Source organism: Ictidomys tridecemlineatus, chromosome 3 (genome assembly GCF_052094955.1).
Source record: "Ictidomys tridecemlineatus isolate mIctTri1 chromosome 3, mIctTri1.hap1, whole genome shotgun sequence".
Taxonomy (NCBI): Eukaryota; Metazoa; Chordata; class Mammalia; order Rodentia; family Sciuridae; genus Ictidomys; species Ictidomys tridecemlineatus.
The window spans coordinates 13,179,876-13,322,420 of record NC_135479.1 but is presented as its reverse complement, the minus strand read 5'-3'; the positions used below and the strand labels follow the sequence as shown (position 1 = coordinate 13,322,420).

Sequence of the window (142,545 nt, the reverse complement as noted above, 5' to 3'; positions counted from 1 at the left end):
AATATTTGAATGAATAAGTGGCAGATGACCTATTATTTATAAAAAGAAAGTTGGCTCAAAGCAGTCTAATAGCTACTAATTATAGACTCACAGTTTTTAAATTTTAATTGTTGCCATTTACATTTAATTTGTATATGATTAGGAAAAGGGTTCTTGTTCTCTAATATTAAACATGTTCAAATTATAATATATTGTTTTTTTTTCTTTAAAGGGAAAAAGCCTCCATCATACTCAGAATGATCATTTCCAAAATGATGGAATTGGTAAGTAGAAAAATTATCCTATCCTATCCTTTTATGATATGAAATTCAGTCCAGATTTCACTGTGAATGAAAGTGAATCCCCTTACCATCTCTCGCTCTTTTTCTTTCTCGGGAATTCACGACACAGACAATCACTTAATTCTTTTATTTTATTTTATCAGTTAATTCTTTTATTTTATTTTTTTTATGTCAGTGGGTTGATGTGTCATTTTTTAAAAAGAGGTCATTTTGTAGGCACCAGCATATGTATCCAGGAGTTTTGAGAAAAACCGTTTAAGCCTTTTATGCTTATAATTTTTTTGTCCCCCCCCTCCCCCCCCTTAGTACCAGGGATGGAACCCTTGGGCACTCAAACCACTGAGCCACATCCTCAACCCTTTTTTTGTGTTTTACTTAGAGACAGGGTTTCACTGAGTTGCTTAGGACCTCACTAAGTTGCTGAGGCTGGCTTTGAACTCTCAGTCCTCCTGTCTCAGCCTCCTGAGCTGCTGGGATTACAGGCATGCACCACTGTGCCTGGCTGCAACGTCATAAATTTTCAGAACTTATTTCTCTCCAACAAATGTGAGATCATATAGATTTGAAGATAAAGTTTATTTAAATGATTTTAAAAGTTGTAGAATTATGCTTTTAAAGTAATGATTACTTAATCTTCATTTTGTATGTAGCTATATTATATTGCAAGTCAAAATTTTATTCTGAAGAATCGTATACTTTCCTGGTCCCAGAGGACTATTTACTAGGAGTATGTGCACATGTGGGTGTCTTTCTTGAAGAATACCTGTCTGGTTCCTACAAGCTAATTTGAACAGCTCATGCTGATTTTAGAGAACATTGTAAAATGGTTGTTTTTTTTAACATGCTTTACTCTTTCACACTAATAATTCTTTGATTATAATCTATTTTATGCCACATCTGGGAAATACATTTTGCTGTTGGGTGACTTAAACTATTTTTGTCTAGGTAAATATGTATAGCTATTGAGTGCATTCTTTTTCTGTTTATTTTTCAGTTCCTCCCAATCCTTCTGTACTGATTGGCAATCCTATTAGAGCATATACTCCTCCACCTCCTCTTGGACCTCACCCAAATTTGGGGAAATCTCCAAGCCCTGTTCAAAGAATAGATCCTCACACTGGGACAAGTATTCTTTATGTACCTGCTGTCTATGGAGGGAACGTAGTTATGTCGGTGCCTTTGCCTGTAAGTAAATACTTATGTGAAATATTTATGATTGAATAAAGTAAATAGGTTTCAGTAAATTTAGTGACAGTCCCAAACCGTCCCAACCTTATTTTTTTTGGTGGTTCTAGGGATGGAAACCAGGTCCTCAAAACATTCTAGGCAGGTGCTCTACCATTGAGCTATGTCTCCAGCTCTAACCTCTTTATTATGTTTTAACTTTTTAATGTCTGTAAGCTTCTTTTAAAGTAAGTTATCTTTAACTGTTGAATTTTGAAATGACCAAAGAAATGTGTATTGTGGCTCATAATTTGTTACTCTATTACCAGAGATATTCATTCTTTATAAAGAGATCTGTAAATTGAATGTTTTGATTTAGAAGGTTTTATGTTCTTTTTTTTGGTGGTGGGGATACTGGGGGTTAAACTCAGGGGCACTCAACTACTGAGCCACATCCTCAGTCCTATTTTGTATTTTCTTTAGATACAGGGTTTTTCACTGAGTTGCTTAGCGCCTTGATTTTGCTGTTGCTGGCTTTGAACTTCTGATCCTCCTGTCTTCAGCCTCCAGAGCTACTGAGAGGTTTTATGTTCTTTTAAAATATTTTTTTTCTGAAGAAATTGGACTGAAAGTTAACAGAACTAGTAACTTGGTCTCTTGTTTTAAAAAACAATGCTTTTATTTTATCTTTTGTTTTTTATTCCTACATAATTCTCGAAATCTTCTTGATACATAGAATTCACTGGAGGAGGCAGAGGGGGTTGGGTTAGTGTAGTCCTTTTAGATCTGAATTTGTCTTATGAAACCTTTCTGCCATTTAGAAATGTTTCTGAATCCTTTCTAAGGGTATGGGCTTTCAGATACTTTCATATTGTATCATAAACCCATTTTTTAAGTTTCTTTAGGGTTTTAAAATACTTTTGTCAGTTTTATTTGTGTGTGTGTGTGTGAGAGAGAGAGAGAGAGAGAGAGAGAGAGAGAGAGAGAGAGAGAGAGAGAGAGAATATTTCCAAATTCAGCAGTTTTGGCCTAGGAAGTAATTTCTTTCATGTAAGTGAAGTACTGTAATTTCAGGCAGTGGTGATTATTACAAAAGATCTTTTGCACCCCCACCCACACCCCAGAAAGGGGAAAGTGCTAAAATGTGAATGTGCTGTAGCCTTGTTGGCTATGGTAGTTCATAGCCATGGCAGCCATGGAGAGTGACTGTGAGTAAGAAATAGGTAATTTATGCCCACTCCCTGTGAACTTCAGAGTTTAGTGGAGTTATTTCTTCCCAGCCTGGCAACATTATACATCATCAGCTATAAATAGAAAGTCTCTTAGGTTTTAAAATTCACTTTACCAGGTCAGAGAGGCTTTTATTATGTAAGATTCCTAAGAATCTGCATGTAATAGTTATACCCTAATAAAATAATAGGGACAGTAGTTCAGATGTTATATTTATTCCTTTTTTGTTAATGTGCAGACATCATGTGTCTAGATATACCTAAACAAGTTTTCTGTTTCTGTATTTTAAGGTAGAGTTGATTTCATCAAAAGCAGTAATAGAAGTAGTGACCTATTTGAATTAATGAATAAGTGAACTTTAAATGCGATAAAGGAGATAATTAAATATGTTTACATTAAATTATTTACTTTTTGAGTGAGACACCTTAGACTAAATTCTTCCTTCACTTTACCTCCTGTTCTCTAATTAAGTCTATTAAACTACATAACTATGCAGTTTATTTAAGAAGATAATTTTTGTGGTAATCTGTGACATGCAAATGTTCACATTGAGGGGAAATGATTTAAGAATGTAAAATGATTTAATGCCTCAATTTATTCTGAATCTGAAAAGTGACCCATTTTTCCTTACACACTAAAAATTCAGGGAGTCCTTTTTGTACACTTAAGACATAGCAATTTGATTCTACCAAGTGATACTGTTAAGTAGCACTGACTTTGTAGTTGCTCATTTTGATAGTTGTCCTCTGTGTTGGTGTATGCTTTTTCTAATCAAAATACTATAGAAGTTTGCATTCCAAAATATACTTAATGCAATTACTTTATTTCTTGTAATAACCTAGGTACCATGGACAGGATACCAGGGTAGGTTTGCAGTTGATCCTCGAATTATTACACATCAAGCAGCAATGGCCTACAATATGAACCTATTACATACACATGGACGGGGATCTCCTATACCTTATGGCCTTGGACATCATCCACCTGTCAGCATAGGGCAGCCACAGAATCAGCATCTGGAGAAGGATCAACATGAACAAAATCGAAATGGTAGGTTGCTATGCTGTACTCTGTTCATAAACTGATGGCATGCAGAGTTCTGTCCACAGTATGATTGTTAATCATGGACTATTGAAATCAACCTGTTACAACAACCATGGATCCTCATTCCAGATGACATAAATATGTACACAGGTACAAATTTTGCATGTAATTTCAGAGTGTCCTTTAGTTAAACCCTAGCACTTATGATTTATTTTACTGATTTCCTGAAATATATTAAATTTTAATATTTTGAATTCTGTATATAATAGTCATTTAAAATTGCAAAGAAAAGTCCTTTCCTTCCAATTTTGTTAACCCAAAATATTCTTGTAGTGTACTAAGCATTAATGTTATTGTGGGATAGTTGATATAAAATATGTATTTCTTATGCAAATCTACCAGAATTATAGGTAAGAAAAAAATTACCTATTACTTTTCTTAGTTAAGTTTATAGAAGTATGATTTATATGCAGTAAAAATCACTCTTTAAAAATGTATGGTTTGATGAGTTTTAATAAATACACAGAGTTGTTAACTACCATCAAAATCAAGGTACAAGATATCACATCACCTCAAAAAGTTTCCTGATGCCCCTTTACAGACATTCCCATTCCCTGAGCCCAACCCTGGACAACCACTAGCTTGTACTTATATTTTTTCTTTAGGATGTCATATAAATGGAATTGCAGGGTATATAGGTGTTCATGTTTGGCTGTGTTGACAGCTTTTGATCTTTCATCAGGTAGTATGAGTGAGTTGCTTGCTCCTTTTAATTCTTGATTAGTATTTCACTATATGAGTACAACACAATGTGTTTATCCACCCATAATTGGTGGATACAGTAGTTTTCCAGTTTTTGATTCTCATGAATAAAGCTGCTGTGAACATTCATGTTTTCATTTCTCCTGGGTAAATACCTAGAAGGGAGATTGCTGTGTATATTGTAAATACATTTTTAACTTTATAAGAAACTGCCATATTATTTTCCAAAGTAGCTGTACTATTTTTCATTTCTACCAATAATGTGTGAGATTTCCCTTTGTTCCACATTCTCAGCAACATTTGGTATTGTCAGACTTTGTTATTTTACCCTTGCTGGTGAATATTTGATGGCAGGTTGCTGTGGCATTTGCATATCCCTAATAACTGCTAACACTGAGTATCTTTTCTTTGTGCTTATTTGCCACGTGTGTATCCTCTCTGATGAAATGTCTATTCATATCATTTGCTCACTTTATTATTGTTTTTTTTGTCTTATTAAGTTTTAAGTTTTTAATATATTTTAGATAGAAAACTTTAATTAGATATATGCTTTGAAAATATTTTCTCCCAGAATATGACTTTGGCTTTCCTTTCATTTTCTTAAGAGTATCTTTCAAAAGAAGTTTTTATTTTTAATGAGGTCTAGTTTATCCATTTATTTTTCTATGAATTGTGTTTTGGTGTTGTGTCTAAAATATCTTTGTCTAACCCAAGGTCACAAAGGTCTTTTCTTGTTTTCTTCTAGAAGTCTTAGACTATTAACTCTGACTTTTAGGTCCATTTTGAGTTAAATTTTGTATTTTTGTTTTGGTTTTGCATATATATATTCAGTTGTTCCAGCATCATTTGTTGAAAAATCTGTCCTCCTCTTGAACTGCTTTGGGACCCCTCTTGAAAATCATTTGGTCATATACTTGGACTCTGTTCTCTTCTGTTAGTGCATATGTTTGTGTTCATGCCAAATATGCTATCTTGATTGCTGTGGCTTTATAAAAGTCAGGAAAGCAGGTAGTATAAGTCCTCTGACTTGATTCTTCTTTTCCAAAATTGTCTTTTCCAGGTATTATCTTATATACATTTTAGAATCAGCTTTTCAGTTTCTACCAGAAAAGATTTTGATTGAGATGTGTTAAGTTTTTAGGTCGATTTTGGGAGAATAGACATCTTAACAATATTTAGTCTTTTGATCCAAGAACAGGCATATATATATATATATATATATATATATATATATATATTTGTTTTTTTTTAAGTTTTTAATTCCTTAACATTTATAAAATGTTTTTATATATGACTTTTCACTGTTTTATTGAGGTGCAAGCTTGATTAACATAAATATTTAATTTATAATATTTTTCTTTAAAGTTAGATTCATGAATTACATAGAATGATGATGAGTTTGAGTTTTTCATTATTGGAAATTTTCTAAGAATTTTTCCATTATTGATTTCTACTTTAATTTCATTGCAATAAGAGAACATTTTGTACCATACAAATCCTTTTTTGATTTATTGATATTTGTTTCATGGCACAGAATATAGTTATTATGGTTTGGATCTGTAATGTTTCCGAAAGCTGAAGTGTTGAAGAGTTGATCCCCATACAGCAGTGTCTAGGGGTGGGGCTTTGGGGGAAATGATTGAATCATGAGCACCGTAACCTTACCAGTGGATGAATCCATTTGAATGAATTACTGAGAAGAGATGAATACTGTGACAGGGGGGCATTGTTGGAGGAAGTAGGTTACAGAGGACTTGGCTTTGGGGACGATATATCTTATCTCTAGCCCCTTCCCCTCTCTCTGCTTCCTGGGTGCCATGTGGTGAGTAATTTTCCTCCACCATGCCTTTTTAAAGCCATGATGTTTCTGCCTCACCTCAGATCCAAAGCAATGGAGCTGTGTGACCATGGACTAAAACCATGACCCTAAGTAAACTTTTACTCCTCTAAGTTGCTCTAAGTTGTTTTGTTTGGGATATTGTGGATTAACCAAGGGATGTTTTGTTTTGAGTACTAGAGATTAATCAAGGGCGCTTAACCACTGAGCCACATCCCTAGCCCTTTTTATATTTTATTTATTGACAGGGTCTTGCTAAGTTGCTTAGAGCCTCATTAAATTGCTGAGGCTAGCCTTGAACTCCCAATCCTCAACCTCCCTTGCCACTGTGATTATAGGTGTATACCATCATACCTGGCTCTTGATGAGCATTTTGATCACAGTGATGAAAAAGTAATACAGTGGTTTGTCTTTGTTAGTGTTCCATGTGCACTTGAAAAGCATAGAATGCTTTTCAGATGTTAATCAGATTAATTTGTTCTGGATTATTTACTATGTTCTTGCTGTTTTTCTGTCTCTTTTTCTATCAATTACTGAAGAAGGAAATTGAAATCTCTAAATATAATTGTTATCTATTTTTCTTTATGTTTTATCAGTTCTTGGTGAAATTTGAAGTTCTGGTATTAGGTGATAGTTTAAGATGATGTCCTCTTGATTAATTAACTCATTTAGTGTTATGGAATGGCCTTCTTATACCTGGTTAATATTCTTTGCTCAGTGCTCTTTGCTTTTATATCAGTGTAGTCAATGTCAGCTTTTGGCGGGGACTAGTGATAGCATAGCATGTCTTTTACTTTTAATCTCTTTGTGTCTTTGTATTTAAAGTACATTTCCATTGAGGTAAAGTATATGCTCTATATGCACAAAGCCCTTGGTTCCATCCCAGAACCAAATTAAAAAGGGAAAAAGTAGTGAACAACCAATAAAAAAAATTAAAAAATAAAAATAAAAATAAAAATAGAGTAATAATCACTGAAATCCGCAAAAAAAAAAAAAGGGAAAAAGTATACTTCTGCTAAATAGCATGTAGTTGGTGTCTGATTTTCAGTTTTAATTCAGTATGACAGTCTCTACCTGTTAAGTTTGATTCTGTTGTCTTTCTATTGTGGCTTGATAATTCATTTTACAAAATTGTAGTGGTAATCCAAAAAGAATGCTTTTGAAGTACCCAAATTAAGCATTCCTTCAAGGAACTTCAAAATATTTTGCAATTAATTCTTGTAGACTAAAAGCTAGTCACATGTGTGAAATTATTAAAGTCTATTGTAATTGTGCTGGTTTTGTTTTGTTGTTTGGTGCTGGGTATCAAACTCAGGGCCTTGCACATGCTAGCAAAGTGCCCTACCACTTACCTATATTCCTAACTTATAATTATGCTTTTTTAAACATTATTTTTGCTTCCTCTACTGTTTATCCCCCTTTACTATTCACTTATCCTGCATTTATTTTTAGTTTTCTATTTGCATTTCTTTCAGAATATCTTTACTCAGGGTGTTAGTCAGCTTTTCATCACTGTGACAAAATACCTGAGATAAACAATTGAGAAGGAGGAAAGATTTATTTTGGTTCATGGTTTCAAATGTTTCAGTCCATGGTCACTTGGCTCCATCGTTTGGGCTTTTGTTGGCACAGTACATCAGGGCAGGAGCAAATGGCAGAGGAGATATGTTCTTTTCCTGACAGCCAGGAAGCAAAAAGAGAGAGGGAGCAAATAGCCAGGATTTCAGTTCCGTCTTCAAAGGCATGCCTCCAAGGCTCAGTACCTACCTATGGCCTCACAGACTGGGTACCAAACTGTTAGCATATGGATTTGGGGGAACATTTAAGCTCCAAACCATTCAGTTTAGATTCCTTTACTAAACTAGATTGACACATTATTTAGATTTTTGCTTAATTGTAAATGAACGAAGTATTTAACCTTTATAAGTAGGCAAGAATGCCAAGGCCCTTTAAATGTCTAGTTAAGAAAATGAGGCTATAAATTCCTGGAGATTGGACAGTTTCTTCTGGAATTATTTTATGTTTTAGGTTATTCCCTTATTAAGCTTTTGCCCGGTCTTTGAGGTTTGTGTCATTTATAAATTTTCTTTCTTGCAGAGAAACTGCAACTCTTAAAATTTAAGAACAAAACCAAAGTTGTAATATAAATTGATAATAATGAGTCAAAAATGTTTAAAATATTCTGCTCATTTTGTCTAATGTTGAATAGTCAGTGGGAATGTCACATTTGCTGGAGAAAATTTATGAGGATTTTAAAATATTTTCTTAGGTAAAAATGATACAAATAATGCTGGACCTGAAATTAATAAGATTCGAACACCAGAGAAAAAGCCTGCTGAACCAAAACAGGTATGATGCTTGCATTTAGTGACTTCGTTGTTCTAAGGGATTTAGTCTGTGGTCATTTTGGAATCTTTATAATTTAAAGAAAAGTGCTGCCTTTATATGTATATCTTACACTTACTGTTTCACAGAGATCTAATGGGTCATGTTGCACCTTCACCTGACACTTTGTCTTAGGCTGTTAGTTCCTTTACCTGTATATTTTTCTCAAATTCTGTTATTCAGCGATGGATTGAATTTAAAGACTTTGCATGATAAGGTAGTACATGAAGACAGAGATGATGTGTCACTGACATGACCTCAACATGGGAAGAGCTGTAGGAGTGAAGAAGGAAGACGGCTTTCTCTGTCCAGGGCTCTCTCCCATCATACCCACTGCCTGATACCTTAACTCTGTCTGGCCATCCATTTACTTTTCCTGCTTCTGTGCCTGGGAACCAGTTAGAGAAAAACTGCTATTGGTTGAATCAGTGCCACTGGAGATGCATGTTTTCTAATCTTATTGGACCTCTGGGCTTTCTTACTTTTCTTTTGCATGTACGCAGCTCTTCTCAAGCCTGATCACCTTCCACTTCTCTATCCTTATTGTCAGGAATTGACTTTGCTTTAGACATAACCTCATCAGGATTTTACCCTGTTGATGTATAATATTAGATACATCGCTTTTTCTTTGTCCTTAAAGTTCTTTACTTCCTTTTTACTAGTGTTGGAGGAGGAATTCTTTTGGGGCAAGACTCTCCTCTTCTAGTCACCTCACAGAATTTGTCACTACTCCTCTGTTATCTTCACGTTCTTTCCAGCTACTGATTCTTCCTCTTCTGTGCAGTGTAGGTACTTATCTTCTAGCCTAAAGTAAGTACATTGGTGGACTTTTTAAAAGGCAGTTTCTTTGACCTTCATCTCCTTTGTAGCCAGCCCCTAATTTCTCCATTTCACCTCATCTCTTATTTGCTTCTTAACCCACAGAGTCTAGTAAAGGTGTCAGCATTTCACAGAGACCACCGATTTCCAAATAACCACTTCTTATGAATACACTTCAGTTCTAGTTTTACTTGGGTTTTGTTTGGCAGTTGGCACTATTTTCCATTGCTGTCTTGGATCATCTTACTTCTTTTGGTTTCTGCGGCCCAGTATTGCTGTTTTTCACAACTCTCTGATGTGACCTCCTGTCCCTTTTATAAGTTTCTATTTGCCACTCCCCATATGTTCCTAGTCCTTAAGTTGGGCTTTCCCACAGTTCTGTCATTATTTCATTACTCTTGCTTTCTCTGATTGCTTACTATAAACAAGTCCAATTCATGATGTTAAGTACCTGCTCCATGATGACTTCCAAAGCTGTACCTCTAGACTCAACTAAGCATCTATTCTTTTATATTCAGATACTTATATCCCAGAGCATCTGGCTAACAGGTCAGAGTCAGAGGGATTTCATATTGTAGGAGGAGCTGCAGGGTGTTTAGGTAGCCAGGGGCAAACTGCCAGTAGAGGGGGGCTGCAGTGCAAGTAACCGTGGCCCATGTGGGGGGGGGTACAGAGAGATATCAAGTGCATCCTACAGCAGAAGCAGATGTAGTCAAAACCAGCCACAAAATCTTGTCAGGTGCTGTCAGAGCCTTTGTTGAAGCAAGTGCTCTGTAATCCTCAATGATTATTCAGCATGAAAACTCATAAAAACATTGATTTGCCTAAGCAGTCTGTTGAGTGGTTTAACAGAGCTGGAAAGGAAAAATTTCATCTTTTCACTTTAAATTTTGTTTTTCATGTTGTCACCACTTATGATTATACCTGCATTTTAAAGGGAACCTATCATTCTCTCCCTTAGTATACCATAGCTTAACGGGATTGAAAGCAGTATTTATACTCAGGTATTGAGTCATTCGGGCTCTTGTGTAATTGGACTCTTGTGGTTGCTTCTGATGCCAAGAGGGGAAACTAACATATAAACAAGTGAAGTTTTAGCTCTGTGTACATCGACTTCTCATGCCCCCGAATCTGCTGTGCTTTTTACACTTCCTCAGCCTTTGCAGAAGCTGTTGCCTTTAGCTAGAATGCCCTTCCTTTCCTGGAATATTCCGGCTCTTTGTACATTCAACTCAAATCTTATTGCCTCTTTATTTTCTTTCTTGGACCCTAGGGTCTCATATCATGTCCTCCTTTAATATCTCTAATTATGTATCTACCTGTTGCTAATCCTCTACTGGACTCTAAACCAGGGGTTAGGTCAGATAGTAAGTCAGAAAGACTTTGTGGGCCATATAGTTTATTTTGCAACTGCTCAGCTCTATCACAGTAGTGTAAAAGCAGCTAAAGACAATATGTAAATGAACAAGATGCTGTGATTTACAAAAAACCATCAGAGAGGAAATGGTATGGTTGGGGCCATAGTTTGCAAGGCCCCTGCTCTAAGCTCTTGAGGAGATAGGCTAAGTTTTATAGTTGCTCTTTTAATCTCCAGCACTAGGCAAAATGCATTTGGTAGGCCCTAAACAAATGTTTGTTAATGGAAAGAATGTCAATACTATTCAGTGGCAAAACTTGTCAACCAAACCAGTTATGTGACAGTGATATAGTACCTGATTGTTCTTTTCAAAGTTGTTTAAGTTGGGATAAGGTTTTTAATTAATATTGATGTGTTTGAGGAAGTAGATTATATATATGTAAACAATAAAATCAGAAGGAAAGAACACATTTTATTGATTTATATCAGGAGAAAATAAATGATTATCTTTCTAAGAAAGAAAGTGTGAAATTAAAGATTATGTTCTTCAAGAAATTAAAGTGGATATGCTAATAAAATGGCAGTATCTTTTTTTACGACTGAAATTTAATATGCTTTTTTCCCTCTGTTGCTTTTTTAATTTAAAGAGTATTTCTTATTAGATTGTCAGAAAGTGATTGATTCAGCACCCAGCACTTCTGCTTTCACTGCTGAGAATAAATCATATCCATTAGATGTGTTAGGGTTGGGAAAAGGAGAGCCACTGAATTTGGATTTTCTGCAGTTAAAAGACTTCTTATTTTTTCCTAGGTTGATTTGGAATCAAATCCACAGAACAGAAGTCCTGAATCACGTCCTGGTGTTGTTTATCCCAATACCAAATTTCCTCGCAAAGATAATCTCAACCCAAGACACATAAATCTTCCTCTTCCTGCTCCACATGCACAGTATGCAATCCCTAATCGACATTTTCATCCCCTTCCCCAGCTACCAAGACCACCATTTCCAATTCCGCAGCAGCACACCTTGTTAAATCAACAGCAGAATAATTTGCCTGAACAACCAAATCAAATTCCACCCCAACCAAATCAGGTGGTCCAGCAGCAAAGTCAGTTGACTCCGCAGTCCCAGCAGCCACCTCCTCAGCTTTCTCCTGCATATCAGCCAGCACCCAACAGTGCTTTTTTTAATAACACAGTTTCTCATCGACCTCAGTCTCCCCCTGCAGAGGCTGTGATTTCTGAGCAGCAGCCCCCTCCCATGCTGCAGGAAGGCCACAGTCCTCTGAGAGCCATTGCACAGCCCAGCCCTGTCCTTCCTTCACATCTAAATAACTTCATTGATGAGAACCCCCCGGGATTACATATAGGAGAGGCTTTAGGTAAGTTTCCATATTGCTACTAAAAGTGAGTTAAGAGGGTATTTAAAATGACATGTACTATACAATGTTAATCTAGGTCAGAATTGATTTATTTATATAATGTGGGTTAATCAGAATCCAGTTCCAAGTGCTGTATGTAATACTAAATATCAGTTGATGTCAATTTACATCATTATGCAAGTGGGGGAAAAAATCATCATAACTAGTTTCTGGCAAACTTAGAAAGCATTTATTTTCTACCAAAATCAAATTGTATTTATTTCTTTGCCTTTGTGGAAAAAAACTCATTGTACAAATTCTTGATTAAAATTAGCTTGAAACCTCAAATGCACAACAACCCAGTGTTTTCACAAATGTTTCTGCAGATCGCATACATGGGAGTGTAGCTCTGGAAACATTAAGGCAGCAGCAGGCACGGCTACAACAGTGGAATGAACACCACGCTTACCTGAGTCAGGGTGGCATTGCATACCCACACCACCACCATCCTCACCTCCAGCACCTTCCACAGCCACCCATCGGACTCCATCAGCCGCCAGTGAGGGCAGACTGGAAGCTCGCCAGCAGTGCCGAAGATGAAGCAGAAACTACATTCTCCAGGTACTTGGCAGGTCCCTCTGTTCTCTTTTGTGATAGTAGTCTTTTCAGCTTTATGTTAGAATATTGTCTCAAGACATCGAATGCTGGCCTTCTTGGCACATGCTATAAAATTCCCTTGATTGATTTTAAAATATGGAGAATTCATTTAGAAGTAACTCTTGTACAGATGTGGGTGTGGATGGCCTATTTTAGGTTGTAGATTAATTTGGTCCTTTGGGTCTCTTCTGCAAGAGAAAAGTACCATTGTTGTGGATGTCTCTTTGTGGGTTTTTATTGTTGTTGTTGTTTTTGTATTTGGCAATAACACATAGGAAGAATGAATAAGGACAGAAGTGAACTTGTGGTTAAAAGTTACAAATTATAAATTCATCATAATTTTTCTTTCTGTTAGCACAGACTTCAGCCTTCTTTTAACCACAGGTACTAAGAGTAGTCCAAGCACTAAATTTGCTTTATGGCCAGCACATGTGAATGCTATATAGAGTGTTTGCTAATCCCTTCTGAGTGACATCTACCATCTTTTATAACTTCCAGTTATCAAGTGGAGGCAAGAAACAGATGCTTTTAATACAAAGGGAAAGGGAAAGTGTCTTCAATGCACTGTCTACTGAGCATTAATGCTCACATTCAAGATTATTATGATTTGATTTGTAGAAATGATTCATGTAGTTGATTAAACTCTTCTTAATGGAACCTGTCCTTTGTTTTCTACTTATGTTTCATCATCTTTATGTAGGTTTCAAGACTTAATCAGAGAGCTGTCTCATCGTGATCAAAGTGAAACTCGAGAACTAGCTGAAATGCCACCACCTCAATCAAGACTTTTGCAATATAGACAAGTTCAGGCTAGAAGTCCACCAGCAGTCCCGTCTCCCCCATCCAGTACAGACCACAGTAGCCACTTTTCTAACTTTAATGACAACAGCAGAGACATTGAAGTAGCCAACAACCCAGCATTTCCACAGCGCCTTCCTCCCCAGATATTCAGCTCACCCTTTTCATTGCCATCTGAACACCTTGCCCCTCCTCCTTTGAAATACCTGGCACCTGATGGAGCATGGACTTTTGCTAACTTGCAACAGAATCACTTAATAGGGCCAGGCTTTCCCTATGGCCTACCTCCATTGCCTCATAGGCCACCGCAGAACCCTTTTGTACAAATACAGAATCATCAACATGCTGTCGGTCAAGAGCCATTTCATCCATTGTCATCTCGAACAGTATCTTCTTCTTCGCTCCCGAGCTTAGAAGAGGTAAATGTCTTTCTTCTTCTTTTACTTTTTTCATTTTGGGATTACTTGATTGCGAACAATATCAGCATACATTGACATGATAATAGGAATGGCTAGATCTTGTTGAATTTAATAGTCTTTTAACGGGTTGGGGTTGTGGCTCAGTTGTAGAGTGCTTGCCTCGAATGCATGAGGCACTGGGTTCCATTCTGAGCACCACATAAAAATAAATAAATAAAATAAAGATATTGTGTCCATCTACAACTAAATTTTTTTTTTAAAAAAAGTAGTCTTTTTAAGATAATTCTTGCTTGAAAATTATTTTAATTTCTACTCTCTTGTGATATTTCAGATTCTGTAGAGTGATTGCTATTATTGAAACATGAAGCCCCTTGAGAATCTTTTATTGCTCTTTTGGAACATTTGACATCTGAGCACTCTAGTATTCAAGTTGTTTTGTCCTTTTTAACTTGGGGAAATTTTTTATAGTGATTCTCCTGTTCCAAGTACCAGTTCTCTTTTTCCTGTCACATGTCCTAGTGTTTGGATTAGACTGAGGCTGTGGATGCCCAATGAGACCGATCTCCAAATGTAGGAATTTGCAGATGTTTAACATAAACTAAGCAGCTGGGGTAAATTGAATTATTATCTTAAAATACCTAGACATTCCAAAGTAGTATTTTTATGGACCTTTATCAATATGAAAAATTAGTAATTTTAGGTTATAAAACTTGCAAAATGGTACTACATGGTGTAGACTATAAAAATTTTGTCTAGCTCTTCCCAGTAAGCTTGTAATTGCAATGATTAAAGAATGTGTAAAGCTGGTTGTAGTTATTATCAGTCACAGATATCTACTGAAAACAGGACAAACATTTCCTATTTTGATAGATGAAAAAAATAAGCTTCATTTTGGCAGTTCTTAACTGATTTCTAAAGCCATTTCAAATGTTTGATAAATATGTTTTATAATTTCATTGCCCCTGAAAGAAACCCTACACCCATTAAGCAGCACATTCCAATCTTTCCTCCCCATTCCCTACAACCACTAATCTACTTTGTCTCTCTGGAGACATTTCATATCAATGGGATCATATAATATGTAGCATTTTGTGTCTGGTTTTCAGAATGTACTCACACTATAATATGTATCACTATTTCATTCCTTTTAGTGGATGAATAATTTTCCATTCTATGGCTTTGCCACAATTTGTTCATCAATAGACATTTGGGTTCTTTCCATTTTTTGGCTATTATGACTAATGCCACTATGACCACTATTTTCATATATTCTGGATATTAAATCCTAAATCCTGTTTTTGTGTGAAATCATATTTTCAGTTGTCTTGAGTGTGTATCTAGAAGTGTCTCTATGAGGAATATATCTAGGAGTAGAATTCCTGGGTTATATGATAACTTTATGTTTGATTTTTGTGAGGAACTGCTAAACTTCTTCACTTTTTCACAGTTTCCTATACCATTTTATATTCCCACCAGCATATATGAGGATTCTCATTTCTCCATATACTTAACCTTTTTGACACTGGCAATTGTAACCAGGGGCACTTAACCACTGAGCTATATCTCTATCCCTTTTTATTTTTTATTTTGAGACAGGGTCTCACTAAGTTTCTTAGAGTTCACTAAGTTGCTGAGGCTTGCTTTGAACTTGCGATCCTCCTGCTTCAGCCTCCCAAGCCACTGGGATTACAGGCATGTGCTCCTGTGCCCGATGCATGTACTTTTTAAAAATTATTATTACAGCCATCCTGGTGGGTGTAAAGTGGTTTCTTATTACAGTTTTGATTCATAGTTCCATAATGACTGAGGATGTAGAACCTCTTTTTGTGTACTTATTGGTCATTTGTATATTTTCTTGGGGGAAATGTGTGTTTACATCCTTCAACCATTTTAGTATTGGTTTTCTTTTTGTTATTGAGTTGTAATAGTTTTTTCATATATTCTGGATATTAGATCCTAAATCCTTACATAAGATTTGTAGTTATTTATCCTGCTCTGTAGTTTTGTCTTTTCACTTTTCAAGTGTCCTCTGATGCACACCAAATTTTTAATTTGGACTTAGGTAAATTGATATTTTCTGTAGTTATTTGTGCTTTTGGTATCATTTCTAAGAAATTGTTGTCTAGTCCAATATCATAAAGATTATTTCTATATTTCCTTCGAAGAGTTTTATAGTTTTAGGTCTTATATGCTTAATTCCTTGCTTCATTTGAGTTCATTTTTGAGTGTTGTGTAATGCAGGTGTTAAATTTATTCTTTTGCATGTGGTCATCCAGTTTCTTCAGCATCATTTGTTAAAAAGACTCCCCTTTTTTCCATTGAGTTATCTTGGCAACATTGTCAAAAATCAATGAATCATAGAAATTGAGCATATTCTGGGCATTTAGTTCTATATGAAAGTGATCTATTGTCAGTGCCAGCCTTTCATTTATTTATTTATTTTAGTTGTAGATGGACACAATGCCTTTATTTTATTTATTTTTTTGTGATGTTGAGGATTGAACCCAGTGTCACACACATGCCAGGCAAGTGCTCTACCACTGAGCCACAACCCCAGCCCTGAGCCAGTATTTTATACCTTAGTGCCGCAGTCTGGCTGGGCACGATTCAGGAGCCACTTGTCAAAAGAAACAAACTTTATTTTTAGAACCACACATGCCAAACAAAACAGCTCCTTAGGAAAAACCCTCAGAGCCCAACTGCCACCACTGGCTGCCCCCAAGCCTCTCCCTCCAAACCACAAGCCTCTCCACCTCCCACACCTCCTGCTCTTGAGGCCGATTGGCTGGGTCGCATGGGCGGAGCCAAAAAGTCCCCCAATGAGCAGCTCTGTGGTCTGAAAGGGCAGGGAAACATCCTAATGAACATCACCACAGAGGAGCCAGTCAGCTAGATGTTGCTAGGGCCACTGTGAGCCAATCATCAGCTGGCAGTCTGAAAGGGTGGGGAAACAGCTCAAGGAGCATCTCCAATGAGCTTCACCACAGAAGAGCCAATCAGCTAGATGTTTCTGGGGCCGCTATGTGCCAATCATCAGCCAGCAGCTGGAAGTTTGCTGGCAGCTGAAAGTTTGCTGGGGCCCCTTCGGCTGTGGCTCTCAACATCTCCCCCTCTCTGTTTAAACAACAAGCATGTGGCTTAGGGACCGTGCCTGCCTTAGGTTGTCCAATAATACATATGGTCCTTACCCGTTATCGGATGAGCTGACCTCAAGGCGTCAGCCTCCTGTCTTAGGTTGGTACCATTGCAATTGGATCTTACCCATCACTGACTACCAGTCCAGTATACAGCCACACCTGTGGAGAGGTCTTTGTACCAGCGGGGGGTGGGGGGTAGGGAGTGGATGTGAGGTTCTTTGCCTCACCTCTGTTGGCCCCCAAATTTTAGCTGAACGATCATGACAGGCAGAAGGGAGGAGATACACCAAGCCAGTTGACGGCTCCTTTTGGAAAAATTGTACCACCGATGACATCATCAGCAAAAATACCCCAATACTACCACAAGTTGCTGCACCAATAGATAGTTCACAATGCATACAGGTGAATTCACAATGCATACAAGTGATACATAGTCCAGGCAAGTTCTGCAAGCAGTTCAGCGATGGCTATTGCAGAAGCTGTAGATTGGTTTTATCTTTGTCTTCACCGGCACTGGGATGAAGATAGGAATCTGGCAATAATGACTAAAGAAAAAATTATGTAACATTCCAGAAGGTACTAAAAGAAAACAATTTACATTATCTTGAAGAGAATTATTAAATATAATGAAAAGGAAAGGCGAAAGTAAACAAACAGATCTGTTAACCTCCTTTTTTGTTCACATATTAAAACAATCCTCAACAGTTGTTTACCCAATTTAAATTAAACCATTTAAATTACGTGAATAAAAAAAAATATTTGGATCCATTTTTTTCTTGAGCGCTCATCATATATATGGACATACATACATTCAAACATATAACACAAAACACAAGTGTGCACACATAATACATACAACACATAACATAATAGTAAAGGCCTTATAACTTTTTACAGGTGAAATCTCCATTGCAATGTTTAAAAACTCTATAGTCAAAAAATAGAACTGATCAGCAAAACATTAACCTAGGTCTGTATGAGCTCAAAAAACAAAATAGAACTTCATGATGTGGGTAAGGGCAATAATAAAATAGATATTGAACAAAGCATCTTGGTTCTGTCACAGATGTAAGGCTAGCCAAACTGGAGTTTTGGATATCAGCTGTTATGGATCTGAGCCAAATCATCTTCTTTTTGGTCTGTAGAAATCGCTTTAGTTAATCTCTCTGGAATCCAAATCGGCTGCTGTTCTCCCTGTAGAAACACACAAACAGACCTCCGACTCCAGACAATTACTGGGTCAGGACCTTTCCATTGTCCTGTTAGAATATCTTTCCAAAGTACCTTGGGCTTATGTACATTTTTTGGACACATATGCCTTTCCTCAGCACTAAGTCCTGATGAATCTAAATTTAAAAAGTTTAGAGTAAAAAGGGTTATTTTAAGTTTATCTTTGGGGAATATATACCCCTTCCCAATTCCGTCTTTTTGCTTTAATAAGTACATTTTAATAGTTTGATGAGCTCTTTCAACTATGCCTTGTCCCTGTGGATTGTATGGGATTCCTGTTATATGAGTAATGCCAAATGATGAGCAAAATTGTTTAAAAGAGGTAGAAGTATAACCAGGGGCATTATCTGTTTTTAACTGTTTTGGAATGCCCACAGTGGCAAAATTTTGTAAGCAATGAGCTATAACATCTTTAGTTTTTTCTCTGGCAAGAAGGGAGCCCATCAAAAATCCAGAAGAAGTATCAACTGTAACATGCAAACATTTTAATTTTCCAAATTCTGGCAAGTGTGTGAAGTCCATCTGCCAAATATGGTTAGGCATCAATCCTCTAGGATTGACTCCAAGATTAACTTGTGGTAAAAAGGTCACACAATTTTGACATTGTTTTATTATTTGTCTAGCTTGTTCCTTAGTTATTTTAAAATGCTTTTGTAAAGTATTATCATTGACATGGAACCTTTTATGAAAATTTATAGCTTCTTCTAGCGTAGAGAAAATATGTATGTCATGTGTAGTTTTATCTGCTAAATCATTGCCCAAACTAAGGGCTCCAGGCAATCCTGTATGTGCCCTGATATGTCCTATAAAGAATGGATCTTTTCTGTCCCAGATTAGACTTTGTATAGTGAAAAGCAAAGAGAAAACAGTAGAGAAAGGGGAAATCCTACCAGCATCTTCAAGGGATACTATAGCATTAACTATATACTGACTATCGGAAAATAAATTAAATACAGAATCTTTAAACATCACAAAAGCTTGTAATACTGCATTAAGCTCTACCTTTTGAGCTGATTGTTTGGGTACTAAAAATGTAAAAGTTTGATCAGGTGTAACTATTGCTGCTGTACCATTATTTGACCCATCAGTGAATATATTTGGAGCATTCATAATAGGTTTTTTTCTTGTCATTTTTGGAAAAATTACAGGATGCAATGACCAAAAAGACAATAAAGGATTAGATGGTAAGTGGTTATCAAATGAAACATTAGATTTGCACATGTTTATTGCCCAAGTATTTAACTCATTAGCTAACTCATCAATTTGATTCATAGTATATGGAGTAATAGTTTTATTGGGAGAAATTCCAAACACTCCCTTTGCTGCTTTTATTCCTTTGAGTATTAATTGTCCTACAGCCTCAGGATATCTAGTAAGAATAGTGTTAGGAGAATAAGATAAATGTATCCGTAATAATGGACCTTCTTGTCAAAATACTCCTATAGGAATATTTTTTGTTGGTTGTACAATAAATAATAAAGGCAAACTTATATCAATTCTATCCAAATGCATATTTTCCATATATGTTTCAATGATTTTTAATGCCTTTCTTGCTTCAGGCGTTAACCTGCGGGGTGAATTTGGATCTGATGGACCTTTTAGGATATCAAATAAAGGTCCCAGCTCTCCTGTTGGTATACCTAGATAAGGCCTTATCCAATTTATGTCTCCTAATAACTTTTGAAAGTCGTTAAGTGATTTGAGTTGATCTACTCGTATTTGAATTTTTGGTGGACGGACCATGGTTGAGGATAATAGAACTCCTAAATAATTAATTGGAAAACTTAATTGTACTTTATCTATTGCTATCTCTAGATTATAATTTTTTAATAAGTTTGTAAGTGTGGCATAACATTCTAGCAATGTGTTTTTAGTTTTGTGTGCTAATAATACATCATCCATATAGTGAAATATTTGTAGTTGAGGATTTTTTTTTTTTTTTTTTTTATTTCTTAGTTATTGGCAGACACAACATCTTTGTTGGTATGTGGTGCTGGAGGATCGAACCCGGGCCGCACACATGCCACGCGAGCGTGCTACCACTTGAGCCACATCCCCAGCCCGTAGTTCAGGATTTTGATTTCTAAGTGGCTGAATTACTTTGTTAACATAAATTTGACATATAATTGGGCTGTTAACCATCCCTTGAGGGAGTACTTTCCATTCATATCTCTGATCAGGACCTTCATGATTCAGTGCAGGGATAGTAAATGCAAAACGTGGACTCTCCTCAGGATGAATTGAATTGAAAAAAAACAATCTTTAATATCTATAACTAAAACATACCAAGTTTTTGGCAAAGAAAACAATTGAGGAATCCCCGATTGAGCAGGTCCCATAATAACCATTTCATTATTAATGGCTCTTAAATCTTGCAGTAATCTCCATTTACCAGATTTCTTTTTGATGACAAAAATGGGAGTATTATGGGGAGATACAGAAGGTTGTATATGTCCTTCAGCTAATTGTTGTTTGACCAGGTCATGGGCTGCTTGTATCTTTTCTTTAGTCAGGGGCCACTGAGGAACCCATACTGGTCTTTCTGATTTCCAAGTAATTTTTATTGTCTCAGTGGCCCTTTCTGAAAATCCAACCCATGTCTTTCTGTTCCTTAATCTATTTGTATTGGTGCTGCTATACCTTACTCTTGTTTTTCTAATCTTTTCCCTTTTCTAAACCCTTGTCTAGTCGTAATAGTGGGTGCATTTTGATGGATGTTATTTGTTAATGTCAAACCTAATTGATCTAGGACCTCTCGTCCCCATAAATTTACAGGAAGATGCTCCAATACATATGGCTGTATAGTTCTTTCACATCCTTCAGGATCCTTCCAATCTAATACCATTGCACTTCTATGGGGATTAGTCACCACTCCTAGGCCTCGAAGCGTTTGAGTGGCTTGTTGTAATGGCCAATGTTTTGGCCATTGTTGACGAGAGATGATGCTAAGGTCTGCACCTGTATTCAGTAGCCCATTAAATTTATGTCCTTGAATATTTAGTTTTGGCATGGGGCGAGAATCTAAATTTAAAGAAAGCATAGCCCAATCTACCTCTGTGGAGCCTAATCCCTTGGAACCTCTTTCTACAGCACGACTGGAAAATTTATCATGTAGGCTTGGTATTATTAGTAACTATGCTATTCTATCTCCTGGTGAAATTACTGATATACCCTTTGGAGAACTGGCTATAATTTTTACTTCACCTTCATAATCGGGATCAATTACCCCAGGACTTATCATAAGTCCTTTTAGAGTAGAAGAGCTGAGTCCCAACAATAAGTCTACTGTTCCTTTGGGAAGAGGTCCTTTCACCCCTGTGGGAATGATTTGAACTCCCATCTCTGGAGTTAGTACTGTTCTGGCGGAGGCACAGATGTCCAACCCTGCACTCCCTCTGGTTTGTCTGATGAGGGATCTGATGGACAATGTATCCTGGCCGCTGGCCTGATGGGGTTGCTGGGTTCTTCCAGTGCTCCGTATGTTTGTGGTTTTTGAGTCCCGGAGCATTGGGCCCCCCTGTCCATTTTTTGGCAATGGAGCCCGATGCCTTTCTCCACCATATCGTGGATAAACACCTGGTCCTTGTTCGTTTTTTGATAATGGAGTACCCTCTAAGGTGGTTTGAGAATGGCATTCATTAACCCAATGTCTCCCTCTACGGCATCATGGGCAAATACTCGGTATTCTACTCCTTTGATCCCTAGTTTTGTTTAACCCTCCTCCTATGGGGCAATTCCTTTTAAAATGTCCTGTTTGTTCACAATTATAGCATGTTCTTGGCTTGGCATCTAAAGCCTGTTTTGCTGCAGCTGCCACAATTTGCCCTTTTTCATTAATGTCTCTGGCATCTAAAGCCTATTTTACTGCAGCTGCCATGACTTGCTCTTGTTCATTAATGTCTCTACATAATTTAATATATGTGTTTAAATCTTCATGTTTCCATGGTCTAATGATATCTCTGCACCAACGATTCGCTTGGTCATAAGCCAGTTGTTTTATTAACATTGCTTGTTCTGTATTCCCAAAAACTCTGGTAGCTGTTTGAATAAGCCTATCTGCAAATTCAGCATAAGATTCATTAGCTCTTTGTATTATCTTAGATAATTGACCTTGTAAACCTCCATGTCCTTGTAAAGTCTTCTATGCCCTAACCGCCTCTACAGCAATTTATGCGTATACGCCAGGATCATATGCAATTTGTTGCTGCTGATCCTCATAAGGTCCCTTTCCTAACAACATGTCTAGATTTCTCTGAGGATAACCAGCTGCTGCATTTCGCCTAGCCGTCTCCTTGCAAAATTCCTCATTGGCAACCTTGCATAACAGGTATTGACCTCCATTTAGCACAGCTTTACACATATTAGCCCAATCTGCTGGTGTCATGTTCAAGTTGTTAATGGATTCGACCAAGCTTACAGTGAAGGGTGCTTGAGGACCATAGGTTGTTACAGCCTCTTTTAGCTGCTTCACTATTTTGAAATTTAAAGCATGGTGAATTTGCTGCCCTCCTACCTCAAATACAGGGCATGTTAATACTTGAGATCCTGTCTCAGGATCCGAACTATCAACTGTGGGGGTTGGGAGCCTCCCAGCATATGGAGGTGACCTTGTTAGTTGGACATTCACGTCCTCTGGTGATAGAAAGGTGTTAGTAACAGTCTCCTGTAGTGGTGGCGCTGTTGGTTGGATACTTACGCCCTCTGGTGATAGAAAGTTGTTAGTAGCAGTCTTCTTTTGTAACTTTCCCCTGATGGCTTTTTCTGCTCTAAGCTTTGTTCCTCTATCTTTGTCTGAACTCTAGGCTTTGGACTAAGCAAACCAGATACGAACGTCCACAATGGCAATGTGCCAACTGGCAAAGTCCCTGGGCTGTTCTTTTCTATTCTTTTTAAATCTTCACCATGATGGTTCCATTGTGATATATTCAACAACCCCACCTCCAAAAGCCATGGGCTACATTTTTGTATTGTATCAACGTATGCTCTGACTGCTTTTGATTTTACTGGGATGCCTCCTTCCTCTAACAATTTACTTAACACTCTTTCAGTTTGTTTTTTACTAATTTCTGATCCCATATTTCTACTTTAATACAACCCAACAATATAACACCAAACAAAACCAAGACAGAATGAAATAAAAATGGAACAACACAAAATCATTATATAGCCTTTCTATCCTCCTGACATGTGCATCCGTCCTTTCTCCCTTTCTGTTCCTCAGACATAAATAGTTTTTCCTCAGATGTGAGCGGTTTTTCTTCTGTCTCACTCATCTCCAGGGATAGGCAACTTAAAACAAAAGTGAAGCAAAACAAAAGAGGAATCTTAAAATGGTTACCCATCCTCTCGCCCTGCCCTCAGGGGCAAGCAGTTTACCTTATCACTTACCCTCAGTCGCTCCCTGTGCGAGGCATTTGGTGGCCACCAAATGCCCCAGTCTGGGTGGGCATGATTCAGGAGCCACTTGTCAAAAGAATCGAACTTTATTTTTAGAACCACACACGCCAAACAAAACAGCTCCTCAGGAAAAACCCTCAGAGCCCAACTGCCACCACCGACTTCCCCCAAGCCTCTCCCTCCAAACCACAAGCCTTAGCTTTTGCACTGTCTTTTATACCATAACATTGTTGTGTAAGTTTTATAATTATAAGTTTGTTTTACTTACTCTGCGTTCCTTGTTTATATGAGTTTTAGGTATTGCCCTTTTAACAATGTTAAGTTTTCTAGGACCTGCACATGGCATATTCTCCCATTTGTTTAGATCTTTTAAAAATTTCCTTTGGCATTTTTTAAATATAAATCTTTGACTTCTTTTATTAAATTTATTCCTAAGTGTTTTATTCTTTTTTATATTATAAATGTAATTTTCTTAATCTCATTTTTTGATTGTTTATTTAAAGTGTTTATATTGATTACGTATCTGCAATGTTCCTGAACTCTTTTAAGAGTCACTTCTGATAACCTACTTTATTGTTCTCATCTATAATTGCCCTGTCTACAACCTCTGCAGGATGTTTAAGGGTATATATTTGGCAAAATTATAGAAAAGCAAGTATATCTTAAGTAAGATTCCAAATTTCCTCCAGCTGTTGATTTCTAGTTTCATTTTATTGTGGTTTGAGAAGTCTTTTTTTTTCATACTTATTTAATATAATAAAAAAAACTTTTTTAAGTTATTTTAAAAAAATTTAATTTGTTATATGTGACTGAGAAGTCTCTTAATATAATTTCAGTCTTATAAAATTTATTGAGACTTTTTTTTTGCCTACCACATGGTCCTCTAACTTGGAGAATGTTTTGGGGATATTTTAGAATGCACATTTTGCTCTTGTTAGATGGCATGTTCATACATGAGGTCCATTTGGTCTATAGTGTGTTCATAATTTTTATTTCCTTTTGATCTAGGAGTACAGTATTAAAACTTCCAAGTATTGTTGTTGATCTGTAATTTTCCCCTTAATTCTACTTATTCTTCATATATTTAGGGGCCTATGTAGTTATAGTTGTTATTATCTTCTTGATGAACTGACTTTATGATTTTACGATATTCTTTTTCTTTCAGCAGTTTTTGTCTTCAAGCATATTCTTTTCTGATACTAGTATAGCCACCCCAGCTCTCTTTTGGTTATTATTTGGGTAGCATATTTTTTCCCATCCTTTCAACCTATTTATGTGCTTGAATCTAAAGGGAATGTCTTATAAATAGCATTTGGCTGAATTGTGTATTTTTTCACCATTCTGCCAATTTTCTGTCTTTAAATTTTAGAATACAATCATTTACATTTAATGTAATTGCTGATAAAAAGGATGCCTGACTTCTGTTTTCTATGTCTTAACATCTTTTTGTTCTGCGTTTCCTTCAAAACTCTCTTTAGTGTTAAGTATATTCTGTTGAACCATTGAAACACTCTTCTTTTTTCCTGTAGTATGTATTTTATAATATTAGTAGTTGTCTTGAGGTAAATATTTTTATTTGTAACAAACTAGTTCCAGTTAATACCAACTTGTGTGTGTGTGTGCGTGCCCGCCCGCATGCATGCTGATAATTGAACCCCAGGTCTTGTACACACTAAGCATGCACTCTACCCTAGACTAAGCCCTCTGCCCCCAACTTAATTTTAATAGTAAACAAAAGCTTTACTCATGCATACCTCATTCCCTTCCTCTATATGTTATTATTGTCGTAAATTACTTATTTATACGTGGTCCCCATCAATGTAGATTTGTAATTATTGTTTATGCATTAGTATTTTAAATTATACAGTATTTTAAATTATACAAACTAAAATATATTATCTTTTATATTTTCCTATGTAGTTACTTTTTCCATTGTCTTTTAAATATTTTTGAGTGGATTTGAGTACTGTCAGTTCATCCTTCTGAGGCATTATAACTGTCTAGCATTTCTTCATAAAGTCTGTTAGTAACAAACTCTTGGAATTTTTGTTTATCTGAGAATATTCTAGCTTCACTTCCATATTTGAAAGATAGTTTTGCTAGATATAGAATTCTTGACTGACAGTTTATTTACACTTTGAGTAGCTCATCCCACTGCCTTCTGGTCTTACTGTTTTTTTATGAGTAATCAGCTGTTCATCTTCCTGATTACTTGGTGATTCCTTGTACGTAAATAGCTTCTTCTTGTTGCCTTCAAGATGATCTCTTTATCTCCAGCTTTCAACAGTTTATGATGTGTCACTGTGAATCCTTATATTTGTTCTAGTTCGCTTTCACTGAGCTTCTTAGATGTAATTAGATGTATTAATGTCTTATTAATTTGGGTATGTTTCAACTATTATTTCATCAAATATTCTTTCTAATAATTTCTCTTCTCTGCTTCTGGGTCTCTCATTATTGAATGTTGGTTTGCTTGATGGTGTCACACCAGTCTCAGCTCTATTAATTTTTTTCTCTGCTTTTTCTATTTCTCAGACGAGTCAGTGTCAATTCCTATCTTTAACTTTACTGATTCTTTTTTCTTCCTGTTTAAATCTGCTATTAAAGCCCTCTGGTAAATTTTTCATTTAATTGTAATTTTTCAATTCCACAATTTTTTGTTTGATTGCTTATTGTAATTCCTATCTCTTTAATGGTATTCTCTCTTGAGTGAGACATCATTCTCATTTTCTTTAATTGTTTTTGTTTTTGTTTTTTGATGATGCCAGGAGTCCAACCCAGGTCCATGTTTCTGTTAGGCAAGTGCTCTGCCACTGAGCTACATCCTCAACCCTCTAGTTTCATACATCTGGTTTCTTTTAGTTCTTTGAACATATTTAAAATAGCTAATGGAGAGTGTTCATGTAGTAAGTCTAATGTCAAGGTTTCTTCAAGGTCAATATATGGTTTCATTCATGCTTTTGTGCATTTTTTCCCTTGTAGCCTTACTTTCTTTTTTCTTTGCATGCCTCATAGCTTTCTGTTGTTAACCAGATGTTTTGAATAGTACAGAAGGTTAAGTTAAATTCTCCTTCCCCAGGGTATGTTACAGTTTTGTTTTGCTTGTTTGTTTTTACATGCCTGGAACCAAAAACATCTTTCAGGTTTTGCATAGGGGTGTGTGTGTGTGTGTGTGTGTGTGTGTGTGTGTGTGTTTGAGCACACCTTCAACACTCAGCTAGTCAGCTTACCCCTCTGCCATAACCTTCACCTCTTGTTTCCAGGAACATCAGCCTGAGGTGAGAATAATAACTCTTTCAAGGCCTTTCATGAGCATATGCCCAGCATTTGTGTAGTCTCTTCTAGGTTCCCAGGAGCATGTCAGAGCTCTTCAAAGTTCTTATTCCCTAAACATCTCATTCCCCATTCTTTATTCTAACCTTTTTTCTTTTCTTTTTTTTTTTTTTAAAATCCAATTTCATTGTCTCATTCAGCAGCAACTAAAACAGTTCCCCACTATCATGGTGTTCCTTATGGCCCCTTCAGCACTGATTGAGTTCAGAGTTGGATGAGATGAGGCAGATCTTTTGATGTAGCCTTCCAGAGAGCCATGTTACAAGTCTATAGAATGAGGCCCATACTACTGCCTCTGGAACTGGCGCAGGTTCTTATTTTCAAGCCTACCATTGAGATGGAAAATGGGACAGTACTAGAGTAAATTAAATTACCACAAAACTTGCTATTCTTATGAAATTCCCTGTTTTATCTTGATTAACTGTTCCATTAGTCACTGCAAACTTTTAGTTTCCCAGAAAGTTGTTTGATGGCTTTGCCAGTGTTTTCGTTGCATTTATGGAGGCATAGACTATGGATTTCCTTACTCTGCCATCTTTGCTGACACCTTCGATGTCTTGACTTAACCTGCTAAGTGAGCTATAACATATGGGGGGAACTACGTGCCAAAGTTTTTATAAAATTTTGTGCTTTTTACTTTATAATGAATAATTTATTTTAATTATTGATCTTTAAAAATTCCTTATTTTTAGCATTTAAGTTCTTTGTACCTTGGTGCTCTCAATATTTGATATTTTCATGTAGCTGTGAATGTATAAATAAGTACCTTCAATTGTCAGCCAGTTCTTTTACTCTGGAAAAACATTTGGTTACCTTTATTTTGATGCATGAGATTCACAAATGATGACTAACATGATCACTGAAAAAAATTATTTGATGAGGAAAATATTTTCCACCACATTGCAGATTTTGACATTTTCAGTATATTAGGATTACTTGTATGTATTTAAATGATTTTGCATGAATCATCTCACAGAATGAACGGCTTATGTTCTCACTGTTTTTCCAACCCTTTAAAATAATTTCTTTAACATTAGCAATACAGAGAACTGTCTTACTTCCCTCCCAACTGTGGATTCTTATTGCCAGAAACTTTAGTAGATTAATCACATATCAGATGAAGGTACCTAGAGGTTAGCTTAATGGTTAACTTGAATGAGATGGTTTTCTTCATATTTTGTTTCACTATTTTTTCTTTTGATAGTAATTTTGATTTTCTTTTGACAAATGAAATATGTAGTCAGCAAGCAAAATGTAGAAGTTAGAGAAGTTATTAAATTCACTATGAAAAGATAGCTACCATAACATTTAGCCTTTCCTAGCATTCATAGATGCAAACATGTGATTGATGGACAGGATGTACTTGGGGAAATTTTAAACAATTTTTTTTAAACCACCCCTCAGGGCTGGGGTTGCGGCTCAGAGATAGAACACTCGCTTAACATGCATAAGGCACAGGGTTCGATCCTCAGCACCACATAAATATAAAGATATTGTGTCCACCTATAACTGAAAAATAGAAATTAAAAAAAAAAAAAAAGAAACCACCCCATCACATCTTTTTATTAAGTCAGGGCACCCTGAAGGGCATCCTTGTTCTATTCTATAACTTTTTTTTTTTGCCATGTTCCTTTCAGTTTTTAGAGTGTTCTCATTTAAATGATTAAGGGTTAACTTCAGGGGTTTCCTTCCTTGCCCTAAAAGCAGGGAAGGGCACATCCTTAGCGAGTCTGGGGCACACTCCAGAGCTCTAGATTGGCAGTGTATTAACAAAATGTTCCATTTTGATTTCAAGTGCTAGTATTGTAAGGGTCCGGCGAAGCGTCGGAGGAAGAGACCACACAAGAGACTGGCTTCATGCAATTGGCAAAGGGGATTTATGAATTCAGCATGCTGAGGTTCCAGGCTCACTCAGGAAGATAGAGCAGCCCAGAGCAGAGGTCAAGCCGAGCTTAAGTACACTTTTTGGGGAGGGCGGGGGGCTTTGCATACATCAGAACAAATCATCATGAGGCGCGGGAAAATTGAACAACAACTCTGAGACATGATTAGTACATTCATTGGCGGGAACAGTCTGGGCAGGGGTGATTGGTCACTCCTAAGTGGGGTACACATTCAAACTGATTGGTTTTGGGGCCTGGATGCCTACGTGCCGAGCTACTCAGAGCCCTTAGCTATTAAACAACCAGGGAATCAGTGGAAATATTTACTGGGCAGTTCCAGTATTGTCCTAACAGCTACAGGGATTTCAGGTTCTGGGGGTAGCAGAGGAATTTTAACAATACCTAGTCTTTTACTTTATAACCCAGGCCTTGCAGTTTAGAAACTTTACAATGCCTGGTCTTTTACACTTTAACTCAGGCTTTGCAGCTTAGAATCAGCTTAGAAATTTTCCTTTACAGTATAAGTTTGGGGTTACAGTTTTATTTATTTTCCAATATTTAGCCAGTTGTCCTCATACCTTTGTTAAATTACAGCATTATCACTAAATAGAAATATCTTTCTTATCAAGCACTAAATTCTTTATAATAGCACTGTCATACTTGCAATTCAACTAATTGCTGTTTATGGGGCAGTGAAAGAAAAGGCAGAATGCAGAGGGAAGCAGTAGAAGTCAGTGTTTAGCTTCGGAGTCTAAGGGCTCAATTTCTAGTAATTTTGCCATGATTAAGGAATTTTCAAAGGTAATTTTTATGTACAAGCTCTTTGACTTTGCATGATAACCTTGGAGTAAGCTGAATGTGCTATTCAACACATTTGGTACTGAGCTCAGTTTCTGCTTTGTTATTCTTCATCTATCCGTGTGTTTCAGTATCAGAATTACACTCTGATTTTGAGACTTCTTAGTGTTCTAACCGACACTACAAACCAAGGGGATAATATGAAATCTGCCTTGCTGGTGGTTTTTCCTTCCAGTTTTTATATGGGAGAGTAGCTGGGGAGAAAAGTCTTTCTATGGTTTTTCACTAGAAAAAAAGCTCAGAATATCTTTGTGAAGTCTTCCCTTTCTTTTCCACCTATAAGCCCTTCTTAGGTTTTACTGGAATTACATTAAATGTATAGTTTAAATTCATGGAGATTTTGTCCTTACAAATATTTTAAATTTCATATTTTGGAAATGGTACAATCATCAATGTTTTTTTCTTTCTCCCTCTCCTTCCCCTCCTACTTCTTCACTTTTTAAAAAAAATATTTATTTTTTAGTTGTAATTTGATACAATATCTTTATTTTATTTATTTATTTTTATGTGCTGCTGAGGATCAAACCCAGGGGCCCCCGTATAGGGGTCTGAGCCATAACCTCAGCCCCTTCTTCACTTTTTGGAAGTTTCTCTTTATAAATTCCTTAACATCTTTATTGAAGTCTTGAGTCTTTCTGATACTCTTAGGGTGAGTTTTTTGTGTTTTGTTTTTTGTTGGTTGTTTTGAATAGGACCTTTTTTCCATTATGCTTTTCAGTCATTTTATCTTGAGAGACAAATCTTCATTTTTTTTAAAGTGGACATAGTTTTGCCAAATTAAAAAATTATTTAACAAGAATCAACAGGTATTTATGCCATTTAAGGTGTGCATCCCAGCTACTTGGGCTGAGGCAGGAGGGATTGCAAGTTTGAGGCCAGATTGGGCAATTTAGCAAGATCCTGTCTCAAAATAAAAACAAAAGTGCTGGAAGTTCCTAGCATGCACAAAGTGCTGGGTTCAATTCCTAGCATCACAAAAAAACAATAGATAAATAAAAATAAAAAGAGATACGCTTTGCTATGGAATAGTTTGATTAAAAGGAACACATGGAGGGTTGGGTGTAGCTTAGTCCTAGAGCTTGCCTGGAATTTGCAAAGCCCTTGGTTCAGTTTGCAGCACTGTCCCCCATGCTCTCCCATAGGAAAATTCTTTTTAAAAAATGTCACTGTATCAGTCAAATTAGTTTACGAGGCTGTACATTTTTGTATTGCAGTGTTGGTATTGTTATAATGGCCTTAGAAGAAAAATGGACTATGGCTCTGTGGTAGAGTGCTTGCCTAGCATGAGTGAAGTTCTGGGTTCAGCGCCCAGCACTGCAAAAAATACGTTACTCATTTTGATCATCCTTCAGTAAATCAGCATTTACTTACAACTGTATGTGCCTCTGTGATGTATTTCTTATTTCAGGTATTGGCTTTTGAATAAAAATACTTTTGAACCATTTATTTGTTTTCATTTTTCCCTTTCAACATCTTTTTTTTAAGTTAGTTGATATGTTTTGATTTCACTACTATTGTCTGATCATCCCACTCCCCTAAGTTCCCTATTATGGAATAAAGTATTACACAAATGTAGTTTGAAGATCATAATCTTGGCTGGTTATCAGTGGACATTGATAGCTTGTGACTTGTGTTGTATAGCCAGGTACCGCTGCTTTCTCAGGGAGATCATTAATGTGTGGTATCTAATGAATCATTGGATACATAAAACAGACAGTGATTGACCAATAAATAAATTAAGCCTCAGTGCTTGCTTAAGCTATCAAAGCTAATCATTTAAATGAGTTGTTTTGTTTTAATTAAAGTTTCTGGCACCATAGTTAATGTGACTTGGAATTTCTACTAGGGTGTTTATCTCTTCCTTGGTGATTATCTTTGATGGCATAATTATAAATAGAGCCCTAATTAATATGCTGACCTTTCCCTCGGTTATTTATTTATCTACATACATGTGAAATGGCTTGCTAACCTTGTGCATCACATATATGTCTTAGAATGGTAAGCAAATAAGGAATTTTTACTTTAACTGGCAATTATCTTTAACGATAGAAATTTATACATAAATTTGGTAATTATGTTCTTTCCTTATTTAGATTTCATATGTTAAATGGATTTTGAAATGTTAGCATTACAGCTTGATTTTTAGAAAGAAATATTAGAAGTATTGGTCATATGTTTAATAACGTAATTATTTCACAGCTCAACATGAGGATTTGTATAAATATGCAAACATATATGGAGTTGCTATGGAACCCAGAACTGAGAACTTCTAATGAAGTAGGACAAGCCTGTAAACAATCATATCATATGAGACCTGAGGACTCTTAAATGAAACCTAGGCCTCAGTCACCAGTAGGATTGCCATCTCCTATTAAAGGAGCTGTCTGATGGGCAGATGATGTATGTAGAAGAAATAGACACTTCGTGAAAAAACTTAGAACTGGGCAAAAGCAACAAGAAAAAAGAAAAAGCTCAAGACATAAGAAAAGGGAAGAAAAGTGTAGCTCATATATTTGAACAGCTTGGGGGCTCACAGGATTGAGGCATTGCTGGAGATCAAAAAAAGTGTCTTATCTCTTGGGAATGTTCTTCTTTCTATCCTAGAGATCTTTTTCTACAATTTCATTTGGGAGCCCTTGTCTTTCAACATGCTAGAAATTTCCCTCTTTTGGGGAAGGATCCAAACCTTTAAGCATATTGTTCAAAATGCATTTTAATTTAGTTGGTTAGCATGCTATAGGAATTTAATCTGAATTTAAATCACTTGAATGGGCTTGGATTAGTTGCTGCACTTGGGTTATTTCAGTAAATACAACACATCATTTTACTTAGTTATTTTTATTAGAAAGAATTTTTTTTCAGTGCTGGGTGTTAAACCCAGGCCTGTGCATGCCAGGCAAATGCTCTACCACTAAGCTAAATCCCCAGCCCAAATTGATAGTTATTTGTTGATGATAGATTATGTTTAGACATTTTAATAACAAACAGTTAAAATATATTTTCGTTGGAGAAGATTTTGATTTCTTAAGGATTTTAAATTGTGGAACTTTGGAACTAGTTGGGGCCTTGAAGATCATTTTATTTTAGCTCCTTGTTTTTAAATGAAGATGAAGACACAAAGATAACCAAGGTTTCACATATTAGGCAATTATTATTACCCTGGAGTGGAGACTCCTGACTTCAGTGCCATTCTCTTTCTGGTACATTATCCTGCTTTTCACATCTTTACATGAAAAGCAGGGTTTATTCCTGGAAACTGAGGAAGGATTACAGTTACACAGAAGGAGATGTTGAGGAAAAGCCAATGTTGTTGGGAACAAAGAATGACATCTTCAACTGTATAAACTTTCCCTCTTGAGGGGAGAGGGAGAACAAGGTTCATTCAAAAATTCTTTTTTTAAATATTTATGTTTCAGTTGTAGATGGACACAGAATATATTTATTGCATTTTTTGAACCCAGTGCCTTAGGGGTGATAGGCAAGCGCTCTACCACCGAGCCACAAATTTAGCCCTCATTCTTAATCTTTGAAATATGTCCAGTTCTAGCTGTTAAATGTTGACTGCTCAGATGATGAATTTTGAGATCTCAAATATAGAAAATTAACTGTAAACAATTAATTATGCAGTGTTCTTTAAGAATAAAACAAAAAAATTTTTCAGGTATTATATTTTTTTCCAAAGTTGGAAATGTTATTTAATTATGGTAATTATGATCCTTCAGGAAAAAAAGCACATAGTTAGGAGTTGAGGGTAAACTTTCACTGTGAACTATTTTATTTCCTACCCACACTGGCAGTTTCTCATTGTAAGAGGTATCTTGCTTTATAATTGATACTTGGATTGTTTTATATTTAAGAAGAGTGAACAAGAACCAGATAGATTGAAGGTAGTTCAAAATGTCATAGCAGTGATTCTGACAAATTGAGATGTAACATTGCCTTCATTTTAGTATCTCTTCTATTACCTTGTATTTAGTTGTAGAAAAATAATATTGCCTGGTAGGAAAATACTATTTGAAAATTGTAAGTACCTTCTCTGAGAGATGCTTCACATGATATTTTTCCTTATTTAAAACTACATTGATTTTTATGTTCTTTGCTGCAAAGTTGCATTCATTTCAGTATATGTTTCCTTTAAGAGAAAAGAAGTGCTGTTGCTTTAGAAATTTTAAGGTAAAAATTTGCTTCTTTTATATTATGAATCTGATGTGATATTAAATTTGATTTTAAAATTCTCTTAAGATAATGCAATTTATTGTAAAAATAATATTTTTAAAATAATGTAAGAGAAATTATGATAAAATGTCATGGGTACCTAGGCATCAGATAATGATGGCATGGGTCTGGATCATGGTGAATAGTGGAAATGATGAGAAGCAAATAAATGTAGGATTTACTTTGTAGGTAGAACCCAGAAGGAATTCCTGGTAGATTAGATATGATTGGAAATGAAATAAGATTTAAAATTGAATTCCTCAAACCCACTAGGCTCATTTCTGTTGCCCCATGCCACTGGCCAAGTGCTGCCTTGTTGAACAGTACCAGAGGAGGAGTATCTCCATTGTTGCAGAAAGGTCTTTGGACAGCATTGCTCTAGGGAACGACTGCTACCCTTCAGCTACGTGGAATTTTCTTGTTTCTTTGATAATTTTTTTTTTGACCATTTCTTTTGTTTCTCATTTTCTGAAACTTCTGTTGATAAAATTTTGAACCTTCTGGATTTTCCAAGTCTTTCCTCTTTTTTGCCTATCATATTTTGATATCCTTATAGTTTTTCCTACTTTTGAGGGGGAAAATTTCTTTGATTTTATCTGTAAACTCTTTTATTTCATTTTTATATTTACACCCTCGAAGAATTTTCAAGTGTTCTTTTATTGTCAGAGTTTTCCTTTTTCTTCTTGTTTTTGTTTTATGAATGCAATGCCTTTTCTGTGAATACCAATTAGAGAATTTGTTTTATATTTTTAGTAAAACAAAAATAATATTTTGGACATAACAGTTTTTTGGAGCATCATTTTTACTTCTTCCTGGCTTCCCCTTTTTTTTCTGTATATCTGGGACCATCTTTTGTGCTAGACACACCCTTCAGTATCTGGTAGCTCTCAATTTCCGTGTCACCAAAAAGCCTTACTGGAAAACAACTTGGGAGTTTTGTGTCTGTCACAGGACTGTTCCTGACAGTCTTTCCCTGGGGATTTTTTGGTGTCTCTGAACCTTTCACTGTTAGATTTTGGTTTATCTGTCTCCTTACTTATTGACTGTATTATTTGTACCTGACTGGTTGTGTTCCATTGTAGTTCTGGGGAGGAGTGTAATGTGAGACCAACTGAACAGACTTCCAGTGAACCCCTGGATTTCATCTTCCAGTGTGGCTGGTGTTTCTGAGGCCCGAACCTTTATGGAATTGTGCAGAGCAGATTGATTCTTTTCTTGGGTTATAGTGGTAGTGCCATTCTTCTTTCGTAGGTGCTGTTCTTTGATTCAGCCTCCCTGGGTTCCAGAAGTGTGTCCTGGCCGTTCTTAGGGTCTTGATTATTATATGTCTTTTATTTTCATTTGTTATTATTTTAGTAGAACTTTGGACCAGGGTCCACTTTAACTCAGAATTATGCTTTTAAAAAAATTTTTTTATAAGTTATCCAGTGCTTTTCAATAGAGTGTATTACATAAGCCCATAGATAGTGCTGTTGCAGACTACAGCTTATCTATTGCACATAATCTGGCTTGTATTTTGGATTGTTTTAAAATTTATGATATTCCTGTCCTCCTTCCATCCAAGTTTTTTTCCTTGAGGTTTCTCTGTATCTCTGCACTAAACTGTAGCATGTTAAACATAAAATTATACTGTTATAATTTTAACTGAAATAAGTTATTAGGCCCAGAGAGTGTTATATGGTCAGGAATTTCCCCTTCAAATCTTGGGGAATTTAAATAGATACATTTAAGTAAATGAAGAAAATGGAAGCCATTAAATTCAGTGCTATAAAAGAGTTTTCATGACATGAAAAGATATCATTTTTCAAAGAGAAATTACCAAGCAGTGCCAGGCATAGTGGTGCACACCTGTAACCACAGCTATTTGGGGGACTGAGGCAGGAAGATCACAAGTTCAAGGCCAGCCTTGGCAACTTAGGGAGACCCTGCCTCAGAATAAAATAAAAAGGGCTGGGGAAGTAGCTCAGTGATACAGCACCCCCTGGATCTAATCCCTAGTACCTAAGGGGAAAAAAGTTACAAACAAAAAAAGAAGGCAAAGCATCTACTCTTGACATTTCTACAACATTCTGCTGGAAATCTTTGCCAGTGCAGTCAGGCAAGGAAGTAAAGGAATTGAGATTGGGAAGGAAGAGATAAAATTGTCCCTAATCCCAGATGACATGCTTGTCAAAATAGAAAAAAAACCCCAAAGGATCTTCCAAAAAACAAACAAAAATCCCACAACTAATTTAAGTTTCACAAGATAACACAAAAATCAATCATATTTCTGTGTATTGGCAACATGCAATTGGAAAACAAAATACAGAAATATAGGACCTAGATGCTGAAACAACTACAAAACTGCTAAAAAGGAATTTATTTGATATATAAACCATTTTATTCATTTGCCATCAAAATTTTCTAACCTGTACTCACCTTAACTTTGAGGATAGACTCCATTATAGCAAGTCACTTTTTCATGCATTTACTTTATATTGTATAAAATAGAAAACACCAGTAGACCTTCATACACACACACAATGTGTATATTCACTATATTCATCTAATTTAAAAGACACTAAAAGTTCAAGTTTCAGCTCTCTTTTTCTGACATAAAGGATCAATCATATTCATAATGTGATTTGAAATTGAATTTCGTATTTCATCTAGGCATTCATCTCTGTCATAGCTGCTTTGGAACTATTACAGATAATGTTATACAGTTCGTTCCCAGATCCCGCTGTGCATTTCAGCTGAGTGATTTGGGGTTCTCAATTTGGAAGATATAAATGATATGCATTTTCTGCAAAATTTAATTGAATATTATCTAATATCAGCCTCTGTTTCTTTCTGAGTTTTGGTTTTCCTCATTTAAGAAATGAGGAAATGGTTCATATATCCATCCATTGTTTATACTGCTGGTTTATGTATGTTATTTAAAGAAAAGGGACTTATAGAATTAATAGGTGAAATCATATGAGAATATTTAGTATTTGATATTAGTCTACTATATCACCAGTAGACTAGTATAACCTACTCTTTCTGAGATCAGAATCGGTATTAGTTTTTTACTTCAATATTTGCACATAAAGACTTGAGAATGATTCCCTGCAGATTGTGATGGGCTAAACTCCCCACAGAGTAATAAAAATAAACCCTTCTTTGTGATTCTAAGAGATAATTGTCTTCATTACAAAGCTTGATATAAAAGAGACTGGGAGCTATTGCAGGGCGGCTCTTCTACCTCAATCATGAAATATCAAATGTGCTGATTACATTCATAGTTGACTCTAAATTAATCAGGATGGTTAATAGTCTCAAAACCAGGATCAATCAAACAAACAAAAAACAAAACCAGGATCAAAATTATAGTGGTTTTTTTTTTTTCTTTTTTGACCATTGAAAACATTTCCTTTAAGGAAGAGTAAAATTAAAGTTGGATTTTTTTAAAAAAGGAAAAAGAAACAAAGATGGATTTAGATGTTTTACTGAGACATAGAAGAACAAAAAAAATGTACGAGAAAAGGAAGGTGATAGTAGTACTTTTCCTTCCTCATCCAGTGGCTGAGACTGCGAATGCAGTGCTCTGGCCAGTAGTGAAAGAATTGCTGTCTCTGCCCTTTACTCCGACCACACACACTCTCTTCCCTGCCTTGTATCCTAGTGGTTTCTTGGGTCTTCCCCTTAGACTGTTATTGCTTACACCCACACTTCCCCGTTTAATTGGCCTGAGGGTGTCTACCTGTCCAAAAAACATCCTACTATCACTATGCCTTATCATCTCTCTCTCTTCTCTTTAATCCAACCTCCACGTACAATATTGGTGAAAGAAAGATTCCTCAGAATCAAAATTGACCACAAGCTGAAGAGCAAATTTATTATTATTGGGAGAAACTATAAAAAGCCAGTCCCATCATGTCAGTTAAGATGGATCATGTCATCTTTACATTATAGTAAAACAGGAACCCTGCTTATGCACCAGAAATGAATCTAAATGCTATGCACACTTAGCTCATTTAATTCTCTCAACAGTCCCAGGGTACTGGGGGTAATTAATTTTACAGACGAAGTCCCCATGAGGTTAGGTCAGTTGCCCAGGGTCACACTGCTGGTGCAAGGAGAGCGTGAAGTCCCGCACACCTGGCCTGCCTCCAGGTAGAAGCTGCTGCCTCATCTTGTTGCACACAGCCGTGCTGTTAGGACTGACACCGAGTAGGGTCACCAGAGGCAGGCAATGACAAATGAGAGTGCTTAGGTAACTAAGAAGCCTCAGAATGGCTGGGAAATAGCTTTCTGCAGAGTAAGGGATTTGGGGTTGTGCAAATTCAGGACATTTAGAGAAGAAAATATATGTAAGTTAATCTGATTTCAGCATGTAAAGAATATTTTGAGTAATGAATATTCTCTGTCACTCGAACAAGCAAAAGAAAATGCAGTGAAGTCCAGTCAGAAATGCTTATGCTGGACAGGAAGAATCTTATGTTGCCACCAGGTCTAAGGAGAAATAGCTGGGGAGTTGTGAAGGCCCCGAGAGTCTAGAGCAGATGACTCTGCTCAAGAAGCTGCGATTCAGCTGATATGTGGCAACTTCGCCCATTTCCTTTTGAACAGCTGTGCTGCTTCTTTGTGTTCTTACTCCACTGATACCTAGAACAGAGTTTTAGAACTGGAGACAACTTGTTCAACTCCTGTGTTTTACAGATAAAGGAACAAAATCAGAAATCAGGCATGTATTGTCACAAGACTGTCTCACAGGACAGAGCTGAGTTTTGAACCCCAGTCTGCTGACACCATGTCCAGTGTTCAGACTGCTTTTTTTTCAGTCACAGAAGAGAACATTCTTGAGATTTTCTGCTTAATAATAAAATGAGGTTGCTGTGGGCCTGAAATGGGAAGGAGTGTGGAATAAGGTGTTGCAACTTATGAAATGTCCTTTTTTTTGAGTAGTATGAGCCCAGAGGACCTGGTCGGCCCTTGTACCAAAGAAGAATCTCATCTAGCTCAGTCCAGCCTTGTTCTGAAGAAGTAAGTGCTCCCCCAGACAGCCTGGCGCCATGTAAAGAGCTGCAGGACCACGGTGACCCACCTTCTTTCAGCTTCTCAGCCTCAGAGTCCTGGGCGAACACCACCTCATCGGCCCCCTACCAGAACATTCCGTGCAATGGATCCAGCAGGACAACTCAGCCCAGAGAGTTGATAGGTAAGGCAGGGTAGGTGGGGCCCCAAAGTACAGTGGTTTTAACTCCTCAGGGCCTGAGTGTTTACACGGCTTGCTTTCTTAGAAGAAAGTACAAGTAAATTAATCTGATTCCAGGCATATAAAGAATATTTTGAAGAAAGCAATATGTATTATCTGTCAATGGATTGACTAGAAAAAATGCGATGGTGTCCAGTTTGGAGGGTTTATGCTGGACAGGAGGAATCCTATCTTGCTATCAGGTCTAAGGAGAAATAAGCTGGGGAGTTATGAAGGCCCAGGAGATGAGTCCAGAAGGGACTGAGGCCCCATTTCCATTATTATCTTTGAACAGTATTCAGTGCTCAGAGGTTGTGCCCTGGGCATAGATATTAATTTAGGAATATGTTGATTCCATTTTTCCATTGTCTGGAAGGTTAGTAGATATATCCTTGTTTAAAAACTGATTATTTTGATCTATTATTGAATAAAAGAAGTAATGGAACTTAAAATATAATTTTAAATATTTAGAACCACTTTCTCTTGAGAAAGTTCTGTTTTCTATTTAGGGAGATTTGTTTTGTTCCATCAGGCGTAAGGGTGGCAGTCGGTTGGGTGGCAAGCACTTTTTAAGGGTTGGTTGTGAGAGTGCGCTGTATGATGCAGTGGCCATGGGAGGCCAGCAGCGTTCCATCGGGTTTAGGAATCCTGTGTGTATCCACACATTGACACAGGTGTCCACAGCTGATGAACAAGAGTGCGGGAGGCTGGGAGCGGAGAAGGCTCTGGAACTGGAACTCTACCTGGAAGGTCCAGAGCTTTTCTCTTTGACTTCAGAACAGCACTCCTTTCCATCTTTACTTTCTTCCCTTTTCTTAAAAATTATATTGAACATAAAGAAACTATTACCTCAGTTTTCCAGTGTTCTCTTTGTGGGCCATAGACCTTGATCTCTGTGAACAAGTCTGAGATCTTTCTGTTCTGGTAGCATCAAAATTAATTTTGTTCATCTTTAGAATGTGAATCTATTGTTTCTGTAACTGACCCATTTTTGAGAAAGTGCTGCATAAGCATATTTTTAGAACAGAGGTCGTGTTAGGGCAAAAACATGTGAAAGGTTTTGTTTTTGTTTCATAGTAAGGGACATTGTCATTTTCATCTTTCAGCATTCATCAATGCTTACTATGTGTAAACAGCTATATTTTGCCTAGGGTTGCTTAGTCATTTTTAAGATGTTATGTAAATACATTCAGGTTAGCATATTTAAAACATGTAAATTACAAATCAGTGGTGTTAATTTGTTACTTTTGCATTATTTTGTTTATTATAAAAAATTTTAAAATAACATCATTTCTTTTTCTTTTTTTTTCACCTAAGTTTTAGGTTAGCTTTTAGCCAAAATAATTTAAAATTTGACCTGAGCTGATAGGGTAGAAAGTTCCTGAACAGACCCCTAAAGCTCAAGTCATTTATTATGTCTTTTTTGCAAATACAGGCTGATTACTTTCTTTATTGCTGGGAGATATATTTAGTATTTCTTAGATGAAAGTAATAATTAAGGATGAAAAATCAATTCAAAATCACCAGTATTCAGAAGCATAACTTCTTATTCATAAGTTTATTTTTGTTCATTTGTTTTTTTGGAGTTATTTATTTGTTTTAGAGAAATATAGTGGTGGTGGTACATCAGACAGAAAATAATCACCACGTAAGAGTTTTGAGATTTGTTTCTTGAGTGAAGAAAGTCATATCATGTTGCTTTTAAAAGAGATCAGTGTTCTAGGAAAATATTAAATCCTTTAAAATAATCTTGAACAATTTTTTAAATTTTAAAGTTTTAAATAGTAGTATATATATATATTATATATATAATATATATATATTATATAGTTAGTATATTGGCTAAATGAAATATTAAAAATGAAATATTTTTGCCTGAACTCCATATACTATCAGGCAACTGTTTCTGATGTTAAAATGCTTTTAAAACTTTGTCATATTGGGTGTGAAGTGGTGTCTATCAAGTTTTACCAGTGTTTTAGGAAATAATAAACCATTCTAGTATGGGTTTGAAAAAGAAATCTCGGGCTGGGTGTGGCTCAGTGGTAAAATGCTTGCCTAGTATATCTGAAGCACTAGGTTTGATTCTCAGCACTGTACATAAATAAACAAACAAATAAAATAAAGGTCCATTGACAACTAATATATATATATATTATATATATTAATATATAATATATATATATTAATCTTAACAGGGTTGATTGCTTGGTTTTGAGAGGGTCTCACTATGTTGCCAGGCTGGCCCTAAACTCCTGGGCTCCAGTGATCCTCCTGGTCCAGCTCCCCTTTAGTTGGGACCACAGGGCCACCACTCCTGGCAACAGGGTTTCTTTTTTCTTTTTTTCTAAACTTATTTTGAATTCAGGAGTAGAAGCACCTTGTTAAATATCGTAGACTTGTAGATCTAGAGAGGGAAATATCCATTCTCCCTCTATTTGGTAGTTGTCTTGAGCTACACCTGCAGGAAACAGAACTGACTCGGCCTAGCTCAAGTACAAAGACTTTGATCGGCAGGAAGGTACAGGAAGCCACCTGGATGGTTTTCTGAGATATTTATTCTGTATAAAGTACACAGCACAAAGTGCCTGTCCTCTAGTAAAAACTCAGGTACTAGATGTGATTATCCTGACCTCCCTGAGCAGGCCCCGTGGCTTCCTTTGTGGACTCACTCCTTTCTTCTGCTCTTCTTTGTGGATCAGTCTTCAGATTGCTCTTCCTTTTTCCTGTGTGTTTAAGTAGCTTTAAGTTGCACATTTATGGCTTTGAGCAGGCTCCACATAACTGAGCTACAGGTTTCTGTCTATCTAAATTCTGATAAAGAATGAAAAAAGCTATGGTTTTGTGGGCAACAGCACTGATTAGAAATGATGAAATCAAACAAAGGTCTTGAAAGTCAGGCAGATGATAGGGAATGTGGCAGCTTACAGCCTTTTCTTTTCCTCACTTACTTCATGCTTGCTGATACTGTATTACAGGGAAGCACGGCACTGTGAGAAAATGGGATCTGTGTCACTGATTAGTTAGGATAGTATTCTGAGTTATTTTGATCTGAAGTTTGCATATGTACCTCTTTCTTATTTAAGGCAAAAACATATTTACAATCTGTGAGCAGCTAGTATGATAAGTATAAAAATACAATTGTAAAAATTATTTTTTATTTCTCAGCAAGGCTTCACATTTGACCTTCAGTTTTTTAAAAATTTATTCTAATTTGTTACATATAACAGCAGAAGGCATTTCAATTCATATTATACATGTAGAGCACATTTTTTCATGTCTCTGGTTGTACACAAAGTAAAGTCACACCACTCATGTTTGACCTTTAGTTTTCTAGGTTAGCTATCCCAGCCCCTCATGTGTCTAATAGGTAGAGGAGTTTGGTTAGAGGTGTTGTGATTGCAGCATTTTGTGCCGGAGTTTGACCTTGTGGCTACACTGTCTCTCCCCAAGTTCCTGGAGATGATTCCTAGCTCTGAGCCTCTGAGCCTCTGAGCCTCTGAGCTGGGGATACGTGTGAACACCACCGGGCGGGTCCTTAATCCAGTGTTGCTGTTCTCTGCTTTTAGCTCCACCCAAGACTATCAAACCCCCTGAGGATCAACTGAAGTCTGAAAACCTCGAGGTGTCCAGTTCCTTCAACTATAACATGCTGCAGCATCTTGGGCAGTTCCCACCCCTCATGCCCAACAAGCAGATCGCAGAGTCGGCCAACAGCAGCAGCCAGCAGAGTCCGGCAGGCAGCAAGCCAGCCATGTCCTATGCCAGCGCACTGCGGGCACCCCCCAAGCCCAGGCCCCCACCTGAGCAGGCCAAGAAGAGCAGTGACCCCCTGTCTCTGTTCCAGGAACTCAGCTTGGGGAGCTCCTCCGGCAGCAATGGCTTTTACTCCTATTTTAAATAATCACTTTTTTTCCTCAAGGGAGAATGTTTTAATTTCTGTTTGTATGAATAGAATTAAGGTAGTTGGACTTCACCTATAGATGCACAGTTTCCTTTGTTTTAATATTAAATATGTTCTCACTTAATTGCTTTGCTGCTAGACTTGCAACTAATTTTTTAAAGTATATTCCATTATTTTGCATTTTTGATGTGAGTCAGAATTTTGACAGCTTTTATGTAGAATAAAAGATATTTTTGAATTTGTGTATTGTTACATATGTTTGCATCAAGCTAGCAGCTAAGAGGTTAATTGTGCAACTATAAAAAAAGAAAAAAAAAGTTTGTCTAAAATGTATTTAAAAAGAAAAAAAATTGTAAGTAGCATTTACATTTATTCAATAATATTACCATATGCTGGGTTTCTGTACCAGAAATGGCCAGTTGATGTACAAATGTATGTTATTTTTGCTCAAATTCATTTAAAATTTTTTTAATAAAGGGGCAGCATCTTCTAAATACTTTTAAGTTTTATCAGCTTTTTTTTTTTTTGTGACAGGATGCTGCATTCTGAAACTTTTATAGTTTTAGACTCTGTGTGATATGCTGTTGTAATCTCCATCCACCGTAGGAGAGAATTAAAGGCATTCTTTGCAGGCGTATTTTGTGTGCCACTGTTTTTTGAAATGTGAAAAACATTGGCATACTTAGTTATTTTTTTGGACAAGCTACACTTCAAGCTTGTTTTTAATGTTAATTTGATAGTGTGTTTTTTTTTTAAACAAATCATGAAGCTGAAAAATTTTTAGGATTGTTGGTGCTTAGTAGACTTGATAACTATTTTAAAAATGCGTGAATTTAGTAAAACCCTTTTTTTCTCACTATGCATGTGTAAATGTTTGTAACCTGGCTTCCCCCAACTCCAGTGGTATAAAGAATTGTGCCGCTTAAAGATTTGGGGTTTTTTTCCCTCCAGTAAAAATTTTGGTACCTTATTTGATGTTTACATTAAAATGTGACATTATACATGGCAATTCAAATATTTTGCTAGTTGTTTTGTTTGAGGAACATCATTAAAGAAAAAGTATAATGTTTGTCAAAACTGATCAAAATTCATCAGAATTTGGGGCAGAAACTACTCTTGTTTTTATGTATTTCAATTCTTCTAAAAAATCCCTATTGAACTTATAAAAAACTATAAAATTTGAATAACTATCTTAAATATTCTACAGTCTGACAATTGTTTTGAATGAACTTTGGTAAAATCCAAAGGAAAATGTTTACCCTCTTAAAATTTGTGGTCCTATTATACATTTGAAGCAATGCATGTCCTGATCATTTTCTTGATGTAGTAGTGATACTTTTGTATTTCAGAGATACCTTGAAACTACAGTGTAACTTTTTTTTTTTTTTAATAAGATAAGGCCGGGAACATTTCATATGAACTGAACCTCCCTGAGGATCCATTCAAAAATAGTTTTTTGGAAGACTACTTTTGATAGACCATCCTGTATTCACAATACATTTTTAAAACAGGGTTGAAAGTGACAAGGGTAAAGAAAAGCTACTTATATCTCTTAAGTGACTAGAGGTTAGTTCCTGTTGGCCAGCTACAGCTCCCTGTTGTCCTCAGATAATTTAGGATGAATGTGTGCCTTTGGTTAAAGGATAGTAAGCTGCAGGACAAATGAAGCGTGCCTCATGTCTGTTCTACCTTTCTGCCCAGAGTACGGTTCATCTGTAGTGGCTTCATAGCGAGTGCTGTGGGTTTCTGTCTGGATGGCAGAGGTAGATGTGGAAACTGCAGATGTGTCAGTCACAGGTGGAAAGCAGCCAGTGAGTGAACAATGGCCCTGGCTTTATCTGTACAAGGTCACATGAGCACGTTTAGCTATGTCAGTTTTGCTTAGCCTACTTCAGCCAGAGGAAGGAAGAATTGTGCCATATTGCTATGTATTTGGAACTCTATACAAAGCTCAAGACATAGCCTGATTGAAAATTAGGTCACCCCAATGTGAGATGTCTGTGAAAGATAGTTGTCCCATCAGTGACGATTTCCCCTTACACCCATGCAGTATGCAGGACAACCCAAGCTGGATGAATGTTCCAAAGCATTTTGATGATATGAAGACAGAATTGTACTGTCTGGGCCTTCTGCTAACCTCTTGTCATGAGGTTATTGCCTCATTGTCGGTTTTCCATACTTGAATCTTCAACAGTTTTAAATTATTTATGTGTCTGTTTAGTTAAGGAGGTCATGTGCACATCACCTCATATAAATGTATTGATGAGGGAAGTGGGTAAAGGAAGCTGGTAAGTGGCTTTGCCATTCTCTTTTTTAGCAGTTATTTCTAAAATGAACAATCAGAGCTATTTATTAGTCCATGCTCCAAGTGCCCAGGCACTCCTCATCTCCCTCTTCTACAGCTAGCCAAGGATTTGAATGCTTCCATCCGACACTTTTGACATTCTGGATTAAATGCTCATTTTAACCCCTAACAAGCTTCCTCTTTCTCAGTTTAATGCCCTCTTTCCAGCTGTGCTTTAAAGAATCTTTTTCATGCACAGTGTCTTGTAATGGTTTTGAGCAAGCCTTGCTACAAAAATCATTGCAAGTTTCCAATGAAATGAGGCTTGGCTTCTATGCTCTTTAGCAGCATTTGGGTACGATTAGCAGGTACACAAAAGTCATACTTATAAAAATAACTTGTTTTCTTATTCCATATCTTAGGTTCAACCTTAGAGTTCAGAATGAAAACATAGACACACTTTCAAGAAAACTTGATGATAGCTCTGAGATAATACCAATTATTACCAACTTCCTTTTCCAAAACAGAGGTTGATTGTTTGCATGGTTTCTTTTTGCTTTTTTGTTCTTTGAATCACTCTGAAGTTTCCTTGTTCTTGCCAGAACTATTTTTTATTCATTTCACTTTTTAATTTCAGTGCAACTAAAGAGGTTTTCTTTTAATCTTCAATTCTTTGGGGTAATAGTGTGTATTCATGCTAATTTTTTTCCTGATCTAAAAATGCATTTTTGTTAAGATTTGAAGAGCCTTTTTCACCGTAATGTGGATATTTTCTGGTGTTTGTTGCTTTGGCATATGCTTTGTCAGATTGTTAGAGCAGAGCTTTGTTTTTGACTAGTCCAGTAGTTAATTATTGACCATTTAAACTAACATAACCCCAGTTTTCCTTTCTTTACGCAGCTTTGCTTTTTGTCCAGGTCATCTTGTGTCTGTGAAATACCAAACTGCTGGCAGTATGTTTTTATCATCAGAGACTCTAGAGTAAGTTCAGGTTTGGTGTAAACATCAACTGGTCTTTTCAGTTCAAAGAATTGCAGAATAAGTAAAATAAGTAGAATTCCCACTGACTAAGCATTACCTACTTAAACACAGCAACCTCTAAGACCTATTTATGAAAATAGTTTCCTTGTTTATGAAGGCATTGAAGTTGCTGAGAAAGCTAACTGAATTTTCTAACTTTGAGATAATTAATATATAGTATTGTGGTGTTCTAGTATAGTTGATTTTATATGTTTTCAATATTTTTCACCTCAAGAGCAAAGCTATACTCATAAAAGAATGTATCTCTAGCCATCTTGGCAAAAAGTCAGGGTGTGAAAACAATATCCAGATCAATTTTAGTATGGTTATTAAGAAAATTAGATTTCCTGAAATAGCCATTTAAAAAGAAACAGCCATGGTAGCATTGTTCCATCGTGAGGTTGTTTTTATAAAAAGGAATCCCAGAAAAATTCACAAAATTCATGTTAAAAACTTTGAATATATCAAAAGGTGAATTGCTGCTTTAAACAGTTACTTAGGTTGACCATCTCCTTTTTTCCTCTTTCTAGCTCCTCAATTTGTCATAATTTATCTGCTCTGATCTCCCAGACCTTATTTCTGGCTAACAATCCCCTTAACATAAGAAAGTCCTCAGTTTCCTCATCACCCTGGGTGTCTTCCTGAATCCTGAGGCAAAGTCTTCATGGGTCTGATTGTCTCTCCCCTCCTAACCCATGATCCATATTCAGACAGCCTAGAAGCTAGAAATCCCTGGACGGTGTTCTATAATATCTTGTTCAAAATATCACCTAGTGGTGGTGGCCACACGTTGTGAAGGCGTCAGAGTAGGTAGCACCTCAGTCTTCACAGCGCCCAGCAGGATAGGCTTCTCCAGTTGTCCATCTATGTGAGAGTGGACATTTATTTGCTGAAAGTTTACTGTAAAGCTGTTAAATTTACACTTACCACTTTCACCCCTGTTTAATTAGCAATCTCAAGACCTTTGCTGCACAGAAAGAATCTTAACGAATGTTTCACATTCTTAAAAACACATTCAGAAAATGGCATTATGTTATTACATTAAGCTAGAATATTGAATTAAACATGTTAAAAACCAATTTTAATGTAACATTTAAAAGTTTTGAACTTCCTGAAAATATCAACTTTTGAATGATCTTTAAAGAAACAGCTGTTAGAGCTCCTAATTGTTTTTGAAGGAGGTACCGAAGAGAAGAATCTAGACTTACTAATGTGAACTGTGGTTAAATCCCAGACCCAGTTATACAGTGGTACTCTAGACCTTCTAAAACTGGAGTGTTAGGAAAACCCAGAGATGTTCATATAGTTTCAGTAATCAGAGTTTTAGACCAGACTTTATTTGGGATTTGTTCAACAGAGAGATTTTATTTTGATACAAATATTAAGCATAAAGCATAGTAAGTTTTATATAATTCTATGAGTTCATTAAACGATATTATGAAATTTTCATTATGTTCTTGGGGAGTCTTTTTAGCTATTTCTACCTCATGTATGAGGTCTCTTCTGTATTTTATTTTGCATATTAGCATGTGATTGCCTGCCTTAGAAATATGTATAGGAGGGGAAATCAATATTATCTTTTAAGAAATTTTTGGTTTTACAAAATAATTGTTTTTATTAATACGTTAATGTTTGAGAAATAAGGGGGAAGGGTGGCAAATGACATAGGTTTCAACAGAGTAGTATCTATACACAAACCTGTCCTATTTAAGATTTTAGAATTGTGACAGGATAAATGAAAAAAGGAAAAAAAAAAAAAGTGGTTCTCAAACTCTAGCCAGCATCAGACTTACCTCAAGGTTTAGTTGAAGCACAGGTTGCTGGACCCCACCCCAGAGTTCCTGATTCTAGCAGGCTGGAATCTGATCACTGGCGTATGCAACAAGTTCCCAGCAATGTTGCCAGTCCAGAGACCACACTTTGAGAATCACTGGTCTAGAGAAAGTCTGAAGGTCTTTCCAGCCATGCATTTATTTACTCAATATTAAAAAAAAAAAAAAAAAAAACAACAACTGATCTTTTGAGTCATTTTTATAATTCTGATGCCATGAGTGGCACATTCATGGAGAAAGACTCTGCTTTTGGATTGGCTGCCACCCCTCTTCTCCTCCCCAGTGGGGTCTATGCTGCTCTTCCTCATTAGGGTGAAGGAGCTTTTTCACCTCCGGGGTGAGTTGGTTTTGTGTACACTGCTGCCTGGGCTTTGAGCTGTGTGTGTGTTTGATGTGCTTAGAGTCGATCTTGATGATCCCTGCACGAGGAGACGAGAATTATGGAAAGAAGCCATCAGCATGTCACGAGAGTGCACTTTGCATTTATCGAGGCACTAAGTACAGGAGTCCCTGTCCTGAGATGGCAGTGACATGGAGCATTGAAAATGATAGATGATACCCAAATAATGTATTCTGTAGGCTTTTTTTTTTTTTTTTTTTTTTGGCGGGGGGAGGGAAGGGTGAGGGCAAAGGATTTGCTTTTCAAATCGTGTGTTTCTCAGGTTAACAAAGTTATTTTAGATTCTCTGCCATGCCAGCAGGTGTTAGGGAGAGGTGGTGTCTATGGCAGAAAGTAAATAATTGTTTCTGATTTCTTTGCTACCTTTAAAAAATCTGTTTGCAAATCAGTTTTGGGGAATCTACCACCTACACAGCATGAGTTATTCATAAATATACATGTATGAGCAAGTTATTTTTGAGAAAGAAACTGCCTGTCACCTAGTAAATCTGACAGGTCTTTGGATATTTTTACATTTGTGTGGTGTTGTTTTAATATCCAACCTGGACTGCACCATGGGGGTAGTGGGCTCTGCTTCTGGTTTTTAGTTTGGCTTTGAATTTACTGAGATAACTAGCAGAAAAATAAAATCTATTTTTAAGGTATTAGAGTATAGAATGACTTAGGCCTAGAAGTACACATGATGACCATCTTCTAGAATGCACGGCTGTGGAACTCTTCAAACAGTACTTCCTAGTTAAAAGGCTTGATGACCTCCGGGGAGGGTTGGTGGTCTGTTGGGCACAGGTTCCTCTATGTAGTCCCAGCTCTTGGGGAGCTTAGGTTTACTTACACTTGGCCTTGCATGATAACTTGTATGCAAAGACCTCTTCATATCTTTCAGTAGGTCAGAGGGCACTTTTGTCCAGGCTAAAGTTCCAAAGTGTCACACCTGAGGATGTTTCTCAGCACCCCCACCTCTCACTACAGAGGAAGGGTCCTGAATATCCAGGATCACACCTGCTCCTATAAATCCATGTATATGACATTATGTACATCACGTACTGTATCTGATTTCTGTGCCAGTCATCTGACCTGATTCTTTGAAGCCCATGAAGGTACTGGTTGTATGTAGTAGTTGTATCCTAGGTAAATATGGTGATTAAAATACTTCTCTAAATTATAAAGGTAATGGGTTTTGCATTTTATTAAAGGGTCCTGTTATTACTGACACAGGATTTTTTTTTTTAATGCTTCAAAAATACAGTTCTCTAACTTGTTCATCTAACTTCATAGGATCAGTTACCTAGCAAATTCATACTGGTTCTTATTGGAAAGCTTTCCTAAAGGAGGCCATATAAAATTGAACTGGTCAGTTTCCATCTCTTTGAAGCACCGGTTATACTGCCACCGAATTGAGCATAATTATTTTTCTTTGCAGTAAATGATACCTCATCTAAGAGGCTCTAATACCTGAAGAGTTTATTCTTTAAAGTAAAAATGACTTTGTACCATAAAATAACCCCAAAGCTACTCTCTAGGATTTTTATTTTCTTCTTTCCTTGTCTGTGTCTCTTCTTTTCTAACCTAGTTTTTTGGAATTACTTTAGCTACTTCAGTTCCTTAGAACAAATTTTCAACTTGGGGTCTACAGTTCCTACAGTGTGGTCATTGTCTCAGTGAAGTTCTTTTGTTTTAAAAGATTCATGGTAACACAAAATGTATTTTACTGCTACAACTAAAATGTATTTATAATAAAATGCCTTTTTAATAATTCGAAGATTCAGTTATTATGTGTGTGAACTATAATTCTCTGCTTCCTTTTACTTCTAAGTTCAAACCTCTCACAGAAATTGAATGTTTCAATTTTATTCATATCAAATGGTAAAACTAATGGAAGGGAGAAACTTCACATCAGTTTGTAAAGTTGTGATTCTAGTTGCCAGGAATTTGTGACTTGACTTAAACCCCCAAACTTCAGCAGAAGCAAAAGCCTAAGGCTTTAAAGTGTCACCTGACAGTTCACCTGGTCAGTGAGAAAATGATCCCTTTTCAAATTGTCATTCAACAAGGATCTGAATTGTTAAAAATGTCGTGAATTAGTCTTAACAAATCACTTGGTTGTTAATTCTGGGCTTGTGTGCCCCGAATTTGAGAACTCATAAGCCTAATGTACATCAATATATTATGAAGGTATAATAATGCACTTCACAGTGATTTGTGACAAGTGTTAATTCACCTATAAAAAAAAATATATTTTTTTCTGGCTGTGCAGAAAATTGCCCTGAGTCAGGGTCTTGTTTTTTGGGGGGAGAAATAATTGTTTGCATTGACTGATAGAAATTTTAGGAAGCATTAGCAGGTCACTAAATGCTTTGTGTACCCTATTTTATTTTATCTTTTTAAAGAGAATTTTTTGAATATTTATTTTGTAGTTTTTGGTGGACACAATATATTTTATTTGTATGTGGTGCTGAGGATCGAACCTTGAATGCCATGCGAGTGCGCTACCGCTTGAGCCACATCCCCAGCCCCCCTATTTTATTTTTAACATCCTATTATTGTGGCACTATAAATCTAGCTTGAATATACCTTAAGGTTTATAAATGGAAGTAGATAGGATAGTCAGCCTTTTGAAAGGACAGCTTAAAATCCACATCATTGCAGTGAATCTGTGTGTGTGTGTGTGTGTGTGTGTGTGTGTGTGTGTGTGTGTGTGTTTGCGTGCTGGTATTGAACCTAGGGCCTTGCACATCCTAGGCAAGTGCTCTACCATTGAGCTACTTGGCCCCACTGAATCCATTGTTAGGCTAGTTATCTTGTTTTGTTAAATTGATATGGCATAAATCTTTGAATTTTGGAAAGAAAAATAGTTCTTTCCATGTAAAGTCCAGTGAATTTGGAAGTCTCCTTGCGCTGTGGTCTGCTCCTGATGAAGTAATCCCAGCTCCCACTGTCAGTGGGAAGGTGCAAATGACCCCCTCATTGGTGTCCTTTGGTATTGATATGAAGGTGTGAAGCTAATAGGAAAAAACAAGCAAGGTGGGAAATGCTGTGTGTCAGGTCCCACCGGGGATGGAGACTGGTGGAAGAGGTGGGATGGTGAGTGGTCTGCCCTGAACTGGGTCAATCTGGAACATCCAAATGCCCCGTGTTTTTTTTTTTTATTATTTTTATTTTTTTGATACCAGGGATTGAACTCTGGGGCATTTAACCACTGAGTCGAATCCCCAGCCATATATATATATATATATATATATGGGTTTTTTGTTTTTTTGCTTCGGGCCTCACTAATTTGCTCAGGCTGGCTTTGACCTTGTGATCCTCCTGCCTCAGCCTCCCAAGCTGCTGGGATTACAGGAGTGTGCCACAGTGCCTGGCCTGTGGTTGATTATAAGCGTCTGAGGAAAGCTTGGTCAGAAGTTGACTCCGCTGCTTGACTTCCAAGGTTCTGTCCAGACCAGTCAGTTCCCTAAGGGTGGAAATTCACTTTTTGACTCACTTCCTGTTCATCCTACCAGGGCAGCCAGGCACCTCTGTGGACCTGATCTGATTGGGCCACTCTTCTGGAGAGTCGTATGGCTCTCCACCACAACCTATTTCTTAGCTGGGCTCTCAAGGCATCCCAAGTCTCCTTCCTGGGCACTGCCATCGCAGGCTGGGGTGGACTAGTCCCGTTCTGCCTGCACAGGCCCTTGACTTTCTTGCTGCTCTATTTGGCTCAGGCTCTTTGGCCCTCAAACCCAGTCCCCAGATCTACTTCTGGGAGTTTTACTTACTAATCAAGACTAAATTTCACCTCTTTGTGCTCACTGGTGGAATTAACCCCGCTTCTCTCTGTGCCTGCAATTAAGCCTTGTCACAGGTTTTGTATTAAAGAGTTTGTGAACTTCTGGGTGACAGGGGTCATGTCCTCAGATCTCTAAACCTATAGCACCAGCCCTATACCTTATACAGAAAACGGCCTTCCATGCTTGGGGCAGCCGGGTCTCAAGATTTGATTGAAAGAACAGCTTAAAGATGCTTCCCCCTCCTCCTTGGTGTCATCTGCCAACACAGTGTGGCCAGATGACAGCCCTTGGCAGGAGCAATGGCCTAGGGTGAAGGAGGAGTAAGCTGTCCTCTGCAGTGATGCCCCCACCCACTCCACACAGCTCTCTGAACAGTGACAGTGGTAGTAGCATTCACATGTATTTTGTGCCTTACCAGGTATCACTGTTAGAACCTTTCGTTTGACAGCTTCACCATGGTTATGTCAATTTTGATGGTTGCTGCCTCCTTTAGCACAGGCTGGTCTGTAGGCATATACCTGCCATGCAGGGCTCTGGAAACATGATGAAATTCCCCTTTGTCTAAGGCTCTGGTTGATGTTAAATCTGCAGAGAGAGGTAATTAAATTGAACAGGAGCTGCAGCTTGCAAAACCTATGTGGTTTTATCCTCACTCTTAGCTCATTAAAACTGATGCTCTGCAAATTGATTTAAACTGTTGTTTCAGGAAACTGTGCTGCTAATCCCTGAGAATAAAGTGGTACTAGTTGGCTGATTCAGAGGAGCCAGGGCTGGACACTGGAAGGTGGGCGTGGCCAGCTGGCCACTCAAAGGGAGCCAGAGGAGAAGGTAGTTTTGGTGGTGTTCCTCCCTAATTGAACAGAAGCACTGGTGACAGGCCTTCTGGATGTGCGAGGAGTGCCTGAAGGTGTCTGTGCAAAAATATACCAGGGATCCTAAAGGGAAAGACTTGAAGTCACCAGAGTAATGGGCCTTGTGTTTGTCTTGGCTCTCAAACCTACAGAAGTGGGTCTCTAGGCTGAGGTGTTTTCTAAGAGAAATTCTTGTAGATTCAGTCTCTAGCTTTGTGACCAAGTTTAAAGCAAATTCCGTAAACTGAGACACAAGTAACAGATGATCAGAAGATGGGTAAGCTTGAGGAACCAAAGCTTTTTCTCAGGGCCCTATGGTTTAGGTAAGTGTACCCTGAAGACCCATCTGTTAAAGGCTTGGTCCCAGCCTGTGGTGCAATTGGAAAGGGGTGGAACCTTGAAAAGGTAGGACCTAGTGGCAGCTCTTCAGGTACTGAGGGCATGATTTTGAAAGGGATTGTTGTATATCAGACACCTCCTCTCTTTTTACTTCCCTGCAAAGAGGGAATGGCTTCTTCTGTCATGTGCTCCCACCATGATGTGCTGTGCTACCACAAGCCCTAACTACGGTGACAACCAATCACGGACTGAAACGTCCAAAATTGTGTGTCAAAATAAACCTTTCTTCTTGATAAGTTGATTTGTCTCAGGTATTTTTTTACAGTAACAGAAAACTAACACAAGGTGACCCTAGATGCCATCTGGTACCACAGCAATTCCTGCTGAGCTGGTTCATCCCAGAGAGTGGATGATAAACTCTTTTGAAGAAGAAAGTTGTGATATAATGTAATTAGAAGTGGTTTTGTACATTTCAGCTAAGCCATTTTGGAAATCTCTCTGTACTTAAGACCATCAGCTGATATACCTTAGCTTGAAAAGTCATCTCATTTGAGAGCTACGCACAGTCACCAGCTCCACTGTAGCAAATGCAGCAGGCTTGATCTCATTAACCTGACTTGAGCCATTCTGGCTGCAGACACCTGGTGCCAGGAAATTGGATCTGGAATGGATCCTTTCTTGTTTCCTAGAGCCATTTGGCTGCGCTTTCCTGTTCTTCCTTGGAATTCCTCCCCGCCTTCTCTCCCTCAAACAGCTTTCTAGTTTATGCACTTATTCAACCTACCAGAGTGTCCTGAGGACACTGTGTGCTGGGCACTGAGTGGAGGATGTGGATAAAGGATTGGGATGTGGAAGGTTCTAGTTGCTAGGATGATTCTGAAGAAAATATGGGCCTTACTCTCAAAGAGTTTATCATTATCAAGGTGCACAGGCCCAGTGGGCTGGCTGTTCCTGAATAGGGTAAATACTAGGATCATGATGAAAATATCAAGAGAACAAGAAGGTGAGAAGCATAAATTCTGCACTAAGGGGCTGGAGAGCATGTCACTGCGTGATATCTGAGCTGAGTCTCGCAGAAGGAGTAGCCTCCTAGGTTAGAAGTGAGCTAAATCTCCAAGCATTTAGACTTGACTTCAGAGTCATCCACCATTGAACTCCAAGTTCCTGAAGGGCAGGACTGTAGCTTATTCCTCATTCTATCCTAGTTCCACACTTTGCCTACCTTAGCACATGATATTGAGAAGAAAAATTGTAGACAGAATAATGTCCCCATCCTAATACTTAGAACTGGCGAATAGATGGCGATCTCCGAATCCCCAGTGGGGGGAAACGGACCCTGCAAATGGAGTAAGTGAAGGATCTTGGGTTGAGGAGATGACCCTGGGTTATCCGGAAGGACTGTGTCCTTTTAAGAGGCAGACGGGGTCAGAGCAAGAGGAATACGTGATGATGGAAGCAGTGAATGGAGCAGTGCAGCCACAAACCAAAGAGAGCGAGGCTGTCTAGAAACTGGAAGTGGGAAGGAAGTGGATTCTCACCTGAGGCCACCAGAAGAATCCATCTCTGCTGCCATCTCGATGTCAGCCTCCTAGAACTGATTTCAGCCTCCCCACCTCCAGAATGTAAGTCTGTGTTATTTTAGGCCCTTCAGTTGACACTGTGGCGTCAACAGGAGCCAGGGATACTCGATATTGTCTCAAGTGAAGGACAGCATCTAGGAGGGGTGAATGACTTCTCTGGGTGGGCTGTGCTCAGGACACGAGTGGCAGAGGGTGAGAAAGCTGGGCCTACCTTAGTGTTAAGATAAACCAGGATGGGATGGATAGGACCTGGAGCAGAATCTGTGAGGATGGGCTCAAGCGGAAGGTTAGCACTCGGTGGAGGGAATTCCGGTGTTTCTGGCCTGGGTGCATGAGGACGCAGTGCCGTCAGCACTCGGGAACACACAGGACAGAGTGGCTTTGGATAAGAAGAGCCATGGGTTGGGTTTGGACGTCGGCACTGGCAGCTTGGAACCGCTGGGGAGCAAGGTTCCTGCAGGACCCAACACGGTGACCTCCCAGATGGACTGGGAACTGTGGTCCTAGGAAGCCCAGGCCCTGGAAATGAATGGAATTTCTAAGAAATTGTGGTGTGAGATAAGACCTCGCAAACACCCAAGTTTAAAGACAGGTGGCAAAAGAACGAACACTGCCAAGGAAAGGCCAGGGGAAGTCAGGAGAACGTTAAGTAAGAAGAAAGCTGAGGTCAAAAGTACAAAATGGCTGGGTGTGGTGACACACGCCTATAATCCCAGCAGTTGGGAAGCGGAGGCAGGAGGATCGCCTCAACAAAAGTGAGGTGCAAATCAACTCAGTGAGACCCTGTCTCTGAATAAAATACAAAATAGGGCTGGGATGTGGCTCGGTAGGTAGTCGAGTGTCCCTGAGTTTACTCCCAGGTACTCCCCCAAAAGAAAAAGTACAAAATCCTCCAGGAAGGTTCAGTGCCTGCAGCTGGCACCTGTGAGGTCACGGGAGACCTAGGCAGGATGGGTTCAGTGATCCCTGAGATAAACAAGATGGGCTCCGCTTTAAGGAGGTCTTTCTTGAAGTTTTTGTTTTAGGCAATGCTGGGGATGGAACGCAGGGCCTTGTGCATGCAAGGCAAGCACTCTACCAACTGAGCTGTATCCCCAGCTCCTCTTACCTGTTTTGATTGCAGGAACCACCTCATGGAAGGTGAGTGGAGGGATCTTAAAGACCATCTAATGACCAGATGATTCTCAGTGGTTTCCACAAATGTTAAGAGGATCCTTTTCCTCTAACAAAGCCTTAGGTTAGAACCTAAATATATAAGGCAGACTGATATTATACTTATCCATTATTTAGTATACCTACCTTTTACAAAAAATCAATTCATTAGAGCAATGATGATATTCTCAACAACAGAAACATTCGGCACTGGAATCTATGGACTACAAACTACAGATACAGTCTTATATCTGAAATCAGACTTATTTATTTTAGTTGGGCAAAATAAGCAAGCATTGTGGGGCAGGGGTTGTGGCTCAGTGGTAGAGCACTCACCTAGCACGTGCGAGGCCCTGGGTTCGATCCTCAGAACCACATAAAATAAATAAAATAAAGGTATTGTGTCCAACTACAACTAAAAAATAAATATTAAATAAATATATATACATATATGTGTGTGTGTGTGTGTGTGTGTGTGTGTATAAGCAAGCATTGTGATTCATAAAAATGAACTGCTTGCACTGTTTTTTTATCTGAGGAGACATGCCTGGGCCTGTAGTTTACAAAGACCTAATAATGTAAAACAAAAATCCTAATTCATGAAACACATACAAGAAGTTAAAATGTACACAGAGAAAATGGCTATAGAAACTTGGTTTTAAGGTCTCCTTCAAAGACAGTTTCAGCACAAGTTTTAGCTCTTTGGAGGTCTCTAAGGTGCCAAAATGGTGTACATAACATACATAAGTACTTATTGGAATAAACTGGAGCCCAGTTTTCCTACAGCTCAGAGAAGCCTTTGGAAAACGGATCTCCCCAGAAAACTGGGACCCAGTGAGACTGAACTCACTCCTACAAGTGGATTGTGTGGTGGTTTTCAAACTCTGAAGTTTGAGTCTCCCAAACCATGGGGCCAGGTCTTGTATTTCCTTGTGTTAAGACCACGAGAACAGAACTGGTGGAGCTGCTCTGACGCACGTGAGCAGGTTTCATCTACAGGTGAGGGACGGAGGCCCAGAGAAGTTCCACAGGCGGCCACTACGACACCAGGCCTCTCCCCGCAGCCCCAGGACCCCCGCCCTCCGTGATCTGGGGGCCACGCTGTGCTTGGCCCTGCTCACGGTCCCACATTCCTTCCCTGAAAGCTTGCCTTTCCTCCCTTCCTCCCTTCTTCCCTCTCTTCCTCTCTCAGTTTCCTGGCCCCAGGCTTCAACAGCGGATCCGCGGGCTGGCTGGCTTCTGCTGCCCGAGCCCTGCTGCCCTTGACCCTGTGGGAAGCAGACCCTGAGGAGAAGGAGCCCACTGTGCCCTGAGAGGCTGTGCCACGGAGAGCAGGCAGGACCCTGGGCCTTCACACCCTATGCAGGGCGCCATTTCTGGTCCCACGACATCTTCTACTGTCTGGAGACAGTCGAGAGGAGTGGACACTTCCCTCCACCAGACGTGACACACCCTCTGATGGAGGCAACCACTGTGAGACCTGCGGGACCACAGCTCGGGGGTCCTGCATCCCAGACGGTTCTGCTCAGAGCGCCACCCTGGATCTGGCTTCTGCCCACTCTCCACCTCCCCGGAAGAGGGGCCAAGAGCCCGCGGCCTCACTTGCCTGCCCTTGGTCCTGCTGTCTCCGGTGGACGCGCACAGGCCTCAGATCTATGATGTCTTTCCTCCTTTCCCCCCCCCCCCCGGCCTGGGAGGGTTGCATATTGTCTCGTCTCTGCCTCTTGGATGCTTCTAGGTGAGCTGCACCCCTGCTTGTCCCCGTTCGCACTGTTAATCACAACCTGGCGCCCTGAGGCCCTCTGAAGTGCTTGTCAGTTTGCTCCCCGTGGCATCTGCCAGGCCTGGCTGGTGGGGAGAGGCGGGTCCGCTGTTCAAGTGGGGGACTTGGAAATGTGTTTTCTGAGCTCCTTCAGCTCTCAGCCAAGAGCTCCCAGGTGGTGGCTTTGCAGACAAATTTCCCATCGGGGACCACTTCGTGCGTAGAGAGCAACAAGCCAAAGCTCACAATGAAGACGCCCAACAAGTCAGCTCTTTCACACTCAGGCAAAAAGTCTCGTAGGGGACAAAGTCAAAAAGAATAGAAAGCCTTGCTTCTCACACGGAAATTCTTAATTAACTTTCTTGGCCGCATAGGATCAGTGGCCTTTGTGGGGATTAATTGACAGACTTAGTGGCTGCGGCTCAGTAAGACTGTGAAATGGAGGCCGGGGAGGCCCGGGAGGCTGCATCCCACCCGACTCCAGCCATCGCTTAATAGATAACGCTCCACATCCTGGGTTTATGCATGCCTTGTCTCCACTCTGATCTTTACTAAAAGCGGCAGGGTATAAATTAGAAATGAATTTGTAAATAAAATATCTGGTCAACATAGGACAAGTCTCATTGGCAGGGGAAATACTGCAATGGAAGGTGGTTAAATCTTTTGCCCTCCTTGATGGGGCAGCTAAAAATTAAAAATAAAGGTACAGAGATCCTTGAAATTTCAAGCCAAGCTCTTGGGAAGGCCAAAAAAAGTAAGACACCTTTGTCCCTTTCCTACCTCTAGTACCTAGGTGGAGGCCCAATGAGCATTGGTAAGGGGTCCTGGTCAGACAGGTGGGAAGCTGCAGTTTTGGTCCTAACTTCTGTTTGTCACTAGGTGGCAGTAAGAAAGCCTTCTCTGATCCTCAGTTTCCCCTAGAGATCCCTAGAGGCGGGATGTGGATGGTGGGTGCCAGGAGCTGGAGGAGGGTACAGGGAGCATTCTTGCTTAACAGGTAGAGAGTTTTAGTTTGGCAAGATTTTGAAAAGATGGATAGTGGTTTTGCAATTAAGCAGATGGACTTCAATGAATTGTATACTTAGAGATGATTAAGATGGTAGTTTTGTTAACATTTTTAAAAATTTACTTTTAATTATATTTTAAAAATTAAAAAAAATTTTTTTTTTAATTCTCAAACCTCATTCACCTTGGTGACTGAATTGCCCATCGTGGCTCAATTACCTTCCATACGTCAGGGAAGGAAGACGGCGGAGATGGGAATGCTGAGACAGGGGTATGGAATACCAGGGTTTGGTGGCCATTCAATTCCCACATGAAGGAAATGAGATGCCCCGGGTTTCCGAGGCTCAGCACATATTGGGCCCTCAGAGTGGGGCTTGGTTGGGCCTTCAGTTAACCAGGCCCAAGGCTGACCAGCTGCCCGCTGCAGATGCCCCCCGGCGAGCAGCGGTGGGCAGGCTGGGGTCGTTTCCCTCCCGGTTGGTTGGTTTGGGTTGGTTGGTTTGCTTGCTGGCACGAGGCTCCTTTCTGCTTTGCCGCATTGTCTTTTCCTCGGTGGAGGCTGGTGTGGGTGCCACCATGCGTGGCTGTCTGGCAGCTGCCCTCGGACCCTTTCATCTGCATCGTGGTTCCGGTGCTCAGAAGCCTGTCTCAAAGCAGCGAAAACTGGGGGCAGCCAGATGGTCTGTGTTCTGTGGATGTTCCTTTCCGAGGTCAGAAGCACAGGCATCGCGTGGCAATGTGAAAAGCGCACCCTCTGACTCTGCTAACCGTGGGCCTTCCAGACGGCTGTCTGTGGGACGGCTTCCCCTGGCTCATGCACTGTGCTCCGGGGTGGCTAGGACTCCGCTTCCCTGTCCTTCTCCTCCACCAGGAGCAGGTCAGCTCTCGGAGTCCATCTTTGCATTTTGCAGTCAGTTTCCTGCTGTTGGCGGTGGGACAGAGCCAGCTGCGGCAGCCTCGGGCTGGTGTCCGCAGGGCGCACCCTCCGGGTTCCCAAGGCTTTGGTTCTCTGCATTGCATGGTACACCCCCAGGTATCTTGGATTTTTTTCAGATTTGCTAATCGTAGGCCAGACTTTCTGCTCCATCCCTAACTGTGGAGCAGGGTGAGCTGACGCTGGCCCCCTCAGGCTCCTCAGACACCCCTCCAAGTCCAGCCCAGCCCCTGAGACATCAGAGAGGACTCTTCACAAACCCCACTGTGGCCACTACCCAGGTGCCTTCCAGACTTGTGATCCTCCCTTCTCGGTTGTTCTAGGCCGAGGTGCAGTGAAAGAATAAACAAATGTCTTTCATAGATGGGAACCGTGAGGGGTTAATGATCCCTCTAAGGGGTGCGCGATGACTCCCGAACAAGGGTCAGCATTTCCCATAAAGGACTGAAGAGCAAGTATTTTTAGTTTTGCAGCCAAAACAGCTCTGATGAATTCACTCAAGGCTGCTATTGTGAACAAAAGCAGCTACATTGTGTGCCCATGGGAATGGGTGTGGCTGGGTGCCAATACGATTTTATTTATGGACACCAATTTGAATTTCATATAATTTTCACATATCATGCGATGATATTTATCATTTCTTCTCCTCCTCCTCCTCCTCCTCCTTCCTCTATCATCTAAAGCTGTAAAACCCACTCATAGCTTGCAGACCACACCAGGGACAGGGAGCCAGGTTTGCCCACAGGCTGAGGTTCGTCCGCCAACCCCAGTCAGAGAAGAACCAGCTCCAGATGGTTCTCTGGTGTCCCCCACGAGGAGTGTGAGGATCTTAACCGCCAGCCACGTCTGACTTCTGTTTCCTGAAGCCCGGGTGAGTACGGCGGGGTTTGGGGGGGGGCAGAAGCGCACAAATGGTGGCACTCCAGGCGGCTCTAACTGCTAAGCCCTGCTTCCTGATGTTCTCTGCAACAAAAATCTGGCATCGGAAACCAGAGCCCAGTGGCTGTGCTGCTTCAGCACCATGGTGGCCCCGGATGCTTGGCGCCCCGGACTCTAGAAATAACCCCACCTATTTTTAACACCCTCGCCTGGTCAGAGGGTTTCCAGTTTCGCCCCAAACAATCCCCAGAGCCCAGAGATACAAGGTGGAACTCAGAACCTCCCAGCCGTCGTCGGTTTCCCCCTCGTGCCCACCCCTCCTCCCAAATGTCCCCAACATCCACCGAGACACGCCTTCCTTTCCCCTCCAGGTTCGGGGCCCCTGGGTTGTGACCAGGAATCCAAGCTATTGCTGTGCCAGGCGCCAGGAAAGAGTGAGTTTTCTGAGAGTTTTTATTTCAAACAACAGTCAGATCCTACCAGTCAGGTCTCCTGGAAGCCAAGGAGGGAGGTTCAGTTCACTGAAAAGGGTGTACCTTGTCACCAAGAACGGGGGGGCTGGCTTTTTACACAGGTGACTCCTAGACCTGGTAAATGGGCAGAGGGTGTCCTTGTCGGGTTTTTAAAGACAACTGGCCCAGCGGGACAACCTTGGTCTTTGCTGGACAGTTGGGTCCCTCCAAACACCCGTGCATCTGCTGGCCCTCTTCTCTCTGATCCTGGGCAGGGCTGGGCTCACGTCCATTTGCTGTTCGCAGAGAAGCTTGTCACAACCCAGAGACAAGTTCAGAGAGGGGATGCAGCCCATGACAGTCACAGAACGGGGCAGAGGGGAACAGGACAGAGATGAAACTCCCACCTCCTCTCTGGAAGGTTCTGGGCTGGGGCTCAGCTTTCCGAGGCCTAGTGCTCCGGCTCAGCATCCATGCAGGACTCCCAGGGGTTCTGGGGCATTCGAGGCAGGGAGAAGAGCAGGAGGGCGAGGCCGCCAAGGAAGAGCAGGACGAAGGCGGCACAGGCGCACGCAAAGGACCAGGAGTAGTAGTACTCTATCCAGACCGTGTCCTCACTGTCGATCATGCGCTTCACCGACTGCCGCATGACCTCCACTGAGACAAAGATGCAGAGCCCTGGGGACAGAGCCGGGGCCTCTCAGCGTCCCAGGGCACTCCTGCTGCCACCCCAGCCTACTGCTTGGCGGGGAAGGCAGTGACCCTGCCCTGGGTGGGGAGGAATCTGCAAAAGTGACCCATCCGCCCACCACCCTCTACCCTGCGATTCCACCTCCCTGAGCAGGCTGGCCAGATCACCACTTTTCCTTCCTTCTTTTGCTAATGGCGCCCTGGGAAGTCTCCTCAGTGTCTTGAGGATAGTGTCATTGTGAAAAACAGATGAAATAGCAAAAGCTTTCTCCCTGCCAACCCTCCTGGGGTCGCCGAGGCCCCCAACCAAGGTGCTCCTGCATGGAGCTGGGGAATGGTCCCCCTCAAGCCCTGCGGTAGGCAGGAGCCAAGCGGGGCCGCGCCATGATTGGGACAGAGTGGTCCCACCCGGGCAAGGGCAGGAGCCCCGTGTACCTGCAAAGGCGTAGAACATGGACGCTGGCCTCAGCAGGTAGTCCCGCTTCTTCCGGAAGGACAGAAGTGCGCAGATGGTGCCCACGATGATGAAGCCCAGGCTGAAGATGGCGATGGCGGCCGCGGAGATGCTGTACTCTGTGAAACAGGGCCGCTCAGAACTGGGCTGCATCCCCAGTGCTTCGCCACTGCTGGCTGGACCTTTAGCCAGCTCGGTGACAGTTCTTGTTCCACACCTGGCCGAGAGGCTCGCTCAAGGGGAAGGGGTGTGGCCAGATGGTCACGGGACTTTTCACCCCGTGTCTTTGCTGTGCACTAAATTACGGGGCTCTCCCCAGGACGGAGGCCCCCAAAGGAGGTCAGGAGGCACGTGGCCAGGAGGTACATGGCCAGAGGCTTTGTAGATGGAGCAGAAACCTCCTCTGAGTGACAGGCAGAAGGAGGCACTGAGGCGGGTGGTCTGTACAGGGTCCTCCAGGGACAGAGTGTGGGGTGGCCTAGCCTGTGTGTGAGGGTATGGTGGGGTCACCTAGTGGTTAGTGTGAGGGTCTGTCAGTGTATGCTGTGTTCCAAGTGTGAGGATCTGTGTGTGCACATGTGAGTGGGCCCTGTGTACGAGGATCCATCAGTGTGTGTGTGTGTGTGTGTGTGTGTGTCCCGCGTGGGCATCTGTCATGTATGTCTGTGTGGGCATGCGCTCTCGCGGGCTTGCTGTGCCCTGAGCTCCACGGATCCAGGGCCTGACATTCCTCCCAGTCCTGGGGGATCCCTTATCGAGGGGGAGTCCCAGGGATTCCCACCGCAGAGAACTTCCTGGGACTGTGGGCGCTTGTCCTGTTTCCTGGGATCTTTTGGAAAGTGTGTTCCTGCGGCAACCTAGAGCCTCCCAGGAACTGTCCCCAACTGTCCCCAGCTCTGACAAATGTGCTTGGGCCCCTGGATCGGGACACTGCGCTTGCAGTTCCCCGGCATGGGAGGCGGCAAGGCTGCCGTTCAAACACGCCAGGCCAGGGCTGCTTCTCACCAGCGCTTTTCTGCCACATGACATCCTGGCTCAGCCGCCTGTGACACAGTGTCCCCCCTGCCCCGCCCCAGCTTCCCAGGCCTCACCCTTCTGAGTGGTGAATTCGAAGATCTCTGAGCTCTCACCGGGGTTGAAATGCCTGAAGTAGGAACAGTTCTTCTCTGCAAAGGAGGAAGACGCTAGTGAGTTGGGAGGAAAGACCAGCAGCAATTGGAAGCCTGGCTGAGAGAAGGTGGCGTCATTCTGCTGGGTCCAAATTTGTTCCCCCGACCCTCAGAACACCCTTTCCGCAGGACAATGGGGTTGCATAAGCAGCCGGGAGATCCTCAGGAAGCAAAGGCCAAAGGAGTGGACGGGACAGGGAGCGTGTGCTGCTGAGCCTCATCAGGCCCACAGGCTGGGGCCCAGGTCTGTCATTCATCTGGGGAACAGGGCACAGGACCAACCCGCCGTTCTCAGCCAAGCAGCGCCTCACCCTGGGGACACTGGGCAAGGCCTGGAGACACTGTGGTGTGGAGAGGAGGCTCTTGGCATCTGGAAGCCGGGGGATGCGGCAGGACACCCCACAAGGCAGAGGACAGACCCCCCCACAACCTAGAATTATCCAGCCCCAAATGTCAATAGCCAAGAAACCTTGTATTCACCCAAAATGTGGGTTTCTTATCAGAATCCAGGCCCACCCAGATTCACAGGGGTACCCGGGAAGCAGGCTTTTCAAAAGCTTTCCAGGAGATTCTGATGCTCAGCCAAGTTGGGAACCCCTGTTCTGGCCTTTAAAAATTCTAGCAGAGGGTTTTTCCTGAGTGACTGTCAGGATGAACTTGAACCCAGGCAGGAACGTGAGAGCTGAGTGTGACCCTCATGCCATTTCCTTAGACCTTCAGGAACCGTGCTTGTGTGGCAGGCCAGACAGAACCTGTCCTGGCAAGCTACTTGCTCTACCTGAGCATTGTCTTAAAAGCCACAGAAGGTCTGTGGACACCCAAAATCTGCATCTGATAGGGAGGCAGGACGAGGGGTTCAGCACAAAGAAATTCTTGCTGATTTGAACTATAGTTTCACTTTTATTTTTCTCTTTTAGTCTCTCCTCTCTCCTAACTAGATACGGCATGAAGTAGAGTCTTCTTGCTTACCTTTACTCCAGATTTAGGGAGCAGTCAATGAGTTATTTTGTATTAGTTTATAATAATTCTTAAAAAAAAAAAAAAAAACCTCAATTAGGTTGCTTTTTATTTGTGTGAGGCCCTTCATTGAACGTTGCCTCTGTCTTTGGTTTAAATGACATCTACTTTGTGAATTCACGGCTTCACCTCCAGGCTACATTGGGTTGATCACAAGGAGACGGATGCTCTTTCTTCTAGGAATGTGCCCTAGGAGCTGCCAAAGGCATGGCTTTACTGCCACCTAATCCTGTGTCCTCCTACCCATTTCCTGTCCTCCAAAGTCAGGGTTGCAGCCTCTCCTGAGGTCGAGGAAGGAGGCGACACCCGGGGATGGGGTCTGGTTTAGCAGCGGTAGATGTTCCTGGCAGTAAACAGCCTTTCTCCACCAGCTTCTATATTTAAGTCATTTTCCTTTTGAACGAGTTACCTGGGGTTCCTAGCGGCCAACCACGAGGTCAGAATCGGTGCTGCTCCTTTCTCCCTCACAGCGTCGCTGCTATTTTAGAGCATAATGCAAACCTCTTACGTTTTTCAGATTATAAGCTATAGATTTTCTGGAATTGCTGCTTCAAAATGGCTCATGCTATGTCACCAGTCTCCCTGGGTCTCCCTCTGGACAAAAGGAACCTTTCTCTTTTTTTTGTCTCTTAAGAGCCCATTTCAGTTGTCATTAAAAACGCTCCGAGGAGGATTGACTGGATTCAAGCGTTTCACGGTCAGCTGCCTCCCCGGCCACTCTCTCTCCACGAGTGGGGGTGGTGAGCTGAAGGCCACCTCCAGAGTCTGGCTGCACGTAGCTGTTTGGTCCTTCTGGGTTTCTGAGGTGACTTTCCCAGGAAGCATTCAGGTGCCAACCCCACAGGTAAATCAGGTCCACTCGGGGTGGACGGGGCCCATGGCATGAGTAGGATGAACAGCAAGCCGTGCAGTCGGGGCTGGGCCTGTCTGCAGGCGCCAGGCTGTGAGCGCTATGTCTTCCTGGGGTGGTCCAGGCCCACCACTCTCCTCTCCCTCTTCTCCTCTACTAAATGCCCTCACAGCGGGTGGAGGGAACAGGGTGCCCAGCGGGTGGGATCCCCTCTTCTGGAAGCATCAGCTTCTCTCTGATGGGTCTGCTCTGTGGGCCCAAGGGTGGATGGGATGATCCACCTCCTGCCCTGGACTTGGCCCATGAAGAAGACCAGTGTCCTCTACCCTGGACCTGGGAGGAGCATCCCCTGCAGGACTGTGTGGCTGCCTGAGGGGGACCACAGGCCCCTCCATGGTCCCTGACGGCCCCCAGAGGTGGAGTGGACACACCAGACCCAGGCCTCAGTTGGGACAAGCCAAGTCAGGCAGCTGCCAGTGTCACTCAAGAAGGGCCCAGGGCGCTGTCAGGTGGCAGCCCCAGCTGTGCCCCCTGGTCCGCGTGGGTGGTATTTGGGAAACTGCACATCGAGGACACCTTGAAAAGGAGGGACATCCAAAGAGGCCGTGAGAAGCTCACTGGGTCAAGGTAAGGAGTTGGGGGAAAGGGACAGGGACAGTCTGGCACGGACAGCAGATTCCGAGCTTTCCTGCCCACCTTTCTCTCCACCCCTACCTCCACTTCCATCACTCCTGAGCACAGCTCGGGCCTCCACAGACGCAGGTGCTTCTGATCAAGTGGGCCGCGAGCCCAGCGGCCAAGAGGAGGGTCCGGGAAGAGTTAGGATTTCTGAGGTTCCTCCCGTCCCCTTTCCTCTCCATCAATGGCTTATGGTGATCTCAACATTTCTCTTTCTGTAAGACTGAGCGGTTGAAAGATGTGAAGTGGATGAGTGCTCAAAGAAGACAGGGAACTCAGTTGTCAGTCTCCACTGGGGGCTGGCGGGGGCCGGCTAACCACGTATTCTGGCTTAGGGAGTCACAGGAGGTACAGAACCCCGGCTGGCGTGCCAACCTCAAAGGACCAGAGCCGAGGGCACGTTGACCCCCAGGTGAACTCGAGTAACAGGATGATCTGGACGGTCACCGAGGATGGACTCGGGCAGCGGGTGCCGGTTAATGGAGAATTTAATACACTCAGGATAATTTGTGGGTGTGAGGAAAACCAGAGGGAGCTGGTGCCTCCGGGATGGGGAAGGAAGTTCCTCCCAGTGTCATTCATCCTTTTTGTAAGGGACGTTCCCATCACTGGTCTCTCAGTGCTGTGTCTCCTCTCACCTCCACTGAAGACTGGAGAAATGCCGGGACCCGAGTCCCCGAGTTTCAGAGCCCTGCTCTTTGACAGATAAAGTCCAGTTACGGTCTCAGCCTCCGGCCAGGGCTCATGTGGATGGTGAAGGGAGCCCCTGAGATTCCTCAGGGTCAGTGCATGTGCTTTCACGAGGCCCCAGTATCTGCACTGAGTCTAGGGGAGAAGATGGGCCATGAGGGTCCTGGGGCCCTGGAGCAGCTGCCGTCTTTCCCCAAGGAAACAGAGCCTGGAAGAAGCAGGAGCAGGGGATGGTGTCTCTGGGGACTGACCTGGGCCTCCAGACACATCATCTCTTCTGACCACTGGGGAGGCCTCTGCTGTCATTATGAAGACATCTGAATTGACCTCAGATGTTGATCTAGTACACAGTACTCCTTCTGAGGCTCTTTAGGGGCAGTGGAAAAATCAGACAGTTCCTGTACTCAGAGCCTCGAGCATCTATGGCTGAATGGGGCCTGGAGAAATCTCCTTCTTGTACTAGACTAGCTGCCCCCAAACCATGGTATGTCATAAGCTGAACGCCTCATGGTCACTTGGGCCAGCAGCATTTAGTGGAGGATGTGGGGGCGGGTGTGTCTGGAGAGCAAGGAGGCTCTGGATTCAAGAAGTGAAGGTTGAACTTCAGCCTGTCAGAGGGTTAGGCTGGGAAGGGCATGCTCAGCCTCAGTGCTTCTCCCTGTAGAATGAAAAACACCTATAGGATGAGCACCTGCCTGCTGGCTTGTTGAACTTAGTATAACGTCGTGATTAAGAAGGTAAAGGTTAGGGACAGGGCCTGGGTGTGAATACAAGATGCTGCACTCAGTAACTGAGTGAACTTGCTCAACTAGGTGTGCCTCATATTCTGTAAGATGAAATGACAATCATGTGGTGGATCTCATGGAGGTTTCTGGGAGAAATCAGATGAGCTAATATAAGTATGCCAGTCCATTGCTTTCCGGTCTCTATCTGCTTTTGAGGAAAATCAACTGTCTATCTTATTAAGGATCCCTTGGGTGTGATGTGTTGTCTCTGTTTTCAAGATTCTGTCTTTATCTTTTTTTTTTTAAGTATTTTTTTTAGTTGTAGATGAACACAATACCTCTATCTATCTATCTATCTATCTATCTATCTATCTATCTATCTATCTATCTATCTATCTATCTATTTATGTGGTGATGAGGATTGAATCCAGGGCCTCACACATGCTAGGCAAGCGCTCTACCACTGAGCCACAACCCCAGCCCCTTTGTCTTTATCTTTCAAAAGCTTGATTATGGACTGACTAGGTATAGATCTATTTGAGTTTACATTTCTCAGGCTTCATGGAGCTATATGGATTTATAAAATAATATTTCATTCAATCTGGGGAGTGCTAGCCATTATTTTTTCGTAATCATTTCTGTTCCATTCCCTTTCTCTCTCTTCCTTTCCTTCTGGAACTTTCAGAATGCATATGTTGGTATCTTAGATGGTGTTCCACGGCTCGCTGAGGCTCTATTCATTATGCTTCATTCTTTTTTTTTTTCTCTTTGTTCCTTACATTTGCTAATCTTGGTTGATCCATTTTTAAGTTCACTATTTTTTTTTCATTTCTCTTCTCAGATCTCTTACTGATTCTCTATAATCAATTTTTTAAGATTTCAGTTGTTACATTTTTTAACTCCAGAATTTCTGTTTGGACCTTTGAAAATAATATTTGTCTCTTTACTGATATTCTCTATTTCATGAGACACCATTCTCATTTTTAGTTTTTTAGATATGGAGTCTTTTAATTCTTTCAATGCATTTAAATAGCTGATTTGAAGTCTTTGTCCAGTAAGTCCAATATCTGGGCTTCCTTAGAGATCTGTTTACTCATTCCTGCCCCCTGACCCCACAAACAGTCCATAACATTTTAGTTACTTGTGTGGCTTGTGCTTTTTTTGGTATGAAGAATTGAAACTAGAAGTACTTAACCTCTGAGGCACATCCACAACCCTTCAATTTTTTTTCTTTCTTTCTTTTTTTTTTTTGAGACAGGGTCTAGATAAGTTGCCTAGGGCCTTGCTAAGTTGCCGAGGCTGGCTTTGAACTTGCGATGCTCTTCCTCAGCCTCCTGAGCTGCTGTGATTATAGGTATGTGCCACTGCATCCACTATGTCTTGTGTTTTTTAAGTAATATGATGAGGCAACACTGGAAATCAGATTCTTGTTCTTGAGGGTTTGCTTCTGTTGTTGTTTGTTGTTGCTTATATAGTGACTGCTCTGAACTAATTTTGTGAAGTATGTATTCTTAGTCATGTGTGACTACTGAAATCTCTATTCCATTAGCTTAGTAGCTGGTCAATAGAGATTTCCTAAAATGCTTAGAACAAATGCGTCACCCTCTCTACTGAGGGGCTCTGCACATTTGAGGCATGGCTTAAACACTTAGAGAAGCAGCCTACATCTCTGCTTTGGCCTTCACTTTGTATTTGTACAGAACCTCAAGATAAGGCAGAGGTGAGAATTCAGGGCCTTTGCAGATCTTTCCTGAGCATACACACAGCACTGTACATGGCCTTCTAGATTATTAGGACTATGCTTCAGTTCTTCAAAGCTACCTCTGAACATCTCATTCTCCAGTTCTTTGCATAGCCTACCACATGGCCCAACTGTTATCTGCAGCTCAGGCAGCCATGATATTAACCTATCATCTCTAATTGTTTTCAACAAATGCCCTTGAGAAATCGACTATTTGCACTGGATGAGCTCAGAGTTGGGCCACATAATGATAGCTTTGCAAGTAAAGACTTCTAGGGAATGACCACATAGGTCAGATAATGACAGTTATCTAGAAAAAGGGTTTTGAAAGAGATTCAATCCTTTCTTGTCCCCTGTAAGTGGCTACCAGGCTGCTGATTTTCACTGTGATGGTGAGATGTTGATTTTCAAAGCTGCAACAGAGATGGGGGAAGAGGAATGGGAAATATATTTTAAATAACTGATTGTTGTTCAGTAAGTCCAATATCTGGGCTTTCTTAGGATCTATGGCTGTATTCTGTCCCCTCTCCCATAAACAGGCAATACTATTTAAATTCCTTGTTAAAGTAAAAATACCACAAAACTTACTCTTCATCCTAAGAGTTACCCATTTTCTTGAACAAGCAATTCTAGATTGCTACAAGATTTGGTAGATTGCCACAATTCTGAAAACATTGATTTGACCTTTTTTTTTTTTTTTAAAAAAAATTGTTTTGTCTTTCTTTTATGGAGAAGAAGATTTGAGGGGAGGTGGTTCTTATTCTGTCATTTTTTCCCCTGATGTCACCCCAAATTAATATACATAAAGCACCTACAACTATGTTTGGCACATAGTGCTACATTTGTGTGGCATTATTGTAATTATTATTGATAATAAAAGAACATATGCATACAACCCCCACCTAGAAAAGAGTGGTTCCAGAGCATAGGAAGGACAGACGGAAAAATAAAGGAATTTCCATTTGCAGAAAAAAACAGGAAAATGGCAGGAACATGCTTTGGAAGATTATTGGGGGGAGGTAGTGCTCGTTGTCACAAATGTGGGAAACATGATTCATGGCAAAGAGATGGACCGCTCAGGCTCCAGGCCAAGCGATGCCTGCTGGTCCCCTGAGGCTGGTCCTCTAGCCAGTCTGTCTCTGCCCTGAAGGGACCTTGCTCACTCGTTTGCTCATCTGCTCTGACTTTAAAAGGCAGCTGCCTCCAAGGACAGGTGGACAGGACCACAATGTGTGTCCCCATGTGTGGTCCCTGGAGAAGCTGCCTCACCCTGCCCTGCCTTGTCCCGGGAGCTGGCTAGATGATGCATCTGTTTACCAGCGTGCAGCAGTGGCCAAGGGACGTGGGCGTCTGGGCTATGTGATACCCTTCAAGCACATGCCCACGCCTATCAAAGCCCTTAGCCCTGGGACTCAGCGTTTCCAAGACAGCTGAGTATTTACGAGTCTCTGGGTGCTCAGCAGAGATGAGCAAGGCTGGGGCTCCCTCAAGCAAGCAGAGGGGAAGAAGAAGAAGGCCAGGAGTGGGAGGTGGGGTTTGGGCTCTTTGCCCCACACCCAGTCTGCAAGATCATTGGGGTCTCAGCGCCAATTCCCTTGAAGCGGGGGTTTCAGGAATACGTGGTCAGGTAATAGAATAATTCTGAGCATCAGGAGGAATGTCATACATACCCTGGTCCACTGCCACCTTGGAGACACATTCATAAGTGTGTCTCCAAGTGGATCTTATGTTGCTGAGCCCAAGTCCTGTATTTTATAGAGGAGGAACCAGAGACTGAGAAGGACCTCATCCTCCCTGAATAGTCATCCTGGAGGTGGTGAGCAGTGGTGGCTACAGCCCAAGCCCCCTTCCCCGTGCAGTACTTTTTCCTCGAACAAGTGCTCTGATTACTATGAATCCTGAGAACTCCATGTTTGCGGAATCTCTATTCTGCAGAGAGATCAGTTCACGTGAATACCACATATTCCCTACCCCACTGCCCCGCCCTCGGCCCCAGTACCGGGATTAAATCTGTATCAGGGGTTCTTTACTACAGAGCTACATCCCCTGCCCTTTTGACCTTTTAGTTTGAGACAAGGTCTTGCTAAGTTGCTGAGGCTGGCCCTAAACTTGTGATCCTCTTTGCCTCACCTACTGAAGTCCGAGTCGCAGGGTTTAGAGGCGTACACCACTCTACCTGCCTCTGAATACCCGGGTTCTGACAAGCAGGTGGCTCATGCCCGACCACATCCTGTTTCAGAGACCTGCACCCTGGCTCTGCTCTCAGAAGGGCCTGTGCTTGGTTTCATGCTCAACTTGAAATTCTCCATAATTAGGAATAAGACACTCGGTGTTTTCATTCTGCACGGACTCCCACAAGTTCTGTAGCTATCCTATCTACACTCCTGCCTGGAAGCCAAGCAATGAACCCACCAGCCCCCTGGTCCCTCCAGCCTGAGAACATAGAGCCACCTGCCTGTCACGGAAAAGAGAGAATGGAGCTGGGACACCAATGGGTGACCGCTGCTGGGGTCAGAAGCCCCCGGGCTGGTAGACCTGTTCAGGGCCTCTTGTCCCACCTGGCCTGCCGTCTGCTCTGGATGAAAATCCCCAAGCCTCAGCCAGACAGAAGGAGCTGGAGACAAATACCCTCATTTGTCAACCTGGCGGCAGCCACCGGTACGGGTGCCACAGGCAGATCCGGCCTTCTTAGGAAGGGCCTGGTGGCTGCTCCCTGACCCCAGGCAGAGAAACCCCCTTCCTTCCCATGGGCGACCCATCAGGGGAATGGGAAGGGCCGGAGGGGAGAGCGGGTTGGAGAGTGGGTACGTTACCCCCAGGCAAGGTGATGGCGCCACAGTTCTTGTCCTCAATGTCATCCACAGGAACGCGCGTGGTGCAAATCCTCCAGAGGCCGAAGTGGGCTGCCTCGCAGGTAGCATTGTTGTGCTCCATGTGGGGGCTCAGCACGGCCCAGTAGTCCGTCACCACGGCCACCATGGCCAGCACAATGCCCACCAGGATGCAAAAGAGGGCCACACGAACCTTCAGGGCTTGGGTCTGGGACATGGTGTTCACTAAGGTGTGGGTGCCTGGGGCAGGGGGCAGCAGTATCTCCCAGGGTATGTGGCTGCCCCGCTAGCGTGGCGGCAGTGGTTTTCAGGCCAGGGGTGGGAGCTAACTTTAGTGTGCCTGACTGAGCCAGAGTGGGCTGGCCTTGGGGCTGAGGGACGCTGGACAGGGCCGAGCAGCTGCCCAGACGTGTCAGGGGCCTGAGGAAGGCTTCTATTAATGCTGCTCCCTGGGTGTGTCACCGGGGATGGCTTCTGCTCGGATTTCAGGGCCCTCTTCCCCTCTGGAAGTCAGAAATACCCTGGGGCGGGGCAAGGAGAGAAGGCTCTAGATGGTGACTTGAGACCTCCGTGGAGTGGAGCGGGGAAGGGGCACAAGGCAGCGGCCCAGGGAAGGCGACAGCCCACCAGGTGCGTGAAATCTACCAGCTCTGGGCTGCAAGGCACAGCCTGGCAAGGGCAGGGCCCTGGGAGACCCAGGTGGCATGGCTTCCTGGTCTCACACTGCAGGACAGACACCAAGGCAGGGAGAGCGGGCCCTCATGCTGGGGATCTGGGGAACCCAGGGATCTGCCTAGGGTCATCTCAGAGGCCACCTCCCAGGCAAGCACTTCAGCCACAGGCCCACGTAGTCCCCCATGCTACAGGAAGATTCGGCTGGCTCCCGGGCCTGGCCTTCCCCACTATGGTCACATTAATTCCTTTTCAACCCTCTTCTCCACTCCTGGGTCCAGAAGAAGAGCTCTGTTTGGGGTAAGTCTTCAACAGTTTTCTGAAGCTTGCAAACTGCCCTCCGGAGTGAAGAGAGACCCCACCCAAGACACAGAGCCCGGCTGCATGGGGCTGCAGCTGTGTGCCAGGGCACTGTCCTTAGTTTTGCCTTTTGTAAGTGGAAAATAAAGATGATCCATTTATACCTTCATGTACAAAGAAAGCGTTTATGTAAAAAAAAAAAGAAGGGCAATAGGTTGATTTGTGGCCAGTGGGTGCACATTCACAGCAGAGAACAGAAGAGGATTAGAGACCCTTGTCCAAGGGTTCTGCCCCGCCTCCTCTCCCTGGGCTGGCCCTCAGCTCCTACGTGCCTCCTGGGTTCTGCTCTCTCTTCTGTTTCTGCTCAGGCCTTGTTGGGTGTATCGAAGAGGCTGATGCATGACCAGGAAGAGAGCCTGAGTTGGGCAGGGCCTCAAACTTCAGAATCCTGGCCTCAGTTTGACAGGCTCACAGAAAGACTCTCCTAGTGCGTGGAGAGACATTCTTGGAGTCGCAGAACGTTAACACTAACGGGTGCTTCCTCTCTACCAGGCACTCTGCTGAGGCTTCTCATGTCGTCACAGTTGATCTTCCCACTAATCCACGGGGTGAGAACAACGATCGCTCCCATTTTTTAGATAAGGACACTGGCTCAGAGACATGAAGTAACTTGTCCCAATTCACACAGCCAGGAAATGGTACAGCCAGTGTCAAAACTCAGATTATGATCTCTAAGAGCTTCTCTCAAAAAATGGTCTCATCTTTGCTCCCCTTCCCCCCCCCCCCGCCCCTCCCCTGTGTTTCCTGTAGGGCTAGTCCCCCACAGTCGCCTGAATGCCCAGTGACCCACTGACACCTGCCACGCCCTGCTCAGCTCAGAGGGGCCCTCTGGCTCCACGCAGGTGGCTCCTCTCCATGGAGAACTCTCAGAAACTGGGCTCTCGGGATGCTGGTCACCTGGGCTTACCCACTGCACGCCATGCACCCCAGGACAGCAGCAGCTGGGGAGCCAGACGTTTCCGGTGTATAAAGACAGAAGATGGAGAAAGAGGCTGTTTAATGATAGCGCCGTGAGTAAGCGTGGGGTCATTTGAAGAAATGCAAATGCCTTTCCCGGTAAGGAGGGCAGCTGGGGCTGTCTTGTGCTGCCTCCGGAGGTCTTGGAAAATGCACGGCTCTTGGTGCTCACTTGACGTCGGCTGCCATGACTTCATGGTCTCATCAAAGAAGCCCAGCCTCTGCGAGAGGGCAGCGTGGAGCAACTTGTGCCACGCTTTGCCTCGTTGGGGGTGGGGGGGGGGAGCGCGGGTGCGTGCCAAGTCCTCGGCCCAGCGTGAGTGGAAGCATTAAAGATTGATGGCCTCTTCCTTTGAAGTCGTCTTTGTGAGCCTCGCACCACTTGGCCCGCAGCTCTGGCGATGGCAGGCCGGCCTCCTTCGCCTCCCTGTTCACTAGATCGCTTCGAGCAGACCTTTTCTGTCCCAGGGGCCACTGTCAAGCTGTCTGTCTGCCCTCCCCGACACCCCAAGCCTTGCTGGACCAGGAAGGGTGTCCGTGGCCATGGCCACCCGCATCTGCTGGGAGCCCGGGCAGGGACACCTCCTCATGCTCCGCTCAGATGCTCCACTTTCCAGGACATCAGGCAGGAGAGCGTCTTAGGGAGGCAGCGGGTGAGTGGGCAGGAGCTGGCTGGGATGGAGCCAGGCCCAGGATCAAACCCTGCTGGCTGGTCTCCAGCTGTGTGGCGTCCAGCAGGTCCAGAAGCTCTCTCAGCTGCCCTTTCCTCCTTTGTAAAATGAGGGCAATGGGCCTGGAGGGAGCTGGTGGGAGGATTAGAGATGATGCGTTCTAGCAGCTTAGCCCAAGATAGATGCGATGGATCGAACTGTGTCCCTTGAAATCCACATGTCCAAGCCCTGTTCCTCGCCCTGCTCGTACCTGGAGAGGAAGCCTTGGGAGGTAATGGGTTTAGATGAGGTCACGGAGGGGGAGTTTTCAGAAGAGACCACAGAGCTGCCTCAGTCTCTCCGCATAAGCACACAGTGAGGAGGAGGCTGTCTGGAGAGCCCCCCACCAGAACCCGACCATGCTGGCCATGCGCCTCCATCTCAGATCGCCAGCCTCCAAGCCCAGGAGAGAAGACATTTCTGTGGTGGAAGGCACACCGTCTGCTTATGGAAGCCTGATTAAGACAGCAAGCAATTGATCCCAGAAGGCTGTTATGATTATTGTGGCTATTTATAGACGACAGATGGTTTTTTTTCCCTGATGGGTGATAAGCTTTTGGAAGGCAAGGACACGGAGACTTTGCTATATCTCTGTTCTAGATCCCCTCAAGGGCCCAGCCCAGGTCGCCACCCAGGGTAGAGTCTTCGTAAATGCTTATTGAATGACTGTCAGATGGATAGATGGATGGACAGATGGATGGACAGATAAACTAAAGGAAGGAGACGGGATCTCAAATACTCTGTCACGTGACCCAAGAGACATTTCCACGTGTTTAAGATCACGGTAACCTAAGAAGTGGCAGCAGGGGCCTATCTGGGACCCCCTGGACTAATGGGTAACATGCCTTTAGGTGCTGAGGAGTGTCTTAGAAGGACAGAGTCATCCCTTGGGAGGTCAAGTTCAAAATGAAGTTGCTCCTGAGATCTGACATTCCCACCATCTTCAAAGTGGATGGGCCACCCTCGGCTCAGGCAAGGTGAATCGGTTTTCATTTGTCCTAAAAGGCGGCTCTTCTCCTAAGAAGGACCAGAACAGAACTAGGGGAAGAAAAGCATCGTCTCTCAGAAGTGGGATTTTCTAAACCCCCCGGGGCCAGGGCCCCCCACACACTTTCTTTGGTCCCGTGCTGATCTGATTTTGAACTCAGGCTTAATTCGGAGAAGGAGAGGCTCTGAGGGTTTCACCATCCACAAGCAAGGCCCCACTCACTGTCCTGCTCTCCTGACCACTTCCTCTCCCTCCCAGCTCCTTAAATCAGGTCCCCTGTGGCAGCAGGCTCCTGATCCTCAGTCGCATCCTTCAAACCTCTGCCCAGAGGGACCCAGGTCTGTGTGTCACCTGCTCCTCCCCCAATGCCCTCCCCAGAGCTCCTGCTCCAGAGGCTGGCAGAGGCAGGGGAGCAGCCGGAGGGAAAACGCATACCTAATAAAACACAAGGCCCTTCGATGGACCGAGAGGAAATGGGATGAAATCCCTGGACTCAGGAAGTTTGGGGGGGGCTCCTCTCCAGCTCACGACCACTGAGATGTCCTCCTCCTATTCATGTGCCCCATTCCCTCCTGTACAACACCTCTCCCAGCTTCCGGGCTTCCTGGAAGTCTTTTCTGACTGCCCTGTTTCTCTCACACCCCCCTGAGCCTTCCAGCCCACACAGCCGGCCAGGGCTCGGGTCCTGCCGGGGCCAAATGGGTGAGACCCTCCCCAGGACTCCTGGCCCTTGAAAAGCCATCAAACCAAGCCTGTCTGAGGAGGGGCTGGGCCTCCCAGGATAGAACTCCCTGAGCCGAGAGTGGTGGGCAAAGCTCCAGGCAGGACACAGGGCCCTGGTGACGCCTCTGTGCTGCGTCTGCTTCTTACAGAGCCCTTGGGAGGCCTGTTTACACAGTTCATCCCATGAGCCCCTGGAGAGGACAGTACAAGGACCAGGGTCCCTAATGTGGACCAGAAGTATCAAAACTATGACGTCTTTAATAGTATTTCTTCAGGGGAAGGGAGAAAAAAAAACATCCATTTAAAGAAAAAGATGCAGTAAACAATTGTACAGGACATGCCTAGGATGTGGCCAAAATCTAGCCTGCGTAATGAAGAGACAGGTGTGTGGAGCTTAGGGCTGCTGGGAATGTGTACATGCTTCTGGAAGGGCTAGTTGTAGCCCAGCTTTGCTGTGGACTGACTGTGTGCCTCATGAGAGATGGGTCACCTCTCTGAGCCTGTGTCCTTGCTCACGGAGCTCACAGAGGTTCTGTGGGCTAGGGCGAGAATTAAATGCAATAGCGTATGTGCATACACCGGACCCATACATGGAGGCGGTGATGTGCACACCCTCACCAGAAGCCCTTTGGGGGGCAGGGTGTGCACTGTGTGGTGCCCCTGACCTGCCCAGCAACAGGAGACAGCTCGTCATTGAGCAGGCCAGAATGAAAGGATCGCAGTGATTACTCCCCAGCCAAGAGAATGATTATCTGATGAGCCCTTGGAAATCCTTGTTGGCCATCTTCCTCATTACCATTCCTCTGGGAATGATTGTGGGGGAATTTGACAACAAGGCTGAATCCTGCAGAAGAGGTAGTGATGGAGTTAGGGAAAAACTACTTTACGACTGTCACTGTCATTGATGGATGGAGTCATTCACTCAACAAACATTGACTGATCATCTTAGGGCTAAGAACATGAGGAAGACACCAGGTCTGTCCTTGAGGAGCCCACAGTCCCGTGGCAGAACTGGACATAATCCTTCCATTGTGATAGCAGCTCTGAGAGAGGGGAGCAGGAAGCAGGCTGGGGACACAGGTGGTCAGTAAAGCATTAACTCAGCAGGCCTGGGTGGTCCAAACCCTGCACATTACCAAGAAAGAACTGGCGCTCGGTAATAACTCCTTCCTCTTTTTCTTCTTCTTTTTGGTCTAGGTGACAATTTCTAAGCCCTTGGAATATGCTGCCTGATACAAGTGTTTTTCCATAGCTGGGACTGGGGCCATACCAAGTCCCACTGCTTATGTGAACAGTGGGATTTGCGGGGAGGACCCTGGCCCATGCCACACAGCTTAACTTCTGGGATGGGAGTCCGGAGACTGAGTAGCTAAGGCCATTCACGAAGCACTCTGTTCCTAGGTTATGACCCTCAGTAAAAACCCCCAAACACAAAGTCTCATTTCAGATGAGTTTTCCTGGTGGGTGGTTCTTCAGATGTTGTCACACGTCATTGCCTGTAGAATCAAGCTTGGACATTGCTGGGGAGGACAGCTGCCAGCTCCCCTGGGCTCTCCTGGACCCTGCTCTAGGTCCCCTTTCCCTTCGCTGATTTGAATCTTGTCCTTTCCCTGTAGTAGACAGAACTGGGATCATAACAGCTTCTCTGGGTTCTGTGAGTCCTTCGAATGAATCATTGAGACAACTTGAGGGTGGTCATGGGTACCCCTGACGCACCTCTGTGTGGTGGCCATGCTGGAGGGGGTGGGCCAGGAGGGAGCTCGCGGATAATATGGAGGATGAACAGGGGTTAAGGCAGGGAAAAAAGGGGCCCAGACCATTTACATGTGGTTAGGTCCTGGCGGGTTTGAGGATCGGGGATCAGAGGGGAGAGGAAGCGGGGAAGGAAGCCAGCTATGACCAGACCCCACAGGGCTCCATCAACCACACGGGGAAATGGAGTGCGTCTGTTTCCCAAGACACCAGGAGCTTCATACTGGGCATCCTGTCTACGTCTACCTGGGTCAGCACTAAAGCAGTGAGGGATGAGGGGGGCGGGCTGAGATAACAAGGGGCCTTTGCAGGCACCGAGCGCCCAGACCAAGGCAGGGCTGGTGGTGGGGACTAAGCAGGAAGGGATCTGTGTGCGAGACCCACAGGCGGTGGTCCCAAAGGGATTTGGTGGGAGACTTGGTGTGGGAGGAAGGGGTGAGGGTGGCAGACAGAGGCCTGGGTGGACATGAGGCCACTGATAAGGACGAGACAGTCTAGAGGAGTCCAGCAGATTTAAGCAGATGGGTTCAGGTTCAGACACTGAATTTCTGCAATGTAGGATATGCCCGTAGACCATAGAGAACCCAAAGCAGCGATTTAATTAAATAGAAGGGGTCAAGGAGGAGTTGGGAGCAATGACAGAGCTGGGAAGGCCTTCAGGACCCCCGAGAAGACTCCTCCCCAGAGGCTCCAATACCTCTCTTCTGCAAGTCCAAGTCCAAGGATGTGAGTTCATTGCCGGCTCTCATACAGGACTTGTGCTGCCAGTTTTGTGAGTTTGAGAGGATCCATCGCAAGCTTATCTGCTCTAGGCTTCCTCGGCACCCCCTGAGCTTCTTCAGAGGCCCCTCTCCTTTGCTAGCGGGGAACTCCTGGCACTGAGTGAGGGGCTGGGCTGCTGGGGGTGCTCTATTGGGATCCTGTTGGGGGACCTTTGCAGAAGAGGCCAATTTCTCCAGGGAGGGCGGAGGGAGCAGTGTCCTCAGGGGGGCGCATGGGATCATTTATCCCAGGAGATGGAGAGAGTCAAAGATGCAGGAAGAAGGCTCAGCAGAGCTGGAGGACGGGAGGGAGGGTTGGCTGGTGCAGAAGGAGCCCAGAGCCAGGGAGGGTAGCAGAGAGACCTGTGGGCAGGCTGAAAAATGACCACAGCCACATTTCCCTTCCCATGTCTCCTTCTAGAACCTAGTCACTCCCCAAGAGTTGAAGTCACTTTCTCTCGCCTTGAACCCGAGCAGGCTTTTCATTACCTGAAGCAACAGTGGGGTCCCGGGACTTCTGAGACTGCCACCTTGCTCTCATCTCAGGACACTGGGACCCAGGCACCAGGGCTCAGGCCACACGGAGGCCACGTGGAGGCGCTGAGTTTGCCAGCCTCTGCTGCCAAGTATGTGAGTAAATGGGTCTCCAGGGGGTTCCAGCCCCCGGCCATGGAGCCTCTGGTGGAGGGTCTGAAGCCATAGTGCCCCCTTCCAATTTGTGAATTGTTGACTGCGCTCATCTAGTGAGTAGTGGAACTTTGACCCCTAGTGCTTGAACTTTTTTTTGTATTTTGGAGGGTGTGTGTAAAATGTATCAGTCTTTGAATTAGAAAAGCATATATATTGTTATTATTTTTTTAATGAACCTGGCTACTGCAGCTTAATTTGCCACAAACAATTTGGGTCCTGGGTGTCTCATAAGTGTTACTGTGTCCTCTAAAATGCTTCTCGGGGGACAAAGGTCAGGATAGAGGTCCACCAGCCCTTCCCTTGCTGGTAGGCACAGGGTGGGGGCTGGTGGTCGACTATGGACTTCTGTTTTCCTCTTTGTTCTGTAATTTTGTCTAAAGCTGTAAGTTTAAAAATATCCGCATCAGGAGTCTCTGCCTCATCTCCCCTCTGAATTCCAAGGCCCCAGAGCCACCCTTCTCCTTTCCTCCCCTGTCCAGTCACTGGGGCTGGGCAGCAGGTTCTATATTGGGCACTGGTGCAGGGAGCCGAGTCGTGTGACTTGGCGCTCTGAACTCCCCGCCTCCTTCCTTCCCTCCCCCTCCCTCCCTGGGCACCAGCTCAGGCGGCTGCACACCTGGGACCCAGGGCACCTCTGGGTGGAGCGGGTCAGGACTGGGCTCCTACAGCTCATCCTCAACTTTGTGAGACTAAGAACGCTCCAGTGTGGTGGGGTGGGGGGCCTCCCAGGGCCTGCAAAGAAAGCGGCAGCTATGAGGAACCTCAGCCACCAGTCCCCAGCAGGAGACACCGGTGACAGGAATAAATGGACATCAGCTGGAGAAGAAACTGGCAGCGGGAAGACCGGCCCAGGGGCAGCCACACAGTTGGGATGTGGGTTTCTCCTAAACCAAAGACCAGTGGCCCCAGGCACCCCCTCCACAGGCTGTTCTAGAACAATCCATTGTGGGAAACTCCTGGAGTGCTATCAGCAAACCCTCTTGAAGGCTCACTCAGTGACCGTGCCGGGGTATTTATGAATGTTTCCAAGTTTATGTCCTTGTCCTAACACTCCTCGGGGGGAGGTGGTACCTTAGAGGGAACAGGGCTGAGAGAGGCTGGGGAACGTGTCCACGGCGGCCCCGGGGACAGGGGAGGAGGAGCTGGGGCTCGATCGCCATCTCTCTGGCCCTCGGCCACCCCGCTGCAGCTGCCGGCTGTGGGAAGACACCACTGAGCCGCTGAGTCCCGGTGTCAAGCCGGGCCAGGCTCCCGGGCTTGTTGAATTCCATCAGCATTCTGTTCCCAAACCCAGGCCCAAAGGCTTCCAGGGACATTGGCTTCACTCCTGACCGGCCATTTTCCCACTTTCTTCTTCAACCCCCGACTTCTATTTCTGAAACTGGAGGCTCAAGAGTGAAGAGGGAAAAGGCAAAAATCTAAACACATGGCTGGGAAAAGGCATGCTGGGAAAACGGATGAGTTGTCCTAACAGCTGCAGAGTCCAGAGGCAATCACCAACAGCCTGCTCGGTGACCGCGCACGAGTGACCCCCTTCTCTGTGCCTTGTTTTTCCTCACTATGTAATTGGGCTGGTGTGGGGCACTCAGCTTCAGCATTATAGACATTTGGAAATACATCATTTCGAGGGGGTGGTGTGGAGGTTCCAGTTGTACCAAAGGGCTCAGAATACAGAGAGTGACGTGGTCCCAGACTAAGGTATCTTTATTTTTTCTTCTTCTTTTTGCAATACTAGGGGTTGAAATCCAGGGGTACTCAACCACTGAGCCACACCTCCAGCCATTTTTATTTTTTATTTTGAGACAGGGTCTCCCCCAATTGTGGAGGCTGGCCTGACACTTGCAATCCTCTTGTCTCAGCCTCCTGAGTTGCTGGATTTCAAGCCTGTGCCACCATACCTGGTGAAGGTCTCACTTTTAAGTGGGTACTGCCCAACAGTTTTGGGGGAGGAGGCCAAGGAGGGAGGCCTGAGACTGGCCAGCTCTTCCCTAACTGGACTGCCTATCCCACATCCCTTTGCTCTTACACATGGACATGTGATTGAGTTCTGACCAGGACTGCGTGGACAGAGGGTGGGGCCCCAACTTCCTGGTCCATTAGAATCTCCCACCTTGCCTCCACCCCTGAGATCATCCACTGTAGCTGCCCTCCGTCTGCATGGAGATGGGTGTCCACGCCCAGGGTGACCCCCACAGCATGGCCTCTAAACCTCTGCATGATGGTGTGGAGTGGACTACCTCTCCTGCTCCAGCCAGTGGACTTTCTAAGAGTGAGAAAGGAACTTCTATTGCCCAGTGTCCATTTGGGGATCGTTGATGACATGGCCAGTCTGAGCAACACAAGTGAGGATGGAACAGGGGCTTTTGAGCGGGAGGGGCTCCGAGTGGCCTCTTTGTTAGGGACTAGCACGTCTCAGTTCTTGTGGACCTAACTCTGTGAGTGAAGGAGCTGGAAATTTCTGCTGCACTCAACACATGATCTCGTGACCACGGGAGGTGGGAGCAAGTCACCAGATGCAGACTGGCATGGGAGTTCACCTGGGATGGCTGTGAGGCTTGTGCTGAGCCAGAGTTTCCTCAGTGCTAAGAATAAACAGGGGACAGAGAGGTTCTAGCACCAAGTGCCAACTCCAGGCAGCCTTGGCTCCAGGCTGGTGGCACAATCAGCCTGCAGCTTGGGGGGTCAGTGGGTGGGACCTGGCAAAGACCTGAGCTCCGCTGGCCCTGGGGCCTGGAGGCTCAGCACACCCTCTTTCCCAGGTGCCTCTCAGGCAAAAGCAAAGAGGATGAAAAAGCCAGTCCAGAAACGCAGGGAGCGGTCTCTGCAGGCTCAAGGGCAGGGTGTAGGACATTGGGTCTCAGCCTTCCTTCTCGGTTCCCTTCGCTGGGACCAGGGTATGAAAGGTCTTCGTGGGAACAAAGTTCTCTTGGAAGAGACTCAAGAGTTTTGTCCCCTTGGTTTCAGGAGGAAGCAGCAAAGCTGTGGCTCCCAGTAAGACGACTCAAGGTCACAGACCTGCAAGAAGGGGAGCTGGAATTGGATGTCAAGATCCCTGGGCTGCAGTGGGCCATACCTGGGGAAGGGCACGGATTACCCTCTCTCCTGCCCCCGAGGAGGGGAACCCGGCACCCACCCATGGCACACCCCTGGGGTGAACCTGGTGGTTTAGGCGTTGCTGGGGCCGGTGCAGGATGTCAAGGAGCGCCTGGATCAAGGGGGTCCCTGTGACCTCTTTCTCTATTCCCCAGGTCACTTGTCCCCGGGGCTGGGGAAAGTGGCAGCTGGCTGCCCAGCCTGGGATCAGGTAGCTTGGTCTGGCAACAGCAGCAGGAAGCCCATTTGTCCTCGATCCCAGCCACTTTCCCTGGCCACAGAGCTTACATGTGGGTTCTTGGGCTCATCTCACTCTTATAGTCTCTTTGGAGGGGAAAGGAGTCTGGTTAGTGGACACTCCCAGAACCCCTCCAGGTAACATGGGGCCTTGGTGGCCTGGCTTGGTCTGCCAGCCCCCACCTGCAGCTTCCAAGGACAGGCCTGGCTCACTCAGCTGTCCAGATGCTCCCCACACTGTAGGGTGGCCTGTCCATCTCCCAGCTCGTCTGGCACCACAATGGCACCACCCAGAAGTCTGAGGTAGTCCACATCCTGGGGAGGTGGCCGAGAGCCAGGCTGCAGCCCGCTAAGGCAGCCTTGGCCAGCAGCCTCCAGCTGCCCCCTCAGCCTCCCGCTTCTCTTGGAGGGTCCAGTGTCTTGGGGACCTGGGACACGAAGTGTCTACAAAGACTCGGGGGGCTCTTCCCGCACCTCCCTGCATCAAGAAGAGAACATTTTAAAAATGTTTTTATTTAATTAAAAAAAAAAGACAGAACTAACAACCCCAAACCAGTGGTGGGTACGGGATGGCAGGTGCTTAACTGGCGAAACACTGGGTAGGAGGGCGGGCTGGGGCGGGAGGAGGCGGGGAGGCGGGCTCAGGCCACACATCCCCCAGGGACGGCCAGGTCCGAGACTGCCTGGGCCGAGCTGCAGCAGCAGGAGGGCGGCCAGAGACCAGGGTCCTGGGTGGAGCGGAGGCAGTGGGTGGAGAGGCTGTGACGGCAGGAGCCTCTAGGGGCGCTGTGCCCCTGCTCTGCGTCCCTCCTGGTGGCATCTTCCCCTCCGGTCTGCTCTCTCGTGGTCCCCAGCGTGGGCCCTGTGTTCTCTGCCTGGGGCTGGGCAAGAGGTAGGATTCAGTGGGCGCAGCGCTCTTGGGACGCTCTGGGGCAGCGGTCGGGGGTGGCTTGTGTGGCAGCAACAGCAAGGCGACCTTGCTTTTGGAGGAGACAGAAGACAAGTCCTGGGGTCCTGCTGGGGGACAGGCCTCCTTCAGCCTGGTGAGGCGGTGGCATGGTGGTGAAGTGGTGGAGGAAGGTGCGGGCTGGGTGGGGAGGGAGGCAGGGCCCGGGCGGCCCCTGACCCTGGTGCTCACTGCTGTGCATGCTTGGACACGTCACCGTACAGAGCCATCCTGGCCGGGAGGAAAGGGTTTTGAGCAAGCACAAAGGGGACCTGGCAGGCCTCACGTCTCAGCTCACCCGCACGCAGGAGCCGGTGGTGTGTGTGGGGGTGTGATGTCCTTTCCTGGGGGCCAGGGGCGGGCAGGGAAAGACACAGGTTGTCACGAGTCCTGGTTGACCCAGGTGGAGGGCGGAGTTGCCCAGGGGGTTCCGTGAGCAGGTGGCTGAGGTAAGAATTGGTTCGGTCACTTCCGAGAGCAACAGCTACCGGGATCACAGGTGACTGTTCAAGATTGGATTAAGAAGTTTCAAAAAGTAAGAAACGATTTCTCTTTAGAAAGCACACGGTTTATAGAAAAGGGGGTGAGTTCCGCGTTCCAGGGGGCTCTTCCAAACCTGGACACACCCCCGCTTCCTCGGCTTGCTGCAGGAGGGGGGCAGAAATGGCAGGAAACACTGCGAACCACAGAACCCCCTTCCTCAGACACACAGTGCTGAGATTTCTCTCTCTGAGGGTGGAAGAAAGGCCCAGATCAGCCCCTTCCGTCAAACTCCTGCACTGTGTCCTTTCCACTGGTGGCAGAATAAATTACAATAGGAAGAGTTGGGGGACATGTTGCTGCTACTGTTGAAGATGAGGAAATGAACAGAACTTGCTCTCCTGGTACCGACTGAGCAGACCATGATTGGTGACCAGCTAGGAAATGGATACATGTCTTCTGGTTTATGTATTTATTTTCATTTGTTTTGGTTGCTATGCGCCCTCTGGTCTCTCTTTCTTACACAGATGTTCAGGCTTCTGTTGCCAAATGCCATTTGGGGGCAGTGGGCTGGGGGGTCTGTGCCATCCCCCAGCAACCCCCTACAGCTCAGGGGACAGAATTGCTCCTCAGACCAGTGGGGAGTGTCCAGCAGGAGGCCACTCTGACCTGTGGATCCCTCCAGACCCTCAAGTACAGTCAGTGTGTCCTGCCCATTCTGAGCAAGGCAGAAACTTCCAGAAGCAGGCAGGAGGTCATCAACAGACCTGACCGTTGCCTCACACTCCTCCCCAAGCCTTGGTCTCCTCTGGAGGAGGGAAATCGGCCCCAGGACAGCACGAGGCTGAAGCACCAGTTGGCTATAGAGCTTGCTCTTCAGAATGACTGTTTCCAACAACAGAGTGCCGGAGAGAGAAAGAGGGAGAGAGAGAGACAGAGAGGGAGGGAGGGAGCTTCAGCATCCTGGTTTCTGGCTCAAAGACACAGGGACTTCTGGTTCAAAAGCAGCTGATGAGAGTGCAGAGGCCCCTTGTGCCTGAGAAGCCTCTGGCGGCCCAGGGCCCGGGGCCCAGGCAGGCAGGAAGGCTCTAAAATTCCATTCTTCTGGCAAGATTAGTTTCCAAGAGGAGATAATGGCTCAATTTTATTTTCCCGTGCAGCTCAGGAGAGCTCTTGGGCCTCCTGGGAGATCAGGAACCCCGGGTGGCAGCCGAACACCCGTTCTGGGATACAGTCCACCTTCCACCTTCCCCAGCCCCGGCTCTAGGCTCCGGCTTCTTCCACTGGACACCAGCCCACGACACCTTCCGAGACCAGGGAGGGTGGCGGGTGGCTTCAGTTCATTGTCCGTCCGTCCACCCGGAGCATCCCGTGCCCTCCTGTGTGACCCCAGGCAGCCGATCCGGGGAGAGGCCGGTGCTGAGAGGAGAGGAGGGGTGGGCCGCTCACACGGGGGTGGTCCGCCGGCTCAGCATGCTGACGTGGAAGCCCTCCTTCAGGTCCTGCTCGAAGAAGTCATGCACCTGGAGGAAGCCGGCGTCCTGGTCCGGGCTGTAGCTGGCCGCCGTGGTCACCTTGAGCGGCTCCCTGGACAGCGTGTACATGGACAGCTCGCCCATGGGGATGGCCCCGGCGATCTTGAGGCCCACGGGAGATGCGTCCCTGGAGGGCGAGGCCTCGGTGGACCTGGAGCTGGACCGGGAGCGCCGTCGCCGGTACCGGTAGCTCGGCATCCTGGCATAAGGGGACGAGGAAGAGGCCTTGAGGAATTCCCGTTTGGTCTTGAACCTCAGCTCTTTGTTTTTCTCAATGTAAATGTTTACAGCCAGGACGCCCACGGTTTCGGCCACGATGAAGGACAGGGCCCCGAAGTAGAAGGACCAGCCGTAGTTGTAGTGGTTCTTCCTGTCCTCGTCCCGCTTGTCACTGGGGTCGCCCGTGTTGCTGGAAATGTAGACAATGATGCCTATGATGTTGCTGAGGCCTGAAAGAGAAGCAGAAGCGGGGACCGGGGAGGGACAGAGGCAGAGATCAGACCCTCGGCTGCGGCGACAGGACAGGGGACAGGCGGCCGGAGGAGGGGCTCTGGTCTTTCCCCTCCCAGAGACGCCTTCCTTCATTCTGGTAGCGAACTGTGTTCTAAGTACAGTCATCCCTGGGTATCTGGGAGAGATTTCAGGACCCTCAGAAGATGACAGATCTGCAAGTTCAAGTTCATCACGTAAACAGCCCAGAGCTGGCACACAACCTGAGCACACCCTGCGCTGGGCTCCGGTCATCTCTGGATCACTTACCCACTAATACGATGTCCATGCCGAGTAAATGCCTGTGATACTCACGTCCATTCTGGGCCCTCGCCCTGTCTTTACCTGGCCAACGCCTTTAGGTCTTGGTTTCCCATGACTTACCCGGTGCCTTCCCGATCCCCGACTCCTCAGAGGCTTGAAAAGCCCCCGTCTCTCTGTCTTGATGGCACATCGCACACCCGACTTTCTTTTTAGATGAAGTGAAAAATCACACCACATAAAATGACCCTTCAGAAGGGCACAGTGCAGTGGCATTGGGGGCCCATCACCTCTACTAGCTCCAAAACAATTTTGTCACCCCCCCCCTACAAAGACCTGGTTAAGCAGTTGCTCCCTGGCCCTGGCACACCTGGGCTTTCAAAGTTAACTTACGGTCCCCCCTGCCACCAGGATGCCCACTCCTGGCAACACAGACCACGTATGCCCAGCTCCCCCAGCAGCACTGGCCCCAGCGGGCGGCCTGGGCGGGGCTCACCTGCAGCCACAAAGAGGATGCCAGCACTGAGCACGATGTTGTTCCTGCGGCTGTAGATCCTGCCAGCGCCGATGCAGAGCCCTCCCAGCAGGAGCAGGATGGTGCTGAGGATGGGGAACACGCTGGAGGCTCGCACGATGCCTGGCCAGGGAGGGACGAGACAGAGAGGGCAGTGAGGCCAGCCGCCCCGCTGGCCACGGACATGGGCGCCTCCCAGGACCCCTGTGGCTGGAGGTCCTTCCCCCAGGATTTGAAGATCCCATCAGGACCTGGACTCATTGGGTCAGGAGGCACGGGGGTTGGCCAGGACAGCTGGACCAAGGCCAGAGCTGGCCCCAGGCTGGCTGTTCGCTCTCCCAGACGCTACATGACCCAGAGTCACATCTGCCCACGTGCTCAGCCTCCCTGGGGTGCGGGCCACGCCCATCAGCCAGGAGGGAGCAGGGTCCCCCAGCGACACTGGAGAGGTCACAGTAGCAGCCACCAAAACCTTGGAATGTGTCACGTTTCTGTAACACCTCAGGCCACCAAGCCTCCAGCGGGTCTTAAGTCCCCACAGAGCTTTCTGGGACATGGTCTCCATGGGGCCTCTGGGAGCCTGGGGCCCTGCGTCCACAAGAGGCAGCGCTCGTTGGCGGCTGGAGACCACAGGCTTTGGTACATCAGCTGGGTCTCCGTGACCTACTGGCTGTGTGGCCTTGGCCACGTCACTTCACCTCTTCAGAAACTCAGTTTCCCCACCCGTGACACAGGGTTCAGTGAGCAGCCCCCACAGGGGGTGCATTTTGAAGCCTGAAACTGTGGATAGTATGAACCTCCTATGCACTTGGACCCATGGCAAGAGTCGGCCTTGGTTTTCCTATCCATCCATGCCTGTGATAGAGTCCAATTTACAAATTAGGGGCAGTAAGAGATGAGCAGCTAATAATAAGACAACTCTAACAATCCACTGTAATAAAAAATTACTTATCATGGATTTTTTATTTTCTGGGATTTTTCTCCTTTCGTGTTTTTGAACTGTGGTCGGCTAACACCTGAGAAGGGGAAACCAAGGTCAAGGGGGCCCTGTCTGGGACCAAGGTTCTGTGGTTGGTTTTGTATGTGTGAGTGCTCAGCACAGGGAGCGTCATATTCTGTGCTTCCTAAGTGACTCTTCACCTTCTTCACTGTTGTCACCCCCCCGCCCCGCCCCCTTAGAAGCTCACAGAAGAGGCTGCTAGGTGCACAGAGCTGCTGTGAGCTGTGCAGCTGAACTGCATTCCTGACCTTGTTCTGCCACGGACAAGCGGGGCACCCAGGGCAGGTAGCTGAGGTGACCACCTGAGTCCATGGTCACATAGAAGAGAGAAGTGATGCCAATCGGTAGGGGTTGAAGTGTGGCCCCCAAACACATCCACACCCTGTCCACCTCCGGACCTGGGCATGGGATCTTATTTGGAAAAAAGTTCTTTGCAGGTGTGATCAAGGGCCTCAAGATGACATCATCCTGGATGGATGAGGTGGTCCCAGGTCCAATGACAAGTGTCCTTCTGACAAGGGGAGACATGGGCTCTTATCCATAGAGGGGACACAGAGGAGAAGGCAGGCAGAGAGTGGAGTGACATGGCCAAAGAAGGCCACCAGAAGCAGGAAGAGGCCGGGAGAGAGCCCTCCAGAGCCCGCAGAGGGGGCGGGATCCCACCAGCTCCTGGAGTGTGGATTTCTGAACAACACACCCCGAGAGCCATTTTTCTCTGTCTTAAGCCACGGAGCTTGTGCATTCCTTCCCGAGACCCACCTCAGGGGATTACTGTGGGAAAACACGAAGCCCTCGTGGGGCATCAGGCCCTCCCTTAGCGTCTGGGGTGGGAGGGGGTCAGAGGAAGGGAGGAGGGACTTGAGGAGCATCCCAGGGCTCAGCCGTCCCTGGGAGCCTGCTGGTCTCCCAGCCCAGCAGAATCCGGTGGCGTGGGCTTGGTGACCCCGGCAGGGGACGGTGAAACAGGGAATGCGGGCAGACGCCCCTCCTGAGCCAGCTGATGGGCTTGGGGTCTTTCAGCCTCTGAAGGCCCCTTTTGTCTCCTTTCTGTATAGACACCAGTGTGTGCCCTGCTTCACAGACGAGAGATTGTCTGGGGCCTTAAATGAAGCTCTTCTCTCCGGCCCCTTCCTCCCTGTTGCCTGTGCCTTCTTGGCGACGCTACAGGCTGGGGAGGTTTCCTGTGTCTTTCTGAAACGTGCCTCTGAGCTGTGGCTGGCCAGAGAATCAGAGTCACCATCCTTCCCCCAAGTCCTCCTTCAGCAGACAGGTCAGAGGGGCTGGGGAGAAGGGAGCCCACCAAACCAGGAAGGCCAAACCTCGACGGGGTGCCAGGCCCAGGCCCGGATGGAGGGACCCTGGAGCTAGTAGGGCCCGTGGAAGGCTGTGGGGTGGCGACTCCCTCAGATCCTGGGCGATGGAGGTGCATACTAGCAGTGGCACGGCAAGAGCTCAGAGGCCATCAGGAGCCCCATGACAACCCAGAACGCCAGCCTGGCTTCAGAATGGGTGGCTCAGGGTTGACGTCCTCCTGAATGGTTCAAGGTTGAGTGTGCACAGCATGGCCTTGGGGCCTCCCAGGTCCACACCTGGAGAGCTGGGCAGGCAGCCCACCATGGTGCCTGCCGGCACCAGGGACCAGGGCTCTGCTTCCCGACTGCTGGATCCCAGGTGGTTGTCACAGGGCCCGGCACATAGCAGACCCACAGAGCTGAGTAAGGAAATGAATTCTCATGAAACCTCCTCATCTGCTGCAAACCTCAGTCCCCAGAGACCTCTCGCCTGGGCTTCTCCCTGTGCAGGAGACCTGGGAGAGAGCCCAGAGGCTCAATACTGGAAACCCATGGCCTAGCTCAGGAAGTTACCCTCTGCTCTGGTCCCAAGCTCATCTGCACTTGGGAGGTAGAGGACAATCAAAGGCACAATCAGAGCTCAGCTTTCAGACGGGCCAAAGTCCCTGTCTGAGGCACACCTCCTCATCAGGAAGCCAGCCCTGCCCTCCAACCCCAGCTTTGCCGGCAGCTAAAGAACACAGGCTGGAAGTCCACCCTCCATGGCTCTCCCGGGCTTTTTACGGAACCTGGCTGCTCTCCCCACGGTGCACACTCCCTTTCCAAGTGACCTTTAGTTGCTGTGGGCAAGTGACTCTGGGCGTTCCAAGTCCTTGGGCCCTCCACAGGACAGTGCTGGGGGAATTCAAGGACTCCAGCAACTAAAGCTGGTCCGGCCCCTTCTTTGTTTGCCCCTCAGGCTCTTGCTTTATTCTTCTCCATCCTACACTGCAGAAGCTGAAGGATGTCATTCATACCATATATAGGCAAATGACAATCCTTGAGTTGTGTGCAGTGTGCAACCTCCACAATTATCCTTGGCAGCCCTATGGGAATTCATTTTCCCAGTTTGGTAGGGGTCCCCCAATAAGCAGAATCAGAGGTCAGGCAGGAAGAGGAGGAGGAGAAGGAGAAAATGAGGGAGGAGGAATGGGGGCAGAGCTTTGACCAAATCATTTCAGGTCCTGGGCCTGGCTGGAGCCATCTGACACGGCCTCGGCTCCATGGGAACCGCACACTGTTCTATTTCACTAGATGACTCAGAATCCAAACCCCTTCTTTTAGAGAAAAAAAAAAAATCCATAAACAGGTGCAGAGTGAACTATGTTCCCTCTGAGGGCACTGGTATTGATTCTCCATAGACGAAGCTGGGCCCGCCCCCGGGGTGCTGCCTGTGCGCTCTTCCAGACTCTGGACAAGGTGAAAGGGAAAGCGGCCTGGAGATGCTGCTACTCCATTCCTGGACTCCTCTGTGGCTCCCCTTTCCTCCAGTGGGTACTCCCAGGCCCAGGGATGAGCTCTGGACTCAGGGTGCAGGGCTAGGTTTGTCCCAGGGACCCCCGGCTCCAGTGTGGGCCCCACACAGCCACAGGAGCCCAGGTGGGGCAGGGGCAGGGGCAGGGGTTCTGGGGACAGCCCAGGGGCTGAGGCGTGGCTTGGGTCCTTGGGGCAGGAAGGACTTCAACCAGCTCCTCCAGACCTGCCCTGCCCTTCTCCCCTCCCTCAGGCTGCCTGGAGCCCCCTGAAGCTGTGGTGGTATGCCCTCAGTCTGATTTTTCTAGAACACATCAGGGATAGCAGGGAGTGGGCAGGCCACCACACCCCGCAGGGAGGCAGCACCTGCGTCTTTAACCTTCCGGTGCCAGTCTCGGCTCCAGCCAATCAGCTTCCCCGAAGCCGGCCACGCCCAGCAGCTCCCGCCTCAGTCTCCCCAGGACACTGGCCCCCAGCGGAGCCCTCCACCAAGATCCCCAGCCCGGTATGGCCTCGCTGCACAAAACTCTGTCCTCTGAGGTCACCAGGCAGTGGAAGGGAGCGTCCACGGTTTCCAGAGAAGAGCCCCCGTGCCCCGCCAGGTGTCCATCGGCCTCCCCCCGCCACCCGGGCCCCTGCGCCCCCTCCCCCGCACCCCCTGCCCCCCCCCCCAACAGGGGAAGCCAAGGATTCTTGACACTCACGAAGGAGGTACTCGGAGCTGTCATGGTCGTAATCATTGTCCTCGGGGAAGTGATTGATCCGGAAGCAGTGCCCTTTGTAGATCCCTGCAGGGAAGGAGAGAACGACACCCGTCAGTGCTGTGCGGTCACTCCGAGGTCACAGTCTGTGCGCAGAGCCCGGAGCAGGCCCTGCGGGGACGGGCGGGGAGGAGTCTGCCTCGGTGACCCCCAGGGGCCTCAGATACAACCACAGAGAACAACCACACCGTGGGGCAGGGACCCTGCTTTATCCAGCTTTTTCATTGCTGTGACCAAAAGACCCAACAAAAGCAATTAGAGGAGGAAAGGTTTATTTGGCGCTCATGGTTTCCAGGTCTCAGTCCATAAACAGCAGACTCCTCTTATTCTGGGCTCAAGATGAGCTAGAACGTCATGGCAGAAGAGTGTGGAAGGAGGAAAGCGCCTCAGGACATGATGATTCAAGAAGCCAAGAGAGCTCTGCTCACCAGGGACAAAATATAAACCCCAAAGACCTGACCCCTGCGACCCACCTCCTCCACCTGCCTGCAGCTAGCACCAGTTAACCCATCCAAGTGGATCAGGTTAAGGTTGAGGCTCTCCTAATCCGGTCATTGAACCTCTGAATTTTTTGCATTGCCTCACACAGCTTTTGGGGGACACCTAAAAGGTGACCATATTCTTTATGGTCCAAGCCTGGACCCCCTGTGAGAGGGAAAGACTCACTATCCATAACTGCTGGGTCCAGAGGTGCCATGAGGGACTGTCCTGGGCAGGCAGCATGTGAGATCCCTGTACCCAAGGGCACTCAAGAACCACAGCTTGAAAATCGGCAAAGAAGTTGCTCCTGGGGAATGGGGTGGAGAGGGCCTTCCAGACAGAGCAGCCAGCCTGGCACAGGCCAAGGTTGGGGCAGGGTCTGTCTGTCTGTGTCCTTCCCTCTCTTTCGACCACCACACAGTGTGCACACCGCATCTGTTCACAGTTCAGTTGCAGTCCCCTTACTCAATGAGACCGGAGACAGAGAACATGGTGCAAGACAAACTGTGGAAGGCCTGAGACCAGCTCCCACCTGGTCTTCTTCCCACTCTGAGAAGCGGCCTTCACAGGGTTGCAGGCAGGACTCCTGGGTTTAGTAACTGTAAGAGGACAGGCCAGTCTTACTTTCCAGGATCACATGTCCAACTCTCCTAGTCCCCTGCTGCCCAGCAGCCTGCGAGTGGGAGTGCCCACTATAGAACCGGATGAGAGGGGGACACACAGGGTTCCATAGGCAGTGGGCACCTGCCTGTGCCCGCCCTTCCCGGGTCAGCCTGCGAGTGCCCAGCAAGGAGCTCCTCCGGGCACCTGTGGGCCCGCCTGGGGCTGCTTCCAACTGGGGCCCTGTTCTTTTTCCATGGCTGCTGCCAAGTGTCCTGCTGGCCTCCTGCAGCCCGGGTTGACCTCATAGCCAGTTAGGAGCACAGTCTTGGAAGCAGGGTCGGTGGCAGACACACATCTGTTTCTCTGTCCCTAATAGCCTGGGTGCACACTGTTCTCCCACTTGGTACCCACGAGCGGGTCGCTAGCTGCCCCCCTCAAGCCCTCCCTCCACCAGGCTCTTTCAGCTGCCTCTGAAGAGCTGAGAGGCTCAGAAGCAAGACTATTTCTGGAAGGCTCCTGGGCTCAAGGGCCAGGAGGGTGGAGACAGAGTGAGGGTCTCCGAGGTGACGCCCTGAGTGACATACATGCCGACAGCATACTCTGCAGGACCCAGTATGAACCAGTCCCCCCTCAGTCTCCTCATCTGTACATGGGGGTAACCACACTCCCATGCCCTGGGGACCTCAGAGAGTCACATGAGGTTATCCCTCAAGGCACCAGGATGATACTTCAGAGCCCCTGGGGATGCTCACGGGAAGTTTATTGCTGCCAAACCAGAGGCTCCGATCCTCCTGTCTAATGTCTTTGCTTTTCACAAGGACAGAGCACCTGGGCTGGCTGGTCCAGGATGACCGGTGGTCGGTGGGGTCACAGAACCCAGAGGGGGCCGTGCATACCCCACTCACCCCTGCCTCTCACACTGTAGATTCGGAAACGTTCAAGGAGACCCAGAGGAGCACTTTCCACAGATAAGGGTGGTGCAGGCGGGGCTGGCTCTCTGCCGTTCCCTCTCCCTACACTTTATTTCTTTATTTCACTTCATGGATCTGAACAAAATCTCCAAGTCACACCTTCTTGTTGGAACAAGTAAATAAGAGGTTGAAAAAGAAGTAAATGATCTCTCCGTGCAGATTTGTTCTCCAGCAGAAAACCTGTTGGGTTTGCTGTCTGTCTTCCCACGGCATCCTTTGTGTGCACACCCACACACGTACACACGTGTGGGTCTCCCCCTTTTGGGGAGAAAGTTGGGGGTTGAACCCAAAGCCTTGCCCACACGACGCCCATACTCCACCACCTACACCCCTAGGCCTCATATTTTTGGTACTTACCACTAAGCCACATCCCCAGCCCTTTTCATTGTTTGAGATAGGGTCTTGCTAAGTGACTTGCTAAGTGACTTGTAAGTGGCTAAGTTGCTTAGGTGAGGCTGACCTCAGCCACTTGTGATCCTCCTGCCTCAGCCTCCTGAGTCATTGGATTTACTAGCATATGCCCCTGTGCTAGGCCTCAGGCCCTATTTAAAAAATAAATAAATAAATCCTGTTTTTTGATCATGGTAGATGGACATACAATTTTAAGAAATATATGAAAATATCCAGTCCCCTTGACTCAGTTTCCCCCAATGATAACTTGTTACAAAACTTTAGTACAACATCACATCCAAGAGAGTGGCACTGATACAGTCAAGATGCAGAATGGTCCAATCCCCAAAGGGCCCCTCCTACTGCCCTGGCCACGCCCACCTCCTCCTGCCCTGGCCACGCCCACCTCCTCCTGCCTCCTCCACCCAAGGCAGCCACTGTCCTCTCCATTTCAATGGTTCTGTCATCTTGAGAACGATCTACAGTCGGAACCACACAGCACATCACCTTCAGGGACTGGTGGTGCACATCACCTTCAGGGATTGGTGGTTTCCGCTCAGCACGACTCTCTCGGGATGCATCCAAGCTGTCATGTCAACAATTTGTTCCTTTTACTGCCAAGCACAGCCCATGCATGGCTGTGCCATTGTTTAATCCTTCACCCGCTGAAGGAAACCTGCTAATTCCAGCTATTAATAACAATGTGGCTGTGAACACCCATGTACAGGTTTCTGCGTGAATATAAATCTTCATCTCTGGGATAAATGCCCAGGAGCATAATTGCTGGGTCATACAACAAAGACATTTAGTTTTATGAGAAACTGCCAAATGGGTTTTTGGAAAGGCTGCAGTACTGGGGATTGAACCCAGGGCCTTGTGCATGCAAGGCAGGCACTCTACCCACTTAGCTATATCCCCAGCTGTCCCCCTATTTTAAAAATGTAGTCATGCTATACATTTCAATCTGCAAGCTGCTTTTTTTCATTTTATAATAATGACAAACATTGCTCCAGTTTAAAATTTCAGTTTCTAGAAAACTTTTTATTTTCTAATTCAAAAAATGATAAGTTGATATCAATCCCCAAGTGGCTAAAAACCCTAAAAGGAAATAGCACAGGAATCAGGGGGCATAAAACTTTCTCCAGATTGCAACTTTCGCTCTACATCTAGGGTGTTATTTTATATTTGATAGAAATTGTAAATAGAAATCACACAGTCCAACACAACATATTAACTTTTTCATTTTTTTTTTTTTTCAGGGCTGAGATGGAATGCAGAGCCTTGAGCTCTTTACCTCTGAGCTGCACACCGGCAGTATGAGCTCATTTCTAAATACATTCTTTTTAGTGGCTGCATAACTATCCATAGTTATGAATGCATCAATTCAACGATGTCATAAAAACGGTCATTTCCGTGGATCCCTTGGCGTGTGTGCGGAATTATGCTCAGAGGGAGATTGAATGCATACACTCTGCAGTAGCTCTTCCACTGAACCCACTTCCTTTCCTTCCTTCCTTCCCCTCTCCCTTCTTTCTTACACCGATCTCTCTTCAGCAGATTAAAGAAATGGGTTTTGGGGTTCCAACTGTGTCCTCCCAGGAGATAACTACTAACCCCACTATCTGGGAAGGTCCTGTGTTGGTCAGTTTTCCATCACTGTGACATAATACCTGACATAATACTCTCACATAAATAACTTGTAAGGTGGAAAGGTTTATTTTGGCTTACAGTTTGGATGCTCCCCTCTGTTGTCCTTCAGCCCTGTTGCTAGTGACCAAGCCTTTAATACACGGGCTTTTGAGGCACATTCCACATCCAAACCGTAGCAGTAACTTATTTGGAAACAGGTCTTGCAGATGAATCCAGGGTAAGGTGAGGTCCTCGCTGGATCAAGGTGGGCCTGCCCTTATCAACAGGCAGGAAGCCAGACCCCAGCACCACCACCCGGTCCAGGCTGAAGAAGGGAGGGGCTGTGAAGCGGGAGTTGTCTTTGGCCTCACACACACTGAAGGAGATTCCTCCCTGTACCTGGAGCCAAGAATTTGAGCTATTTCCCCTGAATGTCCTCTTAGGTCCAATGTCTTCAACTATTTCTTTTACTGATGATCCCCAAAGACTTCTTCACCTTCGCTCCTTCCCCTGGGTCTCCTAGGAAACTCTTGGTGCCCTGAAGCACAGCACCTATCACCAAACCCAACACTCAAGGTAGGTGGGAAAAGCCCAGGAGTACAGCCGGGTGGCCCTCTCCTCTTCTCTGGACCTCATGCTTCCTTCTGTGAATGGGATCTATCATTACCATTGTCCGTTTCCTGAGAGCTTTTCACAAATCATCTTACGTCTCCTAAGCTGTTTTTGTGGAATGTGGTGTTTCGCCCTAACTTCACATTTATCCCTGTGGAATTTAGTTGTTAGCTTGGCCGAGGGCATTGATAGGGAGAAAATGAACGAATTGATGCAAGAAGGAGGAGAGAAAGCCATTTCTAATCCACTGCCCACTCGCTGAGTTACCTACTGGTACTGAGGGCGGTTAGTTTTGAGACCCGAGACTGGCCGCACTGGGAGCAAACCGAGATGCCCAGAAGTTTCGGCTTGGGTTCCCAGAGATGGTGGCCCTTGGGAGAAGACTCCCTTAGTTCCGGGCCCAGGCAAAGTTCTATGTCCTCATCTACAAAGCCCAGGAGGGGGCCAGAGGGGCTGCACCTGCTCTGAGGTCCTGCGAGTGCTCTGTGCAGAGGAGGCCCAGAGTGGTTTCCTTCCCGCCACGTCCCCGTGAGCCACTTCTGGTAAGGGCCTAGGGAACGTGAGAAGGAGATTTCCCAGACTGTCCGGTGGTTCCTTCTGGGTGATGGCCAAGGAGTGACCTCCCCTGCTCTTCATGTTCTTCTGTGCTTTCTGAATCCTCCAAATGTCTTGCAAATGAACCAGGGAGGCTCATTCAGAGAAAGAAAAAGAAACCGGATTCTAAGTGCAAAGGTGCGGGTGGGTCTGAGCCGCTGACCACAGGTGCCCGGGGCCACAGAAGCTGGTGAGCGAGGTGGAGCTGGTGGTGGGAGGGTGTGGGGGCTGCCTGAGAGCCTCTGAGTGAGGCTCCTTGTCCCCTCTCCCTCCATGACCTCTGCGAAGGTCATGGGATTAGGTCCCCATATCCAGCCCGGGTGACCAACCCCAAGGACTCAAAGCACTTTCAGTACTAAAACTAGGGTGCGTCATCACCCCAGGAGCCATTTCAGGGGTCCTGGCGTCTGACGTGAGCCTCCCGTGAGCCTCCGTAATGGAACCTCCAGAGCCCGTGGTGACTAAGGGGATCTTGGAGGGGGAATGGTGATCATTCATGTGACCTCTGTCACCTGAAAATCGGTTCCAGAAGCATTCCCTCACCTGAGGGCCACTAACACCAACAGCAGGGGACGAGTCACATGCAACCTCGGGCGGCTTACCCAGCTCACTGCCCCAGCAGCCAGCTCTGCGCAGGTGTCACCTGTGCCGACTGCAGTTCGGCTGCACCAATTATTTTTTTGCTTTTTGCTGTTTGCTCCTGGCGCTGGGTAGATGCCCCAGGCAGAGCTGCTCTGTAGGTCCCTGCACCTGGGAGGGGAGGGATGAATACCCACCCATGACCTTGAGCATCGGAGGGCAGGACGGGAGCTGGTGGATTGATGTCCTCAAACTCCGCCCCTTGGGTGGACAGTTCTGAGGTCCACCCTACGTTGCTCTGGGGTTGGGGCTGGGGGAGGTGTCCCAGCAGGAGCAGGTGATGATCAGCTCAGGACACTCCTGCCAGCATGTCCCCTCCCCCATGCCTGGTCCCCAGGACAGCTACCTGAGATACACCACCTGCATGCACGCCCAGGGCTCAGGCTAAGATGAAAGCTAATGTGCTGAGGCAGATCTGACGCATCGGCCCCTTCATCTCTATGGTAATTTTCCTTTGAAGACGGAGGAGGCTTAGAGATGGGAACAGACCTGCTTTCACAGGCCCCACCGCAGAGGCCCAACTCAAGGCCATCAGCATCTACTCTGTGCTGGACGACGGTCTTTTTAGTCCCATTTGCTGAAGAGCAGGAGGCCCAGGGGCTGCAGTCCCCTGCACCTTCCTGACCCCTGTCCAGTCCCCCCTGCCCCGTGCTGCCTCTTCAAGCACAAGGGGCTCTGTGGGAGCGTGGGTCTTGCTCCCTGGGACAGACCAGGAACTGAAACCAGAGAGCAAGCAAGGTGCCGAGTAAGCGTCACAGGATTGGCCGGCTGAGGCATGGCCAGGTAACATAGCTCCTCTGCACCATTTCAGGTGGCGATGTGGACGGGGGGCAGGAGAAGGGCTCTGAGGGTTTCCGATGGTGGACTCTTGTCCTGAAACTGAGGCTGATCAGAACCGAGGTGGAGGTGAGGTGTGGGGCCCCTCTCCGGGGACAGACACCCCTCCAGGGGCTGCTCGGGTTACCATCTCCCTCATCCTAGGCAACCTGAGGAGAGGAATGACAAAGAGCTCAGGATGTCACCACAAAGAAGTGGAGTCTGAGCTGATGGAGATTCTAATTACTCAAATGTAATCCTCACACAAGTGCATATGTATCAAAACATTACACCGTGTCCCAGAAATATGTTATTGCACGTCAATTAAAAATAGAGAAATTTAATACAAAAACAAATCAGAACAGAGCAGAACTCAGGTGTGGCCTGGTGGCCAGGAAGGGACAGGGCTCAGTCTGAGAACAAGGTAAGGGCAAGATCCATACCGGGCCAGCATTTAGCATTAGATTCGTTGAATCACCTTGTGAACCGTAAAATATTGGCTTGGACTTTGTAATAATTTAGAGTGTCCGTCTCCTAAATGCCCACACAGAGAGTTTTCATGGCTGGACACTGAAACAGGGTAGTGCTATGTGGATCAAGGGCCAAATGGAGCAGGTCCTCCTCAGACAGGGGGATCCCTGTCCTCAGCCGCTCACTTGCCAGCCTGGCCTCTACCTCATCTTCCTATTTCCCAGGGGAGAGCCTAGCAGGGCCGGAGGTCACACATTTCCAAAAGATTTGGACCAATCCCAAAGTGACCTAGGCCAGGGTGGAAGTGGTGTGGCCAACATCATGCTGGCAATGACCTGGAACTTCACCGAAAATGAGAAGGTGGCAGATGGTGGGGAGATGGAGGAGGAGTGCCTGTTCACGGTGAGAAAGCAGCAAGCATTTACTGAGCATCTACTGTATGTCGGGCACGATTATAAGCACCTGGCATCTGTGAGCTCAAGCTTCATACTAACCCCAGGTGGACAGGATTCCTAACACTGTAGCAGGGATTCTGCTCCGGCCCCCCTGGCCCCGGAGTCTGTGTTGGAGCATGGTGGGCAGCGTGGGTCCCCAACACTGCGCCATTAGACTTTGGAACTGGTGCCTTAGGCTGGAGGAATCCCACGCCAGAAGGTGAGGTTCAAGCCAGAGGGGCTGCAATGTGGGGCCCCCTCCAGTCAGGATGTATGCAGAGGAGGTGCACGGTGGAGGGTCTCCCAAAGGAGACGGGGGACAAGGGTCGTAAGCCACAGGTGGCCTGGCAGGGCTGGGAGAGGTCACGGGGGAAGGAGAGCAGAGGGTGCTGGGTGGGGGTGGGGGTTCTGCACAGGGCCCTGGAGATGGGACTCCATGGTGTCGTCTCCTCCTCAGGGGTGCTGTGGTCTGAAGGTCTGTCCTCTCCAAACCCCTGCGCTGACATCCTAACCCCAAGGTGGTGACGTTAGGAGACGCGTGTCTTTGGAAAGTGATAAATCATAAGGACAGAACCCTCAGGGGTGGAATTTGTGACCTTATAGAAAGAGATCCTGGAGACCTCGTTGGCCACCTGAGGACAGTGAACCAGGGAACAGGCCCTCACAGGACACTGAACCTGCGAGAAATAAACCCCTGTGGTATCACAGGTCACCAGGTTGTGACATGTTGCTACGGCAGCCCCAAGAGACTGAGATGGGTGGCCGGAGGTTGGAAGGCCCCGGGGTGCCCCTGGGGAAGGGCGTCGTGGGGGGCATGGCCAGCAGTGTCCACCGCCCAGGGCCAGGGCAGCGGTGCCTTCAGCGAGGGACAGCCTGGCTCCCCGTAGGCCTGTTCACAGATGAGGGACAGAGCCGGAGGGCAGGGTCCCAGCAAGACCACAGGCAGCACAGGCCAGCAGCCGGGCCTCCTCGGCCTCCGTACAAAGGGGACAGAGACCAGGCGGTCAACCATCGGAACGCACTGCCTCGCGGTCCCGCAGGCTGGAGGTCAGGTTCAAAGTGTCCCCTCCTTCTTCCTTCTGCGGGAAAACCTGTACCCTGGTTCCCCCGCCTCTCGGCTCCTAGGAGCCCCTCCCAGCTTCTGGTGTCTGCTGCTATTCCTTGGCTTACAGAAGTGCCACCGCCACCTCTGCTTTCCCTGTGCTTGGGGCTCAGCGCGTGTGAGTATCTGTACCCCAATTCCCCATTTCATGAGGTCACACGAGGCGAGGGCCACCCTGATGCCCTCATTTTAATTCGATAACCTCTGCAAAGATCCTGTTCCCAAATAAGGTCACCTTGTGAGGTTCAGCACAAGGTTTTTGGAGGTGGGGGAGAGCACAGCTAACCCCTAACACAGAGTCAGGAACAGTCAGGCATGCAGCCAAACCCTAGGCGCCACCCATCTCTCATGCCCTGGGCTCTGCCCCGCCCTGCCTCCTGCTCCCCGTAACCCCCCTGCAGAGGTCCTCCTCACAACCCCTCCACTGTCACACCCATCTCCAAAGAGCCCTCCTAATAACTGTGATTTCCCAATTGGCACACTCCGGTCTCCTGCCGGCTGGACTCTCTCCAGCTACGCGAGGCCGGCTGTCGGGAGATTTTCCCACAGGCTCCCACAGAGAAACTCCAGGCTTGGAGAGACAGCATGGGCTGGCCCACGCTCCTCAGGGGAGCCCTAGCCTTGGGGCTGATGAGTGACTCTCCACGAGACCCTGTGGAGTCACTATGGCCTTTGGTTCCTTCATCCAGTTTCTATTTATTGAGCACCTGTTTTGTGCTGGCTGCAGGGCCTCAGAGGTGCACCGGGTTACAAGGTGTTTCCGTTTCCCTGTAGTTAGATGTGGCTGTGTGGTATGTGACCTCAGTGTGCAGTGAGACATGAGCCGCAGTGACATGTGTCATTTCTGGGACGGGCTCTGGAGCAGCAAGTGTAGCCTTCTATCTCCCCTCCCTCCCCCACCAGCTCCGGGGAACGGTGGAGCCACAAGACGGAAGGGCCCTGGGTCCCGGTGTCCCACTGTGGAGGATGGCTGCTTTGGACTATTACTGTGACAAGACAGTGACCATGATGCTGCAGGTCTTCCATATCCCTCCATGTTTCTGTGACATCACTAACACGTCCTCTCCATGGCCAAATACTTGGGATCTGGAGCCCGGACATCTCTTTGGACAAATGGCGACTCTGGTCCCCGTGGAAAGTCTCACACGTGTTCTTCCTCTTTGACACCTTAGCTTAGTGTCCCTGAGGTGCCCACCTTGTGCTCTCTGTGATCTCGGGGGTTCCCTCTATCACAGACGTGGTTCACTGGTTCCCCTGGGCCCATTATTTCCTGTAATTCAGGGTTCCTGCCTCCACGCCAGGCCCTCTGGGGGTCCAAAGACTCGGCTCCTGCCTGGGGGACCGCGAGCCCTGGATGGAGGGGAAGTGAGTGGACATCTGACCAGAAGAGCCACAGGGAGGGAGCAGGTTTGTGGGGTTCCAGAGCAAAAGTGGTAAGTGGCGGTGCTTGGGAGAGCTCCTAGGGCCGCAGAGTGGGCAGTACTGGACACATGGCCGCCAGGTCGAGAAGAGGCCTGGGTTTCCTGAGGGGACTGGATGAATGCCATCTGCTCCCAGGTTCTACCGTGAGCGAGAGATGATCTGGTGAGACTGGCGCCAGAGACTGACCGGTCCCACGAGAGCCTGCTGATCTCTGCGTGGACACGCCTCCACCCGGATCACGCAGGGCGCTCTAGCTCCTGGGGGCTCTGGATGTCCCCGATGCCTTCCCCGCCTGGCTGGGTGTCATTTGGCCCATTTGGGTTTGAGCCCCACCCCAGGACCCCTTGGGCGTCCTCCTTAGTCCCAGGGGAGCCCAGCTGCCTGGGAGATGGTGGCAGTGCCCGCCCGATTAACAAGCCCTCCCTTCATGGCCTTCCTCACATTGGAGCCCCTTGTAAGGAGGGACACATTCAACTCTGGCTCCCCAACTGGCAGCTTCCTGCAGCTGCCAGAGGCCCCGGGCAGCCCCAGTGCCCTCTGCTGCCAGGAGCGGGGGTGGGGAGGGGACTCAGCCAGCCCTGCCTTGCCCCTGCTGGCAGCCACAGGGAGAGCCAGGAGGAGCCTTAGACCTGAAATGGCAGTTTCAGATGCAACAGAAAAGCCCCTACAGCAGCTCAGGCCCAGGAAGAAGGCGCTTGCCATGGCTTGGATGTGGTTTGTCCCCCACAGGATCATGTGCTGGTCCCCAGGGTGGGGCTGCTGTTAAGAGGTGATGGGCCCTTTAAGAGGTGGGGCCTGGTGGGAGGTCCTTGGATGACTGGGGGCGTGCCCTCCATTGAAATTAACATAGTTTTCATGGAACCCTTGCAATTCTCTGGCTTCCTGTCTCACCAGGTTTTCTCCCTTATACATCTGCTCCTGCCATGATGCCAACCTTGATAATGTGATGTCGTCAAGAGGGTCCTTGCTAGAGCTGGCATTATGCTGTTTGAACTATGACCCTCCAAAACTGTGAGCTAAGTAAGCCTGTCTTCTTTATAAAGCATCCCAGCCTCAGGTACTTTGTTATAGCAGTGGAAATTGACTAAAAACCACCTGTTTCAATGGGGCTAGACTGTTATGAAGTCACCTAGGAGACGCGGTATTCCTGATACTAAGTCCATCCTAAGGCTCTGCAGTTCCTCTGGAGGTGCCCATGGAGAACCCTCTTCCCTGAGAATGAGTCCCTCCCACAGATCCACCCTCCCCACCCAGCAGCATTACATGACCGCGCCCCTAGCCAGAGAGGGGCTGACCTCTGGTCCAGGTTGCACCAATTAGATTGCTCCCGTAGGAATTTGGACTTTGGATTAGAGACAGAGGGGACCCAGGGACCCAAAGACGTTGGGTCGGTCACAAAAGGGACATTCTCGAGTAGCCCAGGAGGTCAGCTCTGGAGGTCTGCTCTCCCTTCCCCAGGCTTGGCTCTTAAATGTCTCCCTTCCTGTGGGGCTCCTCCACGTCCTCCCAGTGAAGTCCTCCAGTTAGTTTCTGAGCTTGTCACCAGAGACCTCTAAACCTCCCACCAGCGACACCTTCAAGGCTGGAGGAAGGAGATCCCAGCCGGTTCTTGTGGGTGGGAAGCCCAGGTTCTGCTTCATTCCCCAGGGCAGAAGAGGAGAGCACGTTCCCGAGGGACCACAGAAGTCAGGGGAGAGGGAGGACGCTGCATCAGGGGACAGGAATGCCGAACACCAGCCCCCATTCCCCCACGGAGAAGCTGTGTGACCTGTCTTCCAGTCACCTGAGGGGCTGGGGGGACGGTCACTGGGCCAACCAGCTGCACCTCTGCGTCTTCACCTCTTCAGGGGGGGATACACATGGATCTCAGAGAGTTGCCATAAGGAAGCAGAAAGGTTTTTTCTCTTCCATCCTAATAAAAAAAAAAAGGCCTTTCTGCAGGTCAGTGAAGCAAGCCCGCGGCAATTCCTCTGCCTCAGAGCTGCCCTTTCAGGACCTGCCCACCTGTTGGGAGAGCCCTGTAGATGGCTCCCAGGCCCAACCCCCGCTCAGGCTTTGGGGCCCTCATCCCTGACCTCCTCCAGCCTCCTCCCACAATTCTGGGATCTTCCAGGCCTCCTGCCGAGATTCCTAATTGCACGGAGCCAGGGAGATTTCCCCAGCCAATCGCTTGTGTTCTCCCCCAGCGCCAGGAAATGGGTGTTCAGTTATTGTCTCTGTGATTCTCCACTTGATCTGCTGGATCACTGCTGCCTGGAGGAAAGCTCGGTGTGCAGGGTAGGATTTGTGTTTTGTTTTGTTTTGTTTTTTCCTACCTTTCTTTTAATGAGGAACAAATATGGAGCTCTGAGGGGCCAAACAGCTCTCCGCAGATCTCAGGCTTTTCCGTCGGTCTGCCTCTGCAGATCTCTGGAAAGTTATGCTCCAATAAGCCGAGAGTTTTAATGGAAGGGCTGGGTGGGGGAGGGAGAATCCTAGTGGACAGTCATAAACTTCTGGAAGCAACCCCTGGGACCATCCCCCTCATCCCTGTCCACTCCACACACTGAGCACCTGAGGCCTGCAGAGGTGAGGAGCCATTTCCATGGTGACAGGCCCACGGACGGCACGGCCCAGCCTCGGAATGGGGGTCTCTGGGCTCTAAGTTCAGTGCCTTTTAAACCCACTGCTCCCTGCGCTAGTGCAGAGGTTCTCAACCAGAGTGAGTTCACCTCCCAGCTGCTCCTGGCAGAGGCCAGAGATTCTGCTCAACAGCCTACAGTGCACAGGACTGTGCTCCCCAGCAAAGAATGGGGGAGAAGGCAGCAAATGGCCCGCAGAGAGCTAATCCTCCTTTCCAAGTCCAGGGCAGACATCACTAATCAATCACAGTACTCTCCTCCCCTGATCAGTCCAGATACTTTTCAACACAGCACTCCGCCCAGGGACAACTAGTCCAGAGGTTACCTACTGCTCCTCCCGCGGCTGGGTAGTGTAAAGTGGTAGGCTCAGGAATTATTCTGTCAGGTTTGAGTCTTGGCTCTGTAGTTGCCTACTAGCTGTGTGATTTGGGGTCCTACTTAACCTTGCCGTGCCTCATTTCCCCTCCTCTCTGAAGTAGAGTTTATAAATGGTGTGATCTCAGAGGGCTGTTTGGGGGAAAACAAAGAAGTCTTCAGAGGTCACTGTGCCTGGTGGTCAGTGTGTCACGGTGCTGGCTGCTATAACAATCAGTCTGCTCTGATGGTGACCAAGAAGTAGTTGGTCCCCCTGCCAGAAGGAAGCAGGCCAGGCTTATCCCTCGATTGGGACTCACACATGACTCCTCCTTGTCCTCACGTGCCCATGAGGTGATTTTCAAAATGAGCAAAGTTTCCCTGACTCTTAGAAGGACCAGCAAAGTGCCCCTGTTTTCCCCTTAGCCCCATTACTAATGGATAATAAAAGCTGGCTTCAATTGAGCACTAAACTCCCTTCAAAGCCCTGGGCTAAGCTCTTTCCGTTTTCTCACTTAAGCCTCAAAAATAACTTATGAAGTAGAAGCTCCTAAAACCCCCTTAAACAGATGAGGAAGCCAAGGCTCAAAGAAGGCAAATAACTTGCCCAAGGTAGCACAGCCCCAAGAAGCCAAGCCAGGATTGGCAAGAACTGAGCTCTCGACCCTGTGCTGCCCTGTCTCTCTGTTCCATTGGAGAGCTGGAAAAGAGAGACAGTGTGAGAGTCAGCTTTCTGTTGCTGTAACAAAATACCTGAGATAAACAACCTAAAAGGAGGAAAGGTTTATTTTGGCTCATGGTTTCAGACAACGATTGGCTCACTTACTTTTGGGCCTACGGTGAAGGAGATCATGTCAGGGAGAGCATGTGGCAGAGAAGACTGCTCACCTCCTAGAGGTAGGGAGGCAGAAAGAGACAGAGACAGACAGAGCGAAAGTGGGCAGGCAGGGGAAGGGGCCAGGGAAGAAACATACCTGTGGAGGGCCTGTCCTCAATGAGCTACTTTCTTTAACTAGGCCCCACCTCCTGATGTTCCCACCCCCTTCCAAGAGCCCGTTAAGCTATAAATCTATAATGAGTCAATCCACCAATGAGGCCAGAGACCCATCACTCTGAAAGCCTCCACCTCTGAACACCACTGCGGTGGGGACCAAGTCTTCCTCAAATGAGCTCTGGGTGGACATTTCAGATCCCGATGATATCAGAGAGGAAAGAGGGGGGCAGAGAAGGTCAGTGTCTGGGAGGCACACACCTGCCACGTCACCGGCACTTTCTGGCAGCTGGGCAGGGCTGAGGAGCACACATCTGCTCCCCAAGTTCCCCAAGGCTGGGGGCAGCCCTTCTGGTGCAGCCAGATTCCAAAGCCAGACCCAGTTATCAAGGCCCCGCGCTCCCTCCTGCACCTGAGGACCAGAGTGGCCGGTGGTGATTCCCCATCACCTGCCGGAACCCTGGTGCTTCTAGGTCCCCTGGTGAGGAGGCCCCAGAGCCCAGGCTTGGACAAGGCCTCGGTGTGCCTGGGCTGCTCAGTCACACCTGATGTCTACATCCTTCGCCCCGGTCCCCCCATGCACCCGATGCCTGTGCCCAGTCCACTGGAGGCTTTCCAGGAAAAGTGTCACTATTTTTGGATTCTGTTCATTCTCTGCAGAGCCAGAGAGACACGTCCACTTCACCATGCCCACGAGGGCCCCTGGAGCACGGAAGAGCAGCAGCCTGTCCAGGGATCCTGTATCCTGTCCAACCCTGCTGTAGTCAACACCCGCCCACCCAGAGCCTCCCACATACCAGGCACCAGGCTGGGCGCTGGGCTGCGGTGGTGAAGGCACCAGGCATCTGGGCAGCCTGTCAGCAGGTCAGGGAGACCACCCCCGGGGGACTGAGGAGGAGACTGAGCCTGAAGGAGGAGACTCAGCAGGGGAAGATGGATGGACGACCCAGACACAGCAAAGCACTGTCGAGGCCCAGAGGGAAGAGGCTGGCGCCTCTGAGGAGCTCCAAGGAGGAGACAGATCGGCAAGGCGTGGAGGCCTGGGGGGGCGGGGCACACGGAGCCGAGGAAGGCAGTAGATCAGTAATGTGACAGGCTCAGACTGGCTTGTGCTCCAGAGAGGATGTAGGAAGGCCAGTTAGGATCTGGGTTCTGGGACAGGGTCTCACTCAAGGTCACCTGCTGACGTGGTGCAGAGAGGCTAATGTGTCCTTCCAACGCTGTCCATCTTCAGACTAACTGCCCACTGCCCCCTGGAAAGCAGTCCTGGCTTAGGGATGCTAGTGCCCTCCCAGAGTGGCCTTCCCTGGACCACTCTTCACTTCCTCCTGGCTGTGTCCATGGTCAAGTCCCCCCATATCCCTCCCACCCCAGGACACCTGCTGATGGATTCCAGAACAGGTGCCCTGTACCCTTGGCCCTTCTGGGGGACTCTTTAGTTCCTAGGCTGGACGCCCTGGGCCTGGGTTTCCTCCAGGGGGTCTGGAGCTAAGCTTTGAGGCTTTTGCTGCTTGAAAAAGAAAACAGTAAATAAAATGCAAAGGCTGCTCCTTCCCCCCACCAGCGCGGCAGGGCCCGGCGAGCAGGCAGGCTCTGGGGTGCCGGGAGGCGGAGAGGACCGGCTGGCTGGGAGCCAGACGTGGAGCAACCCCCGGGACGAGCGGAGCGGTTGTCACTGTGAGTTAAGCAGGCCGTTTATGGGGAGGATAAAAGTTAATGAGAAGCTGTACTCCAGCTCCCCACCATTGAGCAAGAGAAACCCTGGCAAACAAACCACACAAAGACAGAGCAAGAGGCGGATCTGGTGGCGGAGGGAGAGCCCGCAAAAGGTGCAAGAGGCACCGGGCAGCCACACTGGTCACCTGACTAGGGAGGCGGCACCAACTTCTCCAGGCGTCTTCTTAATCTGTTACCCACTGACCCCTTCCCAGAGCCACTGAGCGTCCTTTGGGGAGGCAGGTGTTGGTTCTCTTGCTAATTCATCTAAATAAAGCCCTACTCCTGGGAGGCCACCCAGCTGCAACCCGGAGCCTCTTTGAGTATGCATTATTTTGTTTTGGTGCCGGGGATTGATCCCAGGGGCACTTAACCACTGGGCCTCATCCCCAGCCCTTTACATTTTTTTATTATGAGACAAGGTCTTGTTAAGTTGCTTACGGCCCCTCTAAGTTGCTGAGGCTGGCTTTGAACTTGGGATCCTCCTGCCTCAACCTCCAGAGTTGCTGTGTACCTCCGCGTCCAGCTTGGCCTCCTGTACCCTAATTGTTGGCCGTGGTGGCCCTGGTTTCTGTTGGATGTCTGAGCCGGGGAAGGGGCATGGGACGAAGGCTGTGGGGGTCAGGGACTGCTTCTGTGCTAACTCTTCATTCCCGGCCCAGCCACAGAATAACAGCAGCTACCACTTACTCATTGTCATATGTGCATGGTGCGGATTCCTTTGGTCCTCGTGACAACCCTCTCATGTTGCTGATGAAGAAACGGAGCCCCAAGAGGTTCAGTGACTTGCCCAGGTAGTAGTGCAGAGCTGGGCCCAGGACACAAGCTGTCATCTTTGGAATCCGAGTGTTTATACCACTGTGTTCTACCACCTCGAGACAAATGTGCAAACATACATACAGGTGCCCCCAACCTGTAAGATGGAAGGTTCTGGAAGGTCCCTCAGGAGTGCTTCCCCTTCACCAGGCCATCCACATGTCTCCTGGGAAATGTGCCTGGAAGGACTCAGTGGGAAAGGCAGAGGTGGGGTGAACGAGAAGGACATCTAGGGACCCAGAATGTGGCATTGGATGGGCAGCCCAGGGGTATACCCACTATCCTCGGCCTGGCGCAGGGTCTGCACACACCACCTGCTGGCAAGGAGCTGCCTGCCCAGGGTGGGGTACCCACAGGTCAGTGGATGACCCCCTGAAGGATGGGGAACTGGCTTTCGGCCAGCACTGTCCACCAGCTGATTTTGATCTGAGGTTTGGGAGATTGGGCAAGACATCTGACCGCTCGTCGTGAAGAATTCTGCCTCAGCTCCTTAGGGTCCAAATCTGCCATGGCTGGATGTCTCCCCCAAGCCTGGTGAACGTCGAAGGGACGGATACTCCAATTACTCTGATCTGACCCCTGCCCATTATGTCTTGTACAGAAGCATCACATTGTAGCCCCCCCCCCGGCCCCCGACACACTGATTGTGTGTCAATAAAAAAGAAGCACAGCTCGGATGTGCCCTAACCCTGACATTTCAAGGAAAACCACCCAACACCCTTGACCTTTTCAGTTCTGCCTGGTAGCTACATCCTTGGCGCCCAGGGCCTTGCTCTCTACAGGCTCCTAGCTCTTCCTCACTGGTCCTCCGTCTTTCAGTCTCCTCCTCAGGGGCAGACAACGTTCCTCCTCGGCCCTCACTGCCCATCCTCCTTCCCCTGCTGGTGACCTCTGCACCCTCCTGGTTTTGAACACTCTCTTTGAACAGACTCCCCGGTCCATGGGTTCCTCCCAGGTGCCCAGGGGACACCTCGACCTGGATGCGGGATGGCAGACTAAGCCACCACCCTGCCCTCACTGTCTCACTGACCCCTCGAGGGGGGTCCTCCCTGGAGGGTATCCTGACCGTCCCTCGTCTTCATCCTCCTGTGGAGTTCATGGGTCAGCCAGCCTTGCGATCTGACGGTGCCTCTGATCCACCCCTCCTCTCCATCCTCAGCACCTGCTCTTCGTTTGCATAACTTTTAACTAGTATCCTTGTTACGGCCTCCCTCAAAACCTTCCAGAGTGATCTGCTGACACAGGACCCTGGCCACTGTGTGTCCATGGCTTTCCGTCTCCTGCAGCCCTTGTGAACTGCTTGCTCTGGGCCCGTGTCTCTGGCCCTGTCCTCCGACCACTGAGCTCTGCCAGGCTCCTTACTCATACCAAGCTCCTCTAAGCTGTGCTCTGGTTTGGGCTGTTCCCTTGACCGGGAGCTTGCCTCCTCCCTGTCCTCCTGTGAACTTTCAAAGTTCATCGCATCAGGTGCCACCCCTTTCCAAGAAACCTCCTGGGCCTGACCCCGCCTCCTTTGGCTTACAGCCTGCCCTTTGCGCCATGGATCTGCATGGAGATCTGACTCCACCGAGTCGACCAACTGAGGATCCAAAATATTCAGGGAAAAAAAATGCATCTGTCCTGCACCCGTACTGACTTTTTCTTGTTATTTCTCAGACCATACAGTGAAACAGCTATGTTCACAGATCGTGTTCAGCACGGTAAGGAATCTGGAGATGATCTGTAGTATACAAGGGGATATGTACAGGTTACATGCAAATGCTACACACTGTTTTATACAAGGGAATTGGGCATCTTGGACTTTGGTATCCACAAAGGATCTTGAAGTCAGTCCCTAATGGATACCTGGGGACCACTGGACTCCCAGTGCTCTCCGAACACCCATCACTGCAGCCTCATGCACTGTATTGGAATCATGTCCCGCTCCCTGACTCAGAGGGGATCTCTGACACTTACCTGTCTTCAAATCTCTGCCTGATTCATGTGGTTGAATTTCACTGATGTTCCTTCTCTAAAGAGAGCCTCTGTGGGGCGGGGGACCTAGAGGGCACTGCTCTCTCTTGATCTCCTTGTAAAAGGTGGAAAAATATCTCCTCTGCACTTCCCTCCTCTTCCCTCCAGTGGGTGAAATATTCCAAGAAAGCCACCAGAATGCCCAGCTTGGAAGCTAAGGCCCCAGGCAGGCAGGACGTCAACACCTCTGTCCATCAAACGCCAGTGGAATGAGTGGCTTGTCATTAGTCCTCTCGAGTCAACAAATCACTCCTGGAAGCCCGAGTTGATTGTAATATGATAAATACGAATGTTCTAGAGTTGAATAGCTGGACTGTGCCCTGAGGACCAGTGCGGCATCCAGAGTGACTAGATGTCAGACAAGGTCCCTTTTAATCAATTCTAAAACTAAAGTGAATTCACCACCCCGTCCACAGGCTGAACACATGACCACATGAGCAAAACACAAGAAGAAAACACAGCGGCCTGCCTACATCCCATGTTCAACACCATGCACACCGAACTCAATCCTTAATATTTTGATGATTCTGAAGAAAGGCTGCCTCATCGTGCCAGGCATGGTGGTGCACGCCTGTAATCCCAGCGGCCTGGGAGGCTGAGGTGGGAGGATTGCAAGTTCAAAGCCAACCCCAGCAATTTAGCAAGGCCCTAAGCAACTTAGGGAGACCCTGTCACAAAATAAATATAAAAAGGGCTGAGGACATGGCTCAGTGGTTAAGCATCCCTGGGTTCAGTCTCTGGTACAAAAAAAAAAAGGGCTGGTCCACTCTGAGAAGATGCTTCTCAGCATTCCCAGGGTCTCTGAGACCCTACTGTGCCGGGTTCCACCCTGCCCTGGTTTGGGCTTCCCTTTTCCTGGGCTGGGGTGGAGAGGCAGGTTCTCAGGCACCGTGAGAAGCAGCCCTGTGATGGCTTAATGGCTTAATTATTTATTAAGCCATTTTTCCTCTGGTTGGAATCCGGATCCAGACATGTGAACGGCGCATCTTGAGTTCTCTGGCAGAACCGCTCCGGGTCAGACAGAAGCCACAGTCCCCAGACCTCCAGCTTCAGGTGTCATCCGGAAAATGCAGCTTGTCGAGGTGCCGTGACCCAGGTCAGCCGTACGAGGGCCTTGGCCGGGAGCCAGAGCCACCGAGGCCCGGACGTTTTCCACCTGCTGACCCTGAGTCGTGGGCTTTACACCTTTAGACACCAGACTAAACTTGATTTGAAATTGGCCCTGGGGGAAATTAAAGAAAAAAATAAAAAGGATGTTTGATGAAGTCTAATGTCCTTTGCAAGGTGGCTCTCTCCACCGGCATGCCAAGGCTGGGGCTTCCGGATAATCCAGGACAGGTGAATCCAGGGCCTCCCGCCCTCATGTTAATGCCAGGACTCCCCTGTCCTCGTCCTAGCAACAGCCCTCTGTCACCCTCTGTCTCCCACCGGCCTCCAAGAAGGTACAGAGGAGGAGCTGAGTGCCAACTTTGTACCAGCACAATGACAGGAAGTGCTATGCTTCTGAAGGGGTCCAGGAGATGGGGACTGCTCTTCCCATTTTTGCAGAAGAGGAAAGTAACAGAAAGAGCACGTGGAGACAGCCAGGCTCAGCACTCGATTAGACCTGGCCCCCAAGTGCACACCTCTTACATGGCACCCAGCACATGTCCTCATGGTGGGCAGGGCAGGGCCACTCAGAGGTCAACCGGGCAGCCTGGCCGAGACCATTCCACGCTGGCCATGGCAGGTGCTTAACCCCCTGTGACTCAGTTTCCTGTTCACAACAGCCAGGATCATTACAGGCCCGGGAGGCCGAGGCTTAGGCCATGAGAGATCCTGACACAGGGCCTGCTGTGCCCTCGACAAAGTGTCCACCTCTAGAGAGGGGGACCTTGTCAATTTTAGCCCCAGTACAGAAATGCTTCTGCCCTGGAGTGGCAGGGGGCCAACCTGTCTCTGTGTGGGTGAGCCCGTGACCAGGGAGCTCTGGCTGGCACAGCAACAGTGAAGAGTTGGGTGGATGACTGTGGCCCCACAATCCCGGCCCCAGGGGGGATAGGGAGCTGCCTTCTGCCTCCAGATGCATGCTCATTGCTTGGGAAGAGAAGCTCGTGGGGTGTGGCCCACAGGCAGCAGGAGCAGCGCAAAGCATCTTCTAGCTCCAGAGTGACACTGCCTGGGAGCCGGGCCCTGCCTGCCCAGCTCAGCCCTCACCTCCCACTGAGCCCCAGTTCGCAGGGCTGCTGCCAGCGCTCATTCATAAATGATGAAAAGCCTCTCAGTGATAACGCCAGGCTCTGTGACGCGGCACCCACTGTGAACCTCGGGCCCCACGAGCTGGAGCCAGGCGCGCCTTGAGTCCTGGGGGGTTGGGGTCCATGAGCAGACTCACCCTGGGGCAGCCTGCTGGGGGCCACATGGGCCAGGGTGAGGTCCCAGCCGGGTGGGTGGAGCAGGCTGGCTGCTGACCTGGGGGCTGCTGGGGAAAGGGTGGGTGCTCTCTGTGGGATAGCCCTCAAAACCTCAGGAGCAGCGAGGTTTGGAGGGCTCTGTCCTTGCTGGCAGGCATTAGTCACTAGGGACTGAAAGGTCAGTCTGATGCGGGTGTTTCTTACAGTCTGGGGAGACAGAGAATGGAGAAAGAAAAGGAAATGCACTCATGCTCCTTATTGTGGAGCCTGACCTGGCCTGGGGGTGGGGGGCTACAGGGCCAGCAGGCACTCCATCCAGGAAGGTCCCCGACTGCAACCCTGGGGGCTTGCCCTGCTTACGTCCAAAGCCACTGCCCCATCCCCACCTCCCTTGCTCAAGGGAGACACTGACACATGCGTGGAGGTGGCCATCCCCACTCTGGGGCCGATACCTCCTCTCCTCAAGTGCTTCCACAGAGAGGGAGCCCACCTTCCTGAGAGTCCTGTCTGGGTGACGTTGCTATCTATGGCCCAGCTGAGGGCAAGACCAGATTGTGCTGGGCCCTCAGGTTTGTGTCATTAGACACAAAACGATGTCTTTTTATTAAGAAAAAGAACACACAATGACAGATGCAAAATTAGACTTGGGGCCTAGGCAGGGTCTGGGGAGTGTCCCTGTGGACCAGCCCAGATGGGCCCCCAGATCCAGGCTAGATCCTGTCTGAGAAAGCAGCGCCATACAACAGTCCCTCCCACTCTGTCACCTGCTCAGGAAGCCCCCACCACACAGGTGGCCTCTGAGGAGCTCAGATCTTCCTGGTGGTCTGCATAGAGGGTTCCCACCGGACCCTCCCCCAATCCAACTGTGGTGCTCTAAGATGTCTAAACACTGAGAAGGGGGATGTGTGGTGGGCAGGGTGGGGCCCTTCTGGTGCTGTCGGAAGAACCCTGTTACGTGACAGTTGCTTGGGAGAACGAGCATTGGGTTGAAAGAACAAATGGATGGGTGGATAGTAAGTGGGGGCCCCTGCCCAACAGGCTTTCTTATCTCAAACTTCACAAATATCCATACAGATTCTTGGATTGACCCAGTGTGGGGTTCCCAAGAGAGAAGTACAGATAGCTCTTTATATTAGAGGGTTTCACGTCTCTGGATTAAACCAACTCTCGATTGACAAATACACATAGCCAGGCACCGAGGCTCATGCCAGTGATCTCAGCGACTCGGGAGGCTGAGATATGAGGATCCCAAGTTCGAGGTCAGCTTCCACAACTTAGCAAGACCCTGCCTCGAAATAAAAAATAAAAAGGGTTGGGGGTGTAACTCAGAGATAGAGAGCCCCTGGGTTCAACTCCCAGTATTGATACACACACACACACACACACACACACACAATTAACAATTGCATCTGTATGAATACAGACTTTCCCCTGGTCATTATTCCCTAAATGATACAATATAACAACTATGTAAATAGTATTTGCATTGCAATAGTTATTGCAAATCATCTAGAGATGATTTAAAGTTCACAGGAGGGTGCACTTTATATGCAAATGCTATCCATTTTATTTAAGGAACTCGAGCATACTTGGATTTGGGTATCTGAGGGGGTTCCTGGAACCCATCCTTTGTGAATGCTGGGGAACAACTGTGTAGTGGGAAAGAGTGGGAGAGACCCCTGTCCCCATCTCCTCCCCAAAAGATGGGCCATGTCCATCCAGTCAGCAGACATTTACTGAGCCCACTGACATGGGTGTTCCAGGGCCCCAGAGGAGGCAACTGGCTCTGCTCTCCAGGAGCTTGGGGGGGGGGGGGACAACCAGGTACCCTGTGACATGGTTCAACCACCTAGGTCTGGGCACAAATCTGGAGCCTCAGGAATGCAGAGGAGGGAGGAAACTGGAAATGGCCAAGGCTTTGTGGGGAAGGTCACCCCTGAGGTGAGCGCTGCAGACTGGCGCAGCTGAGCGGGCAGGGAAGCATCTATTCCAGCAGGCGCTGGTGGTGAGGCTGGAGATGCAGATCCGACAGCGGAATTTCAAGTTGCCATTCTCCTTTGAAGTGGGAAAGCAAACGGCCTGCAGATCCACGCCTGCCTCCCTTGGTGATCCGCACATCCCACAGCAGGGCCAGGTTTCTGGCGACCGCTGGAGGGACGCCTCCTTTGTTCACTAGGATCCTGGGCGTGTGGGGTGGGAACCGTCTGGTCACAGTCGGGGCTCACTGCTGGGGGCGGAATGGGGAGGCTGGCATCCCTGCCCACGAGCAGGGGCACCGCCAGTCTGCAGAAGGCTCTACCAATGGTCACCAGCCAAGGACACCCACCAGGGCTGCCGAACGCAGCAACCCCTGGGCCACGTGGGAGCAGAGGTCTCCCCCAGGGGCCACGCCTCTGCCCGGCTTGGCTCCGCCTTCGGGTGTGGCTTCCTGGCTTCTGGGTAGGGCAGCACTGGGCTTCCTCCCCATCTCAGCTCATCTTCCTCTACCACCAGGCGAAGCTGCTGATCCTGACCTCTGCGAGGAGAAGGGGCAGCAGAAACCACGGAGCTCAGGCTGGAGCCGGTACGCGGACCACGCGCCCGTGCGCTTCCCTGCTCTAAAGAGAAGGGTGGCGAGCTGCCATTTACTGAGCATCCGGCCGAGGACCAGCGCTTTATGGTTGAGCTCACCTAATCCTCACAACAGCCCTGTGAGTCCGGGATTATCGTCCTCTTTTATAAATAAGGAGGCTCAGATGTAAAGAGTGTGGAAGAAAATTCCCCAAGATTACCCTCCTAATCAGAAACAGAGCCAGAACTCAGAGTCAAGTTTCTCAAAAGCACTCTTTGCACCCAAGCCCCTTCCAGCTGTGGCAGGCAGAATCCCAAGGTGGCCTGAGACAACCCCCTCCCCTGGTGTGCACCTCTGTGTAATGCCCTCCCCTGGAGTGTGGGTGGCACCTGGGAATATACTGATGAGATTATGTAATAGGACTCCCTTGGTGGGGGAGGGGGAGTCATGTTCCCCAGGGCCTGGAAGCAAGGGAACAGTCTTAAAATGAACTGCCAGTGGGGTCCCGTGGCACCAAACCCCAGCAGCCCCTAGGAGCTTCCAGGCCCCTGGTTGATGGCAAGCAAGAGAACAGGGCCTCAGCCATTCAACTGTGAACCGCACCCCCCCCCCACCATCCTGCCAACAACCAGTGAGCTTGTAAGAGGACCCCAAACTCCCGACACCTTGATTAGAGCCTTGGGACTCCTGAGCAGAGGAGCCAGCTGAGTTTGTACCAAAACCCAGTCCACAGAAACTTGAGGCAAGTCTGTGCTGTTTTAAGTCACTAACTTTTGGTCCCATGATAAGAAGCCTAGAAAAGGAGGGTGTCTCACGAGTTCTTCCTGCCTTCAGGCGGGCACTGCGGCTTTGCAAAGAGCCACTGGCCAGAAAGAAGGAAAGATATCCACGTCACCTGGGGAGAATCCTTTCGCCTGAGACTCAGTTTCCTGGACCATAAACGGGGACACCAGTGGTACGCATGGCATGGGGTTGGCTGGAGGGCTGGATGAGATGGTGCACACGCATCCTCAGCCTCGAGCTGTCCACTCACAGTGGCTAACAGGATTGTGTGGAATTTGAGGCTCACCACTCTTGGGGCCTGACCTGGGAGAACTTTCAGGAGGCTGGTCGGGTCTCCATGCATCAGTTTCTAGAGGCCTGTCATGACAAAGTTCCACAGACTGGGTGACTAAAGCACAAGAACGTGACTCTGTTAGTTCTGGAGAACACAGAGGTGTCGACAGAGCCTCTCTCTCTCTCTGTGTGTCTCTGAAGGATCTAGGGAAGAATCTATACCGTGCCTTACCCCTAGCTTCTGGTGGCTGTGGCAGTCCTTGGTGGCCCTTGGCCTGCCCCCATGTCCATATGGCTTCCCCTCTGTATGTCTCTCTGCTCTTCCTTCTTGGACCCAGGGTAATGGATGAGGGCCTACCTTTATTGAGGATGACTTATTGAGGATAGTTTGATTGTATCTGAAAAACCCTATTTCCAAATAAGGTCACATTTACAAGGACCCAGACATCTTTGTGGGGGGGACATAACTCATCTATAACACTCCCCAACATTAACGATGACAAGACTAAATAGCCCTTGGCAGCCTTCTCTTCTCTGCTTATCAGGTGCCCCTGCCCCTTTGATGCCTTCCATATGATAGAACCAGACATGAGGAGCCTCTGCCAAGAAAGTTCTGGAATGTTCTGACTTGAGAGACAAGAGTGCCCTGTGATGTCCCATGTCCTCCAAGACCCTCTGGAGAATAGTAGAGACCATGGGCTGCTGGGTGCTGTTGGAGGGTAAGGGGCAGGACCAAGTGAACAACTCGGGCAAGGGGACAGGTGACAGGGGCAGGTGACGGGGGAGAGGGCTGGCTCCACAGGATGCCTCTTGCAAAGGCAAGAGGCAGGCAGATGCTCAACATCCCTGGTGCTGGAGCCAGGTTTCTAAGAAAAACAGAAAAGCCGCTTCCTTGCTTCAAAGGAAAGCTGGCGCTGCAGGTCCCAGGGCCTTCTGCTCTCTCTGGGCAACTCTGTCCTCTCTCCCACTGGGAGCAGTCTGGAGGAGGAAGACGCATATGCAAGATGGCTCAGGTGACCAGACTGATGGGTCCCAGGGCATCTCAGAGGAGAGGGCTCTGAGTCCTGCCGTGTCTCCAGCCTGAGTGTTTCCACCACAGCCACAGGGCTTAAAGGCAGATGCAGCTTCAGACGCAATGTGACAGCCTCCCCTGTGCCCAGTATGTACATGGGGAGTCATGTGACCAGGTCAGGTACTATCAGGATGGTGGCTCTGTAGCCATACACACATATACAGGTGCCACGACTGTGCTTCCCTCCCATGATGCAGACCCCAGTGTCCCATCTGGGACACGTCAGTGTCAGTATCGTGCGGAGAGGCCAACAGGAAACACGGATCACCCGCCAAGTGCACCATTAGCCACTCCCTGTGCCCCAGAGAACTGCACTTCCTGGGGTTCTTTGCTTTTGTCTCCGGGCAGGTTTGGCCAATGGGAAGCTGTGAAGGAAAAGAAGAGGTAGGAAGGGAGAAGTCAGGGTTTCTCTCTTATCCATTGGACAGTGTTTCTGGTCCCTGCTGTGTCTCCTCTGGGGGTTCAGTTACTTCTAGAAAGCCTTGCCTCTGTGGTCCCTGCTTCCCCCATGATCCTGGGTGGCCTGGCCTCTGGCCTCAGACAAAAACCGCCTTATTCTGGTTTCTCTCCAACACGGGGTGTAAAGGCTCCTGTAGCGGCTCACATCTGGGTGCCAGATGGCTCCCCCGTGTGGTTTCTCAGCTTCCGTCACCAGTTATCAACTCCCTCTATTCAATTCCCCCTGTTGGAAAGACACAAAGCAGTTTCTGTTTTCCTGGACAGTCCCTGACTGACATATTACTGATGACCATTTATTGAGCACTCAAAACATACCAGCCACCCTGACACACATTCTCTCTCTGAATCCTCACGGGTGGAAGAGGAAGGTGACGCGCTGACTCCATTCTATAGATGAGGAAAATGGGGCTCAGAGAACCCAAATCTGGTGTCCCAACAGACACCTCCACTCTAATCCAGTCGTAAGAGAAAGAAGGCAAACTTTGCAACAAATCCCTGCTTAACCACTTAGCGGTTATGTAACCTCAGTTAACCCCCTCTTTCTAAGTCCATGTCCCAGTTCCGGAATATTTTCACCACTCCAAAAGAGAAACCTTGTCCCCTCTCCCCCTGGCAATCATTAATCTGCTTCTTTCGGTTTCTACAAATATGTTGGATATTTTGTACAAATGGAAGCACACAATAGGTGCTGTTAAGAGTTGAATTGCATCCTCTTTTGCCACCAAATTACAGGCTTGAGGTTCTGACCCCCCAGTATAGTAGATGTAGTTGAGATAAGACCATTAGGGTGGGTCCTATACCAGTATGACTGGTATCCTTACAAAAGGCGGAATTTTGGTATGGACACACACGCACAAGGAGAGTGCCACTGGAACGCGACGGCAGAGGTCAGGTGATGCTTCTACAGATCAAGGAACACCGAGGACTGTCGGCAAACACTAGAAGCTGTGGTCTCTTTCACAGTTCTCAGGAGGAACTGATTCTGCTTAACACATATGCACCATCTCACCTTGACCTTGAACTTCCAGCCCCAGAACCCAGACAACAAGTTTCTGTTGTGGAAGCTGCCAGTCTGTGGTGCTGTGTTCCACAGCCCTGGCTGGTGTCGACAGCCAGTGGTCTTAAGACAAGAAGTAGGGGGCGACATCCTCTCCGGGAAGCCCTACAGGAAGGAGAAATAACAGTCCAGAGGCCACAAGCACCACAATCCTTGAAGGAAACGCAGCTAAGCAGGCTTCATGAGGAGCTCCATGTCTTCCCTCGTGGTCACAGCTGTGGGACCTGGGGTGCAGAGCCACCTATCCTGTGTCCTCCTGAGGGACAGCCATCAGCCTGAATCCAGAAGGTGGGGTTCGCTGGGGCTGACACAGAGGCGGTACAGTGTGCTGGCCAGGTGTGGCCTTTGCAGTCAGCCTGTCTGGGTTCAGATCCCAGCTCTGGTTCTGCCACGTAAATGCTCTTCCACTTGGGAGGGCTCCTGTTGTTTGCTTTGCCTCAGTTTCCCCAAATGTAAAATGGGGGCAGTTAAATAGTGAAGAAACTTGTGAAGTCACAGGAGCCTGGAACATTCTGGTCGAACCAGACCAGGGCAGGTGGGCTTGCTGCTCCCTGCTGCCCCCTCACCCTGCAACTGCAACCAGACTCTCTCCTCCCACCTGTCCTGCCTTGCTAGTGACACTTGCCACCCATGGTGGGTCTCCTCCCATATCCCTGCATCTACCCAATCTGTTTTAGTTAAGCTTTTTGCGGCTGGGACCAAAATACTCAAGAACAAGGGGCGCACGGTTTCAGAGGTCTCGGTCCCATTGATGGCCGGTTTCGTTACTTTGGCCCAAGGTGAGGCAGAACATCATGGGGAAGGACAGAGAGAAGGAAAGCTGCTCAGCTCATGGTGGGGCTGCAGGTGCACACGCCCAGTGACAGGCTCCTCCAGCCAACCCCACCTGCCACAGGTACCGCCCAGTCAGTCCGTTCAAACTAGGACAGGCTGCTTAGGCCAGGGCTCTCACACTCTAACCACTTCACCTCTGAGTAACCCTGCATTAATAGGAGTTTTGGGGGGACACCCCACATCCAAATCATAACACAGTGTATCCCCAAGACAGGTCTCAAACCCACCCCCTCTGCTCCACCCTGCTGACCTTAGTCAGGCTTATCACCCCTGCTCTGGACGCGTCTAGTATCTTCCAACTAGGTCTCCCTGCCTCTGGTCTCCGCCTCATTCTGCACCTTAGAGCCAGGGAATGCTGGAGACACAGTCGGTCACGCAGCTACCTTGGCCTGGAGGACCCAGTGCAGCTCCCAGGGGAGGAGATGGGGGGGCCCTCGGCTGTGGTTCTGCCTCCTCACGACCCCTCTCGTATTAGCCTTCCTGCTCTGATGTACTGAATTTCTTAGGGGACCCAGAGCACACCCTGCATGCCACGCCTGTTTTGAATGGAGAGCACCCTGAATTTCTCATGTTCAAGCATCCTAGCAGCCCCTTCCAATGTAGGAGCCACCCAAGGGGAGGTCCCACCCTATCAGCACAGTGGCAGAGGGATCCTGTTGGAGCTCAGGTGAGCATGTCAGGTCTCTGGGCTAAGCCCTCCAGCAGCTACTTCCTCAGAGGGAAAGGCCAAGTCCCTACCCGTGGTGGTGGCCCCCTCTCTAACCAGCTACACTGGTCTGCTCTCTGGTCCTTGAACATTGACGGACAGCCTTGTACAGAATCATGGCACTGAAATGATGGTCCCGGAGACTTCCCAAGGAAGACTTCACTCTTCATCTCCTCCAGGTCGACTCCCACCACCCCCCAGGTGAGGCCCTGCCCAGCCACTCTGGCGTCGGAGCCTCACCCTGACATTCCTTCCCTTCCTTGCACAATGCTATCATTAAATGAATTACCGATTTCATTCACTGTGAAGAGAACTTCTGACACCACCTCAGTGCAGCTTGGTGAGTGGCATTAAGAACACAGTTGCCCCATGAATGAATGAATGAGTGAGTGAGTGAGTGAGTCTCTGGGTGCCCAGGACTCAGTTTGGGATCTTTTTAAAAAAATTCTCAATGAGTATTTGCTGGATGTGAACAGACTGAAAGAATACTTGGGAGGAGTTGGGGATAGTTAGGGCCGGATGAGGACGGGTGCTGGGAGGCCCCAAGGCGGGGGTTCCATGCAGTCTCTCCAAATCACAGCAGCCCAAGCTGAGAGAACAGTCTCAAAGAAGCAAGGTCACTCTATGCCTTGAGCCAGACCCTCTTCATCCAAAGCATGTCAGGCCTCTGCCACCTTGGTCTGGCCTCTGCTCAGCTATGTGCCGGCTTAGGGAGACATTTTCCTAAGGATGAGGTGGCTGCAAGGGGAGTTGGTCACTCGGCTTGTTGCCAGCATAAATGCCCAGCCCCATGACCAGGGGCAGCCCTGGGTGTGCTTGGCCCTGGGTGAGTTCAACTTGAACTCTACCTCTGCTGCTTTTTCTTCTGAGGCCAACAGAACCCACCTTCCTGTGGAGTTGTGAGAATCCCATGAGAATACAGATGCTGAGACATGAACAAGGACAAGGCCATGTCATTTCCAACAGCTCCCAGTCACAGAACTCTCCGTTGCAGGGATATCTTTTTCTTCCAGTCACAGTGTTCCCAAGGGGCTGGGTATTAAAACAAGTCCCTGAATGAATCCATGCATGCATGAGTCTGTGAGTCCCCAGAACTCAAGGCCATATGCACACATTCGAGTATTTGCTGGATTGACTGGGATCCAAGAAAACGCAGGTCAGCAACTGGGGACTGATGGGAGCACGTGAGGGCTGATGGCAGGCCACTGGGGGTCTTTGTCACCTTGGACCTACGTTTGTTGGTTGGTGATTTTAATTGAAGGTAGCAGAGAGCAATCAGAAGTGTGGAGCTCAGTGAACATGTTGTCTACACCCGCGTCACTACCACCTCGGTTGAGACACAGAAGGTGCCTGCAGCTCTGCAGCCCTGGAGGCTCCCTGTCTGCCCCCAACAATACTCCACAAGGGAGACGCTGTTGACTGACGTCCACTGCTCTGGATCAGTTTTGCCTGAGTTTGAACGACATCAACGGAAGTGCACAGTGGGATCAGATGTTCTCCCACCCTCCTGTGCCAGCCGGACTCGGCACGTGAACGCCCGCGATGGGACTGTGGGTGTGGAACGCAGGCGGGTGGCATCCCCTGCAAAACCTGGGCCCTGGGGGTGTGAAGTGTGCAGCAAGTGACTTCTGAAAGAACTGTGTGCGGCAGAGTGATTCTCCCCTTCCTTGCTGAAAGCACCCCATCCTCACAGCCGCCCTCAGTCTGACAGCAGAATCCTCCCTCTCCAGGCTGCATGAGTCAGAGCCACGACCAGCATCAGGCTCCGTGCTGGTCACGACGCTGTGCCCACTGCTCCGAGGAGCCAGCATGTGCAACCACTGTGGTGGCCCCGTGGGTGGGTCCTGCTCCTTCTTCCCATCCGACCTCCCCCCTCCAGCACGGGTGGCCTGCACTGTGGCCCCTGAGTTCCTGGGGTCACAGTCGGCTGTTTGTGGGTATTTACAGGACACCGGACAGCCCACATCCTCTCTTCTTTGATGTGCAGCAGGCACGTGACAGTTTCTAGCTGTGGGTGCGGGGCTGGAAAGACCTCAGCAGAGGCTTAGGAGCCAGAGACCAGGATGCGAAAGCTGGCCTGTGTCATGGGCCCATGAGTCTCCCACGGGGAGGTGTTACCCATGCTGCATTGCACACTGCAAAACACCTGTCTAGATGAGACTTTCTGCAAGTCGTAGCTACCAGGCGGTTAACTGGGAGGCCCTGTAGCTGACTTCCCTGGACAGAATCTGGAGCTAACACTGCCTGCTGGCTTTGGGGTCTTGGGTAAATCGCTTAACCTCTCTGGACCTTGGTTTCCCCATCCATACAAGGGAAGCAGGAACAGTACCTGCCTCACAGCTGAGGAGTAATCAAGGTACTATGTGGAAAATGCTCAGAGCAGTTCTTGGCCCGTAGCAAGGTCCGCAGTATGCACTAGCTCTCCTCCTGACCGAATCACCGCTAATTCAATAATTAATTAAACCATATTAAATCCTCACTGTTGGGAGGGTAAAATGAGATAGTGTGAGAAAGGTGCTTGGAATACGACGAGATAATACACATTGTGCTTGGTACACAGTGAGAGCTCAGATAACTGCTTATTTTTTAAGCTCCTCATAATTACGGATCCTAAACAGAGAGGTGAGCCAAGAGCATGGGGTGGAGAAGCAGTTGAGGGTGGAGGGGACCCGGGTCTCCTCAGGGCTGTGCGGGGGCAGTCTGGGCCACTCCCCAGCCCACCTCTGCTAAGTGGGAGGCCTCCTCTCCTGCAGGTGCCTGGAGCTACCCCAGCGCTTTGCACCCGCACACTCTGCCACAGCTTATTGATTTCAAGCCAGAAACAATCTGGACAAAGCGACCAGGTTTAGAAGAAGCAAAACAAAACTCAAAAAAAGAAAAAAAAAATCCAGGTAAATTTCCTTTCCTTTCCTCCAGAGATGTGAGGCCTGAAGGAGAAAGAAGAGCTGCTCCCAAGAATACGAAGGGCTCTCGAGGGCTGAACATGATTGCTTTGTTTGCAGCTCCAGGAAAGACCCAAGAAGAAAGGGAACGACGTGACGGCTGGAGGCCCTGTGACTGTGCTAGTCAGCTTCTGTGTAGCTGTGACCCAGAGACCTGACAGGAGCCACTTGGAGGAGGGAAAGTTGATTTGGGGGTCACGGTTTCAGAGGTTCAGTCTTTGGCAAGGCCACTCCAGAGCTCTGGGCCTGAGGTAAGGCAGAGCATCATGGCAGAAGGGTGTGGTAAGAGAGACCTGCTCATGACAGCCGGGAAGCAAAGTGAGAACGAGGTGCCAGGGAAAAAATACAACCCCCGAGGCACGTCACCAGTGACCTACTTCCTCCAGCCACACACCACCCGCCTGTACCTTCATGTGGATTAATCCACCAATTAGGTTACAACTCTCCTAGCTTAATCATTTCACCTCTGAACCTTCTCGCCTTGTCTCACACATGGGCTTTGGGAGGGACACCTCGTATCCAGACCATGGCAGCGATCCTGATCAGAATCAAGGAGTAGTAAGCTTTCTAGTCCAAGTCTGGACACCTCAGCCAAATGCTGGACGTGGGACCTCACTGTCCTCATCCATTTGTGTTCACCCCCAGGGTAATCTTAAACCGAAGACTCTAACAACCAGAGACAGCACTGTGACCTGGCCACCAGAACCCACGGGGAGTTGGCTGCTCTGCCTCAAGTGGCATTGGAAGGGTCAGCCGATGGACACCGAGAGCAAGGTGTGACGTCAGCGGCAGCATAAGTCACAGTGGAAACAGCCTTTCCTCCAGAATTCTCCATGCAAAGATTTCCTAAAGAATTTACACAAATGGAATCAGCAACGGGAATTTTTTGAGACAGGAGAACCGTTTATTTGAAAGAGTTTAGGATTGTTTGGTGCAATGAAGCATGCTAAAACTTGCCATGGGGAGATTTCCCCTAGGGAATAACAATAGAAAGAAAGCAGCTTCTGTCTATATTTCATCAGATTCATATTTTAAGAAACCTTGACCAGTCTGGCTCAGGCAGAAAAATCCCCCCTCGGGAACATCTCACAAACTCAGTGCTTTTTGTGAAGGACCCAGCTTTACGTACGTGATAAAAGTTGGCGAGGGCATGTATCCAGGTTTTATTTTTTTCTTCACTTACTTTTGTGGTCAGTTTTGACACTTTTATTGTCGGAGATGGGTTTCTAGGGACAGAAACCCAATGTGTAAACTGTAACTTACAAGGAAGACAGACTCGACTACCAATGGCTCTCCAAGGCCTTGATCCGGGGATCAATTCGGTTATAAATCAGAGGTGGCCAGTAATAAAACCCTGGCCGCAGGTCCTGGGCATGGAGCCTGGATGCATTTAAGAATAAAGAGATCAAACACCGTCAGTAACACAGGGATACACACATCCATCCCTCTGCCTGGAAGTCTGGGGGGTCTGGTGTTCTTTCCATTTAAAACATCAGGTTGATATTTTGGGCCCCTCAGCATAACAGAACATTTGAGAAGGATGGAAGGAGATGAAATAAATCACTCCTAGCTCACACGGCCACCGTGTTAACATTTTGGTGAATTTCCTTTCAATATTTTTTCCCAGCCTAATAAAACAGCCGTTGCCACAGTCACATCTATTTCGTACCCGATGATCTTTAAAGGCTCCACATCTGTGGGTTTTTTGACTCACTCAATTTGCTATTTAATAGAATTCTCTCCATGTTTAATAACCCTCCTAATCATCGCCGAGTTAAAATGATACATTTTTATCTAGGAAATGCTTCAAGAACTTTCAAAAGATTGCCTTGCCCAGGAAGCAGGAGAGGGCTTGCGTGACTTAAATATGGCTGACTAGAAAGGAAAGGGGGGGAGGAAATCATTACAAAGACAAGAAAGAAGGAAAGAAGACAGAGGAGACAAGAAATGGAGGAGGTGCTGAGGATTGGAGCCAGGGGCTGGCCAGGTGTGTGACAGAGCTATGGAAGTGGCCGCCACCTAAAGAGGAACCTCTGGGTCACATGAAAAACCACCAGCATCCGGGAAGAGGTGCTGACCTGGTACGGGGGTGGAGGAAGGCCAGAGGCTGGGAGGCCAATCCCTGAGTCAGAACCTCAGGACCACAGGCTCTGGGCCACAGGTGACCGCCGAGGTGGGAAAAGGGGGACCCTCCGAACGGTTAAACCAATGGGGTCTCTCAGCCCACCAGGCATCTGGCCTTGACTCAGTGCAGGAATCTGTGGGCAGAAAGACAACAAAAGCCATTTTTCATGCAAGAGGAGTTGGACATCAGGAAAAATCAGAGCCCCTTTGTATGACATGCCAAACTGCTGAAGCGAGAAAATGTCTCGGGCGAGGGCTCAGATGCGAGCCGGGGACAGCGTGCTCGCCCTGGGGAACCTGGGCCGTCAATGTGCACTTGTTATCGGGGCTTTTCAGAGCGAGGGCCGGAAGCAAGTGCGGGGCAGCCTCCCCCTCACCGCATGCTAATGATGAGCTGGTGACACGGCCTTGGCTGGGCTAGCCAGCCCCTGGAAGGGAGCCTCAGTGTCCTGAGATGTCCTCGGGGAGTCTTGGGGGATCTGAGTTCTTTTCTTGCACATGGTTTGTGTGTGGGTTAGGGGTGAGGTGGGCAGGGGGCCCAAGAGCTCAGAGCCCCAGATCGCCTTTCTAGGTCCTTCTCCCTGTCACCCAGTGCAATGCGTCCTTGGACAGTGCTTGGACACTTTATCTCAGCCCAAGCCAAGCTCTGACTTCTCTCGACTCCCTCTAGCACATCTGCACATTAAGTATGGCTCATGACCCCTTCTGCAGGAGAGCAACTGAGGCTCAGAGAAGGTGCAAGGACTGCTCAGGGCTCAGAAGCCAGGAGGCGGCAGAGCCTGGATTCCAACCCTGATTTCCCTGGGTCTGGGCTGCACCGCAGTACCTTGACTGCCCTGAAGACGCCAAGCGCACTCATGCCATGTTAAGGCTCGATGACGACAGAGTTCTCAGTAACATGCTCTGGCTCTTGGAAAATGCAGGAGAGAAGTGGGGTCTGGCTCCCCGCCCAGCTCCATCTCTGTGCAGCCCTCCAGGGCCAGCTCCCTGCCCATTCTTCTTCTTTGTGGTGCTGGGGATTGAACCCAGGGCCTTGTGCATGAGAGGCAAGCACTCTACCAACTGAGCTATATCCCCAGCTATATCCCACACCCATTCTTCTGACCAAAGTTCTCAGGGTGGAACACGACACCCAGGATCAGTGACACAATTTGCCAGGTCCAGTAAAAGTGGAAATAAATGCAGGCCGTCTTGTTAAAGAACGATTTAAGGATTTCAAGATGGTGACCACAGAGCGTGAAACAAAACAGCCGCCCTTCTGAGTGCTCAGCCCTGAGTGACTGCACACGTCTCAGGCCTGTGGCACCAACCCTGGTGACATCAGCCATTTTACACCCTTTGTGCATGATCTATGACCAGAGTCTGGATTTTTTCTAGAGTGGTTTTTTGAATTCTAATTTCCTGGATCTCCCTTCCTCCTTCCCATTGCCCTCAAAAGTCTGAACACGAGCATTCCAGGGTCCCAAGAGCATCTCCTGTATTGCCACTTACACCTACAACATCTAGTCTCTACCCAAAGTTTTAGCTCATAAAATAAGGCTGCTACTGGGCCATGTGTCCCATAGGAGAACCCGAAGCACCGGGGTTCACATTTACAACCCGGCGTCTCATTAGGAGAGGGAGCTCCTTGCATTTACCCAGCAAGTGACTCCCACATCCTCATCCCCAGGCCAGTGTTGCCTTAGCCGCATACAGAGCGGAGGTCCCCTAGCCCTGCACACTCAGTCTGCCCAAGCACTGGACCAGTGCCCCCTGCTTCCTGCCTGGGAAATGGCTCCACCGCCCATTTCCCAGGCTCTGAGTTCCAGACTCTTTCCTGGACCCCAGTGCTCCTCCTCCCACATGCAGCTAGCCAGCGGAGCCTCCTGAAGTCTCTGCAATCCACCAGTTCTTCTTGGACACCCAACAGCTACTGGCCTCCCCCAGGCCATCTTGGCTCAGAGCCTCACTATTTCTATACGGGGATAAGTACAGTATCCTGCGGGAGGATCTCTTGGATCGGACCCATCTGCTCCATGAGAGGAATCTCCGCACAAAACTCTCGAGGGCTGCCCGCTGCTGTTAGGATCAAGCCACCTCCAAGCTTGGCAGGGCAGGTCTTTTGGGACCCAGTCCAGCTCTTTTCCCCAGCTTCATCTTCTGCGGATCCTTGGCTCTCTGGCCTTGCCAAACTAATGACTGCCCCCTCAGCACAGCGGGCTCTCCAAGTGACAGCTCTGCCATGAGCCAGGCACCATCTGCAGCGCTTTCCAGGCACAATCTCACTCAAATCTTTGTGACAACTCTCTGATGTGGGGTGTGTGTCATTATATCCCCATTTTTCAGATAAGAAAACTAAGGTTCAGAGAAGCTAAGGAATCTATCCAGGGTCACAGAGCTAACACAGGATAGAGTGGGATTCAACCCAGGTCTCTCTGACTGCCCTGCTCACTCTGGTCCCATTAACCATCACACAGACATAATTCAGATGTCACCTGCATATGTTGCCCTTCCTCACATGGAGGCCCCTGGGGGGAGAGGCCGGGGGTCTGGGGAGGACTCAGAGAGTCAAGGGGGCTTGGGAGATCGGGGACTGTACTGACTTTTTCACACTTTGGGTGCAGTCTCCTTGAAGGGTGTTGAGCTGGGGAATGACCTGGTTCGGCTGAGGTTTTGACAAGATCGTGCGACTGTGTGTGGAGAGAGCGGGGAGATGGGTCAGGGTGCCCTGCACAACCAGGCAGAGATACCAGAGCAGGGGCAAGGGGAAGACTGGCACAGAGAAGCTGCGGGTACGTTCTGCCAGGAAGTCCCCGGGTGGGGGTGACTGCAGGAAGGGGACCTTGTCTCTGCAGTGGCCAGCACTGTGCTGGACGCGAGGTCTGACAGACACCTAGAGCTGGCCAGATGGAGGACTGAAGATAGGGCGGCTGGGAGAGGGGAGGGGAGACGCCACCTAAAGGAGACCCCACCTAAAGGAGACCCCATCGGCCGGCAGCTTGTCCCACCTGCAAGCCTTCTCCCTGCCAAGGTGTTAGAGAAGAGCCAGGCCAGGAGCCTTCCAAGAAAACCTTTTGAAGTCTCTGTCCCTTCTGCTGTGCCTCCGTGGGAGCAAAGCCACTTCGCTTTTCACAGTGCTTTCTCCTTGCTTAGTCACACAACTGTGGCCCCTGGGGGCGGGCAGTGGGGAGGGGGAGGAGCTAGGGACAGAGGAAGGGGGGGAGGAAGAAGGGCTGGTGGAGAGAGAGAGGACGGGTGGAGGTGAGAGGAGGAAGATGAAGGTGGGGATGGAGGAAGGAGCCAGGAAAGGGGGGTAATGCTTCCCAATTAGGGAGCCAGCTGGGAAAGTCTAGAAGGCCACAGGAGGTTAAGGGACGAGACGAAGATGGTCCAGAGGGCTAGTGGCAGACCTGAGACCAGGCCATGGGTCTCCCTGCCTCCCTTGCACCCTGTCACCCTTTTTCTTCCCCATCCCTGCACTGGGGAGTTCACGGCTGGAGCCTCAGTGGCCGAGCGGAACCTGAGCCAGCGTGGGGCCCTCCTGGCAGGTGGCAGCGGCTGGGTGGGCGCTGGTGGTGAACGGGTCTGGCCGACACCCTCTGCTGCTGGTGTCGGTATGCCACCCAGCTCCTGCCCCAAGGTTCCTGGAGGTTCCCAGCTCTTCCCCCTCCAGGCCAGGCCAGGGCACGTGGTGACCCACCTCAACAGCAAAAGTGACACGGAGAACGGGCCTGGGTGGTGGCCATCTCCGCCTGGGCACTACTTTGGTACTAGACTCTTCTAGCTCCTGCTCCAAGGCCTCGGTCATCGATTTTTGAGCCACTCAGGGAGACTGTGCCTCTGCAAGGTGACAAAATAGTTTCTGGTCCCCCGTGGGGTTGGCTTGGCTTCCTCCATCCGCAGCCCCTGGAGGCCAGGAAGGTGACCAGGGCCCAGCTCAAGTGGCAGGGAAGTCAAAGTCTGCATATCTTAGTTCTTCAGGGAAAACTTCCAAGGAATCGTGGAAATGGGGAGAAAGCCATGGTGTTTCCAATATCTACGAGGCGCCAAGCAAGAGGAGGGGTGTTCACATGTGTTTTCTTGTCCACCTTCACAGCAACCTTGGGGCTGAGGTCTCGGTGGCCCCTATCTTACAGTAAAGGAACTGGAGTTCAGAGAGGTTAGGCAATTCTTCTGGAGACACACCAGTGACATAGGACAGTCAGGACTCAAACCCAGGTCCCTGTGACTTTAGTGCTAGCCACGTACGGCTGCTGCTTCCACATGGACTTATGGGGACAGGAAAAGGTGAGCCCCTGCCCCTGTCCTCAAGGCCAGGAGGTGACAGAGGCTGGTGGCAGGTGAGCCAGGGAGACTGGCGATATTTTTTTTTAAATTTTTTTTTAGTTGTTGATGGACAGAATACTTTTATTTTATTTATTTACTTTTATGTGGAGCTGAGGATCGAACCCAGCACCTCACACATGCCAGGCAAGTGCTCTGCCATCGAGCCCGAGCCCCAGCCTGAGACTGACCATGTTTGGACTCTCAGTTTTCTCCCAAGCTCTGAAGCTCAGCTGAGTCCAGAAATCCCCCTGGGTCTCTCCACACCCTTTCAGAGATGAGGCAACAGTGGGGGTTGGAGCGGGACAGTCGACAGCATTTTCTAAGGGCGTCCGCTGGAGGACTGGAGGTGGCCACCCTAGAGAGCGTGCGGTGGGTCTGCAGCCGAGGAGGAGCCTGCACTCATCCGGGCACCAGTGTGAGATGCGTGGGGGAGGGGCACCAGCAGCTGCAGGTAAGATCCAAAGCCCTTAGGAGCCTAGGCACAGGGAAGCCACCTGTGGCTGGGCGACACACAGGTACGTGCTGAGGAAGCCCGAGGAAAGAGCAGGGGGAGCTTCACAGAGGACACCAGCTTGAAGGATGCACAAGTCTGTGCAGGCGGTGGACATCAGGACAGAGTCGCCCTGATGTTTTAGGGGAGGACTCTTTTGACCCAAGCACATCTCCACCTCCCAGATCCCAATGTGGACGCTCTCCTGCCCCCAGCCAGGCTCCAGGGAAGCGGAGACACCAGTGTCCAGCATAAGGTCATCTTGTGCTGTCCGGGAGCCAGCCCAGAGCCTGGGGTCTTAAAGGGCAGAACTGTCAGCTTTGCACTGCGAGGGTCCCCGGTGTGTGCTGGAGGGTGGCAGTCCCCTCACCTGGCTCCATTCCATCAGACACATGCGGCTCACACCCAGAAGCCTCACCAAACGCCGGGGCCAGGGACAGTTTCATTTCCACCCAGACGCATCCTAACAAGCACTCGGTTCGGGGAGCACCTCTCTGTAGGTGTGCGCTGGCTGCTTTCCCAGTCTCTGCTCATTATCCCATTTTCCAGACGTGTGAACAACTCAGGGAGGTGAGCGGACGGCCCAAAGCTACACGGCGACTGAAACAACTGGGATTTGAACTCAAGGCATCCAACCCCCACACCTGACCTCTTCCCTCCACCAGAGTCCACCATAATGTGACGGAGAGCCCCCTGTGTCAAGAGACATGGAGCAGATTTCTTCTAAGCCTCTGGATCAGAAAGGGCTGGGCTTCCCCTTATTCTATGCACACGGGGGTGAAACTCTTATCTGGTTACATTCTTCCCTTCTTTGTCCCAGCCCCCAGGAAGCTCAGAGGCAAACCTCCAGCAGCCCCCGCCACCAGGGGCAGGCATCGCATGCGCTAACTGAACTCAGCCATTATGTGATTTTCCTCCTTTCAATTTACATCCATCCCAGTCCCTCGCCTCTTTTATTATTTATCTCGTCCTTTCTTTATTGGCTGGAGGAGGAAGAACTCAACTGAGTAAAATTGTGTGAAGTAATTTTCGCAGCTTTGAAAAGTTTTTCATAGGAAGAAATTGACACACTAGGAAAAAAAAAAAAAAGTCCTTTGCCTGGCACCACGATCTGACTTTGCAGTTGAGAAGACAGGGTCTCTAGCCGGGCTCGGTGGTGCACACCTGTGATCCCAGCGACTCTTGAGGCTGAGGCAGGAAGATCGCAAGTTCAAAGCCAGCCTCAGCAACTTAGTGAGTTAAGCCCTAAGCAACTTAGTGAGACCTTGTTTCAAAATAAAAAGGGCTGGGGATGTGGCTCGGGGGTACGGTGTCTCTTCAATCTCTGTCCCAAAAGAAAGAGTCTCCTATGCCATGGAGTGGGTGGGGCAAAAAGCAAGAATTGTGGGGATTTGGGGACAGGTCCTACTTCATCCTGCCCTGGGGGATGGAAACAATTTGTTCCCTTTTTGAAGCTGTCCCCAGGAAGCCAGTCCTGCCTAGGAGATGGTGCTTATTGGGGGGCCTGCCTGCTGTGTGGGGAGAGCACAAGGTCAGTTGTGATGGAGGGGACTGAGGAACCACAGCAGGGACCCGGCAGAAGGGGCTCCCGGGGTGCTTCTGAACTTACTGCTGCTAGCCCACATCAGCACGGCTGCTTCTTAGCCAACTTTTGCCCAGTACCGGCCACAGAGGAGCTGTGCTGGGGACAGAGCCTCAGCAGCCCCCACACCCACTGCAGTTCCAGTTCCTTTGCTAATGACCTTCATGACTGCCATGTGACCTTGGGCATTCTGCCTCCAGTCTTGAGTTCCTGAGCATGCAGTGAGAGGGCTGGGCCCACCAGCAGGTCTCAGCTCATGTGGACTTTGGTGGGGAAGCGTTATTACCAACAAAGGAATGGAGCCGGGCACCTAGGGCAGCACCAGGTCATCCACTAACAGGTGCTTCCTCGAAGGGAAGAAAGGAGCAGAGTGCCCACAGCTACCAGCAGTCAGCTGCCCCCTCTGCCCCTGCCTCTGCCCACCCAATGCTTCCCTTAGACCAGTGGTCTCCACAGGAACAGCTTTGCCTCTCAGGGGAAGTGCAGCAACATCAGAAAACCTGTTTGGTGGTTGTAGCTGGAGAGAGTCCTGGGTGCTCTTACAACCTACAGGACAGTCCCCTTCCCCAGGAAAGAATGGGGAGGCCCCAGAAAGAGCAGCGCTTAGGTTGAGAGAGCCTGCCCTGCGGAGAGGGGCGGCTGATGAAGAATTCTTGGGGCTACTGAGGATTATCATGGGGCTCCTGAGTTATGCCTGATGGAACTTTCTGGCACTACCTTTGGCTGTGGGGGTGCAGGGTGGTACTGTCAAACTCTGGGAGCGAGCCCCTGGGCATGCCCTCCATTTTCTTCTCTTCAGCTACTCTTTCACCTTCACCTTTTGAATGTGGTGCTCCCAGCCGGCCAGCTGCAGGAGCCCCAGATCTGGGTTGACACCTCTTCTCCCTACCCGCCCTCCACGTCTCCCATCTCCGCTGCTGCCATCGGCCCCAGGTCTCTCTTCTGGTCACCTGCCACAGTGTCCAGACGGGCTCTTGATGTTCCCCTGTCTTCTGGAGTCTCCCCTCTCCCCACGCAGCTGGATCCCTCTCCTCCCTGGTCCCAGCCCTCCAGTAGCAGTGGCCCCTGGTGAAATACGGCAGGTGCCTGACCTGGGCTTCAGAGCCTCTGCAGCTGGCCCCTCCCTCTTTTGGCTTCAACAGACCTCAGCCCTCCCCAGCCTCCCAGGAACACCTCTGCTCCGCTCTCACCAGAACACAAATCAGCTGCACCATCAAGACGTCAATGCTGTCCTCTGTCACGACCCGGGCACTGGCGCACAGCAGGTGCTCCGTGAGCACGTGCTGAACGAGTGGATGAATGAATGGACGCATGGAAGCCGGCCTGGCAGCTGGGTGCCTTGTGTCCCACGGAGGTGTTGCACAAGAGAGTGAGAAGCAAGCATTCCCCCAGACCTCTCAGCTGGAGAGGCGCCCCCTTGCACCAGCCCTTGGAGAGACCCACATGGAACGAGGCTTGACCTGAAAGCTAGGGGTGCAGCTCCCTGGGCCTGGTGTGGCAGGAAGTCAGAGGTGGGAGGAATGTTCCAGATACACCAAACTCCATTTTCAGATGAGGAGACTGAGCCCACCAGGCTCTCCCCCATACTCTCTCACCACTCAGGTTTGTCTCTTGCCGCCCCCCCTCACCTGTGACACTCTGGTCTAGCCACCTGAGGCACCTCCCTGTAGTTAGGTGACTATGCTCCACAAGTCCTTGGTGTCAGGATGTCTGGGGAGACCGACACAGAAGGTTTATTTTCAAGCCCTGCTGGTTTTCCTACTGAGCCTTTCTGAAGCCCTCTTCTCCAGAGCCAGCTCTGAGACAGAACTATGAAGCCAGTCCTCAGTCTGGGTTCCACCAAGACCCCCAGCTCCTCACTAAATCAGCTAACTCCAGTGAAAAAGAGTTGGTATTCCCTCATAAGAAGAAAGAAGTCAAGAACAGAGGAGGAGAAAGAGAGCAAGAACTAACAGAAGACAGATGTGACAAGGGACTTCCAGGGTCCAGTTATGTAGCAGGGACATTCCAAAATCATATTTGAGGGTGAATAAATATCGGCTGATGTCGCCTTTGATTGAAAGAAGATCCAGTCTCCTTTCCTATATCCCTGGCCTTGGCTGAATGTCAGCAAAGATAGAAAGAATGAGGTAAGGGTCTCAAGGAGAGTGTGATAGGATGACTGAATATGGTGGGGACAGGCTAGTTCAGAACACAGTAGAAAGAGAGAGAGAGGGAGAGCGACAGAGACACCGAAAGACTGAGACAGAGGACAGAGAGGGCAGGGGGTGAGAAGGAAGGGAAGGGAAGATTGAATTATGCAACTTGTGTATCAGTTGGTCCTTGTTGCTTCCAAACGCCTCTTGCTGGGCTCAGAGCTGGGCTCCACTGGGTAGTCAAGTACTTAGTTCTATTTTTAATGGCAACCCAGAAGCTGTTTGTGAAAGGGCAGGATGACATGGTAGGAAGAGCTTTGTAGTGAGACAGAGGCTCAAATCTGGCCTGGCTGCCTCTGGACAAGTCCTGGAACCTCCCTGGGCCTTGTTCCCTGGTGTGCAGGTGGGGGTAAAGACAGCAACCCGTTTTCTCGGGGCCGTTGTGCACGTGTTTGGTGGGACAATGCACGAGCTCTGCACACCGAGTATTCTCAGTGACGTGGGTCCATCAGAAAGGCACCCTGGGAGGAAATGCTGCTTTGGGGGCAGAGTGAGGCTGGGACAAGGGCAGCCCTGGTGACACTAGGCGTAGCAATTATCCTTGCCAGATTGCGTGGACACCTTGAGCCCACAGAGGCCTGGGCTCTCCTAATCCGGCAACACCGTTTAGGAGAAACAACCAGGAAACTGAACTGGCTGTTCCGAGAGTTGCCAGCAAACCCATCAGAGTTCCTCGGCTGCACCCAGAGCTTCATTAGCTGCTTGCTGCAGTATTTCTCCAGTTTCTGCTCAGAGGCTTGATCCCCCCCCCACACCACCTTTTTGGTTTGGATGTAATGCTTTGGGGGTACTCTGCTACAGAACAGGTGGAATTAATGCTTTTCTCACACAAAAACTAATACAGAGTTACCTCCCTCTAAGCCCCCAGCAAGTGGCCTGGGGTTAATGTGATGTCCATGTTTCAGCCCTGGCCACTTGCTGGCAGGCATCATAGGAGGTGTCCGTGGCTCTGGGAGCTGTCGGCTTCCACGACGTGTTTTCATGAGATAAGCTGGCAGCTCCCACCCACTTACGGGACTGTCATGATGATTCGAGCCACATCAAGGAGTCCTGAAACGGCTCTCCCAGCCCTGGGTCCCAGGAGGATGTTCTGGCCCTAGGCTTTATAGTCTGATTGGTCCTCAGAGCCCAGAGCTTTGGGGAATGACAGAGGCAGCCCAGTTCTTCCCATGAAGTCCCCCAGATGGCTCCCTCTGCCAGTGGAGCCAGCTGCCCAGATCAGCTCAGGGCTGTCTTGATGAACAGCGAGTGCAAACGGCTCGAGGCAGCTGGCAAGATGCTAAGTGCAGCATCAATCCTAATTAGGATGAGGAATTAATAAAGGAGGCATTGGAGTCCCAGTGCAGGCCAGGCGGGCCAGGGTGGAAGAGTTAGTTCCGATTTCCGCTGGGAAACTAGAAGGCCCTAAGTCCACCCATTCCTTGGGAGGGGGGGCGACAGGCCACATGACTTACTGTACCACGCAGATTGCACCCAGTGGAGCCTACCAGATAGAACACGGGGGCACTGCAGCCCCTGCTCTCTAACTCAGGTGCTGTGGCAGGTAGTGACGTGGGTACATTCTCCAGATGAGAGGAGTGGGTGTTCGTGATCTGAACAACTGCACGCCCAAAATGATGTTTTTTTGAAAAAAAAAAAAGAGGAGGGTGTAATCGTGGGCCCACCGGTTCCTTTGTGTGGCTGTTTCTGAACTGCTAACCGCACATTTCTGCTACCTGAAGCCTCCACATAGCCCTGGCATTAAGCTTCAAACTGCAATAAGTAGAGAAGCCCCGTTTTTAGATGTGGGGGGCAGAGGTGGGCAGGATTCCAGATGAGAACAGGCATAGTCTGGAGGGGACAAAAGGGGCAAGTTCCACTTCTCCAAGCAGCGACAGCTTTACAGAGCCTCCTTTCAGATAACTCCAAATGCAGCCAGGGAAATGCTATCTGCCAACCTCAGCCAGATCCCCACACTGAACTAGTGGCAGGGGTTGTAGCTGCAGGAAGGACGGTGAAGAGGATGGCAGAACTTCCACAAAACCCGAGGGGAGGACTGAACACACGGGATAAGGTGACAAAAAAAGAAACTGTCCAATTTTTCTTTGAAAAACCAAAGCAATGCTCCACCAACTCCCCCATCCCATCTCCAATCTGAGAGCCAAGACGAAGTGGCCGACCTGTCCACAACCTGGCTGGACTAGACAGCCCCTCCACGGCCACCTGTTAGTTCAAGTTCCGCAATTGGGTTTGAGGATGCCCGGTAGGCGCTGAAGCAGAGCCCTCCTGCATCCGAGGTACCCAGTTGGCCCCTCCCTGGAGGCAACTGTCCGCCCAATCCCGGACCCCGGATGCGTTCCAACCTTACCACACCTATCATTCCACTGCGTGGAGCATTTGGGGGTCGCAGCGCCCCGCCTCAACCAGGCGACCACGCCCCTCCCAGGTCCACGGATGGCCCTGCGCACGCCAGTGTCCCTCTTACTGAGGTCTCCCGCAGTCTCTCTGCCTAGGGGCCGCCACCAGGGCTCGCTGCCTCAGTTGAGGGAGACTCGGTGTCGGCTCGCCCCACCTCCCACCGCGCAGGGAGGGACGAGCAGGTGGCCTCGTGTAAGAGGAAGCGGGCGTCAGCCAGGGTCAATCCGGCTCCCCAATACCCGCTTAGGGCCCAGCCTCCACCCCACCCCACCCCTCCGCGGGGGCCAAGAGCGAACGCCGGGCGGCCCCAGCGCTCCCCGCCCCCGGCCGGCCCCGCCCCAGGATGGCCAGTTCCCATAGCAATCGCACAGACACCGGTTGCCAAGCAACCTATCCCCCTCCTCCTGCGTCCGCTCCCCCCAACCCCAGCCTCCTCCCGCCCCCACGCCAGCCTCCACCTCCCCCGGGGGCGCCGGCGCTGCCCCCGGGGATCGCTCGGGTCTTGGGCTGCGCGCGCGCGCGCGCGCGCGTGAGTTTCGGTGTGTTTCATTGTGTCTGTGTGCGAGGGGGTGTGCGCGTGCGAGTGGAGAGTTTGTGGGATCCGTGTGTTGGGGAGGTCCCCAACCGGGAAGGACCTGAGCTGGTACACAGCTGGCCGCGAGGGGACCCACCCACCCGCTCTGGTTCCTTTGTGTCTCGCGCGGAGCAAGCAAGCGCCGCGCCCACCCTCTCCCTCGGCCCGTGCCCCAGGCAGTGTAGGTGTGTGCGCACTGGGGGGAGGGGTCCTTACCTTCAATGCAACACACCCGCCACAGTCCCGAGTGGGTGAGGTCGCCGCGGGCGCGGCGGGGCGGGGGCCCGTCGTCCATGGTCAGGTTGGTGCCGTTGCAGATGTGCGCGCTGGAGTAGAGCCAATAGTCGGTGCCGATGGCGATGGCCATGAGTGAGAAGGCGGCGAAGGCTCCGGCCGTGGTCAGCAGCATCTGCAGCCCGCGGTCGCATCGCACCATGGTGGGCGCCTCATAGTCCGCCGCCCGCCGGCCCGGCCCGCCGCGCCCGCCCGCCCTCCTCCCTCCGCGCGCCGCTCCGGGGGCGCCCGGGCTTGGGGGCCGAGGGCCGGGGGGCGGCGCCGCGCTGCACGCTCCGACCCCGCGCCCCGGGCGTGCCTGCGCTCCGGCCGCGCGGGGCTCAAACTCCGAGGCGCCGCGGCGAGTGCGGGCTGCGCGGGCCGCCGGGCGGGCTGGCGGCGGCGGCGGACGGGGGCTCCTCCCTCTCGGCCCGCCCTCCCCGCTCGGCCCGCGCCTCCGCCCCGCGCCCTCCGCGCCTCCGCCCGCCGCCGCTCTCCAGGCCCGCGCCTCGCGCCCCTCGGCGCCGCCCCTCGCGTCCCGGCCCCGCCCGGTTTGGCGCTCCTGTGCGCTCGGTTTCCCCCAGCCCGGCTTTTCCCTCCCCTCCGCCAGTCTCGGTGCCCCTCTGCCTTCCCCACCCTCTCGCGCTCTCTTCCTCTCCCAGGGTTCATTCACATTGTCAGAGCGCAGGAAGCCAAGGCAAGGGTTCCCCAGGAGGAGGGCAGGGAAGCCGCGTCTCCAGCCACTGCTTTTGCCCAACCCAGGACACCCTGACCCGCCTTAGGGACTCTGTAATATGTGGAGTCTCCTCACCTCTTCTTTTTTTCTTCTCTTGTCTTCTCTGTTGTCACTTCTTTCCCCATGTGCATGTTTGTGCTTCTACCTGTCGATGAACGCAGAGTGTTCATGTCACATTTTCAGAAGCCCCAGATGTGCTCACAGCTGGGAGACGCGTTCATAGCCAGGCTCTGGCCGCCCTCCTTCCCAACCGAGATGGCTTCTACTCTGGCCAGTTCCTCCAGATCCCCTGCCAGGGGATAAGAGGCCCTGGACTCTTTGAGTAGGATTGAGGATGGGTCCTCCTCTATGGTCACATTTCTGATGGCTTATTATTGGCCAAAGCTGAGAGTTGTATGAGATTCAAGTATTCCAGCCCCCAGCTGTTTTCCTCGTCTTCCCCAACTCTTTCTTAATACCTTTTTTCCTGCCTTTTGCTCTACTCGAGCTTAACTGGCGTTCCCTCACCTCTCCTTCATGGGCAGCCTTAAGCCAAGCCCTGCTGGTTTCACTTAATTGCCTTTGCTGCTGGCCTGGTCCCAACCTGGACACTCTCCCTTCTCTCCAGAGCCAGTTCATGCTCCTCCTCCAGCGCCCTGCTCCAAACTCTTCCCTCCAGGAGGCCCCAGAGATGAACAACACGATGTCCAGTGTTTCTTCACACACACCTGCCTATGCTCCCGTCTGATGCTGCTCTGGACCTCAGGAAATTGACATTGGGGAGCTGCTATTCTTGCAAATTGAATCGTGAATTTCACTTCATTTATGGTATCTTTCTGGCCATGCCCCAGAGAAGATTAATTACCCCATGCTGGAAGCACTGTTCTTGACTCCCACAAGACTGTGTCTTTCCCATGTCTGGCATATATTGTGATTGTTAACAAATGTTTGCTGAGAGGTAATTTTTGCCTTTTTGGAGGGAGGTGCAGATAAATAAAAGGAAAAAGCATGACAAAATAATGTAGTCCCAGGACTGGAGCGGTTCCATTAGTTAGCATTTGTTAGCCTCTTCTCCTGCTGTTGGGGTGTCTGTTCTGCCTTCCAAATTTTCAAAGGATCAGGGTCACCTCCTCTATTTTGCTTTTTATCTTATTGCCACCTGGTCTGGGGTTCTGGATGCAAGTGACCAATGTGTGTCTAAATGGATCAGAAGGTAGGAGATAGCTGCGTCTGTCCCTAATATTTTCAAAGATGAAGTCAAGGTTCTATGTTCTCAGAAACTCTGGGAAAGGTGAATCTTGAGCTCTTTGTTTCCTTTTGGAAGCAAATCCTTGTTTCCCAGTAAATCGTAAACAGAAGCCCAACATAATTAGTCCTGTTCTCCACCACTAGCTCTGTAGGTCAGAGCTGGCACTGCTCTGAGTGAATGAGGTGCTCAGAGTCCCTGTGTCTGTCCACCCACACCTGCACCCCCCCAAATACATGTACCTAGGGTTCCATGAAACATGGTGAGAAAACTGACTCCCTGAGTCAGCTGCTGGGTTACATGGGGGCATCCTCTCCCGCCTGTCCTGCTTGCAGCCTTTCTTAGGGACTTTGACAGAAACAAATAGAACTGTCATGAATGCATCTGCTCTGCATGGGGAAGAATTGCTTCCCCCAAACTTCTGTAAGTAGGGCAGGTGACACCTGGATTGTGGGACTCTCTGCCAAGCAAGTGATTGTCAATCAGTGCATCAGGAGATGGGACAGAACTCTTCTTCAGAACCATTTTCGGCCACCTCTAATCCTCCACTGGCAGAGGAAGGTGTGGAGAGCACTGGACCAGGAGTCAGGATTATCAACATGTCAGGCTGGCTCCAGACAACCTGGTAGGGTGATGTGGACATGCCAAGCCCACCTGGGGGAGAGACTGCTCTGGTCCATCTTTGGATTTCTTTTGGGTGTCACATTGCATCCTTTTAGCAGTGGTCAATGCTCCCTTTTGTTCCTTTTTTTTTTTTTTTTTTTTTGGAGACAGAGAGCCTAATGCTGTCTGGGATGTATATTACAGCCTCTGTTAATTCTCACTATCATGCGGCTCACGACACCTGGGAAATCTGAGGTGTAGCAATGTTGAGTAACTTGCTGAAGTTCTCACACCTGGGAACCAGTGGGTGGCTCAGGTCTGAGTGACTTCAAAGCCAGGATTTTCAAGGATTTTGAACAACCTCCTTGCCATTTAAAAATACTACTTGGCCATGTTTTTATTACCTGTTAATGACAGGGGACTCTCTGGAGGGGAGTTGGCCATTTACCTTTCTGTGGGTGGACACCGGACTAGCAGCCATATTCGGTCCTGAAGTTGTGAGGGTGTACACTGTGGAGTCAAATAAGGACTTGACCGCCCGTGAAGGGAGCTGGAGCAAACCCAAGACTGTCTGAGACCATTCATCATGCCTGAGTGAGCTCAATTTAAATCTGGAAATTTCTGCTCAGCCGGATTAGAGAACTCTAAATGGCAGAATTTCTCTGCTGCCTGAGGACCCTGGAGCTTCCAGCATCCCATGGACAACTTCCAGATCAGCGAGAGGGGCGTGTCCTCCCCTTGCTTAGGAGAAGGCTCTGGATTGGTTTTGATCCAGGGAGACTGGACACGGCATCTTTCCCCAGGGAGCCATCCTGTATACATTGTAGTGCTGGGGAAGGAAGGCGTACTCACACACAACATTCCCTCTCTGGACAGCTGAGAAGCTGAGGCGCCTGACAGTCATTGGGACCCGTCCTTCCCAAACACCTTTTTCAACACAAGGTGGTTCTGTCCCCCTTACTGGATTGTTCATGCAATTATCTCAATGCTTTGCTTTAACTAGGCTGTGAAGACAGAGCCGTAATGAGCTCAGAACCTTCAGCAATTCCAAGTTCAGGGTGAAGCAGGCGAGCGGGCGGCGGCTTAAGAAGAGGAATGCAGTATTAGGCTGCTCACGCTGCATAACGTGCACGTCAAAACCTCCAGAGCTGGCTGCATCTGCAGTCGGGGAGCAGGGAGCGGCCCTCCACCAGCCAAGGGGACGCAGCCTCTGTGTGCCGTAGCTCTGAAAGCCTTTAGGAAAGCCTTTGTTCCCCCCCCCCTTTGTCCTCCAGAAATGACCTTTGTGTGGCAACTTTTTATAATATCTCATTTCTATGCCCAAAGCAGATGGTTCCTGTGATTTCAGAAGGCTTAGCTGGGGGGGATTTGAGGAGCCTGGGAGATATCTGGAGTGAATAGAAAGCATGATTTCGGGCTTCTATAGCCTAGGGTTGGGGATGAGTCTCAGAAGGTTCTGTGGCTCGGCTCAGGAGGGGAGGCTTATCTGCTACCCATCCAGGCTGCTCAGAATCCAAGAAGAATGCCTTGCGATCCTGGTACTGAAAGCCTTTCCTTCCATCAGATTATGCACATTGCAAGAATGACTTTTTATTTTCCCCCTTCATGATTTCAGTAGATTCCTTTGAGGGAGAGCACAGATCAGAAAATGCTCCTTGGCTTTCTGTGTTCAGGTTTATTTCATTTCATTTGCTTATCACTGATAGCCCTTTTGAGCTGGATATACCGTGTTCTTGCTCAGCTCTGCCACAAGAAAAGGGTGGCACACCCCTAGAAGTACCGGGAGCAGCCCCTGGAAGTACAGACAGAGGGGAAGCAGCATTTAGTGAGTGTCCCCTGCCTGATGATCACTTTGTGGCCCCATTTCAGTTCATCATGATAGCTTTCCTAGAAAGGAAAAGGACACCTTTACCCACATTTTGTAAATGGTGAATTTGCAGCTAAACAGAATAAACCCCGAGCTGGGATTTGAACCCAGCTCTGCTTGGATTACAGCCAAGTTCTGGCAGCTACTACGCTGCGCCCCGCTCCCCGCTCCTCGGAGGTTGCCAAGGCCCCTCTGCCTGCTCTGCTTCCTTCCCAACTCCTCCACCTCGAATTTATCCAGATGAAATCAAGTTCAAATGACTATCAAAGTCACATGGGGGTGGAGAGGTTAGGGAAAGCTGCAT

At 47.7% G+C, this 142,545-nt stretch overlaps 3 protein-coding genes across 7 annotated transcripts in view; 1 reads left to right on the top strand and 2 right to left on the bottom strand.

The window, feature by feature from the left end:
* Helz (helicase with zinc finger) overlaps positions 1-50,577 on the top strand; it is a 172,277-nt gene extending 121,700 nt beyond the window's left edge. For 4 of the 5 annotated variants that reach the window (XM_078041842.1, XM_078041844.1, XM_078041843.1 and 1 more), the window contains 9 exons: positions 212-263; positions 1,276-1,466; positions 3,518-3,725; positions 8,588-8,667; positions 11,690-12,260; positions 12,626-12,860; positions 13,597-14,113; positions 39,096-39,348; positions 42,954-50,577. In XM_078041842.1, coding sequence (XP_077897968.1) covers positions 212-263; positions 1,276-1,466; positions 3,518-3,725; positions 8,588-8,667; positions 11,690-12,260; positions 12,626-12,860; positions 13,597-14,113; positions 39,096-39,348; positions 42,954-43,288 — 2,442 coding nt within the window. In that variant the 3' untranslated portion in view covers positions 43,289-50,577. Of the gene's footprint in view, positions 1-211; positions 264-1,275; positions 1,467-3,517; positions 3,726-8,587; positions 8,668-11,689; positions 12,261-12,625; positions 12,861-13,596; positions 14,114-31,165; positions 31,394-39,095; positions 39,349-42,953 lie in introns of those variants that run through there. The other variant, XM_078041845.1, reaches the window with a different exon arrangement.
* A 10,954-nt stretch (positions 50,578-61,531) lies between these two features.
* Cacng1 (calcium voltage-gated channel auxiliary subunit gamma 1) lies at positions 61,532-74,099 on the bottom strand. Its single transcript, XM_078041839.1, has 4 exons — positions 72,371-74,099; positions 63,784-63,856; positions 62,674-62,811; positions 61,532-62,226 (listed from the first exon to the last, which is right to left on the bottom strand). The coding sequence occupies exons 1-4, from the start codon at positions 72,608-72,610 to the stop codon at positions 62,000-62,002; spliced, it is 678 nt and encodes a 225-aa protein (XP_077897965.1). The 5' UTR covers positions 72,611-74,099; the 3' UTR covers positions 61,532-61,999.
* A 9,730-nt stretch (positions 74,100-83,829) lies between these two features.
* Cacng4 (calcium voltage-gated channel auxiliary subunit gamma 4) lies at positions 83,830-138,042 on the bottom strand. Its single transcript, XM_078041838.1, has 4 exons — positions 137,754-138,042; positions 92,070-92,153; positions 87,544-87,684; positions 83,830-86,746 (listed from the first exon to the last, which is right to left on the bottom strand). The coding sequence occupies exons 1-4, from the start codon at positions 137,971-137,973 to the stop codon at positions 86,208-86,210; spliced, it is 984 nt and encodes a 327-aa protein (XP_077897964.1). The 5' UTR covers positions 137,974-138,042; the 3' UTR covers positions 83,830-86,207.
* Positions 138,043-142,545: the final 4,503 nt, after the last annotated feature.

Coding starts and splice junctions, on each gene's coding strand:
- Cacng1 (XM_078041839.1), bottom strand. CDS start 72,610: ATGTCCCAGACCCAAGCCCTGAAGGTTCGTGTGGCCCTCTTTTGCATC. Junction 62,812..63,783: donor CGAATTCACCACTCAGAAGG/GTGAGGCCTGGG, acceptor CCTGTTTCACAG/AGTACAGCATCTCCGCGGCC. Junction 62,227..62,673: donor CATGTTCTACGCCTTTGCAG/GTACACGGGGCT, acceptor CTCTGTCCCCAG/GGCTCTGCATCTTTGTCTCA.
- Cacng4 (XM_078041838.1), bottom strand. CDS start 137,973: ATGGTGCGATGCGACCGCGGGCTGCAGATGCTGCTGACCACGGCCGGA. Junction 92,154..137,753: donor GCGGGTGTGTTGCATTGAAG/GTAAGGACCCCT, acceptor CCTTCCCTGCAG/GGATCTACAAAGGGCACTGC. Junction 87,685..92,069: donor CAGCTCCGAGTACCTCCTTC/GTGAGTGTCAAG, acceptor CTCCCTGGCCAG/GCATCGTGCGAGCCTCCAGC.